We start from the raw sequence: 103886 nt of genomic DNA, 5'->3' as shown, positions 1-103886 counted from the left end.
CCGGGGCTCCGGCAGCCGGGCTCAGGCGGGGATTTAAAGGGCCTGGGGCTCCCCACAGTGGCTGGAGCCCTGGGCCCTTTAAATCACCGCCGGAGAAGCTGGTGCAGTCTGGCACAGAATACCAGCTCTTGCCAGTACGCCATACCGTACCGTACCGTACCAGCTTACTTTCACCTCTGCATGTAAGGGATTGCTGACTGCACAATTCTTGAAGAAGCCATACTGTTCAGGAGCTAAGGGGAGCGATTGGGCCAGGTGTGCTTTACCTCTGGAAGGATTGTTCCTGGGTAGGGAAGAATGGAGCCCATAGTTTTACAGTCTGTTTGTGGCATTAAGCCACTGTATCCCAACCTCACTCTTCTCACTCTCTTTGGGGAGGCCCGAGCTGCAGCTGGCAATAGCCTAGAGCAGTGGTTCCCAAACTTGTTCTGCCACTTGTGCAGGGAAAGCCCCTGGTGGGCCGGGCAGGATTATTTACCTGCTGCGTCCACAGGTTTGGCTGATTGCAGCTCCCAATGGCCACAGTTCGCTGCTCCAGGCCAATGGGAGCTGCTGGAAGTGGCGGCCAGTATGTCCCTCGGCCCGCGCCGCTTCCAGCAGCTCCCATTGGCCTGGAGCAGCAAACCGCGGCCACTGGGAGCCGCAATCGGCTGGACCTGCAGACGGGGCAGGTAAACAAACCGGCCCGGCCCACCAGGGGCTTTCCCTGCACAAGCTGCAGAACAGTTTGGGAACCACTGGCCTAGAGCAGTTCCTGTGGTCAGGGAGCACAAAGACTGTGATTAGGATCAGCCCCTCAGCAGGGGAACGGGGAAGATTCAGTGGGTGAACTCCTGGCTCTGTTGGCGTCAATTTCTAACATCAATTTGGCCAGGATTTCACCCTTGCTGTCTTCTTCTTTGTGCAGCCAGCCCTGTGCAGATGCAATCCAGCCCTTTATCTTTGTATTGAAAGAAAAGACAAGTCATCACGTCCCTTCCACTTTAAGTGAGGAGAGGTAGCCAGGAACTCTTTCATCCATTTTGGTGGATTTCTCAGTCTGTCATTTTCTTTCTGTGCTCTCACTTGCTCCCTGCTGCAGTTGGTTTCTCCTTTGGCTTTAGTTTTTTGTTTAGGTTCCACTCCCCCCCGCCAGACTTCCTCTCTCGTTTGCTTCCCCAAGATAGTTTTTTCTCACACACACTACGTTTTTCACTGTCTATGTTAACTTCTCAGCCCTGACTCTTCCCTGTCTCCAGCTGCCTAGGGAATTCTGCTGCTTTCACTACACTCGCTCCAGTTTTCGTCTTTTCCTCACCAGTTGCCCAGTTTTAACTGACGCCCCAGTTCCCCAAGTTGCCCTTTTCAAAAACGCCCAGTTCTGCAACTATGATTAAATAGCCGCAGATAAAAACTGCATCAAGATGGAGTGAAGGATGCGAAACATTCCAGAGATGTGGTAATTGTTCAAAAGTGGTGACACCATGTGATAACTATACATTTATGATTAAGACATTCTAATATTTGTGGGTCTGTATTAAATTATTTTTAAAGACACAATTTCCACTCCTATTCCTCCAATCCCTCTACCAGCCCAAGGGACTGATGGGGGAGAAACACAGCAGGTGAGAAACCCGAGTGTCAAAGGCAGAGAGAAGTAAGCGTTTGTTAGGAGGGAAAAGACAAAGAGGAGGAAATAAGGGGGAAGGAGGGAGATCACAAGGGGTCTTGTTAATTTTCTCCTTGCAGAAGTCAGCATGATCCAGCTCAGAGGGGGCAGCGAGGGAGAGGGTCATTCCCAGCTGCCCAATTCCCAACTTCCCTTCCCCGTCCAACTGTCATTCCCAAATGGCAGTCCCAATTGCTATTCCTAACTACCATTCCCAGTTGCCCAAGTCTCAACTGCCGTGAAACCTTCTGGAACTAAATGTGTCCAACATTCTGTCACTCCTTATCCCCTAAAGACTTTTTGGTGTTAGAATAGTACCTGGCACCTAATGGAATTTTTCTGATAACTTTCAGTATCTCTTCTATAACACGTCTTTTCTGTGTGTTGATTCTCTTATTATCTTAGAGCTGGTTGTAAAGTGGTAAGTATATTTTATGGAAAAACACCTGAATTTTGGGGGGCGAGAGGGCTGAAATTTTTTGTGAAAAATTTCAAAATGTTCAGATTTTGGAGGTGAAACACCCAAATAATGGTCATTTTTTGATTTGTCTCCCCTTTTCCTTCTCCCCATTTCCAGTGGCAAAATGGAGGGGGCAGGGGAGGAGGAAAGAAGAAAAAACATAAAAAAAACCCTTTTTTCAGTTTTGAAAACCAAATAATTTTTGCTTTTTTGTGAAAAAAAAATCAGAAAATAAAAACAATTTTTTCAATGAAATTTTTCATTTTTAAAAAAAGGACCATTTTTCATTACAGTTTCATACAAAAATAATTGAGCTGCTCTGCTACATATTGAAGAGCTATTCTTTACAGCTCACTGGTTCCTGTAGTCGTTGCTGCTTATGATGAACCTTAGGATGAAACCTCACAGTTGGGTGCAGTGTAACGTTTAGGATGTCACAAATTGACGTTAATAAACTCAAGCGGGGAATATACTACAGGAACGCCAGGAACTACCACTCCACAAAGAGATCTTGGAGTCATTGTGGATAGTTCTCTGAAAACATCCACAGCAGCAGTCAAAAAAGCAAACAGAATGTTGGGAATCATTAAGAAAGGGGGAAAAAATGAGACAGAAAATATCATATTGCCTCTATATAAATCCATGGTACGCTCACATCTTGAATACTGCATGCAGATGTGATTGCCCCATCTCAAAAAAGATATATTGGAATTAGAAAAGGTTCAGAAAAGGACAACAAAAATGATGAGGGGTATGGAACAGCTTCCATATGAGGAGAGATTAATCAGACTGTGACTTTTCAGCTTGGAAAAGAGACCCCCTGCCCTGAGCCCACTCCTGCACTCCACTCCCCTCTGCACCTCAACCCTGCCCTGAGCCCCTTTCAGCACCCCGCACCCCAACCCCTTGCCCTGAGCCCCCTCCTGCACCCCGCACCCCTCCCTGGACCCCAACCCCCCAGCCCTATATTCATGGCCCTGCATGCAATTTCCCCACCCAGATGTGGCCCTCGGGCCAAAAAGTTTGCCCACCCCTGCCATAGCCTCTGTTTGCCAGAAGCTGGGAATGGGCGACAGGGGATGGATCACTTGATGATTCCCTGTTCTGTTCATTCCCTCTGGGGCACCTGGCATTGGCCATTGTCAGCAGACAGGATACTGGGCTAGATAGACCTTTGGTCTGACCCAGTATGGCCGTTCTTATGAAAAGGTTCTTTTAACAAACTAGGACCTGACCTGCAAACACTTATATACGTAATTAACTTTACTATCATGAGTAGTTTTCACACAGTAGAAAAATTAAGCAAGTATAGAAATTTCCAGAGTCCCTTCATGCCCCAAATTTCTCTCCACTCCTTGTGAGGGATTTGACCAGCTTTCTTCCCATAAAATGAAGTGGAAGGCCAGGACACATACTATAATTCTTTACAGTTCAACAAGATGCTGTCTGCAATTGCAATCTGATAGGCTTCTGGTCACACTTCCTCTTCTATTTGAATTCTAAGCATGTTTGATGATTGTAAGCTTTTTGAATATTATTATTATTGGGTCTACACTATTCATCGGGACTAAGCATGTTAGTTTCCTGTTCTTCAAAATCAAAATAGGAGGCTGAAGGCATTTCCTGTATCAGGAGTTCAGATATCTGCTGAGCTTTTCAAACTTCTCCTTTAATAGAGACTCTGTTCCCCAGGTGTGGCCTAACAGCTAATCATACTGGAGTCTGAGTAACTCCCTTTGCTAACACGGCATGCTGCATCAATGCTATTGTAAATATTACAACAGAAAAAATACTTTAAAGATTGTGAGGTGTTCAGTTAGTACTATAATGGTTAGGTTATAGAACCACCTAAGTTTGATAGAATATTCAGGAGGCAGTCTTATGGTAAGGGACCAAGAGTCAGGACTCTTTGGTAAGTCACATAACCACACCTCTGTACTTTAGCTTACCCATCTATACAATGGTTATAATAATATATACCCACCTCACAGTGGTGTTTGGCAGGCTTAATTAGTTAATGTTTGTAACCTTCTTTGAGATCTTTGGATGGGCAATGGATTTATTATTAATTGTTGGGTATGTGTTGGCTTTGCTTATTTTTTATTATTGAAAAATCCAGTGATGAATTAAAAATAATGATGAATGATCAGACTGTGGGAAGACCTTGAGCAGGTGGAAAGCCCTGACTGGTAAATGCTGATGGGGAAGGAGAAGTGCTCTGCACATGTATCAACATGCATTGTCATGGGACCAAAAAAAGAAAAATCTTTGGCAGGCTGAATAGAAATCAAAGCTAGACATTTTTACCCCCAGCTTGAAGAAGTGATTCTGTGGCCACTGTCTGTACGTACAGTCATTTCTCAACACACCTTGTTACTATTCACTGGGTTGGAAGGCACTGTCTTTTCACAGTGGACTCTTGCATGAATGCCTTGGAATTTCCTGTCAGACAGTGATGCTTTTCGGTCCATCAGCGCTGGCTGGCAGGCTCCGACAGGAGCTGCAACAGACAGGCACCATCAAAGATTTTACTGATGAGGGAGAGGTGGTGTCATCAGCTCCCAAAGGCACGGAGAGCCTGGGTGTTGTTCTGCTCCAAGATGACAACCAGCTGGTCATTCAGAACTGAAGGGAGCTTAAGGACATTAATGTGGATGAGGCCAATGGGCAGGAAAGTGACAGTCATAAATGGCAGTGGGGGGGAGGGCAGGGAGGGAGCTTTCATGAAGCAGATATAACCAGCGCTCCTGCTTCTAAGACCCCAGATTTCATGACCCTACCACACTGTCCCAGCCTAGCTGGAAGTTGTACAAAAAGGCCTCCCCATATCTCCTTCCATCATGTCCCCTCCCTAACCACAGATCTTTACCCTCATGAACAGAGCTAGTCAGGCATTTTTCAGTGAGACGCTTTTCCTCTGGAAAAAATTCTATTTGTAAAAATCAAAACTTGGTTTTGCAAAAATGTCTCAGTTTCAACAAAAATCTCGTCAGGAAGGTTTCTCAGGACCAGGTCAGAATTTCTGGTCAAAACGAGACAGAGACAGAATTGCCGATAGTCCAGTGATTAGGGTGTTCGCTTGAGATTTCAACATTGGTTTTCTTTCCACATAGGAACAAAAACAAAACCTTTTGATTTTTTGGGGTGGGGGAGGGGACGGAGTGAGTGAGAGACCCCAGAATATCCCAGTGGTTGGGGCACTCACCTGGCATGTGAGAGACCCAGCTTCAAGCCCCTGCTCTGCCTGATTCAAAGTAGGGACTCAAAGCTGTATCTCCCAGGTGACTCACTTATTCAGCTACAGAGTCAGGGTATGTCCACACTGCAGTAAAACACCTGTGGCTGGCCCGGCTAAACTGACTCACACTAGGGCTGTGGAGCAATAAAACTCAGTGCAGCCTTTTGGGCCCAAGCTTTGAGACCCCTCAAAGGGGGAGGGTGCCGGAGCAATTGTATAGTCCCGTGAGCCCAAATCAGTTGACTGAGGTCAGTCCCAGGTGTCCTATTGCAGTGTAGACATACCCATAGTCTCTCTTTCTCTGGCACAGTGATTATTTAATTATTTGCACAAAGTGGAACAGCTCCAACAGGAGAGGTTGACTGTATGGCCTGATGAGAAAGAGCCTTCCCGAATCATGGCTGAATCATCCTGAATCATCAAGTGAACATCACAATAGTAAAACAAAAGGGAAATTGCATGCCGTTTCCTCCATATTAGGGCAATTGGGGTTTAGTTTTAATTATTACTATTAATACTTTTTAGACTGCTGATAAATGCACTGCAATTTATTTCGTAAAAGTAATGAAATCTCAATAATATGGAGACTTCTCTGTAATTGAACCTTGACTGAAATGTGGGCTGCGACTATCAGGTTTGGGATAAGGAAATCATTGGGTGTTTACATTGCTAAGACAGAATTAAGGAGGTTCTATTACAACAAACATTGGCATTAAAAGCTACCTCATCTTATGGCCCTTACATTCCAATCTCAGTTCCTTTGAAGCCTTCTACAGCTCTCTCCTTTTTAACAGGCCTGATAATTAAAGCCGAGGCCTAAACATCAGGAGACCTGGACCCATGCTTGACTCTGCCCAAACTGCTGCATGAGCGTGGGTTAAGTTACTTAACTTTATTGTTCTGCAACTTCCCCCTCTGCAAAATAGAGATAATAATACTTAGAAACTCTCCCCAGGCACTTTAAGATCCTTGACTGAAAGATGCTTCATAAAAGCAAACCAGTATTCATAATCATTATTATTTATTAACAGACACCTTGCTATAACTCACTAATAGCTCCCCAAAATATCCCTTGTAATTGGGAATTTGTCCAAGTGGCTTTTCCAAGTGTCTTAGGTTTTTAATGTATGTTCTGCAAAATCCATATATACTTGTAAGGGGTAGGACCAGCGGAGCAGAAGTTAATGGGCAATTTTATCCTCAGGAAGGATTAAAAAAACCAAAAAAACCACATCCATCCACAACAGGATTCTCAAAACAATATTGTAAATAAGCACTGCCCTCTACTGTTTGTAGCATGTCTTAAGTTTCACCTTCAAGATTTTAATTAAAGCACATTAAAGACAAAGTTACCACCTCAGATGGTCAGGCTGACATTTTAATTTTAAAAATATACAATTGTTTTATAGTCTTGTTTGGAGAAAGGGATTTTGGTTAATTAGGGGCAGTGCATGATCCAACAGGTTTCTTCTTTAAGATGAGTGGTAGCACGTTCTGTTTTCCCAGATGGAAAATGTGGCAGGGGAGATATGAGTTTTCAAATCCCTGTTCCATTCAAGACCCACCTTAAAATCATTCCAGGACAAAGAAAGATACAGGGAGTGTTCAAACTTCAGGGATGCTGTGGAAGCTAAAGATCATTCTCTTCTGCAAAAACATAGCTGAAGCAAACAATTCAAACCGTTTTGAGCAAGTCCTCCTCCCTTTATGGCCCCCATCATGTGTATATTTTCCAGTATATTTGGTTGAAAATGAGAAGGTGGCACAAAACAGATGAGGATGCAACAGAAAAGTGCAAAATATGAGATGATACCAACAGACATTAAAAGAAAGAGAAACGATTAGTTTCAGAATCGTGGCAATCCAAAGAAGAAGTAGCACTACAAAGGGAACTGCACGTACACAGTGTATGGAGTTACACTGCCACCAAGGTTTGATGTTCCCAAATCTCTCACACTGACCCAGCAGGTAGCAGTCCAAAATCTCTTGACAAAATGGTTTTGAAATACAAGTCCTACCCCAATCACTGAAGCATGTGAGCCACTCATAGATATGAATGGGCTGGTCTCTTAGTTACATTACACCTTTTGCACCACTCTGGCAGTGTGAAGTGACCTTAAAATGAATGTAAATGTAATTTACATCCACGTTAGGGCCCCAGAGCAGTCCACAAGTGGCTTAGTGTAAATGATAATTATGTCTCAATGAATTTATCCTCACACCACCACCTGTGATGGAGGAAAATGTTATTATTCCCATTTTACAGATGGAGGCACAGAGTGGTTATGGCCTGGATCTTGCAAATCCTTACCGAACTTTACATACACAAGTAGTCCCACCGAAGCAGGTGCTTTAGTGTTTGCAGGATCAGGGCCATAATCAAGGTGTAGGTACAGCTCCCAGCACAATGTGGCTCAAGTCAGGCTGGGGACCCTAGGATGCTACCACAATATAAATATTTGCTGCTGCTAATCAATTTGTATAATTATTTGGGTAATTATTTGTGCTTTTCTAAATTTCTCAATGGCTTTTTTAATTTTTATACAAAAATATATAGTACTGGGATGCTACAGCAGGTCTCCTAGCTCCTAATTGGTCTCCAGGGTGCTGCGAGGGCTAAGAGTGAATCTCCACGAAATCCTCCAGCACACAACTTTAAGCATCCCTCACGACATCCTTTTCCACAGAGAATCTCTGAGCCTGCTGTTCAGCTACCACTTTCAGTGGGGGATTTCAGGGGCGGGAGAAGGAGGGATGACAACTGTGGGTATGTATAGGGAGTGTCCCAAACAGCAACAGGGGGGTGAGGTCTGCTCTAGCTACCTGAACAGTTACTTACTGAAAGACTAGTAGGAGACATGGCTGAATGTTCACCTGGGCCCTTCCCCTCCCAGGGGGAGTGAATGGAGATGAAAGGTAGAATGGCCAATCAGAGGAAAGCAGCAATAGGCATTTCCCCAGCAGGTGAAATCACTCAGGTCTTGCAAGGTGTACCACACCCTCCAGAATGGCAGCTGCAATGATCTAGAAAAAAGAGAAACAAAGCTGACCTCTCTCAGTCACAGCACAAGGCAATGGGCCCTGGAACCTTTAAATAGTGTTGGGGAGACAAACTAGCTCCTCTAGGAGGGTCTTGGATGTTAGAAGTGCTCCATAGGCTGCAGATTAGTAGCTGGTTAGTTATGTTCTTGTTTGATCAATATTTTGCTGAGTAGAATTGGAGAGAGGCATCTGGATTCTGGCTAGATCCCCCTTTGAAATGGGACTGCTAACGAATGGGTGTCTAGCCTTAGCTTTTAATGGCCCAGAGCTGAGTGAGTACTTTGAGGAAGATGATGCAGGGGGCTTAATCTATTTTTCTGATGCCCCAGGAAAGTGCATTGGGTGGTGGAAATACTGGCTTTCACTTCTGTGACTTCTTGCCATCTCAGTCTGGTCTTGGAGAATTCAGCTGCTAAGAAGGCTCCTGTCTAAAGGGTCTCTAGCAGGATCAATAGATTATTTCAACATAACCAAATAAATGGGGGCTTCCTTTGCGGGAGGGAAGGAGGAAGGGGTGGGTGGCTGTGATTTATGACCAGGGGGTTATGAACTGGATGATATCTCTTACTTGTCTTAGTTTAAAACCAACTCAACTCCAATCCCCCCCAAGAAAACCACTCCAGCATACTAACTGCCAGGTGTCCCCGCTCCCCGCCACTGAAGAAGTCTAGCTCTGCTATTGAGTGTTAGATGAGGTAACCCTCCTCTTTTTCCCCCACCCCTGCCCCAACTGGGTAAACTTGTTCCAGTGAATGGTTCAGTAAGTGACAATCACTGGTGATGGCTCCCTGCAGAGAGCAATGCCTGCAACTGTTTGACATTAACTATGACTTGCTTTGGCAGAGCCCGGGACTGAAATAGTGCTGGAGTTGCAGAACTGCCCCAAACAAGCAAGTTGCTCTGAAGCTCTTCAGAGATCTGAGAGTGAAATCTGGTATGTAGGTTAAAGCAGCCTCCAAGTACCTTTACAGCACTGCAAATCCCCCAAGTCTCACTGACTCTAGCAATTTTATATGGATTTCTTTTACACCAGTTCGCAAACAACTGCTTCAGTGTATTCAGCACAAACACCCTTTCTTTTTAGCATGGGCATTCAGGACCTTTCTCTCCTCCACTTAGGTTTGTCCCGCTATGGCTATGGAAGGAAATTCTAGCTGTCTTGCTAGTAATGGGGTTTTTTTTCTGCCTTGCTTTCTGTGGGGGAGAGGTGCAGGTTAGCAGGCTGCATTGAGCAGCTGGGGCTGTCTGTCAGTGAGTGCCCATGAAATACTGGACTTCTAGTAATGGTGATTTCAATCTGTCACTTGTGGGACATGTATCTCACAGGCAATGCCAGAGTAAGCTTCTCCACACCCACCAATGTACTGCAACCCTCTTCTGGCGGGACTTTTACTAGGGTAGCTAGGACTCCATATCACCTCTGCCACTCTCCTCTCTGTGAACAAGGTACTAATAGTAAAGAATGGGCCTACAATGTGCTAGGTCAGGGGTTCTCAAACTGGGGGTCGGGACCTCTCGGGGTTGTGAGGTTATTACATGGGGGGTTGTGAGCTGACAGCCTCCACCCCAAACCCTGCTTTGCCTCCAGAATTTATAATGATGTTAAATATATAAACAAGTATTTTTAATTTATAAGGGGGGGTGTCACACTCAGAGGGGGTGACCCATACAGAAGTTTGAGAACCACTGTGTTAGGTGCTGTACAATTCCCTTCAGGCTACCAAAAGCTCCCAAAGGGAAAGGGGTGCACCATGCAGTAAAGTGGGCAAGGTGATGGTTGGCCACATCTTGATAGTAAATGTCTTTAGAATGCTCTGACTCTTGTTAAATAATAGCTCCATTTATTTTATCTTGTTAATATATGGGTGCCTGTGCACTGTATTGAGAACTATCCACCTACAGGGGCGGCTCTAGGTATTTTGCCACCCCAAGCACGGCAGGCAGGCTGCCTTCGGCGGCTTGCCTGTGGGAGGTCCCCGGTCCTGCGGATTCGGTGGCATGCCTGCAGGAGGTCCACCGAAGCCGCGGGACCAGCGGACCCTCTGCAGGCATGCCGACGAAGGCAACCTGCCTGCCACTCTCGCAGCGACCGGCAGAGCGCCCCTCGTGGCTTGCCGCCCCAGGCACGCTTTTGGCATGCTGGCGCCTGGAGCCGTCCCTGTCCACTTATACCACAAAAGTCCATTAATAGCTAGCAGATGGTCAATACTTGTTTGTCGTGAACAGAACTAGTGACCTAGACTCTGACTGGGTTTTCTTAGGTGCATTTATATTAAGAGGCTTTATCAATGACTGCTGTTTGCCAAGTATATGGAGTCTCCTACTCTTGAGTATTTCATTTACCTTTAGTGGAATCACTCCTGATTCTCACCCGTGTGAGCGAGAGAAGATTTAGGCCCAGAGCCTTTTTGCATCTACTTTTGCTGGCAATACAGAAGTGGTGGTAACCTCGCAGATCTGCTTACAGATATCTGAGGAATATTACTTCAGTTTGAGTGGGGGGGAAGGAGGCTTGGATAATCAAGTAATATATTTTCTTTAATTTCAGTCTTCCTTTTGATATAGGACTAGTGAAGGCAGCAAACCACTACCACCATTAACTGTGACTTGGGGAAACCAGTATAGGAAAGTGGGCCTCAACATTTTGGGCTACTTCTGTAGTGGTTCTGCTGCCGTGGTGGGGTGTATTGTGAAATGGGATGGATAGGCATGACCAGTCACAAGCTGCTGATTCAGCTTCAGGCCACAGACTGCCGTACTAACGAACACTAAATGTTACACGTCATGAGAGGAGAAGCCTGCTAATCGAATATGCGACCTGTGTAACTGGAGGCGTGTTTGGTTATAAAAGGGATAACACGAGGAAACGTTTGCTTGGGTCTTGGCTATTCTGTGTAGGCTTCTGGCTTGTTGAACATGTCTCTAGAAAAGCAAACAGAGGAATTTAAATCCTTTTTATACTTTAACAAAAGGCTAGAGAGGTGACTGAGTGTTCGCTGCTCAGATCAGAGACTGAAAGCTGGACCGACTTTGTCCAAGTGCATTGAATAAGCTTTGCCTTTTTTTGCTTTTCCTGCAAACCACTTCAGCTTCCCTGTGACTTGAGAGACTGGAAGGGAAAAACTGCTGGTCTCTTCCCTCCAGGCACTAGTGGGGATAGAGGAAAAGGGGCAGGAAAAAGCAGCAGCAGGTCATAGACAATCTGGATCTCTGGTTTGGCTGCAATTCAGGAACATGCTTGGCTTTGTTGAGACCACGAGCTTTCTAGAACATGTAGCAGGCTGAGCTGTGGGGACGTGAATGCAGACTGGCAGTCTGAGTGCTGCCTGACATCAGGAATACAGCTCCTCACTGAGGGATTGTCATAGATATTTTTTTTCCCCGCTCTCAGTGCTGGGACATGGAGGACAGCTTTCCCCCAGAGGAGATCGGGTCTGGGCAAAGGCATTTTCGGCTGTCTAAGACCAGCATGCGGAGCGAGGAGAAGAGACTGAGGACTTTCCGGCAGTGGCCAGAGAGCTCACCTGTCTCTGCCACAGACCTGGCTAAGGCTGGCTTTTTCTTCCTGGGTCCTGGCGACCGAGTGCAGTGCTTCTGCTGTGGTGGTATCTTGAGGAGCTGGGAGGCTGAGGATCAACCCATGCGAGAGCACCAAAAATTTTTTCCTACCTGTAAGTTCATCTGTGGTGAAGATGTTGGCAACCAGCAGATGCTCCCCTTTCTGGAGATCTTGGACTATGTGGATGGGCAGATCCTCAGCCTCCTACAGAGGATGGATGTGGAAGAAGCAGCCCTGCCCAGTCAACCAGAATACCCGGAGATGGAAACGGAGGCGATGCGACTAGCCACTTTCCAGAGCTGGCCACCGTACACAGAGCTGTATCCTGAGCAACTGGCCAGAGCAGGGTTCTTCTATACAGGTAGGCATGGCAGGACTAGAGCTTTATCGGTAAATGTCGATACACATCAGTTTGTGCAGTGCTGTGAAACCGACAAAAAAAATTTTCCATTGATGATAAATTTACAGAGAGGCAAATAGTTGCTTGAGACTTATTAGAGTTTGATGTTAAAGATATTTTACTCTGTATATTGACATGTAAAGTTGACAACTTGCCTTTTAATAGTTATAAATCTTCAACGTTTTTGAATCTCAACATCTACTGTTTAAATCTGACATTCCCCCCATTCCCCCAGGAGATCCCTCTCAGTGAAAAATTAAATCAGTGGTTTTCAACTTTTTGAGCTGAGCCCCTCTTTTGAGTTACAATTTTTGGTGCCCCCCCTCAGGTTTACAGGGTAGGGGAAGGTGTGTATAACGGTCTCTGGGGGTGGAGGCAGCATGTGGAGGCTGATGGGAGCAGAAATCGGTGTGGGGCCGCGGTGCATGTTGACACTGATCCACGGGCTAGGTGGCCTGCTGAGGCGAGTTGGGGGTGGAGGTGGTGCACCCTCCCTGACCTGTGCCATGCGGGGCTAGTGTCACTGCTTGGTCCCCCCCAATGTTCCTCTGCCCTCCTGGGGGGGCACACCCCACAGTTTAAAAACCTTTAATTTTAATTAACACAAATAAAAAAGCTTATTAGCTATCAATTATATAAAAACATTTCATTCTGCTAAGGCTATATACAGGTACATACGGTAGGGAAAGCCTCCCTCTGTGTGCGACTGTAGAGCTGTATGGTGTGTCCTGTTAGACAAGCTCTATTTAGGGTTTTTTAATACTGCACCCATATACTGTGGTACAGAAACAGTGGGGATTGGTGCCAGCCACACCATGAAGCCCTCTCCAGTAGAGCCACAACTTGACTCTCCTCTTCTAGGTGTGAGGGACCACAGAGTTCTCCCTAACTGGACCATCCTGAACAGCAGAGAATGAGATTCAGACACCGCTTATCCCCTGCACCACATTCTCACAGCACTGGGACAGAGTTAAGGCCTACACTGCAAATGCCACTGCCGTGGGGAACCTAGTTAGAGCACACCCCTTTCTGACTAGAGTGCCCTGGAAAGTCAAACACCATCGTTTGGTAACTTGGCTTTGGGGCTTTCCAGGTGCATTTACACTTTTTATTTTTAATGTAGCAGCCTCAGTTGGGATTGGGAGTCTCTTCTTCTTCTTGGTAAGGTGGTACTGCATAGGAGCCCTGGGCATGGACCCAGGACCTCATTGTGCTGTGTAAACACAGATCAAAAAGACTCTCACTTCCCCACTGTTGGGTTAGGTTTGGCACAAACCTGTAGTGGAAAGTCTCTGCTCTGAGGAACTTATTTTAAGTTTGACCAGGCGCAACAAGGGGCATGACAGACAAATGAAGATAATAGTAACAGCAATGAGGGGACATGACTGTTGACTTGCTATGTACCTCGTTTGTACCACACTCTTTAGTATCTGAGCACTTGGCTAAAATGTGAAATCTAATGTGAGTTATGACCTTCAAACAGTTCAAGTAGAAGCAAAGTAGAATGTGTTTATGGAGGGGACAGGGTGGAGTTTTTATACTTATTCCTGAAAAAGAAAGACCCTCATCTGTCAGTAGGTGTCCCCTGTTCAGAAGCTGTTTTGGGCTCTGTGGATCCCAGGTAGTTTCATGCTCTTGGATAGAGAAGTCTCTCTTAGGTTCTGTCTAGCTCTCTAACTGCCTGTAATTCTGAGTCATGAATGGAAATTTGAGTTTGGGGCTTTTCATCTGAGGAATCACTTTGAAAACTGCTGTTTTGAACTCTAATGCTAAAATCTTAAATCTTCATTGTCTTTGCTATTCCTGTCTTGGTCTGAAAACTCCTACTCATGGGGTGTCCCCAGTGTAAGGACTCAGGTTTTTCTGGCTGAAATGTGTGAGCTCCCCCCCCCCACATGATCTGTTCATAACATCCACAAACTATAGCTGCACATGCTTACGGAGACGGTGTCTAAAATTCCTTGGTTTGTTCTGTGACAGTTTATCTAATCTCTCTACGCATGCAAGCACTGCATTTGGACCTCCGTGCCTTCCACAACCTGTATTTCACCTATAGTTCTGTAGGGGTTGACCCAGTGAGCTGCTGTTCTGTTTATAGCATTGATAGAATCCCTCTGTGGAACTAAAATTCTTAATGTAGCACTAGACACGTTATTCCTTTCTATAGTCTAACTACATGTGCAGTATTTCTTGTTTACTATATATTAAATACACATGAATACTAACATAGCCTAAATGATTCTCATTGAGTTCCTTGAGAAGGCTTTGCAGTGTACTTCACAACAAATGGTGTGAGGAGGTACCTCTTATTACTAGTCCTGAACTGAGAAACCAGATGTGAAATCGCCACCGTGTACTAGCTCATAGCTTTTCTGGAATTATAGTTATGTATGCTCTAGAGGCAAACACTACTGACAAAAGAACAACCAGCTCAGGAAAACAGAATAAACCAGAAGGCAGAGGTTGTAGTTGAAACCCTTTGTCAGATTTGCTTTGGAATTTGTTTCCTACCTGCAGACCAGCTGTTGAAAAAATACTGAGAATAGGGATCCATCAGGAAACAATCCAACAACATGGCAACCCCAGAGGTCACTTAGACGGGGCAATTCCAGAGCATTGCCAGTCATCTGATCCTCATAGTTCCATTGTTCTAGAGTGTTCAAGGACTTCTGAATGCCCAGTGTTTTGGAACAGCTGTACCGAAATTCCTTAAAGGGTCCAGCTTATGACTCGAAGGCCTATCCACTCCCAGAAATTCTCTTTTTAGTGGGACCCAGGTATAACTTGCTGAGTGGGAAGGTGTAACTTTATATATAGCTTTATTCAAAATCATGCCCTGTAGCAGGCATGCTGATATTGTTAAACCCACTGAATCTCTTGCCCAGTTTCTTCCCTGGGCTGGATGGCTTGGGATCTTTATAATGAGGCCTCCTATTACGAAGGGGAGTGGTGTAAACCAATTTCATGGACCCCTAGTTGGCCGTGTTTATGGGGGAGCAGTTTGCTGGATGAAGAAACAGGAGGGGGCAGCGGTGTGCAGTGGGAGTGGACGTCTAAGGTATACTTGGGATACATGAGCCCACAAAGGGGCTGCACAGTGAATCCATGAATCCCGAAATGTTCATTGACCCAACACTGGAATCCCAATAATTGATTGGTGCAACTTAGGCAAGCCAGCTAGAACTCAAATTTTGAACCAGTGCTCTAACCTGACTCCCTGTCTCTGAACAGGGGCGAGCTGCAGAAGTAGTGAGCCGGAGTCCTGGGACAGTCGTGATGTGTGCTCAACTGTTTGGTCTGGTACCATAGCAGGCTAACAATTAAACATACTGTACCTCCCCCAGCTCTCCTGGTAGCAACATCAAATTGCATGTGGGTTAGTGTAACTAGCTGCTCATGTACCTGACCTCCAATCTTCTCTTAATGCTCCTTTCAGGTCAAGGTGACACTGTGAGGTGTTTTTACTGTGATGGCAGCTTGAGGAACTGGGAGCTTGGAGATGACCCCTGGAGGGAACATGCCAAGTGGTTTCCAAGGTAATTCATGGTATACTAATGCTTGTTGGGGCCAAAGTACACATCATTAGTCAGTTTTATACTGAATGGACCTTGCTCCACAGTCAAACCTCATGCCCCAGGTAAGATTTAACTGGATTATTAGTATGTAGAGGTGTCTATCTCTGTTATCCGTTCAAATCCAACCAGCTCAATAGTGAACGAAGAGTGCTACTAGCTGATAAACCTACCTGAAATGAATCTAGTGGCTTATGGCCTAGTTGCATCATAAAAACTATATCCTGGAACAGCTTGTGGTCAAAGCAGGAATTTTAGTGAGCTCAGGAACTACCAAGAGACTGATAACTACCCCGGAAGCTCCCATCCTAATAAGCGGCATTGTTACTGTTGCAATCTTTTCTCTCCCTCATTCAGATGGTGGTAATGATAATCATTGTACACTTCTATCATTGGCCACAACCAAGTGAAGAGCTGTTGGATTAGGCATTGTACAAATCTACATGACCTGTGTCTACAAGTCTAATGCTTTTCAATCAAAATCACACACTAGAACTTGGCCAGAGCCTTGGAGTTCAGACCCCTATGTCTATAAGAGTTTATGGATCGTGATCTGTGGGTCAATCTCTATTACCACTGCTTCATGGTAACTTTAACACTGCCTTGTCTCTTACCGGCATCGGAGCAGCCCTTGTATTCCACTTGTATTGGCCTTCATGTGTAAAGGCGGGATGCCCTACACCTAGTCCTGCTGTGGTGGCTCTTACAGGTGAGGCCACAAACCCATTTTCCCCGTGATCCAATCTGTCTGAAAGGCTCAATTGCAAAAGCCAGTCTCACAGGCCTAAAATGAAGTCTGACCTGTTCTGGGGAGATCAGGAGCCTCAAACCACCATTCTTTCTGCTTGATCAGGAAGATTTTTTTACAGCAGGGAGGGCCTGTCCACTGTGGCAAGAATGACGTTTACGCTTTGTATGTAGAGATGTTGCTTTATACACCCTGTTTCATTAGGGAGCTTAGTACCACCCTCATGATGCTGAATTTCAGACAAGGTCTGCTATCTTTCACTGGGTATTTGCCTTTTTCTTCGCAGGTGTGAGTTTTTGCTGCAGTCAAGGGGCAGAGACTTTGTAAGCAGTGTTCAGGACTCTGACTTCAACACTCTAGTAGCTCCAGTGAGTTTTAAATGTTTTCTGTTGTTGTTGTTGTGCCGTGGAGGGTAGAGGGAGGTTTGAGGAGACACTTCCCTCCTGTGACTGTTTTGTGTCTTATGATGTTTTCAGGGAGGCTCCTGGCAACGGGCTGAACAAGATCCCCCTGTACCTCAAGGTTTGTGTGGAAATGCATATTCTCTTGTCTTGTCTTTTTGATGAAAGTGCTGCAGATCTATTGCTCTGGCTTCTGCATATTCTAGAGTTTGCAGGCAGAATCCTTTTCTGAGAGGCTTGCATTTTGATATGAAATAGCTTCCAGAATTATTACTAAGAAACTTCCTCTGGGACCTGAAACCAAGGTGAGCTCTGCTGTTGAAAGTGCCTGCTAAAGCTGGATGTTACTTTTCAGCCAAGGCTTTTTTGCCAAAAAATGCAGATTCAGGTTGGTAAAAACATTTAGCAAACTTGTGCTGAATTTACCAATTTGTCTTGGTTGGGGGGTGGGAAGCCCCCAACTTTTGAAAAAATCAGACCACTTCATTTTGATGCTATTAAATTACAAGTTTCATTTTTTTATTCAAACGACTTTCCAATTATTCAAACTGACTAAATTTTGCTTCCTACAAAATGCTTCATCTCACCCCAAATTATTTTTTTTTAAACTTCTCAGAATGGCCACTGAACTAAAATCAGTTAAGTCTAGTTTCTTGAGCAACCAGTTTTGTGGACAAAAGAGACCCGATTAGCATTCAGAATCTGGGGTGCTCAACTCCATTTCTGTAGGCTCCTCCATTGCTAGTGATAATATTGCCTGTGTCCTCAGAACCCACAACAAAGGTATTTTAAAAGTACGTAGATCTGCCAGTAGAAGAGCTTGCAAGTGGTTCTTGGGTGCCTTTTTGAGGTTGATATGAAGGAGAGTTTAAAGCCAGCTGTTTCTGGAAATGGTGATTGTGGGCTAGATCTTCAACACACAGAGACCTTTTGGAAGTTGGGGATACAAAAGCCACTGCATTCTAAGTTTGAGGAGTAAGGGAAGAAAGCTACCCTTTACAGCAGGGTTTCTCAAATAGGGGTTGCCCCTTGTGTAGGAAAGCCCCTGGCGGGCTGGGCTGGTGTGTTTACCTGCCCCGTCCACAGGTCTGGCAGATCACGGCTCCCACTGGCCGCGGATCACTGCTCTGGGCCAATGGGAGCTGCTGGAAGCGGCGCAGACTGAGAGACTTACTGTCCGCCTCTTCCAGCAGCTCCCCTTGGCCTGCAGCGGTAGGTTTCAGGGGGAGGGTCTGACACAGCCCCTGCAACTCCTAGCAGGGGAACAGGAAATCCTATCTTCTCCTGCCTCCAGCCCAGCTGGGGCTACCAGCTGATCCTGGCTCAGGAACAGGGCCACTGGCTGGGATGTCACCAGCTCTGTGGTGGTTTACCTCTCTGCTGGCTGCCCCAGGTGCCTGAAACCATGTACCTGCACTGCTAGGGAGTGGTGTGTGACTGCTCTTGCAGCTTTCCTTTGCTTCCCCATGAGAGTAATTTTCCTGCAGCGAAGCAAAGAAATCTGTGGAGGACATGAATGCTGCACACGTGCAGTGGTGCAGAATTCCCTGCAGGAGTAGTCAATGGGTTTGAAGTCCAAGGGAATGCTTTAGGGTTCAAACTAGTTAACTGAGAACAAAAGGAGCTTGGGGGCATAACTTCATTCACAATTGTCTGCAAGTATTTTGGGGTAGAATATAGCTGAGAAACTGAAGCCAACTGTTAAGTAGCTGCAACCTGGTTTTCATACATCTTAATAGAAGGTTCCCTCAATGAGTTGGAGAAATGTTCAGCCATCTAATCTGCCTGTCCTATAAGGAGGACCTTTTGAAGAGCCTACACTTTTGGGATGGGATCACTTACTTTGGTATTTTATTTCAGATTCTCATGGAAAGGCCTTTTCCTGAATGGGACAGATTGGCTCAGAGGGGAGAGATTTACAGTTGCCTGTTAAGCTCCCCCTCTTTTTTTGTAAAGTGTCTCCTCCCTGTGCTTTACAGATTCTGTGGGGAATCGGGAATTGTCATCTCCTCCTCTGGATCAGTCTTCCGTAGTGCAGAATGTCCTGCAGATGGGCTTTGACCACAGCTTGGTGATGAGCTTGGTCCAGAGTAGACACCTGCTGACTGGCACCTGCTACTTATCTGTGTCGGAACTGGTCTTGGATCTGCTTCAGGTAGATGGGGAAGAGAGCAGCAGTGCAGAAGAAAGAGGTATGGCAGTTTAGCCTCTTAAACCTCACTGATCAATCTAATCACATCCCACCTCCTCCTCTGATGGTCGCTGAAGTTTTAGCACTTCCGTGACGCTATCTCATGGGTCTACACTGTCTCATCCTAGACTAGAATGAAATGCAATAATGCTTCCTTAGCTTCGTAGCCCTGTGATACTGAGGAAAGTGGTTCAGTTGTAGAAGGGTCAGCAGAGTCTCTAGTTATTGGAACATCTGTTACATTAGCAGTCTCCCAGCAACCTGGAGTCTAGCTGCTTTTCAATATTTCTCCGTTACGTCTTGCTTTAAAAGCTGTGGTACTACATTAAGACTTAGGCTTACACCCAGTGCTGACATTGCAGCAAATCCAGAAATGGATTCCTTTTGTGCCTGCTATTTAAACTGGATGATTCAAGAAGCTCTGTCTGATTCGAGGCGCAGTTGGGGGTGGTGGTGGTGTAGAAATATGCTTTTAACATGACTTCTAGCTTAAACTGTGAGGACACAGGCAATTGTTAAAGGAAGATTTCTAGGGTTAGTACCTCCCCACCCTATAACTTCAGTTCTACATAGGAAAGAACAAATGCTGCTCTCCATCACTCCTTTCCATCTCTAACATGCTACAACGCTGGCTGCAATCTTTCTGACCAAAAATAGCCTTTTTATAAAATAGAAATCTTTCTGTTTAGAAAATCCCCCCAAATCAGAATTTTGTGCCCACTTGTTTGGGGGGACGGGACTCATCGGAGTTGGATTATCTAATTTATGGTTCTTCATCAAGTCTTCGTGTTGCTATGAGAATCAGAGAACCCAGCTTTGCTGTCCGATCCCAGGCTGAGCATGCAGGGTTAGCCGCCGCCTCCTAACGAGAACCTTTTTCATCTAGCAACACAGCACACTTGAACTGACATCACTGAAATGACAGCAAAGGACCCCACTCTGTGTGTGTGTGTGTGTGTGTGTGTGTGTGTGTGTGTGTTCTTATTTTTTAAGCATGGGAGCATTAATGCCATCTTCGTTCCTTCTGATTTCTATAGAGCGTACGGAGAGAGAGACAGGTATGCCAGGACAGAGACGAGACGCACAGGCTGAGTGCTCAAAAGAATCAGGTGAGGTAATAAAATCTGCCTGGGCTGGACCACAACTGTCTCTACATCAGGAAATACTAAGGCTCATTACCTCCCATGTAACAGTTACATTGCAAAATAATTTCCTCTTATTATTCAGAATGTGGTAGCACCTCCCAGGCCCCATTCAGGGAATAGGGTCTATTGTGTTAGGCAAGATTAATACACCCAAAAGAGAGCTTACCATGGATTCCCCATACATCACAGTTCACTAACTGTATCCTCTCTTCCTCCCACTGTTCAAATCTCAAACCCACCACCTGTAGACAAACTCTGAGGGGCCCAGGACTGGAATAGCAGGGGTTTGTCCTGGCCATTGTCATGGTCATAATTTTGAACAAAACAAGGAGGGAAAACTATGGCCCTAAATCCAGCTCTTGAACTATGGAACAGAAAGATCCTTTCAAAAAAAAGTCCAGATAACACTGTTCTGTAATAAAACTTCAGTGTGTCTCTTTCAGCAGAGTCTCCACTGAGTACGGAGGAGAAGCTGCGACGGTTGCAGGAGGAGAGGATGTGCAAAGTGTGCATGGACAAAGATGTGTCCATTGTATTCGTTCCTTGTGGCCACTTGGTGGTGTGTGCAGAATGTGCCCCCAGCCTGAGACGATGCCCCATTTGCAGAGCGGTCATCAGGGGAAGTGTGAGGACTTTCATGTCCTGAATCATGGGGTGAGTAAGGGGGAACGTGGGTGGGGGGTACCAGGTGGGTTTTATAGAAACATTTTGTTCAAATGCCTTGTGTATAGTTCAGATGGATTGGAAGGGTCTTGCTTGTGCTTTGTAAAAGCAATGTAGTTATTTTCACTAGCAGGGTAGATGATCTGAATTTAGCCATCTACTTTGTGCCCTAGCTAACAACCACTTCCTTCAAGACTTGCCACTGAGCTGTAGCCCTCTGATTTTGCAGGAGAACCTGAGCTCCAAAAGGGGCTGGAGGAGAGTGTCTGTCTGTCTCTTCTGTCTCCTCTAAACTTGAAAGGCTTTTTTTTTTAAGGGGAAATTCTCCTGCTTCGCCACTCTTAACAAGGATGGGAATCCCTGCTTTGTGAAGAGAGCACTGGAATTCCTCAACAACCTGAGGCCTTGCGTGTTTTCACTGAGTAGCTGTGTTTGGGGATTGGAAAGCTGGCTAGAAATGGTGTTCTGGCATAGATCCTACATTGAAGGAAAAGCTACAAAGAATCTAATATTTGTTCAGACCTTGATTTGTCATGTAACTTGTCTCTTAGAGATGAATCTAGCAGCAGTGATGTCATAAATAAGCTCAGGACTCCATTGAAGAAGCAATGTTCTATTCCAAACAGGTCTTCATTAACTGCACGGAGGAAAGGAAAGGACTAGAAAAGTTAAATTGTGTAAATGAGGAGTTCCTCACACAACTTGAATACTGTGAAAACTCCTTCTGTCTTTCCAGAATCTCCAGTCTGACTGCCACTGATGGCAGCCCCTTTTCCAACACAGAAGGTGCTCCACGAGGATACCTCCCTAGAAATGATGTTCCTAGTCTATTACTAGCAGTCTGGGTTACTGAACAACCTCCCAGAAGTGTCCTGCAGAGCTTCTTCCATGCCTGCTAGGAACCATCCCTTTGCTGGAAGATGACCATGGAAAAGTTCAGTCCTAAATTTTTTCCATTTACAGGATGAGTGGTAACTTCTTTTAGTTTAAATCTGATGATTCTTGTCTGGAATTGTGATTTTATTTTTAAGAAATTGTTAGATCTTTGAGCAGATAAAGGAAAGTTTGCCTGCAGAGTAACTTATTCATGGATTTGAAAAAATGATTTGCTAAGTCTGTAGATTTATACTTCACATTTTGGAATAAAGCATCTTCTGTTACCTTTTTAGACTGGTCTCTCGTGTAGTCTGGCCTATAAAATGCTTTAGTACAACATTCCATCAAGGTTGGGATCCGAGGGCTTGCCTGCTGCATCAGATTGTAGGGTTACTTAGTCTGCTAGCCCATATCCTCCAGTAACAGATTGTTGTGGGGGAATGGAATGGTGTCCATAGCTACCTTTCAGAGTAAACAGAGCTCTTCCCCTGTCTGGGGGCATGAACCAGACTCCAACAAAACATCCTGCCTCTTCTAAGGTGTAAGCAGGACCACACTATTTTGTATCCCTTGAGTCAAGCATTTGGCTGTCTTTTATGCATATCAGCTGAGACTGAGGATCAACTGCATCTTCTCCCCAGTCACTTACAGCCTTTGTCTGGTTCAATGCTCCAAAACACCTAACAGGACTGCAGGCCTTGGCTATATCTGAATGACCTCAGTTAAGCTGGCTGGAGTCTTCCCAGAGCCCAGATGGAGGACATGCTCCATCACACCACCTCTGCAGAGGCAGGGGATATTATTCCACATAACAATATGCAGAGGTAAGAGGAATTGATATTTGAACTGCTAAAAACTTACCTTGGACGCTAATCAGTGAAGATGAGTGGGGTGTTCATAGATTTCAGCACTACCATAGAATAGAAGTGAACTTTTGTACTAACAAGGCTGTTTGCATCCATTACAAACCCACAATGGCGCTAATATGCATTGCTAACTAATCTGGGGGTTGTGCCTAGTTTAAATAGTTGTATTAATCTGAAAAGGAATATCTTAAACCTCAAAACTGACTTAAAAGTTTGTTCAAGAGTAAGAACCAGCTTCAATTCAGAACTTGGCTCACTTATTAGCAGGAGGATCACAGTGTTTTTAATGATGGATATAATTAGGATAGAAACTGAGATCCTGAAAGAAATCTTCTTGTAAAGTTAATCCAGTGTAGGCCATTTCTTTCAGCTGTGAAAGACTGCCTAGGTTCACACATTGTTCACACCAGTATATGTCCCTTTACAATGCCATGCAAAAGACTAGTGTAGTTTTACAGAGTAAAATCAATGCTTTTAGCCAGCAGAGGGCACCATTAACCTAACTATAACATCCAGAGGCTTGAAATCTTTAATTGCTCTTCATTCTTATAACACAACAGACAGGAATGAAATGTAGTTTCCCATGTTAACAAGATAGAGTATTGCACGGGCATACAATGAATGGAATTAGTGCACCAGAAATGAAGTGATTTTGTGCCCTTGCTAATGATAGAAATCAACGGAGGGAAAAGGTTATAAGTTGTAAAATAGTCCCTAGTAGCTTGTCCTGATCCATCAAGAGCATCTGCCCCATTTCAGTGCTCTCGGCACAACAGCTCCCTTTGTCGTAGAACCTGATCTTGCATGGAATGGGATGAAGAAGGTCCTCCAGGCCGTTCTTCATTCCATGGACACTATTGCCATGGACTTAAAAGGTAGCACCTATTCGGTCTAGTCTTTAAATTCCAATGGATAGCTAAGGTTAGGTCTATACTGCAGCTGGGATGGAACCTCCTGGCCCAGGTAGAGGGACTCACCCTAGTAAGGCTCAAGCTCTAGTGTGAAAAATAGCAGTGTGGGCATTTCAGCTCTGTCGGATACTCAGCCTGGCCCCTCGAGCTCAGATGTAAGGCGTTGGGTGCACTAAAGAGCCTGAGCTGCCACCTGAGCCACAACATCCACACTTTTAGTGTTTCAACCCAAGTCTGTCTACCTGGCATGGGAAGTTGGCTCCCAGCTGCAGTGTAGACAAACCCTAGGTGGGGATTAGCAGAGACTCACTTTACTTCCTATTAGCATTTGTCTGCCTATTCACACCATACCTGCAGCATACTTGCTTTGTGGGAGGGATGGCAGGGGAAGGTCTACCCTAACTCTACATATCTTCCTTGGACATTAACAAGGAACATTCTAATTCAGTGAAATAGAAACAAGGAACTCTCCCTCATGCCAAATGTGGCTTCAGGCTTCATGTGTTTAGAGGCTCTTAACTCATATTTTTCCTCTTTGTACAAAAAAGCAAATTGTCTTGCTCAACTGATCTAAAATAATGAGCAATATAATTGCACTCAGGTCATTATAGTGAGACAAGTTGATGGCTCAGGCGGTGATCATGGTAGTAGATGATTACGTTGCTCCACAGCAGGATTTCATCTCAGGCCTTGATCCTTACGTGGTTAGGAGGGGCAACTGCTTTAAAAAAACAAAAAAAAAACCATTCTAGTAGGTGGTTATTGTATTTTTTTAATTACTGTGGCCAACAATGCAATTTAATTACAGTGATGTGTATCCCCTCTATTCCCCCCCACCCCCTTAAAATAAAATTCTTCTTCTCCACAAATTCCCACATGGCTCAGGCCACTCCTGGAGTAAATTTGACTGCCTTGTGTCTCTGTACAAGAGGTCTCTAATGCATCAAGAATTTGGCCTTAGCCCCTGTCTACAGCAGGAGCAGCAGTGTACGTTTAGTGTACACAGACAAAGTTGCTGTAAGCTACAATGTGCACTGGTGTGGCTCACCCAGCCTTGACATTGGGCTAAGCTGTACCAGGAGCAAATCATGGCTTTGCCCGTCTACAGTTAGGACTTTTTCACCAACACAGCTGCCCTAGTGGCTGAAATCAGGCCACACTTCCTATGTGGACTAATCCTTAGGTTATAAGGAGTGGAGAATTCTCAGTAAAGGCAAATAGCCTCCTCCCTGTCCCCCACAGGTAGGGAGAGGTGAGATTGTGTTGGGGACCTTGTCCATTTTAAAAAAAGTAAACTACAAAACTGTTGAAGCCTGAACCACTGGGATTGGCAGGACTTTATTCTTTATAGATCCATGGTGGAAGGAAGAAGGTTCCCAGCTGTTCAACTCTGATGCTCAAGAGATCATGAAGGGTTCCCGTTGGACTTGTCCATCTCAGCCAAGCCTGTCCCATCCATGGGTCAACAAGGCCAGGCCACGGACTAACGGTTCATCAGGACACTCACAAACTGAAAATAAACCTAGAGGCCCTTCATCAATGTACATTCATTGTGTAAAAAAACTGAAGTGGAATGGATTTCATTATCCTAGCATTTCCTCTGCCACAGATCTAGACCAAGGATGGCTTCATTTCTTGCAGCGCCTTTGATTGCTGGGTGCAAAAGGTTTATCGAGCTTATGGATCTTCCTCACTTACGCAGGCCTGGGGGAAAGGGAAGAGGAATTCTATCAACTCAAAAGGCAAAGGTGAAATTTTCTGCATAAGACTGTTTAAACAGTATTGAATCAGTAAGAGCAAAATAACTTTTGTCCTCCAGTAGTGCACCCTATCTATCCTGTGTTCTGCAGGACAGTTGAATGCACACTGGATGGTCCATCTATGGAACTTGCAAGCTTTGAAAATCAACTATGTATCTCCACCACTAGGGGCCAGATTTTAAGAGAGATTTAGACATGGAGAGGCACCTAATGGGATTTTCAAAAGCACCGTGGCACCTAACTCCTATTGTGGGGCATTAGGCTCCTAAGCACTTTTAAAAATCCCACTCCATGGCTATGTGCATCTTTAGGTGCCTAAATACTTTTGAAAATCTGGCCCTAGGACTTGGCATGCTCTGCTGGAGGAACGTGAAAACTCTAGTATTATTCCTTACAAGCTCACCTGACTATTTAATGTTGTGAAATGCCCCACAATTGTGAAATGTTAGTTACAAAAAACTGTGTGCACACGCACGCACTCACAGATAGAAAATGCAATAACTAAGCCAGATGAAACCTCTGCAGTTAAACTCACTATAGAGGCAACAACCAGCAGCTGTGGTACAATGATTTTTAAAGAAATCAATTAGACAATTCCTAACTTGATTTTTTGAATGCTTCAGACCAGAGCTGAAGGTGATTGCACTCCTCCTGGATTTCAGTATGGTAAAGGGAGCTAAGAGCTGCTCATCTGATGTATCCAGAGCTACTTCCACAATGCACTTAAACTAAAGATAGGCCTGAACCAAAGTGGCGGATCCAAATACGCTTGCCAGTACTTATATATTTTGGGGATTTTTAGAAGCTGGATCTGAGTTTGTACCTTGGGTCTATCTCTAATATAAAATGGCCTCTGAGGTTGTGCTGACTGCCTTTTCTGTGTAGCTGTGATAAGGTAGCACTGCTCATGTGTCTAATACGTACTAGGTGACCTAGTACAGTGTACCTTAACTCAGGACGTACACCTGCATGTTATGGGTTCTGTTCCCATTAGCCAGTCCTCAAATGCTGCACGTGGGCAGCTGCTTGTGGTGTCAGTGTTCGTGTGGCCATGCTCAATATTAGAGAAATGCCTGAAGCACAGTGGGATTGGTTAGAAAGCATTAAGGAGAGTGGTGACCCGGAGATGGTTGGAGCACTCCTGTCCCTCCAGCTGTGAAAGGACAGGCTGCCTCACTCACAGGCAACCAGCTGCTGCTTACATAGCAGGGACTGCTCCACTGTGTTAGATATGAAGACGGTAACATTTAGCAACAAAACAGCTGACCAATATAGAAAAATAATGTATTTAGTTTTTTTTATGCTGCAGTAACTCAGTAAAACTGGGCTAGATGCTCACAACTGAAACCCAAAAGCTGGTGAAAATGTGCAGTTGTAACAGAACCAGACCAAGTTTGTAGATAAGTTCTCCAGCACTTGTGAACCTCTTGTGGAAACCCAGGGCCAGTTCCAGACCCCTCTGGGAGCAGTTTCTAGCATCAAAATGATGTGAAATAAGTTTGAGACAGTTTTGATCTAAAAAGAGGTGCTCAAGCACAATTCCACTTTGAGATCTTTTCACAGACTCAAAGGATAAGGATGGTCTCTCTTGAACAAACAAAAATGGACTGGCTCTGACACAACAGCTTTGAAGTGATGGCAATGGGTCATGATGAGTCTAAATCTCCATGTGTCTGAGAGGGCAGCATTGCTATTTGAGTTCTTAATGGTATTAAGTGTGCATTAGCGTTAGTCATAGATGCTTGTTCAACATCTCAAGAGCACTCTGCATGCTCCACATGGCAAGAATTGTTTCAGGTTACAGACCTTGTTGAGTAGTAGTTTTAAGTACTGTAAAATGGCCCTGAGCTGACACCCTGTGTGGAGCAGCCTCTCCACACAACCCCCAAAGAAGACAGTGTTGCAAAGAAACATGGCCTGAATTTCAGCCTTAGCTAATGAAGGATAAAACTGTTGAGCCTCCTAACCCTCATTCATGAAAACTTATTAGGCTAGGAATGCTCTCTGACTCAGCCTGGGGAGAGGGTTGCTTTTAGTTTTCAATAACTCCTTTGTTATCCTGCTCTTTAATATTTTGACCCAGATGCTCATGCACTGAAAACCCTCCAGTCCTAACTTACTTTGTATCCACATTCCTTAAAATATTAGTATTAAAGTTAACAATTAGTGCAGTCCTTTGATGGGCAAGCAGCAATTAGATTGATTGATTAAGGGCAACTAACTTTCACGGTAAACCTTTACAATATTTTTTTCCACAGTCTGTTGACTCCATTTGTATTCAAAAGCAGTTTAATAAAAAACACCCCCAAAATAATCCTTACAGCCAGTGCAGATTGAAATAGGAATAATTGTAACCTGCATGTATTTATAAAGACTTGTTGCTGTGTATGTGGAGCAAAGGGGTGCTAACTAAACATATTTAAATATTGCAATTGTAAGCAACAATGCAGCATACCAATGGGGTAACAAACAGAACTAACAAACAGCTAGTGGTTGTTTGTAGGTTTCCAATTAGCAGAGAACACTCTTACAATCACAATTCAAAGCAGCTCAATCTATTTATTTTATCCAAGAGAAGGTTAAACGGTGACTTGATCAAGGTCTGCAGGTATCTACGTGGGGAAGAGATTTTTATAGTAACTGGCTCTTTAACATAGCAAAGACATAATGAAATCCAGTGATTGGAAGTTGAAGCTAGACCAATTCAGACTAGAAATGAGGTACACATTTTTAACAAAGAGGGCAATTAATCATTGGAGCACGTTACCTAGGGTCATGATGGATTCTCCATTGTTTGAAGTTTTTTAAATCAAGGCTTGGTGTCCTTTTCTAAAAGACACGCTATAGCTTAAAAGGACGCTATGGTCTTGATGAAGCATTCAGTGGGTGAGGTTCTCTGGCCTGGGTTATGTAAGATGATCTAATGGTCCCTTCTGGCCTTAAGAGTCTGAGAATTCAGAAGATAGGGCTCTCCCAGGAAAAGAACCCAATAATGAGCCTGGGATCCTATTGCTCGCAGATTACAGGATGCTTTGGTATTAGTATATAGAAATTGTTCCTTTTTTGTGTCCAGCTCCTTCTGCTCCTCCTCCTGCTAGATGTGTGTGGAGGAGGGGTAAGAGCCCAGACTGCTAGTAAGCAAAAGTTATTACAATCTGGTGGCTATTGTGAAATATATGGGTGCTGTCTATCCAGTGCTTGGTAGCTAACTGCACACCCCAAATTAAACAGCACAGTACCACTGTGTACAGTCTCAGCAGGAGGATCATGGATTGGAAATTGAATGAAGACTGTGGGGTTTTGTAAGGAAACTTGCACTGACACTCTCCATGCTGCTCCAGGTTGTGAAAGAAGCTGACATTGATAAGTGAAGTCTTATTTCCACATAACACACAACTATTTTTAAGAGAAAAGCAACCTAATCTCTCTCTCTTTTTTTTGTGTGTGCAAAAGTGCAGTTTTTCTCCACTGCACCAGGTCAGTAAATCAAGGAGCTGCCCAGGAACCCTGCAGCTTCCACAGATGCAGGAAAATCCCATCCCACAATGACAAAGTGAGAGGGAAAAATCAATATTTAATCTCCAGCCCCGTCCCTCCTAATAAGGCCACTAAGCCCCTCAGTTATGAGAAACTGAACTTCTTTTCAAAACTCACCTGTTCTCCTGCAGTGACATAGCGCGTTTGAGTGTGCCTATGCATATGCATTTTGGGAGCATCTGCCCAGATCTATTTTAAGGTCAATTTCCTCCTTCCAGCCCCACCTCTCCCTCACCTTTTGCTTTATGGGAGAATTCTGCTATAGCATCAGACTTAAAATCATCCTTCCTTAAGAGTTTCCGCACACCGAGGTGCTCTCCTGAAGATTCCATGCAGAGAGTAACAGAAATTCAATGTCTATAGCTGCTAAGCACATATAATACTAGCCTTTAAATGTAAGTATCTAATTAAGAAGCAGCTCTCAAGTGGACCACACAATAGCTCTTGTGCAATGAATAACAAAATGGGGATTATTAGAGGGCAGGAGTTAGAATTCAATGACGGATCTATCAGAGCCGGCTCTAGGCACCAGCGTTCCAAGCATGTGCTTGGGGTGGCATTTTGGCCCTTTGGGGGCAGCACTTTTCAAGGGGCGGCACTCCGTTTTGTTTGTTTGTTTTGCTTCGGCAGCGGCACACTAGCTTTTTTTTTTTTTTTTTTGCTTAGGGCGGCAAAAAATCTGGAGCCAGCCCTGGGATCTATGGTAGGCATGTGAGGGGGACGGTTGTGAAATGACTGCCTTTCACCTGAGCTCTACTACAAGGACTGTCTGTATAAACCACTGTTTCCATGGGAAACAGAATTCCAGCAAAATGAACTCATAAAGCCAAACGTGTATGATCCTGTATGTAAACCATAAAACACCCAAACATGGGGGAAATGCCCACTTTCCACTGCACAGGGTGGCTGAGAAGTGGAGAATCTATACAGGGAGACCAGGCCAGCCTCTGCATGTCATGGAGCCAAGTCTTTAGGTGGTCACTCCATGGAACTGCACAGATGTAATGGACTAAAACCCTGTGTTATGACTGGCTGGGCGCAGAGCTGAGATGTAGTTTTAATAGCTGGGCAAGGGAGGGGAGGATTCTCTGCCACCCTTCCCCAGCATGCATACAGTTACCTTGCACAAAGCTCTCTTACCGAATCTTAGCACGGGGGACTAGAATTTACTCCATTGTGAGAGGCCGTAATGAAGCCATGTTAGAAACCAAGGATGGCCACACTAGCATTCACAGCTTGAACCCAACCACACCCTGAGGTTGAAAGGAATTGACTTCACCCCTCCCAGGGATCTGTCCCATCAAGTGTCAAACCCTGACAAGGGAACACCTGCTAGAGAAATCCGCCTATTAGAGAGTAAACAGAGCAACCTTGAGCCACTGAGCTGAGAGGCACCACACGCTTCTTAGCACGGTAGCCAATACTTACAGATATGTCTGCTTGCACAAAAGGTTGGTGGGTTTTTCATTGACATGGTAGAGAGGAAATGGATCAAATCCACCAATGAAATCAACTGAAAGAAATCAAAACCCAAATAATAATAAATAAATAAATAAACATATGGCAAGGATGGTGACAGGAAAGCTGGTGCGTGGCATGACTTAACATAAAATGGTGCAAAGAACAGAAAGATGATTACCAACAGCCCTGCGTTTGGCACTTATCTTTGTACATGAGACCTAATACAGACTGGAAAATTCTGCCTATAAAGACCACTCAACCTAAACCTCTTGGGAAAGGAAACTGTTCACTGTGTGAACTCCAGCTACTGCAGAATTTTCAATCATGGGGGTGGGGAACCCCTGAGGCATCCCTCCCCACTTCAAATCATCATCACGTTGTGTCATAGCGCATCAGCCATGAGTGGACAAAGCAGACCGTGGCCTTTCAGAAATGTGCTAACAGAAAGACTTTGAGCGATGATAAGGGAGTGGATGTCTGCATGAAAGCAGGTAGTAAGCAATATCTCTGAAGGTTGTCTCCCCAAGGGCCATTTGCTTGCTTGTAGGAAAACAAGACAGTGACAGCAGTAACTGGTTTATTATAAACCACCCTAGTGCCCATGAACTTGGTGGTATTCAGATTTCTTCAATTTAAATATTTTTATGGATTTAAAAAAAAATCAAAATGCTTCCTTTCCCCAATGCTCAAATAATGACAATGGAACTGGTCAAAGGACTTTTTATGACACAATTTCCCCTCTGCCCATTGTCAGAGTTTTCCAGATGACCTGACTGGGAAAATCTTTCTGCTCTTCTAAAATTAATCATATTTTTAGACCATGTGGCTCCAACAATATATTTACAGATTACGGTTGGGATTGTCAAAGGAAAATATGGGAGTTAAATTTCAGAGGGGGTTGGGTGTCTAACTCTCTCGGGCTCCTTTGACAATTCTACCTAGAACATTTTGTAGATGTTCAACTTAAGGAAGATTCTCATAGAGAATGTCAGACTGGCTCAGACATGCTCCACCCAGTCCAAGTATCTGATCTCCTACAGTGACTATAATACCAAGTAGTATAGGAAGTTATGGAATATTCTCTCCATAGGGAAAGTTTCTTCTTAAATCCCATCAGTTTGAATGTGGTTTACACCCTGAAGTAAGAAAGTTTGTATCCCTTCCAAACATATTTTAAAAAAATATAACTCTGGATATTCTCATTAACCATATAACCATTCCATTTTTCTTTCCTGAAGGTGGCACTGTTCTTTTAAGCTTCAGTTACATATTTTTAAAGGTTGTTGGTAATTTTATTGAATATTTTGTCAACACAACCTAAAATAGAAAGAGAAGCATGAAAAACATTATAAAAATATTTTAAAATATTTAGAAATTGAACTTCTTAGCAGCCACCCAAATCTTTGTTCTGACAGACAGCAGGACACTGCTGTTGTGACACTGGAATGACTAGAACATAGGTAAAATTTTCAAAAACACATAAGCATCATAGGACCCTAATCCCAATGACTTTCAATGATACGTAGGCTCCTAGGGCCAGATTTTAAAGGAACTCAGATGCCTAACTCTCACTGATTTAAAAATATCTTTAAAAATCTGGCCTCTATCTGCCTATGTCACTTTTGAAAAATAAGATGTAGGCACTCAAGTCATTTAGGTGCTTTTCAAAATGTTCCCTGATAACTTCAAAAATAAAAATTGGCCAAGATTTTTGAAAGTGACTAGTAGTTTTGGTTGCCTCTGTTTTTGTGTATCCAACACCAGAGATATTAAAGAGGCCTGTTTTTCTGCTCCCTGAAAATAAGTTATCTCAAGTTTGGCATCTAACAACTGAGGCACCCAAAATCCTAATCACTTTATAAAATCCTGATCATAATTCACTGGCGATACCATCCATAGATTATTGTGCATTAGCACATCTAAAACACTCTTGCCCACAATCCAGGGTTAGTGGATCCCATTGCTGTTTTTTCTCATGAAAATCACGTTAGCACTGGCCTCCTGATTAATGTGTCTCAGCACTCATAATTACTTCATGCTGCACATCAAAGGAACATTTAAAAGAAACCACAAATGGGAGAGAAAATTAAAACTCAGCTCAAATTTGTTCAGGTCACTGGAAGGATCTACTGCTGTGACTGTGAAATATTGATGGTGTGTCATTGTTAATTATTCAAGCTGGCATTTCAACTCTGAGCCCGAGAAACTGGGATGGAGCAGAATTTTTAAAATTCTGAAATTAACAGCAGTATGTGTCTAAATAATTAATTCTACTTGTAATGGCTTCTGGTGATGAAACCATTGTATTTAAACCATGTTTTTAAAAATAGTATTTAAAGTTACATTAAATCTAAAGCCCTTTGGGTAAAACATACAGATGACATTCTTGGTGAGAGAGGGGAAAAGATGATGGAGCAAACTTTGTTTTTTCATTACTTATAATACAGGCCTTTGTTAAATAGCTAGCTAGCTCTAAGCAAGTAACCAGTAAAGCCACCGTGGTCGCTACAGCCACACAGGGAGCAAGAGAGAAATAGAGAGGGCAAGCCAGACTAGTAGTATATCTCATTATATCCATTTGAAATAAACTTTCTCACTTACCTTCTAACATCTAATTCAAACCCATTATTTTTCAGCAAACATCCTTGGCAGTGAATCTTTATAGGATAAAGCTTCTCACATTAATGTGAAGGGCTAGAAGCCTCAAAGAAGTAATACTGGTATATAAAGCCTTTAGGTCAGATCCTCCGTTGAAGTAAATTGGTGTAAGTCCATTGACTTGGACAGAACTATGCTGACTCACACCAGCTGAGGAGCTATCCCTTAGATGCAACCCAAAGAAACATGCTTCTAAAGAGAACATCCTATACTGCTCTTTATAATCAATGGACCCAATCTTTGTGCACCTAAAATCATGTGGTTCAATGGGAGTTTTGGAAATGCAGGAAAAAGCTACATGTAGGTGGGTAAATCCAGCTGACCTTATAATCAAAGTGCCTTTCCTTTGGCTCTCTGCTTTCCTTTGGCACTGTAAAATTGAACCCTAAGTATCTAAGAGAATTGCAGATCAAGCATAAGGAGAATTAGTTCATTCATCTTCTCTACAATCCAGGTACAGGACCACCTCGTTTTGCAAGTTAAATGCTCAGTTTAGTTATTTGTCAATATTCTTGCCCTCTATTTTATCCTGAGCTTATATCATGAAGTGCACAGGGCATGGCCTTCCTGCTCAGTTGAACATACTGGACCTGATTCTCCATTCACTTACACCAAGTTTACTTTGTTAATACTCCACTGATCTCAATGGCATTATTCCTAATCAACACCAGTGTAAAAGGAGAATCGGCTCCCCTGTTTCTGTCTCTAATACCCAGACATGATCAGTGGACAAAGCCAAACCTTTGTGCTAAAATAATCAGAGAAAACAATATGAGAGTTCAAGACAGAGGAAAGGATCTCACGGTAAATTTGTCCTTGTCAGGCAGATGTTGCAGTGATGCCATTTATGTGGTGAGATGGAAAGATTGATAAGAAAATGTCACCTCACTTCCCCTGACCTTCTTCCCCTTCATTCACTGGCTGAAGGCCTATAGCACTAGCTCATGAGACAACATCCTTGAGAAAGAGAGAGAGAGTGGTTTTTTTTACGAAAACGGTTGCCCAGGAATCTGTTGATGAATACTTACAGCTGTCCTCTTCTTCTGTAAAAACACTGACAACGTAACAGGCATAGACAAAGCCCACCAGCTGGAAAACAGAGAGAAGAAATCATTCAGCACTTTTGCAGCCAGACTTCAGCAGCCACCACCGGAATGGTGAAACCAAGTAAAATTTGCCATAAGGTATGCAGTGCAGGAGTCAGACTGTGGTGTCATATTTCTCCCTAAATTCTTTCCAAAAAATCACAAGCACCACTCACAATCCCAGAGCAGCAAGATACTTCTGCTAATGTAATCAGTACTGAAATAACATAGCAATGTTGCCATTTAAACTGTAATCACTGAGCTTCAGAGTTAACACCTGACTGAGATGAGTCATTCACACCTTATGTTCACACTACTCTGAGAGCTATTGTTTCAGGTTCCCTGTTTGCACACAGTACTGCTTTAGGTCACAGTTAGGTTTTCTTCCCCATAAGGACTGGAAACATTTCTTTTTGATGAGGATGCCAGAGAAGTACTGGGACAATGTGCCAGACAGTATCCACTTCATACAACCCCTTCTACAATAGCAGTCAAATAGACACATGGAAGAATACTGATTTCACTACTGAACAGATGCAAGGGGAGGAAAACTCATTGGCTAAATCATCCTATAGATATGGTCAAGCCTTTAGGGGGTAAGTTAAGAGATAAATACCTTGGTATTATCCATCAAGAGAATGGGACCAAGTTCTGTTTTGCTTTGTAGGTAGACGAGATGGGACAATTAGTTTTGAAATTAACCATAAATGTGGGAATACTTTGGCTTTTAATGTAGTGACACTGAACTCTCTTAGACTTGGAAATGGAGAAATGATTGGAAGTAACAGTGAGGAAACTTAGGGCAAGATGCAGAGTCAGACTCCATGTCCATACAAGGGAATAAGAAGAAACCCCACACTTCTTAAAGCCCTGCTGGAGCTCCCAGACCTTGGGTCCAGGTGCACAGCAGAATTTTTAGCTGTTTACTCCCTCCCAGAAGCAGGTTGTGTGGGAAATGGGCAGGATCTTGACTCCACCTCCTCTACTCACTGGCCAGAAGAGCTGAACCAGTGGGTGGTGTTTCATAATTCATGGGGTAGTATAGGCCAGCTTTAAATTACTATCTCCTGTGAGGAAGCAGGGAAGGAAAAATGACTCAGTGGGGTGTCTCTGGAGTCACAATGCCTCCTGGAGCTGCTCCTGACTTGATGCCGTTTACATATTGCTCATTGCCCAGAGTCAGGCCTAAAGTAAGAAAACAGACTTGAAATTTCAAAACTGAAGTGGACCATCACCTCAGAACCTCAAAACAATTAAAAAAAACCCACACAGAGGCTCACCACTTTGGGGACAGTCATAGAAGCTCTAAAATGTGCCAGACCCTGTTGTCCTCATGTTCAGCAGCAAGAAAATACCCAGATTGAGTAAGGAAGGAAGAATCTGGCCCTAACAGAATGATCCTGGTTCAGCAGATTTGTATTTTGCTCTACTTTCTGTTGATCAAATATCTCCTCCGCACCTAGTATTGTGTCCTTACATAACATTCCAGTTAGCAAGATCTTGGTTGACACTAACCACATTGTTAAAGTTATTGTGAGCCACAATTATTTGTTTTCCACCGTGAACTCAATGCCCTTTAACAAGAGTTAGAATGTGGGAAACAATGGCTCACTCCAAGGGAAGACAGAATGATGCATGAAAGGACTCAGAAAGTGGAGTCCATTCATTTTTAATATGACAGAAAAATACATCACACCAGAAAACAAAGGCAGAATAATGAGATTTCTATTGAGGGATCATAAGACTTGCTTGTGTGCTGCAGCTCTCTGAAGACAAGAAACACCTTAGCTGGAGGAAACTAAGTAATTATTTTTATAGCACCACCAAACCTTCTATTTCTTTTTAACTTCCTATTAAAAGTTAAATGCAACAACAGAACCATCAGTTTGCTCTCTTGAGCCTTGTCTCGTTCCATGGAGGTACAGTCCAGCATTGCTGTGATGGAGAGACAGCTTTCATCACTCATTTTCCTGCTGCGTAGTTTCCAAAAGAGGGCTACTTTACCCCTTCGTCTCCATTAACTACAGTTTACTTAACTCAGAAAAGAAGCCAACCAGTTGCAATGGCAATCACAAAACCACACGACATACAAAACTAATTATGCCTGGGGAGCTTTGAGAGAGTTACCTGTTTAAGTGGCATCACTGCTCTCTACAGGCATATGAGAGAAGAAGAATGAATAAGCGTTTTCTTCTGATTGCTTTTCTTTGTTTGTATTATGTTAACAGGGAAAAAAGACGGGGTTTTTTTTGGTTTTGGGGTATTTGTTTTGTTTTGCGTGTTTAAATTTGCGTTTGTTGAAGGAGAGAAATGTACCTGGAACTGACCATGGTGCTGAAGAAAGGCAGCAAGCCATATTCCTTTATTAAATTAGGCAATATATATATATAGCTATTAGATAAGGGACAAATAAAAGCTATTTGTGGGACTACACTCCAAATGGCTTCTGAGCATTTCTCCATGCAAGACTCTCTGATTGGCCCCTCTAAGGTGTCACTGGTCCATGGTTTTCAAGTTTTGGGTGACTGCAGTAAGAGTGCTGGCACCATCTTATGGATAGGATCTCTTGGTCAATCCCTAGAATGGAGAATTCAGGTGTTATTAAGGTGCAGATCCTCCTTTGTTACCTCTCCTCAAAGGTCCAAAGGTCATTTACCTCTTCTTGGGCTGAACTTCAGTGAATTATCCAGGAGCTAAGATTCTAAAGTGTCTAAGCAAAGCAAACATTTATAAATAAATTAAGAGATCATCAGATTAAAGATAAATACTTTGAAGAAACATATTTAGATTAATTGAAATAGCTCCTTTTACAAAAAATATGATGCTCTTATCTTTAGCATGCTGTGTCTGTTAATTTCTCATGTCTTCCCTTTTTCATTCCAGCAACTCTGATCTCCAGTCCTAGGCATTAGTGACCTACAATCTGTTGTCCACTGAGGATCTAAAGAGAACTGGAATGATAGGAAGTAGGGCCAGTTAATATCAGGATGACAAAATGTCCCACTGTTTTCTGGTTTGCACCATCATCCATTGTTTGCTTGATCTGTGAGACTTAACAAAGCTGAACATCACAATACAATTGGGCGAGGACAGGTATTTAAAAATTAATCACTGTGACAGAAGCATCTTTGATGCAAATTTTTATAAATTCCTGTGTCTTTGAAATGACGGTAAGAACCTGGAGACTTATATTTATTAATTTCTTAGTATGTTAGAGGTGAATTTTGGCTTTTGGTTACAGCAGCGAGCCAGGATCCCTGGGTTTTATTCCTAGATGTAACATTGACTCACTGTGTGGCTGTGGACAATCACAGTTGGTGTAAGTTTATCAATCTGTAAAATGTACATAATAAATAAGTCATGTATGTCACATGATTACCTGGAGTCAAATGAAAACCATCTAATTCACATGAGTGATGTGAGACTTGACTAATAGATGTATGATGCTTTTTGAAATCCCATAATAAGAGGTACATATGAGGCATTATTATTTAGGACCTGATTTTTCAAAGCACAAAAAGTCTAGGACAGCATGCACAAGTGTGTGAGCATTTCTAATCTGCACCTGCTATTACCATCTCTGTGGATATGTCTACACATGGAGCTAGGGGTACAATTCCTAGCTCACACAGACATGCTCATGCTAGCTGTTATTGAGCTAGTGTGCTAAAAATATGGTGTAGCCACAACTGCACGGGCAGCGGCAAGCAGCAGCATGGGCTAGCTGTGCTGGGTACATACCCACGGGGTTTAGGCATGTTTGTACCTGGGGTCGCTAGCCCATATCATCGCTTGCTATGTACCATGGCTACACTACTATTTTTAGTGTGTTAGCTCAGTGAGAGCTAGCATGCATATATCTATGCGAACTGGGAATCCCACCCCCACTTCATATTGTATGCCTCTGTGTGCAAATTTGACCTTTGATAGATGTTTACCTGCCTGTTTGCATACACAGAACTCTGATGTGGGTGCATCATGTAATTCCAGGTTCAGATTCAGAGTACAAATACACACACACACATACAGGGCCTGACCTTAGTGGGCTTTGAAAATCCTGCCTTTAGTATTTTACAGGGATCAGTATAAAATAATAATAAAGCCAACTCATTGGACATTCACTAAAACATCCAGGAATGGGTATTGCATATCTACTGATTCACAGGAGATTCCAGGTAGGCCTGCTTGTATCTTCATACGTTGTCATCATTGAATCATAGGACTGGAAAGTACCTTGAGAAGTCATCTAGTCCTGTCCCCCACACTCATGGCAGGACTAAGTATTATCTAGACCATCCCTGACAGGTGTTTGTCTAACCTGCTCTTAAAAATCTCCAATAATGGAGATTCCACAAACTCCCTAGGCAATTTATTCCAGTGCTTAACCAGCCTGACAGGAAGTTTTTCCTAATGTCCAACCTAAACCTCCCTTGCTGCAATTTAAGCCCATTGCTTCTTGTCCTATCCTCAGAGGTTAAGAACAACAATTTTTCTCCTGCCTCCTTTTAAAAACCTTTTATGTACTTGAAAATGGTTATCATGTCCCCCCTCAGTCTTCTCTTGTCATGGTCTTGTCCAACTGTGAATTTTGGATTAACAGTTATGCCAAACTTGATTCCTAATGGTGTGTACTCCATATAATACACAGATAAACCTGATCTAAAGTTGTTACTTCTGTCATCTGTGTCAGAGAGGTCCAGGGCAGCATTAAGAATGAGAATGAATTATCTTGCACCATAAAGGTAGAATTCACATAAATGCTTATATCAGTCATGCCACTAGGGTCAACCTGTTAAACCTCCTAAAAACTTGTTCCACGATTAAGAGGTATTGAGCTAGCAATAAAGGCTGCTATGAAGTTTTCTTTGCAAATAAATTTACCTTCCCCCTCCCACTAAAACACCCCTTCTCCATATAGCAGGCACACAAACAAACAAATCAGTGGACAAAACCAGATCTCCTAATCCCAAATCCTTGGAAGCCTGAGTTGTCTTTCTGTTTCTGTTTTCTCCTCAACTTTGTTTCAACATAGCCGGCTTTGTGTTTCAAATTTACTCTGTTTTGACCTTATAACCCACGACTTTGTGGCATGGATTTCATCAATTATGAATTACTGTTTATTCAATGACTTATTTCCGTTTTCTCTAAAAAGGTTACATTAGCCTCCCTGCTCAGCCGGAAGGGGGAAGTTTCTGGAGCGGAGGGAGGAGGGACATACAATATAAATCTGTGCTGCATTTTCATGTTGCCTGAACTAAGCTATAATTAAACCTATCACTTCAGGGATAAAGTGAACTCCTGGGATCTACACTATGTCTTGCCTCATGCATGAATTATGAATGAAATAAAGCCAATAGAGATGAAATAAAAATTCCCATCACCAAGTCTGCTTTCAGTGAGAGAGTCTGCTTGAGTGTGGGCTGAGTTAACTCCAAAAGGCTCAAAGCTTTTAAAGTGGATTCATTGCCAATTGTTTCTTCACCAAACTTGAGAATTAGGGGATGGGTTTATTCCATTTCATGTGTAATGAATATAAATCCTTCGAAAGATTTACAAACAGTGTGACAAACAGCCCCATTTTTAATAATGTTTTCAATCTTTACAATGTTGGGTGGAATAAGTAGGATGGGAGGGAATTCAGCGGGCAAGCCCCTGCATCAGGAGACCCACCCTGGATAGCAGTCGTTCATTTACATCACAGAAGCCTCAGGAGAGAAGCCAAAGATCATGGCTGTATTTCACTCCTGTGTAGGATGCTAGCTCAAGGCTCACCTGCCACTTAGGTCTCACTTCAGCCCAGTCTATCGCAAGCCCTACAGTCACATTAGACTGTGACGGAGAAAGAGATGCAAGATTATACTCTCCCATTAAACATTGTTCCTTGCCCTTCAGGGTACACTCTCCAATCTGAAAGCAGTGGATTAAACACCACTGAAGACACCTCAAGACAAACAGGGGAGAAAGAAAGCCCCCTGGATGGTAACAATAATGGAAAGGGACACTTTTGTGAGAACACATTCCATAGAGCAGCTTTGCACACAAAGCCCCACCACATATTTTTGATGCTAGAGAAATTCAAGGAGAATGGTGAATAGGCACCAGGACAAAAGGACGGGGGAAGGGTTTGCATGTTTCTTTGGTGCAGAATAGAAAAACGATTCAGGTGCTGTTAAACATGTAAAGGCTCCAACAAAAACATCCTCCAGCTACAACTGGAATAGATCTGATTTGTTGAAATTTAATTTTTGCCTCGGCAGGGAGGAGAGGGAGAGGCAGGAAGAGAATTTACACCATTTTGATCTATTAGCTTCTTTTATAGCATCATCCATCAAGGTGTTTGCCTACATGAGAAAATGTTCCAAGGTTGATGTATACAGGGAAATATCAAGAGCAGTTCAGGACAGAGGGAGGAAGAAATATGAAAATAATCAAGACTCAATGGTGATTTTAGTGGCACATGAGAGACTGTGGCCTTTAATGGGGTTAGGTTGGACTCCCCACCAACTGTAACAGCTTTTAGGGTAAGTTAATTATTTATGCTAAAATTTAGTACCTCACTTGTTTCCAAAGAGATTAAGCAATTGAGTTCCAGGAAATCTTGGATTTATTATTATTAATTATCTGTATTAGCATAGCACCTACAAGTCCTAATCATTGACCAACCCCCATTGTGCTAGGCGTCGTACACAAAGATGTCTAGAGAGGATGCAATCACCGAATCTCATTCTCCACTTGCACCAGTTTTACAATGGTGTAACTTAAATGGAGCCATTCCTAATTTATAGCAGTGCAAGTGAGAAGAGCGTCAGGCCCCAGGTCTCCGGAGGATGGTTCCTCTCACAATGCTCCCACTCAGCAAGCTCATTCAAAAGTGCTGCCAGTAGAAGAGGACGACACTGGGCATTTATCCCTCCTCCCCCATCTGATTGGCAGCTGCAGAAGTGTAAGAGAGGAGCAAGACAAAAGATTCATTATGGCCTCAGGAATGACAGAGGGAACGAAAGCTTACAGGCGCCACACTTCAAATAGGAACCAGTTGTGGCAGAAGAGCCCCATTTTCACCACCTGTAAAACCTAAAGGAAGCGAACAGAAAAAGCATTGCAGATGGCCAAGGATTGAAAGTAGTTTTCTTCATAAAATTCATAGGGGGTGATCCCCCTTTATTAACTTCCTCCCATCCCATGCTGTGTCACAGCCCCATTTATCTTTATTAATACAACATCACTGATGCGCATCTTTGACTGATAAATAAAAGACAAGGGGTCAAATATTGCTCTTAATTTCTCTGGTATAATCGGGATTCACAGTAGTGTAACTGAGAGCAGAACCTAGAACCCTGTTCCTTCCCCAGAATGGTTACAATTTGAGCATGTTGGGATTTTTCCTTCTGAATGATCTTTGATGAAAAATGCAGTTTCAGCAAATTCAAATCCCTCCCCCCACCCCAATTTAAGATTTTGGTAAATTTTTTCAAATGTCCTCCAGGAAAATCAAAACAAAATATTTTGTTTCAAGTCAGTTCAAAATACTTGGGTTTGCTGACACTGACACACAACGTTTAGTTTTGAGTCAGTTCAACATTAAACTGCATTTTCCTGTGGTAGTGCCTTGTCTCACAGGGGTTGTAGTTTAGATGCCTGATGCCCCCATTCTCTCTAATGGGCCAGACTCTAACTGTCCGGACTACATGTTCTATGATGCTACAGAATCTCCCCTTTGACCAAGCAGCGTGGTGCATCATGGGAGTCACATGGCTGCAAATGTATCATAAGAGAGATAGTCCAGCCATGGTAAAAATAGTTGATTGTTGAAATGACTTGAAATGAAACATTTTGAGTCAGTTCAGCAAAGCAAAATGAAATGGTTCAGTTTGGGAATATTGAAACTTTTAATTTTGATCAAAAAAGCACGAACAAAACATTTTGCCATTTACAAACCAAAATTTTTCATTCTTTGAAAAATGCGTCTTTCAACTTTTTGTCCTAATTTGGAATGAAAACAAATGTTAGAACATCAGAATTCCCCATGAGACAGAAATTCACATTTTCACTCAACTCTAAATACAACCTAGGAAAGACAAGATGTTAACATACCATGGATACAAAGACAATAAAAGGAGAGGCTACAATGAGATCACATGGTCGCTTAGGCTGGTGATGCACACTGTCTTAAGAGACGTAAAGTATTATTTTGGTTTTAGATACTATTATTTTGAGGTTTGTAAGCCTCATGGTCTATGTGTATTTATTGAGGAGAAACTTGAAAGAGGAGAAGGTGGAAGCATGACAGATGGGCTCAAACAGAAAGTGTTCCTGTCCAGCTAAGCTTAGTCAGCTGTGGAGCTTTTTAGGGCTAGTTTCAGGGGAGAAAGAGAGAAGCAGCAATTCAGCTAGGAAGCTCTGAAGACAGAAGTATTACTTCTGTTGCTTTGGGCTTTTAAACAATTCTGGTCTTTGGCATTAATGCTTTTAAGTTGCATGAAGGGAACATGTCCAGAAAGCAAGAGAACTTTGGGGGTGCTTTTTGGTTGCACAAGATCCCTATAAAAATAAAATCCCAGAGGTTTTTTTGCTTAAGCTGGGCCTCTAGTTGGGGATTAGACTAGATAACCCTTGCAGTCCCTTCTAACCCTATGATTCTAATGCAATTCCTCTCCAGCTTCACAGTCCCAAGCCATGCTGCAGATGATTTGCAGCCCTAAATGGGTGGTTGATTTTGTGACTCTACAGGATGCTCACTCTGTGACTGTCACCAAGCAGAGACTACAAAACTCAGTTCAGCTGCAACCCAAACTGAAATTCAAACCCAACATCTGCAGGGGTATAAGGCTAACAGAGTAACTCAATGTGACTCCCAGACCTCAACCTTTGCCAATCTAAGAAAGGGTTTTGAATCCTCTTTGCCCCAGTGAAATACTGATCATTCTTAGGCCTTTGCAAGTTACCCGAGGGGGGGGGAAAAGGTCAGTGATGTAAAATGATACTAAGCTATTGCTCTAAGTCCTCCAAGAATGCTCTTGTGCTTCAGCCTCTGCTGCTCTTTCCCCAGATAACCTCAGTACCAGCTTCCTCCAAGGCATGCAAGTATCCAATTAAGCCTTTTATTAGGAACATATGTCATAGCCAGGTGGGTTCAATCAGCCAGTCAAACAGCCTGGGAAACAACAAGCTGCAGAACAGAAGAAATGATGCATCTTGGTTGTCCCACGCACCAGCTTCTTTCATTGTGAAAGTCTGTTATCACAGACAAATGGATGGAGGAGGATGCTGAGCTGGGACCCCTAACCTAATCCTGTAGCGGTTATAAGACACGCTTATTTTATACCCAGCGTGCAGTTTGCTGTGAGTGACGCCAGTTCAGCTGAAACACAAGTAGGGGATCGTTAAGGTAGGCTTGGTAATAGACCAAGGCCTAAGCAAGGCTGTCACCAGTCTTGGGCTGCTGATGAGTGCATCCTACTGGACAAGCACTGAAAAACCCACAGGCCATCCCCATCTACCTAAGTACGGGTCTTTGTGATACCAAATGAGTTAAATAGCCCATGTGCGTTTGAAGGGGATGGGGCTATTGGCTCCCACTCCCCTAGTCTCTTTTATATATGCTCAGATTCTGTATTCCCCAAAGGGGTTGAGGGTAGTGGCACCAACTGGCCCATGGCTCTCTTTAGGGCTTGCCAAACCTATTCGACCTGGCCAGCGTACCAGGTTTATTCTCTCCTTGTAGGCATGGGGAGGAGAGGAGAGGGGGATGGTAAATGACCCTCCTGAGAGTGACAAAGAGTCCTGGGGCACCTTATAGACCAACAGAAGTATTGGAGCATGAGCTTTCGTGAGTGAATACCCACTTCGTCAGGTAGGGAGTGTCCTGAGTAGGTGGTGGAGTTTCTTAGTATATTCCTCAGTGCGATCTGAGGAAAGTGGCCTGTAGAATTTGGTATTGGAGAGTTGTCTGGCAGCCTCCTTTTGGTAGTCAGACCTGTGCATGATGACAACCGCACCTCCTTTATCAGCCTTTTTGATTATAATGTCAGGATTGTTTCTGAGGCTGTGGATGGCATTGCGTTCTGCACAACTTAGGTTATTCGGCAAGCGATGGTGTTTTTCCAGTATTTCTGCCTGTGCACAGTGGCGGAAGCATTCTACGTATAGGTCCAGATTGTCATTTCGACCCTCAGGAGGAGTCCATGTGGAGGAGTTCTTCTGGTGCTGTTGGGTATCTGTGTATCAGTGCACTGTTCAGTGTTATCTTGAAAGTATTCTTTCTTATAATCAAAGAGGCTGATAAAGGAGGTGCGGTTGTCATCATGAACAGGTCTGACTACCAAAAGGAGGCTGACAGACCTCCAACACCAAATTCTACAGGCCACTTTCCTCAGATCGCACTGAGGAATATACTAAGAAACGGCACCATCTACTCAGGACACTCCCTACCTGACGAAGTGGGTATTTGCCCAAGAAAACTCATGCTCCAATACTTCTGTTAGTCTAAAAGGTACCACAGGACTCTTAGTCTGGATCTGTAAAAGCGACAAACAGCTACCCCTCTGCCACTTGCCTCCTGAGAGTGGCTCCCCTGAAGGCTTCCAGGAGACTCCCTTAGGAGCAGGACAGCCACCATGTGTTCTCTCCCAAAGCTGCCTGGCAACTGCTAGGAACTTCCTGCTTTTCAGCCCTTATTCCACCCTCCAGGGCTGGAGGGATGGGGCCAGCATTGCCAACAGCTGCTCTTTAACTCCTCCTTCATGGCTTCGGGGTTGATACACTCTCTCACAGAAGCCTAGTAGTTAAGAGTTTGCTAGCATAAGACTTAGCATAAGTAAGTGACCTAGGGTTATAACCTTTGGCAATAAGAGTGTTTTCATAAACAAACAAAATAATGCAGGCTTAATGGAATTTTAAGGTTTTTTTGAGTAACATGTACCCTTGCAGCTAGCCACACTGGAAATACTGCTCAAAATACTGATGCAAATAGCTATATCAACATTCAGAAACCCAGTTATGGTTACCTGGATAGCCACATATGGAGAGAGGACTGAGACCTAATTAAATATGGTCATGGATATGCTGATGTGTAAACAAAGGGTATAAAAACTGATGCATGGATGCTAACCAGTGCAACAGCCACCACTGTCATTACCACTTAGGGTGACATGCACTTACTGATCAATTCTGTCTTTTTTTTCCCATCAGTCCATGATGTTCTGAATATGTCAGCTTTGTGGATCACTCTCTTCTTTATATCCCTTTATTTTCCCAGTATTTTTCACTTGTGGATGAGCATAGTTCTTGATTAAAATTTTTAGGTCTCCCTATGTATCCAACCAAACTCAAAATTCAACCTGAATAAAATTTTCTTAAGTAGCCATTTGAGTGATGAACCTGTTATTTGTAAAAGTAGTAACTCAAATTTATCATCGACTACAAGGAGCAAGAGGAAAGGCAAGGGAGGGTAGAATGTGCAATGAAGCTGGAAAACTAGAGCAGGTCCCATCTCACCCCCCTTTGCAAAGTTCTGCCCTGGGGGCATGAACTATTCAAAGCTACATTCAAACCCTCCCTTTCATTCTTGCTTGTGACAAGAGCAGCAGAGCACAGAGTCTCTGCCAAGTTCTCATCTCTTTTCTCCATGAGACAGAAGTACTGTAGGTTTCATTTCTAGCTTGAGAGAGTCAGTTGATCATGTTTGCCCTCTCATAAACATGGGATGGGAGACGTAGGATGGAAGAGGGGAAGACATTAATTTCTTGATCATTCTTGAGTTTCTGGAAAGCTCTTGCTGGATGGAGAAAAAGGGATTGTGATCAGATATCCAAAGCGACAACCCACAGCGTTTGATTTCCTGACCTTTTTTGCTCTCAGGCTGCAATTATTATCCGTGAAAATGTAACACATGCCAACAGCAAAAACGTGTCTTGACTTGCTTTCCACTGTAACATCTGCTGTCAACCTTTGCTTTGCCATTTTCTTGGGAACCTTCCAAGCTGTCATTTTGAATGAAAGCAGCAGACAGGCAGGCAGAAAATTCTCCCTGTTGGGGAGACATTTCCAACCTCCATCCCACGCCATGGACCTTTGGAAAAAGCCCATCCCTCCCCACTCCCAGAGCTGCCATATGGACAGACCAAAAGTAGGCCAGGTATTTAAAACAGAAAATGAATCTCCAGCTGCTGCCTGGCAAGTTGGGGAGTTGTACAGTGGACATTTGCTAAATTGGAAAACAAAGCAACTTTTTTTTTTTTGCAGATGACTAGGACAAATATTACTTCTGCTGCATTTTTATGGGGTTGGTATGGCACACTGATAGTAAATGAACTAACCTGCATATGCTAGTATACAGTCACTGCTTAAGATGTATGTTTCCATTAAGCATCTCTCTCTCCACTATGTCCCGTCACAATGCCCTTTGTTCTGGTATATTTCAGTAGGTTGGTTGGGATTAGAGGTATAGCCCCACTTTTCTTGTCACATAACCCAGTATTGGTTCTGTCATGATAGTATTTATGCCCTTTTCACTATCAGGAGACATGGCTTCAAATCCTGACTGAATGATATTTGAAAAGGAGTCTGATGGATTCTTAAATTAGGCCCTAACAGATATTTGTGCAGATCAAGAAACAAATCACATCTCATCACAACTGACAGTCTTTGGCCTGGATGCTGACCTCATTCACTCCGGATAAAGTTGGAAGCAACCCCATTAACATCATGGAGTTCGCCCAGTAGAATTTGCCACGAGTGAGATCAGGATCAGGTCTTTAGTGTCTTTTTTTCCCCCCAACAGAGGCCCAGGATTGGAAGAGCTGGGTGTCATAGTCAGGAACATACTTCTATGGCACTCACTCACCCTGGGTGAAATTCATCCCGAGTAAAGATGGGGTTTATGCAGAGCTGCTACACAGGGGATTTGACCTTTTTATCCTGTGAGCAGGGCTCAGGGCAGCTCCACAGCTGCTATTCCAGCCCATTGGTTTGCATGGAACATTTTTTTTTCATAATAAGGTCAAATTTAATGAGGGGGGAGGTGTTTTCTGGGACGAATCAACCTTCCCTCAGGGAGAGCACCCAGCAATGTTACTGTGCCTCAGTGCTCCTGAGGAATAATTATCTCCCGAGGATTGGACACGTGGTCACATCTTATTTGTTAGTGAATATGAATTTCATATCACTGAAGCTGGAACAGATATTTCTAAAGCTGCTGAACAAACCCCACAAACACAGGAGAGGAGGCTTTGGGTCCCCCACCCCACTGCTGTGAGGTACTGAGCATTCAGTTCTCATAGACGCCTGACAGACAAGGAGGGAACAAGGTCAGAACCTTTGCTGCATCTCCCCATTCTTCAGTTCTTAGGGAGACATGATCAAGAATACACAAAAAATATTTACTTTCTGTCTTCAGCACTGAGGCCTGCAAAGCATTCTGGGAGGGGCAGCGGCCTATAATAAAATCTGTCTGAAAATGAGATAAAGAGAATAGAAAAACTACTGGCAAGGTTCAAAGAGTTTGGTCCTCAGAGACTAAACAGGGAAAGGACTAGCAGTAGTTGGCTATTTTCAGGCAGGGCCTGATTGAAAAATGAAAAGCCCTTTAAGGTTTCCTTTCTGCTCTCTCTTCAAGGGAAATCTGTCTAATGTCCAGTAAGATTATATGAGAACTTCAGGATCCCCAGGAGATACAGGTCTGGGGCTTTAACATTCCACCTTTACTACAGGAAAGGTGTGTCCCTTCTACAGAAACTCACCATGTACGTCAGGAAATCCCTAGCAGGAGCTGTAGGGACTTCTGCACACAGAGGTGCTTGAGCTTGTATCCCAGTTTCAGGGCCCAGGATGCACAAAAGTAGGATAGGAATCCTCTAAGGCTTACGGAATGAGGGGGAAACAACTTACAAATATTTGCCCCAAACCCATTAATTTCCTCTCTCCGTCTGGCAAGCTGAGAACACACACTCTGAACCCATGCTCCCTTACGCATTTGCAAATCACTGCATGAACTTACAGTGCTCTGTAAAAAATAGTTAAGTAGTATCAGTATACCTAGCTCAGAGGCAGGGGCTGTAACCCTGCCTGCTGTGTTTTGTTGTGGCAATCTATCTTGGGGCCTCATGCCTAAGTTATCAAGATCCTATAAAACCAGAGCCAATCCTAAGCATAACATAGGTCCTGCCATTTGTCGACTGAGCCCTTCTCCTTAAGTCGGCCCCTGGGAGGACTTTGATGTTTCTTAAGTCAGCCAGAGGGAATGCTATTAAGTGAGGTATGACACTTCTGCTCCCTCAAGGGTTCAACGTTCAGCCTCCAGAGCACATCTATCGTTGGTTGGCTTGGAAAGCAATGAACTAAGAAACAAAGCTTTGTTTTTCTTTATGGCAGTGCAGGGAACTACCATGTGAGCACTGGTCAGTAAAACATCCATGAGTAACATTCAGCCTAACAGTCCTTCATAAAAAGGGCATATTCCCTTGAAATATGCACTGTGTTTCAGCATGCATGGGGTTACATTTCTCACGTCCTCCTTTCTCATGCATACAAGCCAATGTCAGATGCAGCCAAACCTGTCATTTGAGGCACCCCAATGGGTTAAAGCACAGTTCCCAGCTCTAGCAGAACCTGTATGTATTTAAAGCCACTCGACTAACAAAGCAAAACAGATTAAAAAGATGTGATGCAACTACAAAATGCATGAGCACCAGTGGAAATAAAGAGGACAATGGACCTTTTGTTTCAATTAATTTCACATGCAAATGAGAAACAATTAATTAATGGGGAACATTAAGAACAACACATTACTGCAGTATATTTTTTAAAATGCCTGTGAAAGACTCCAATGAGGCAATGTTTGATGAAAACTTATTACAAATCACTGGTGTCAGCAGGAATAAAACATGCTGCTTTCTGAATCTATCAAGAGTTGTTTTGCTTTCTGAAGGAGGATATTATCTTCGTGATCTCCCCTCCCCAAATCCTTTCTATCAGTTCACACTCACACACAACCTTCAAATATCACACAGCGACTATTGGAAATGCAAAAAGCTAGGTCTCTTTCCTTATTGAAATGTGTTTCCCTTCCCCAGTCATTGATTTGTTACTGTAGAGGTACATGTGGCTTGTTATGGTAAGTGCTAGGCTGCTGGTGTCGATTTCTATTTTAAAAAAATGGCTTGTAGATATTTAAGAAAGAACACAGAGTTAAAAAAAAAACAACCACGCCCTTTATGCTACCAATTAACATTCTACTTGGATGGTTTTACTTTGTTGGAGACCAGACCCACTAGGAAGTACTCACCGCTACCAGAATCTGGACCGAGCTGTGCATGACCTCAATGTACCGATACTCTAGAGCACAGCCAATCACAGAGATGTAAGAGTGGCTGTCCAATCCCTTTATGCCAGCCATGGAAGCCTCCTTCCTTACGCAGCCAGGGCCATTTTCACTCCACCATGACTGATGCTGGGAGATATTAAAGGTCAAAAGTTCGCTGTCCTGGGGAGAAAAAAAAAGATGCAAAAAAAATCTTCATTTACAGAGGAATTAACTCACTAGTCCCATTTAGGGGGAAGAGTTGCAAAAATGCTTAGTGTTGCCTTAAAAATTGTCCATTAAAAAAACAAAAACAAAAACAATATGACCACTAAAGTCAATGAGCGCCTTCCTAGCTTCTGAAAAACCCACCCTCAGTGAGCGCTAAGAGGATCAAAAGGTGTTTAGAAGCATTTTTCAAACAAACCGATAAATCAGTATGAACTGGACTAAGGCCTGTCAATGGGACACAGTGCTGCTACATTGTGTCAATCAGTCCCCCCTTAACATGGCGATGTCTGGATGCAGTCGTGAGCGTGAGGTGGCTTCAATACACCATACTGCAAGGCCACAACAGAAAGACACTTTATAGCTAATGTGATGCCAATTTTTAAAAAGAGCTCCAGAGTTGATCCCAGCAATTACAGACTGGTAAGTCTGACTTCAGTACTGGGACAACTGGTTGAAACTATAGTAAAGAACAAAATTGTCAAGCACATAGAGGAACATAATTTGTTGGGGAAGAATCAACATGGTTTTTGTAAATCATGCCTCACCAATCTACTAGAATTTTTTTGGGGGGTCAACAAGCATATGGACAAGGGGGATCCAGTAGATACAGTGTATTTAGATTTTCAGAAAGCCTTTGACAAGGTCCCTCACCAAAGGCTCTTAAGCAAAATAAGCTGTCATGGGATAAGAGGGAAGGTCCTCCCATGGATTGGTAACTGGTTAAAAAGATAGGAAACAAAGGATAGGAGTAAATGGTCAGTTTTCATAGTGAAAAGAGGTAAATAGCGGCATCCACCAGGGGTCTGTACTGGGCCCAGTCCTATTCAACGTATTCATATATAATCTGGAAAAAGGGGTAAACAGCGAAGTGGCAAAATTTGCAGATGATACAAAACTACTCAAGATAGTTAAGTTCCAGGCAAACTGCAAAAGCTAAAAAAGGATCTCTCAAAACTGTGTGACTGGGCAACAAAATGGCAGATGAAATTCAACATTGATAAATGCAAAGTAATGCACATTGGAATACATAATCCCAATTATACATATAAATGATGGGGTCTAAATTAGCTGTTACCACTCAAGAAAGATCTTGAAGTCACTGTGGATATTTCTCTGAAAATATCCACTCAGTGTATAGCGGAGATCAAAAAAGCAAACAGAATGCTGGGAATTGTTAAGAAAGAGACAGATAAGACAGAAAATATCATATTGCCTCTATATAAATCCATGGTACTCCCACATCTTGAATACTGTGTGCACATGTGCTTGCCCCATCTCAAAAAAGATATACTGGAATTGGAAAAGTTTCAGAAGAGGGCAACAAAAATGATTAGGGGTATGGAACTGTTTCCATATGAGGAGAGATTACTAAAACTAGGACTTTTCTGCTTGGAAAAGAGACGACTAAGGGGGATATGACTGAGGTCTATAAAATCCATGGCTGGTGTGGAGAAAATAAATAAGGATGTGTTATTTACTCCTTCTCATAACACAAGAACTAGGGGTCACCAAATGAAATTAATAAGCAGCAGGTTTAAAACAGACAAAAGGAAGTATTTTTTTCCTCACACAACGCACAGTCCACCCGTGGAATTCCTTACCAGAGGATTTTGTGAAGACCAAGACTACAACAGGGTTAAAAAAACAGAACTAGATAAATTCATGGAGGATAGGTCCATCAATGGCTTTTAGCCAGGATGGTGTCCCTAGCCTCTATTTGCCAGAAGCTGGGAATGGGCAACAGAGGATTGGTCACTTGATAACCTGTTCTGTTCATTCCCTCTGGGGCACCTGGCATTGGCCAATGTTGGAAGACAGGATACTGGGATAGATGGACCTTTGATCTGACCCAGCATGGCTATTCTTTTGTTCTTTGTGTGTGAAAAAAATAGATCATCCACACTAGCAATTAAATTATTTCCAATGTTGGTTCAAGGGAAAAGTTCCTGGCAATGGTTTACGCCAAGAGGTCATTTGCCATAGAAGGAGAATAAATATGGAGCACTGAGTCTACTCACAGAATCATGTCTGAACATATCCGCCTGGCAAGATTAGAATTAGGATCTACAGCTGGAGTAACTCTTTGCCTCTAACTGTAAATGTATCTAATAAATTCCCCTCCCATCTCCATCTCAGTATTCAGATTTATTGCATTTCTGGTTCTTCTATTGACCTTAGTCACTATCAACCTCTTGGGTCAAATTACTCTGACAGACTGACCTACTATCAACCTCTTGGGTCAAATTACTCTGATGAACTGACCTCCACTGTGATCGATAGCTTCGTAATTAACACTCGCCCAAGAACTCCACATCATCTCTGCCTCACAAGCTACCTTTTACTTTGCTTCCCACAGCTTCGCTGGTTCAGTGCACTAAAGCATGCAGTTCTGGGTGTCACATGGCGAAACACAGCACGGGTAGTCCAAGGGTTTGACAGGCAATGAGGAGGTGGCACTTCCAACAATAACAAATCCCCCTTCCTTTGGGAAAAATGATACCTGAGTAACTTGGGATCACAGCTGCAACTCCTGGGATATTGCTTTGGGGCTTCTAGCTTAAATTTCCCTGCAACTGATGAAAGACAAATTTAGCATTGTGGGAAGAGCAGGGGATGAAAAGAATAGTAGCAATACTTTGTGGGGAAGTGCTAAGTGCCCAGTGCCACTGGGACCCCAACAGACCTTGCATGTCACTTTGATGTAGACTCAACAATACCTTTTGGCTCTAGCAGCAGATAGGAGAGGGGTGGAAGGATTTATATGTGCCTGTCCTAGAATCTAAATACCTCTTCACTATAGGAATAAACACAGAATTTACAATGCAAGTCCAACAATAACTACAGGGCTTCTTGTACTTTCCTCTAAAGCATCTGGTACCGGCTGCTCTCATTGAAGATACTGGACTGGATGGGTGTAAGCATGCGAGACTCAACCCTGCGGCACCTCCTGAAGGTCGTCTCCAGGAATTAGCGCTCCAGCCTCCAGAGCGCCCTCTGCAGGCCGGTGTCTCACTGCCGCTGGGCCCCCACGTCCCTCCCTGGACTCCGGTGCCCCATTATCTGAGGTGCTTCCCCCTGACAGTACATCCCTCAGTCTCAGGGTCTCCCCTCCCTGGGGAACCCCCACGCCCTACCCCTCCCTCACCTCAGTCGTAGGCCACTGCCAGTCACCAACTGCCCCCACACCCTAGGGCAGAGTGCAGTATAAGCCACTCATCCTAGGCAAGGTTGGGTCTGGACCTGCTGCCTCTCTCTGCAACCCAGTGCCTCAATGGGGTCTTGGACAAGGCCCTGCAGCCTGGGGAGTTGCCAGCCTGGAGCTCCCCAGCCTCGCCTCACTCTAAGCACCCTGAGCTTCCCAGCCAGCCTCTCTCTCTCTCTCTGAAAGCAGAGAGAAACTGACTGCTCCCCAGTCCACTGCCCTCTTATAAGGGCCAGCTGCGGCCAGATTGGGGCGTAGCCCAGCTGTGCCTACTTCCCCAATCAGCCCAGGTTTTAAGCCTTTCCTGGCAGGAGCGGGTGACCACCCTCTACAATGGGCCATTGGTCCTAGACTGAGACAGGGGATGGGGTGGGGGAAATAGCAAAAATCAGAGTCTGGATCCAGGCACATCCCAAGTAGGAAACTGGGCTTGCAAGTGGAGCTGATCTGAACTCAGTTAATGCTTAACCAAGACAGATTTTGATAGGCTACCTGACATAGACTTTAATTTTCCTAAGCGGAAGCTCACGTATAGCATTAATTCCTAGTTCCCAAGTCCTGAGAAGCCAACCGCCCCAGTATGAATCCTATGTAGACTAGCCTGCAAGCCCACAACAAGGTAGCGCTCAGTAACACGTTTTGTGGCAGTTAAGTGTTCTGGGAAGCACATCTTGGGAGCCATGAACAATGAAGTTAGAAAAAGACAGCTGCCAAATTCCTGACATGAGCACAGCAAAAGATGGGATGTGCTTTGCCGGGGACGGAGGAGGGTGCGAAGCTGTGGTGTGCTACCCATGCCGAAGCAGCCCCAATATTAAAGGAAAGACAACAGAGAAAACTCCATTAACAGTGTAGAGCTTACACAGAATCCTCTGCATTTTGGAAGGGGGGTGGGGAATAATCAGATTGCCACCTGTGGGGTAACAAAGCTAATGTAAGGTGCTGGGTGCCACAGGTTCTGTGTTGAGGGACACCTGGGGAGAAGCTTCTAGTGACCAATTTCCCTCCCCTGCAACCTCTGGAAGCTGCCGGATTTTGGCGGGAAAATCACTGGCCTGCTCTGTCCAACGGAAGTGTTGCTCCCTCACAGATTGCACACACATGTTCTCCCCCTCCTTAGAGTCATGCCGTTTTTCCTCAAGCTTGCTGCTCCCCCGCACTCGCCTCCCATCTTATACAGTCCCCGGGACACATGATTATGCCCTGTACGAGTTCCCCCTTCAGTGAGAGCCGGCCAGCCTGCCCAAGCCGCTGCTGTACTGTACAGTACAGTGCTTCCCCTCAACCCTCTTCTTCCCCGACCCCAGGAGCCCGTGGGCAGATCCACCAGCTGGAAAAGGCAAAACCACACTCCAGACAAGGACTCATCTCCAGCTCCGCTCAGGTCTTCCCTTTATTACCACAGATACAAGTGATTCAAAACAGCCTCACTGCCCCACAGGGTCTTGTCTCCAGGGCGTCACTCTCCCCCCATTTCCCAGCTGAGTCTGCCCCCAGCTGGCACCTGCTCCCTGCAGGGGTCTCCATCAGCCTTTTGCCTGACTGATGTGAAGAGCCCCTTCCAGCTCTGTCCCTGGATTCCACGGAGGGTAGACTGCCTCTACAGAAAGCTGGCAAGAGAAAAAACAATGGGACAGCTTTCCTCCCCTTTGGAAATCCTCACAGAGTCAGCTCTTGCTTCCCTCTGCTGCAGGAGATGGACTTGTAGTCACCAGACATCAGCAAGCCTCATTTTGAGCTGAGCCTAGATAAGCTGCAGAACAGATGTCAGATATGGCAAGGAATTAGGCAGGTAGAAGAATGCTAAATACAAAGTCAAAGTGCTCAGTGCTATGGCATACAAATAGCCTCAGCTGCAAGCACAAGCAGAGTTTATGCTATCAGAAAGCAGAAACAACAGTGCCAAAGTTGAGCGGTTCCTAGAGAGACACCACCCCCCTCCCTCCCGCCCAGTTTTTAAGAATTGCTTGGAAAAACGTGGGCACATTTACAGGTTCAAGTGGAGCAGGCAGTCACTCGCACATACAAATGATCAGCCTAACCGACCATTATGCTTGCACATGATGTGATTGAGAGTGGTCTTGTGTAAGAAGATGCGAGTGACGTTTTGCACACATCATTCTGAAAAGGTGCTGAGGCATTTTGCCAACAGTGTTTTGGGGTAAGGGACAGGAATGGAGGTGTTGTTTCTCTGCACACTGAGATCAATGCCATTTTTTACTAGTGCTCCTGGCAGTCACTCTTTGGGGGACACCTGCAGTGACCAAGCATAGTAAAAGGGCATTCAAGGCAAACGTTTTATTGACCTCTGTTTGCTAAGATTTGGATGGGAGGCAGGGGAAGAATCTCTGGACTCCTACTGCAGTCTGCTAACATTTTGTTTTCCTTATTGCAATGCTAAAAAAACAAAAGGGGGCAGTTAATTAGTGTTGTATGAAAATCACAGAAGCAGCTCATTAAAAACAGGGCAAAAGAATAGGAATCAGGAAATGATTTCAGAAACAGACACAAAAATATTCCGTGAAGCATTTGCAATTTTCCTTAAAACACACAAGAAAAGGTGACTAGAAGTGGGAGATGTGTTGGGAAATACTTATCAGTTCCCAGTTAATTCAGTGAGGAACAGAGATCGGTATATCTCTACACTCCCTCCATTTCTTGACAGGTGGCTATTTAAAGGGTTACTGCTACCTCCTTAGCCTTCAATCTGAAAAGAAATATGAGAGAAGTGGTGATACAAGCTCCCTCTCAAGAGCACGCTGAAGGCCAGCCAAGCTCACATTTCAATTTAAACTGTCGCTGGACCTTGTTGATGCCTATTTGCGATTCTCCAGCACTGTGGTGGTGCTGTGGGGAGGAAAAAACCCTAAAATCTAATACAGTATGAGAGTTTTTCCTGTTACATCTTCTACACCTTTATATTAGAGGCAATCCCCCACCCCTAGCACCCACAGAATCAGCTTTGGAAAGGCTAGCCCTAGGAGGCTTAAAGATCATCAGAGACTGCTGGGTTTCTTCATTCACTAGCTGCCTTCTGAAGCCCACTTCCCCTTTCATTCATTTTCAGGCAAGGCAGCAGTAATGGCTCTCAAAGCAAGTTCAGCCCAGTCACGCAAGCCCTCAGAGCTTGATGGCGGAATAATTTTGCATCTTTTAAGTTGGAAAAATTTATTATCAAAAAGGGAAACAATAATTCTTATCTCCTAGCAGTGCATGCTAAGTGCCTGCATCTCACTGAGGCAGCAAGGGAATTACTTTTATCATTGCTTAGACTTACGTTGTCTGTTCACAATGCTGTCGTACTTAAAGGCCAAGTAATGGATTTCTATTCTCTGAATTCAGGAGGAGGAGTGGGGGGAGTAATTATTATCAACAGTGCATTTCCTTTCACCTCCATCTGATAACATTTGCTCAGGTACCATAGCTATCCCAGAGAAGCTCTACCTATTTTCTTCTTGAATGCAAATAACTCCCATGATGGCTAATGAAAATTACGCTCCTATAAGTGATCAGAACAGTGTTGGTAGAGAGTTAAGGCCGAGCATCAGGCCTGGGTGGGAAAATTTAAAAATCACCATTCCACGATGAACAGTTTCCAGATGAAAAGAATGAACAGAGGCAGGTTTAAAGGTGACGCCCAGACACAAACTGTCTCTCAAAACTGTTTCAGTGTCCTGAGCGTATGATGAATAATCAATGTGGCAGCTGAATAGACAGAGACATGTACATTTTAGCAGCCTGATTTTAATTATTAATTTAGATTGGCATTTCCCACTAACCTAAAAAGTGTGCTTGTGTAAATGAGCTGTGTCTTCATGCTTAGCAGGTGGATCTAGAGAAGTTTATTGTGATATTTGGATCTGTATCCAAGATACCACGGTGATGCAAGTATTATAAATAGCTAGCTAGATGGATGCATAGACAGAAAGAAGAGGGAGAATATGAAAAGTCAGGAGGAAGAGAAGCAGCAGTCTGGAAGTGGAATCTCAGGAGTGGCACCAATTGCAGTGATATAGAGCAGCTGTACAAAGTGCTCAGAGAAGCAGTATGTCACCATGATACTACAAGCGTGCTCTGAACAGTGAGCAGAGACAGCCAGGAGTCTGCACCAAACCTGCTAGGAAGCACATCAACGTCACATTGCTGAAGATGAAAAGCAACATTTCAGGTCCAGGTCTTCCATGTTTCTTGTCTGACCAAAGCATGGTCATAAAAAAACTGGCACAGCTAGACCTGCTTTACAAAGACCTTTCAAAAGATCATTGCAAGGTAGCAGGAAACGCTTTATTAGACCTTTGTCTGCCAATCCATTTGTCTGCTGTCCGCCTAATGAAGTTCTGGCAGACAATATTTCATTCCTTTTATTCTATAAGGAAAGATATCAAAATATGAAAAATGACAAGGTGTAAAAAAATAATCACAATTGTCAGACTGATTTTCTTGTTCAAGGAATAAGGAACCAATGTAAAGTACTCAAAAGAGGAGAGAATTTTCCTTTTGGACAAAAATAACTCAGCTTGATATGGTGTCAGATGAGTCTAGGAAAAAGGGAAATGAAGAGGGTTCAGTTTAACTCCAGTTGCAACATCTGGGTCTAGATATGTGGAACTGCCTGTATGCTTTTGCACACACGGTTACTGCCATTATGGACCCATTCACTAATCACATGCCCAAATGACTGGTTAAATGCATGTTTATTGTTACTGCACATGGAAATTAGGTAAAAATATACATTGATTTTTGCATGTGCAATTATGCCTACAGTTTTGGAAATCTGGGTCTAAATTTCTCAGGAATATTAGCAGCACTTTTGCTACAATTTATAGCCACCAATCTTTTCTCTCTTTAATGTTTTGAACATTTGTAGATAAAATATCAAAGAGAGAACCTCAAAAGGCTTGGAGGCTGCATTTGGGCTAACACCTGACGTTTCAGATGCTTCTCATTTTTTGGGTGGCTTGCAAAATTGAACTAGAGACATTGCGAGACTGGCTGTTCTGGTGATATTTTAGCAGTTTCTTGCTCAACACCAGGATGTAATGGCTACTCTAGAAGTATGCTCCACGAAAGGGGAGTAAAAGACAAAATGAGAAGAAGGAAGGAAAGAGATAGAGTCTTGCTTTGAGCTGAGGAGACACCTAGATCTGGGTGTCAAAACACTTACCAGAGACTGTGGTTTCGTCTACTCGGCAAGTTAGGGGTGTGATTCTCAGCTCCCATAGACATACTCACACTAGCTCTCATTTGAGCTAGCATGCTAAAAATAGTAGCATGCAGTGGTAGTATAGTGCAGCTAGCCCATGCCACTGCTGCCTAACAAACATGACTGAACCCCCTGGGGACATACTCAGGGTGGCTAGCCTGTGCTATTGCTTCTGCTGCTTGTGCTAGCAAGGCTACACTTCTATTTTTAGTGCACAAGCTCAGATGAGAGCTAGTACAAGTGTGTCTATGCGAGAGAATCACACCCCTAGCTCATAGTGTAGGTGTAGCCTGAGAGGAAGACGACCTTCTCCCATAATTCACAAGAAACAAGCCCGCACCTAAAAACCTGCTGGTGTTCTACAAATAATGCACAACAGCTGTGTAATTTCTCTTCTCTGTTTCCCTGACCCTCTCAACCACCATCCTCTCTCCCTGCACCTTCCTGAAATCAGAGCTATTCACCAGACCACATAAAGAATATACAGCAATGACTTTCTCTGCCACAAAGACATGGAGCAGTTTCCTCGTTGCTCATATTTTCACCTCACCAGGCATATATTAAACTTGTTAAAGCAGAAACAATCAGGGTTCTTTTCCCCCTTGTCTCCCCACCGGAGTCATCCCCTGTCTGAACTGGACAGGGCTGTCATTACCAGCTGCCATTTTAACAAACTCTATTCTTTCTAGCTCACTGCCCTTGCTGCATTTTGTCATTATAAATTAACCACCTGCTGACACAGCTATATCAGCCAGGCATCTGACAATACATCATTGCCAGAAATGAAAAGGAGAAGCACTGGGGTGGTCAGAAATGCTACCTGGCTTCCCCACCCTGCCCCATCTATCTTATAGGGGCTCCCATGGAAAGATGGGTGAACAGTCAATACAACACACAGACCTAGGGACAGGAATCCCCCTCAGGTACACACATGCAGGGATACCTGCCCCACTGTGGCATCACCATACAATGCTCCTCAGCAAATGGCTGATACTGCAATGCTCTTGCCATCTTCCAGAGGTGGTTCATCCAGTGAGCTCACAGGGCTGGGTACTCTCCTGAATACAGTTCTTATGGGGACTGAGCTGAAGCCCATTCAAGTCAACAGGAGTTTTTCTACAGACTTCATTGAGCTTTGGATCAGGCCTCTGGAGGTGCAGGAGGCCGTGGTGGTTCCCACATAGGCCAGGATAGAAGCTTGTCCACATGCAGAGTTGCATCAGTTTAGATGTGACTTTGAACCAACTTAGTCAAACTGATGCAGAAAGGCTTTGTGGACACTTTGATTTCAGTTTAAACTAGGGTTGTTTCAGTTTAACTTAGGTTGACTAACCTTGTCTACATACAAACCTGTATCAGTTTAATTAGATCAGTGTAAAGTCCTGAATAGACATGCTGATTTCAGTTTTAGAGTGGTTTATTTGGGTTTAACTTAAATCTGTTCACAATCAATTTACAATAAGCTTAAAAGCAAAACAAAACAAAAAAACCCTAACAACTCAAAGGGATAGAATAGCATCCACACAGGGATTTGCACTAGTTCAACTAAATAGTTTCATATTCACATATCGTTAAAGTTTATCTGTGCAGTTAAGCCCTTTGGAACAGGTTTCAGCTACACTGAAATAAGGGAGTGCACACAGGGGTTTGCACCAGTTTAAACTTTGGGTTTGTCTACAATGGAACTGCAAGATGTAATTTCCAGCTTGAGCAGACATACGTGTACCAGCTCTGATCAAACTAGAGTGCTAAAAACAGAGGTGTAGCTATGGCATCACAAGCTGTGGAAGGGGCTAGCTACCCAACAGCAATCCCATTTGAGACTCAAAGTACACCTCTGCCCCTATATAATGCTGTCCTCAGGAGCCAAAAAATCTTACCGCATTATAGGTGAAACTGTGTTATATCGAACTTGCTTTGACCACCTGGAGTGTGCAGCCCCGCCCCCCCAGAGCACTGCTTTACCGTGTTATATTCGAATTTGTGTTATACCGGGGCACATTATATCGGGGTAGAGGTGTACATACTTGGGTGGCTAGACCCTTGCACTGCTGCAGCTACATGTCTATTTTTAGTATGCTAGTCCAATCAGAGTTAGTGTGGGTATGTCTACTTGAGCTGGAAATTACACCTTCAGCTCCAGTGTAGACATACCCTAAACCAGTGTAAAATGTGTGCGTAGACAACCGCTAGGTGCACTTATCCATCTTGTTCACACAGGATAGTATAGTTCCCATTTAGTGCGGTCTTTGGAGAGAAAGAGATTCTGAGACAATGCATCTTTAAAGTCTCCTCCTTTAAACCACAAAGCACACCCAAAATTCTACCTTAAATCCCGGAATTCATTTCCACAAGCATCCCGCTGACAAGATCTCTCGTTTGTTTGTTTATAGACATAGTTTGCCATTCTTAGGATACAAGGAGTTTTTCATAATTTAAAAAAAAAGGCATTTTTTCAAACAAAAACAATTTGTGAAAAAAATCAAAGCTCAGCTGTAAATTATTGTGCTCTTTCATGAAATCAGCAACATTACTTATTTTTGCCAGTTGCCACCCCCTCAATGGTGTTAACTCTGTTACAGCTCCAAGGGAGAATCCACTAGGAGACAAAATAGAAGAGTTATGCAGTGCAGCCCAAATCTATAAACTCTTATTCACACAAACAGTCCCCCACTCATCTGAGTAGTCCCATTGACTAAATAAAGATTGGCAGCAGTAGAAACATAATCATATAAAGGTGCGAGCTTTGCTAAAGTTTCCCATGAGACAAAGGTAGTGGGTTAAAGCTCATTGATAGGTGGCAGAATGGCATTTGTATTATCCTGTTTGAATTGCAGAGTCTTTTTCCAAGCCGTAAAACTCAGATAATGTAAAACAGGTCAAGGGTAGCAAACATACATCAGAGATGGGCTGCTAGAAAACACGAGTGTCAGTCAATGAACCATCAAAGGGACAGTTTGATCTGAGTTTTACTGTTTCCAGAAAGGTGCTTTCAGACTGTTACTAACCAAAACTAGATCCTAGTATCTAACTGATTGCAGCCAGTGTTGAAGTTACACTTCAGACCAATGATAATCACTGGTCCAGGCGAGAGGTCTCTTTCAGTGAGTTTCTGTGGCTACTTCAGAAAACAGAGATTAGTTGGGGAATTAGGAAATTAAAGTTTCTCCTATTTGCAATGGGCTTTTTGTGATCATTCACTGAGTTAACATAAACCCGATAAAACGTAGAGCAATTCCAGTTAATGTCTGTAATTTAGACATATGGCCTGAGAATTCAGGTCAAATGTAAAGTGTTCTAAAGTGAACCAAGCTCCTCCAACCACTTTGAGCTAATTAAACTACAGCAATATTCATTAGCAATTCACTGCTTAGAGCCCAGGCTTAGGTTAGGAACTGGCTCCAATTGCCAGTATTTCTGACTCTGTCCTCATGCAGCAGACAATAATATTTAGCACCTTTCATCTTCAAAGAACTTTGCAAATATTGACTAATTTAATCCCCACAACATCCCTGCAGTAGGCATGTATTATTATCATCTCTATTTGTAGATGGAGAACCTGAGGTAGGGAAGTGCCTAGCCTATGATAAGCAGTCACCTACGTTGCCACATTTATGGAAATGCCACAATGCATCTACCTGGCTTCCCTCAGCTTTACTCTTCATATAGGACACAGAGAAGGTCTTTTACTGAACTCTCCAGAGAGGTGTAATTGGAAACATGGTGTCCCTGTTCCTAAATTGTCTGAGGGCCATTAGGCTAAGGGTAGAGTAAAAGGAGAGAAAACTCCCTGAGTGAGTTATTGCAAGAAGTTTGGTTTAACTGAGTTCAACCCCAACTGAGCTAAAGTCCCTAAATGCATTCCTACCCTAGAGCAAACTCAGAAATGCAAACAGTACAAGGCACTGCCAATGATTCCCCAGAACTCCCTGCTTTGGAGTCTGATCAGCACAAACCCTTATTTCTCTCCCCTCAGAGCAATGCACCCTTCTTCTAAAGTGTTATTAATAGGCTGGGCTGCAACCTAATTAGCTCTCAGCCTCCCAGAGTTGGCTTTGAACTCTGGCTAGGAAATAACCCGCTCTCATGCAATGGTCCCCGCTGCACCTTGCCACAAGGTCTCTTTCCCACCTTCAGTTTGAAATATTATTTGATTCCATTGTGTGCAGGGACTGATGTGGGGTGGGGGAAAATCAAGCCACCATTGACACTTCTGCTAGGGGACTCCAAGAAATTTGCCCTTGTTTTTATTAGTATTTATTATGTACCTTTTTACAAAATTCTTGCAACATGTGTCTCTCTCCCCCAGAGAGACCGTAAGCATCAGACTGCATTAGTCGATGCAAGAAGGCAGCACTCTTCCCCTTTTTCCTCTTTAATTTTAATCATCAAGAGGGCAGGCAGCATTTTCTCCTGGCAAGTCCCCTCCCCCACACTTTGTTCCCCAGCAGGTTCCCTTCCATTTCCTTTGATGCACAGGCTGTTGTCCAATCAGCCAGGCTCACCTTCCTACTCACCTTTGAAAGTCCTCCCACCTCCAAGTAAAAGCAGATGATGAAGATGTTCCAGGTGACCCACATGGCAGTCCAGATGGCATACTAGAAAGGAAAGGGCGGGGGGAGAGAATTAATGAACATTGGGGTGCTCTGGGAAGCTGGCATGCTTTGCATGTGATACAGTCAAATGGAGACAGTCAAATACTCAAAATCAACCTCACGGTCGCTTTCTGTCCTTCTGGCATTTGACTACGTTTCAGTGAAGCTCTAGCTCTCTGGTGGTTATGGAGCTCTGATCTGGCTCCCAAAAGCAGGGTTCATGGGCAGCAGGCTGCATCTGTCCTGCTCTGCAGCATGGCTTGTTAATGCAACACCGCCCCATCATTCCCTGGTGCAGGCTTCCTCCGCTGGGATCAATCTATGTATCTCATTGGTGTCGGTGGAGCTGTGCTGATAAACCCCAGCTGAGGATCTGGCCCTGAGTTTTCAGCTGGCTAATCTAGGTTTGTCAGATCCAGTAACATTTTAACATCAGGCCCTTGCTGGCTCTGGCTCCCCTTTCAGGCTCTTACAGCAGCCTGCCAAGGAGAGAGGACAGACTTTGGAGGGAGTCACATTAATCTGTCCTCAGCTTGAAGATAGTGGCTGCTGTTCAGGGGCTCACAGGGCAGAGTAAGGCCAAAAGTTAAGAGGAATGGGAGGCTCCTCAGGGCTCCAGCTGAGATCCAGGTGACTTCTCAATTTCAAAACACCACCAGACAAATAACCTTGGCATTTTTTAGAACAAAGGGCAAGTGCAAGGGGCCCCATTTCTAATTCCTGTGACCTGCTCCTCTGAAGGGTGCAGTTGTTATGTCACTCATCTCCATAAACATGCTTAGAAATACATAAATGAAAGAAACAAACTCTGCCAGCCAGCCAGCAGCCTGTGGGTCCCTTCCCTTGGGCACCAGATCAGCATTTAGAGTCTTGGAGGAAATGGTGCAGCATAACCTAGCATCCCAGGGGAAGAGGAACAGCTGGTCTCAGGTGTGTGAAGCAGAAACTGAGGCGAACTCAACGAACCCACCGTATCTGTCTTACTGACCTGTGGCTGGAAAGCCCTGCTCTGCTGGATTCCTACTTATCCTGACTCAAGAAACTTCCTTCAGCTAAGCTTTCTATGCAGCTGGTAACTCTTCATATGAAGTGTGACCAGAATGCATTTTTTCGTGTTCCGAGAAGTTTGTTAGTTGATTGGGTTTACTTTGAATGAAGTCTGAAAACTGTCAACACGTAGAGAAACTAAATAAGGACAATGTCTGTAGAAAAATCCCAAATTCCTCAGAAAAATACTATTCAGACCCCTTTAAATGAACTCCCCCTGGCATTTTCTATTCCAATGCTTAATTGTCTTCCACCCACGTCGACAGGTACACTTCACGCACATCAAGAGTGTACGCTTGTGCACGAGTGCCCCAGTATGAGGCTAGGAGGTTGTCAGACAGCCCGAGAGTCACAACCTGATCTCCATCTTGTCAGCTTTCACAGAGAGAGGTGACTGCAAACTGTCTCCTGCCCAAAAACCTGCCAGCTGGCAGAAGTTTATTAGTTAAGTCACAGTCCCTGTCATTGAGGATTTTATCTGTCCAACAACTGACAGTGATAAAGTGGAGCTGAAGGGGAACATGAATCATATAGAGTTTAGGTCAATTATAAGGCAGTAGATCCTGTAAAGAGAGATGCTTGCTGGCATCAGAATGTGATTCTAAGTATCTAAAAATATTTCTGAATGTTAGTTTTCAAAAAAACACGTTTCAGTCAAAAATGGTTTCTAACCAACAATGAGCAGAGCCAGAAAATGAACATTCCATTCCAGGAGGCTCCTGAAAAGATCCAGTGGTCACTGACCACGAAATCTGACCAGCTAGCATAACCAAGGCAGAATTGCAGATTCTCATGAGCCTCAAACTTGAGCATCTACTTATCAAGAAAGGATGATTTCATAGACTTTTAAGGCCAGAAGGGAGCATCATGATCATCTAGTCAGAACTGCACATTGCAGGCCACACAGCCTCACCCATCCACTCATGTAATAGATCCATAACCTCCGGCTGCGTTAGTGAAGTCCTCAATGACTTTGCGATTAAGACACAGGATTGGGACTCAGGAGACCTGGGATCATCTCCAGTTATAGAAAGTCAGTACCCAGCTCTGTATCTGGGTCAGCACCCAGTTCTGCTGCAGACTCCCTGTGTGACCTTGGACAAGTCACTTAATCGCTCTGTGCCTCAGTTTTCCTATCTGTAAAATGGAGAAAATAACACTTTCTTTCTCCAGCCCTTTGTCTGCCTTGTCTATTTAGATGGTTAATTCTCAGTGGAAGAGACTATCTCTTACTATGTGTCTGTATACCACTCAGCACTATGGGACTCCAGTCTCACTTGTGGCCTGTAGCTGCTACTGTAATACAAATAATAAATATGATTTAATCTCTTCCAAAAGTGCTGAGTAAATACAGCAAAGAGTAGAATAAATAGTGTGCTCTTTAAAGCAGCACAGGCAGGTACAGGTTAAACAAACACCTGTCAAGGATGGTCTAGATAATACTTAGTCCTGCCATGAGTGCGGGGGACTGGACTAGATGACCTCTCGAGGTCCCTTTGAGTTGTACGATTCTATGATTCTGTGTGGATAAAAATCTCTAATGGCTGAATATCTGTGCATGAATGGTTCCAGCCTTAACCCAATGTCCACTAGACCTGATCACGGACTTGGCTGGGTAATTGTAGCACAGAAGAAAGCGAATGCTACTTACCACCACTACGTAGCGTGGCCTATACTGAATAGTTCCGAAGAGGCCAAGGATAACGATGATGATGTGGAGGAAATTGGCTAGAATAGGAGCCCATTGATATCCCAGGAAATCGAACACTTGTCTCTCTAATGCAGCAAGCTGGAAGAAAAGGAGCAAAAGATGAATTACAAATTCACAGCTTGTTGCAAGGCTTTTAATGTTCAATCTCAGATTCACTTCATCACCCCAGCTGCCTCTGGTGTTTTCCATTTATTGGTTCACCTGGGTACATCCACTGGGATAGCATGGGGAAGGAAGGTAGTCCCCTCCCCATCAAAAGCACTGCCCTCCCCCCACATATTTAGCTCTTTTCAATGCTAGTATATCAGTTTAAGGTAAAAGCCATAAATTGTTAATGATTTACATCCAGATTTTCAGAACAGTCAATGCAAAAATATGTGCATTTTGGGCACATGTTTTTACCAGCACTGTGCACATAACAGCAGTCAATGTATCCAGCTAGACTTATAGCTGGCCATCTGTGCATCAAATTGCTACATAGAGCAGGCCGCTATATGTGCAAATTAGACATGCAATTGCACAAAAACAAACAGACAACCTCCTCCCCCGAAGTCTTTTCACTGATATGTTCACAGCTCAAGCACGGCGGAGGTGAATGGGCTAGTGCCTCACGCCATCCCTTTACTCCATGCCTCTGGCACATACACTCTCCTATATACAAAGTATTGCTCCATCCCAAACATGCTATGTCCAATATTGTGACTGGTACCAAATCCTTAGAAAGTGGGATCAGCTATAGCAAAACAAAGGTGCTTAACAGCATTCAGAGTAAAATTGGTATTTATTTTTGTACCCACAAACAAGTTGCCAAAATTTACCAGCAATGCCCAAGATTAAGTGTGTAATATCCATTATTTACTCCCTCACTTGCCGGGGGTAGCCCTGAGCGTCCAAAGGGCCTTTGCCATCCCCAGCTATTAGGATATATTATACTAGCTTTGTATACTGAATTCTTTTAGTGGATGCTCCTAGTCTACTCCTTGTAGTCACATCTGAAGCAGTGCATCTTTTCCTGGGTGTACTCTGCACGCAGCTGGGCACCAGGCAGTGTAACTTTTGCAATGGCTTAAAGTATTGGGGGATGCTCGTTGTATCCCAGTGAGCTATGCATGCCCCAGTGAAGCAGCATGAAGAGGAGCACCACGCTTATCAAATGACCACAGTTCCTCCTCCTCCCTGAGTGACACAGTGGGGAAATCATTCATATGCCTCCCTGTGGCTCATAATGTGCAGGAAATGGAACTATACCCAAAGGAATGGCAGGTAGATACACTGCACAGGAACACAGTTCTCTTTGCTGAAACCACTCGCTCGGAAGACAGTAGGGAAAGCTCAGAAATATCTATGTTTCAAAGGGGTAAATAAACAGTGTTGCTGCTTACAGGAGGAGATCAAAAAGCATGGCTGCTAAGCAGTTTTTCCTCAGTGACAGCTCTCTGCATTGGAGAAGGGGTGCATGAGAAGCAGGGGGTGGGGAGAGCTGGCTCAAAGTCAGACTGTATTATACAAAACAAATTAATCTCCCCTTTGAAGTAACGCACGCTGTCATATTTTGATCATTTTTAACTAACTGGAAGGTGCTGTGAAACGCGGCAATGCTGCCATTGTGCTATCAGGCTGTGCCTTTGAAATGGGAACAGGGAGAATATTCCGCATTTCACAGTAGTTCAATTTGGTATCCTCCCATGAGTGCAAAAGATTTTCTATATCTCATCAGAACCAGCAGTCATAGGTTAAATGCTTAATCTTTTTAGTAGGGAATTAATGTTCATACTATAATGACATTTAGAATTCCTGAACCCTGATTGGCTTGTAACAGGTCACTTGACTTTGACCACTTCATCCAATCAGGCATTTAATTGGCTTTGGGTGTGACATTAACCCTGGAATATGTACCATATAGAGCCAGCACCACAGTATATCAATTAGCCGGTTAGACAAGGGGACGCAATGGGGTGTGTGTTGTAAAGAGATAACACCCTGCCTTAGGTGCATTAGGATGAAATATTCAGCTTTGCCTTTTGCCTTCAGCCACTGTAAGAAATGGACAGATATAGATTCTACCCAACAGTGCATTATTGCCACTAAGAATTGTTCTTATTCGTTACAAAAAAATCATACTTTGCCTGTCCGAAAAAGTGTTCCTTGTTCTTTTGTAAAAAAAAATAATAGTAATAAAATTTGCCAGGGTGGTCGTTGGAGGGGTAGCTAGCACCAGCCATCGATCACCATCTCCTTCCAGCAGTGACCTCTGTTGGGTTGTTTAATTCACAGGAATCTGGCAAAATGGATCTCATGCCACCTCTGTCAGATGGAATGATCCCAATAGTCTTAGGGACTGATTCATGATTGCTCTGTAGCTGCAAAGCTGCCACCCAGGCCTGCAGGGACTATCCCTGGTGTAAGATGCAGAGCCAGAATGGCCTCCTACAAAGAAGACTAGCACAGAGGGTTGGTAATAGAGGGAGGTAGGGATGGGTGGGTGTCTTATGCATTGGCAATTGTGTGCTGTTGTAATGCCCCATAAATGCTGACCTAGTCCCCACCGGCCTCTAAATAGCAGAGGCTCCTCTTCTCGGTTCCTATGCTGGCTCTAGTACTGTGGCAGGTATGAATTCCCCATTTGTCTCTAAGGGTCAATTCATGCAGTCTGTACTCCAGACAAAATTCCCAGATGGTTCTGTAGTCCTTATTCAGGCAGGATTTTGCCCTGTCATTTTAGGAGCTATGTTCCTCTTCATACTTCCCTTTCTTCTACCTGCTACCTCCTTTGTCCCCTTAGCTGCTTCTGTCCCTGCTTATTCTACTGTGATCTGCATTTCTCCAAAGATCTTTGGGAATTTTCAGTCCATTTCACCCCATTTCTTTTTTTTTTTAAACTTCTACTCTCTTTTTCCCATCTCCCTCCTGGACCATTAGGTGCCTTTGCCATTTTCTTTAGGCCCTGTATTTTTAAACAATGTTTTGTGACCTTATGAATGGACATAGCAGACTGTTACAGCCTGCCTATAGCATGACTGGTTAGAGCAGGAGAAAGGGAGCCGGAAGAATTGGGTTCTGTTCCAAACTGCTGTTAATGCAGTGAGTGAGCTCAGCAAGTCATTCATCTTCATGGCTTTGTTTCCCCACTTGTAAAATAAAGACACTACGGGGCACTTTAAGATCTTCAGATGAAAGATGTTATGTGCAGTACATGCAAAGATTTACTGGGGTTGTTAATGCTGTCCAAGCAATGAGTGCTAATGCCACAATCCAGATTTCGGAAATGAATTCCCAAGCAGCATCAAGGCTCTCTCTTAGTTATCACTGGTCCTTGGGTGGAATTAACAAAACATTTGCTAAAGAAGAATAGATAAACAACCGTGTAATTCATTAGGCTACAATTCCGTGTGAAGGACATAACTGTTAAACTCTGCCAAAGCTAGGAGGTAAACCGGGTAATTCTTGTGCAAACCCAGCCTGAATTTCAGGTTGGCAACAAAGCATGAAACCAGGAGAATGGAACTACAGCCACTAGAATCCCAAGACCGGATTCCTTGATTTGGCCAGAATGATGGGAAAGTGATGGCAGAGGGGAAGGGAGAAGGAGCTTTGGACATAAGCAGATGTGCATGAGTGTGTACATGCACACACCTCTCTACCTCTGGACAGGAGCCATCCATCCTATGTGCCTGTGGGTATTAGCTCTTATGGAAAACTGCTGTGGAATAAGAGAGAAATGCAATCTTTCTATACAAGTTTGAATCAGCCTATTGGGGGTATAGAAAATTATCTCTCTGCAGTGCAGTAGAATTCTATGGGATGATTCAAAATGCCTACAGAGAGGAACTCATTGTATTACATTCTAGGTACAGATTTTAAAGATCGATTCCTATCAGTTTCATCCCATTCAACTAAAATAACACTTTTCCATTAGGGAGGGCAGAATCTTGTCCTTTACAAATATTTTCATTATAAGGTCTCTTTTTCTCTTCTTGCTGCTCCAGACCATACAGCATCTTTCCCCTTTTAAATTAAATGAAGGAAAAATCAGTTTTCTTCAACCAGTTTGTTACAGAACAAAAATCTAAATGATTGTGATTAACCTTTCTCTTCTGAAATAAGCTGTGTTTGTGGCGATCTGAAAGGAACTGGAATAGCAATAATCATACAAAGTATTTGTTAGACAGATAAAACCTATAAAATCGTCTTTAGGGCTCTATTGCATTTATACAACAGGTAGCGAAAGGAAACCAATTCATGTATTCTACAGATGCCTCTGCAGAATACATGAATTAAGGTCAATTGCATAACTCATGGGTAGTCAATTTCCTCCTCCATCACCATTTTTTCTTGTTGCTATTCTGTAACTGTTCTAAAGTTGAGGAAGTTTGGAAAAGTTACAAAGTAGCAAAAGGAAAACATGGATTTCCTCCCCAACCTCTTCAAAAAAACCCACCCTCTCCAGACATCATTCACTCTGCTGCATTCAGGGGAAAAAAGAGGAAAGGGGAAGGAAGAGGAGAAAATTTAAAAACTCCAAGATTTCAATATTTGTGATTTAAAAAAAAACTAAACAAAAGCTTTTCATGAAAGTTTTCAATGTAGAAAACAGACCAATTTTTGTTTATTAAAGAAGTTTTGAACAAGAAATGCTGACAAACTCTACTTATTAACCTTTGCTGGTATATAACCCAAGAGGCCAGTCTACTTACCATAGTTCCTGGTGCCCACAGCTGAATCGATATGAAAGACCTACCTCCCCTTCCATCCTCCATCTCCCACTGTTCCTTCTTGTCCCTTGAGGGACACTTAACCTCTTCTGTGACGGGCATTTTCAGGGTAGTAGTCATACAGCAGAGATTTACGTAAATGTTTGTTCAGACGTGACTGTCCCATGTTTGTGTATCTGTGCTTCGATTGGCTGAGAGGTATTTGTATAATGGAGAAACCAAAGTACAGTCATGGCACCATCTGACCCAGGTATCTAGGTACTAAAAATACCCAGTAGAATAAAGTGGAGGAGGAATATCAAAAATGGGCTCTGGTCCCATGCTTCTTGGGGTTGGTTGCTTATCTTTGGAGGCTTTCCCACCTCTATTTTCCTCTTCCTACTTTTCTTCTTTCTATGATTTTCCCTTCCTCTGGGCTCTGCCTGGCTTCTGCAATTGCAGGGAGGCTCCAGTGAAAAGGTAGGTTCTGTACTTGGCTCTCTGAAGGCCACCAGACTGGAGAACACTGACCTGCTTCAGCAGGGGGTTCCCTAACATCCCACATGCTTCTGCCTCCTGCCAGCTTCCCCTTTGGCATGTATGGATTTGGTCACCCTGATAAGCTCAGAAATCTTACCCAGTCCCCAGGTGCACTGGTGTGGATAAGGAGGGAGTGGGGGGAGCCAATGAATGAGTCAGAGGTCACCTGTAATCCTTTTATGCCACATCATTTTTATCCCACTATCCCTGCCACGTTAGCAATTAGATTTGTTCTTGCTAATGTATTATGTTTTAAAGAACCCTAATCTTATTCGCTTCAGAGCTGTGTCTTTTATTGCTTTTCTGGAGTCACTTGGAAAAAAATAATAACCATTTGGATAATGCTGAACTGACCGTGTGAGAGAAACAGACCTGTGACTTGGCTATGCATACACCATATATCACATATATCCACACCTCTGTGTTCTAATAGCAGTAAAGCTGCTTTGACACTTTCCAAGTTCAGCTTTAATAATTAAAGAGAATTTTTTGTTTAAATTTTAATGGCAAAATAGAGAGTACAAGCACAAAACAGAGGAGAAGCTGGGAGGAAGTAACCCTGTATGCAGCCTACAAGGATCTGTCTCCTTGGGAAGAATATTTGAAGGTTGTAGGTTTGAGTCCCACCAGAGTCAGTCAAAGGTACACTTTTTTATGAATCACTGGGGAGCTGGAAAGATTTCTCCAACAAGTCAAGCAAATTGGTCTCTCGCTACAGTTTCCCAATGTGTTAATGGATCCAGGCTTTACAGCAGGCTGATGGATTTTAAAGAGGCAAGAAATATGAAAACGGTGTGTCCAGTTCTTATTTACACTAAGTCCTCTTTAAACCACTCTGCCAGTAACCCACTAGAGATGGGCTCTAGTTTAAAAAAGTCTAGATCCAAACCTTCCCAAAGTTCAGGGCTGTTTGGCTCTGGGAGTTTTTTTTCAGTCTGACTCTATAACAGACCCTTAAGCATAGCGACTAGAGCTGCCCAGAAAATGGTTTGTTTTTCCATGGAAACGTTAAACTTTTCATTGAAAAACAAAACAAAACAAAACATTTTTGTCTGAAAAATGAAAGTTTTTGAGGTGGGGGGGGGAAAATTGGGACAAAAAGGCAACATTTTCCATAGAAAGCAGACACTTTTTGCAAACAAACAAAACCACTCCTCTTTCTGTCCAAAATTCCAGTTTTCTGTTGAAAAACAGTTTTGATGGGAAATTTTCTACTAGCCCTAACAGTGACACAGCTTTAAAATCTTTTCTTTCCTACTCCTCCATGCTTCCATCTCCTTGGACACCCAAAGCACTGATGGCCACAAGGCACTGCTGAGAACTCTGCAATGCCCCTTTAAATGGATATATATGGAAGCCTTGGATCCTGAGGACACGTGTGTCTACAGCTTAGAAACAGTCCAATTCTGTGACCTAATTTTATTTACTCTCTCTTTGACCTAACTCAGGACCGAGATCTAGCCAAAGCCAGAGTTTTCTAGATGTGTCTTTGTTTGATAAACTCCATCATGCACATTATTAAACATCTCAGCCAACTTTAAAGTGGCAAGAACTTCCATAGTTATCAACCTTCAGCAAGAGTTTGAAATTGCAGTTCTTACTCAGGCAAGATTCCCATTGACCTCAGTGGGTGTTTTTGGCTGCAGGGTCAAGCTCGGTGCACATTCACAGTGTTGCCAACTCTTACAACTCTTACAATAGCCAGCATGATGCCTATCTGCCTTGCAATTTTGCCTTCTCATCTTTGAAAATGGTGAAAATATCTAGGCCTCAATAACTCACGCTAAGCCTGGGTAGGGGGAAAAAAACATTGTCTGAGCAGAAAATTACCTTCCATTTGTCTCAGGGTGAACTGCAGTGTGGACAAGGTGAATTCTGTGGGTAATGAGTTATTCATTTAAACAATAAACCTCTTCTCTACCACAGTGAATTTGTCTCCACGCGGCAAAAAAGGAAATTCTTTAATTAAGTTTATTAGGGGGAAAAAAATTGGTCCCACCCACCACTTCAAACTGTCAAGGCCTGATCCTGCCGGGTGCTGAGTGCTCTCAGCTCCTCCTGAAGTCAGCGTCTCATGGCCTAATATGCAACTGTGTTCATGAAATCTAATTTTTCTTCTGTAAGTGTTGTCAAGGAAACCCTCCTTGGGGCCTCATGATCCATAGCTCCCTTCCTAGCATCCCGTGCTGAGCCACAGAGGTCAAGAGACTAATTGAACAGAAGAGTTCTGTTTGTCGCCTTGTCTCCAAGATATGTTTGGTCAGCACTGCCATTTAATGAAATAAACACCATTCTCTATTAAGTTTGGTCTGTTTGCTCCCAAGGAGCTGCTTGTATACCCCAGGTTCATTGCATCCAGAAGCACACAGGCATTAAAGTGGCCGGAAGGGTGTTCAAATCAGATGCCATCTTTTGAGTCTTCTAATTATTAATGTTGTAGAAATAAACCGGGGTCATCTGGGGGTTTGTAAGGACAAACTAGCCTCAACTAAGCAATCATCCATTAAACAACTCCGTGTACATTTTTGACATCTTCATTTCCTCTAGTGTGGTATATGTGCGCTAAGGATCTGCCACCCACAGGATCATTCTTTCAGTTGACAGCAATGCTGTTACAAGTCCTTTGGCCTCATTTCCCACGTACTGTGTCACTGGGTCCTTTCAGAAAAATCCTGGATGAAGGCTATGTTGACTTGCACTATATTATTCAGTTATCAGCTGTCTGTGTCCATCATTGACTTCCTGGCAGGGTATGTTCCTTAGTAAACATAGGAGACAAAACTGGGACTCAAGCTGTGTGGAAGCCTAAATTTTCCTCAATAAATTTCTCCTGCTTGAGAGGGTCTGTGATTCTGCATGTCATGATATTGAATTTACTCCATGGGAATACACTTGCTACACAACCACGGATGAACAGATAGTACAGCTAAAGTGGGAGGGGTTTGGTAGCTATTACCAATTTTAGGATAAATTTAGTCTTCGAGAAAGTATGGGTCTAATGGGATTAGCTAGAGGTAGGCAGGTACTGCATACACTTCTCTCATACAGATCTATTAATGTACCTCAGCCTGGGATTGCAAGACCCCCTGCTATACCAGTGCTTAGTCTCTCTGAAACAGAGACTACCATTAATAAACAGATAGTTTTGTCATGCAGACAAAAACCCACTATGATCTTCTTATCAGATGCAGAGCTTGCCAAGCCAATTTGTGTCAGTCTCCTCAGTGATGTGCAGAGCTTGCAGACCACCAGCAAATCTGGTCAGATGCAGTCATCAGTGATTTGTGATATTGTCTGTCTTTGACCACAGATGCATGTGGGATCCTCTTGTTGGCCCCAGGCTGGCTGCACATTGATCATGGCCCATTTGAAATCAGGTCAGAAGGGCCCACGTGTGGCGTGGCAAATCAAAGCCAGGTACATACATAGTCAGGTCAATTATGAGAGACTGGTTTCTGATGTCAACTGCAGACCATTCTTCACACCACATTGACATTTCGAGTGTGTTCCATCTTTACAATGCCAGAGCAGACCAGGAACTCAACATCTTTCTCAACAGATATCTCTTGAAACACGAATCCCACCCAGTCTACCTCAGAATAACCCTAGATCAGGGATCGGCAACCTTTGGCACTCAGCCCATCAGGGAAATCCGCTGGTGGGCCGGGATGGTTTGTTTGCAGGTTCAGCCAATCGCAGCTCCCACTGGCCATGGTTCACCATTCCAGGCCAATGGGGGCTGCAAGAAGTGGCATGGGCTGAGGGATGTGCTGGCTGCCACTTCCTGCAGCCCCCATTGGCCTGGAACAGAGAGTGGGAGCTGCAATTGGCCGAACCTGCGGACGCTGCAGGTAAACAAACTGTCCTGGCCCATCAGCAGATTTCCCTGATGGGCTGCGTGCCAAAGGTTGCCAATCCCTGCCCTAGATAGATCTTTCACATATCTGAACCACTTCACGATAACTGCAGCTAAGGTGAGGATGCACAACAACCTTCAGAGCAAATTGGTGGGCACTTCATGGGGAGCAAATGCTCAAACTCTCCGATCATCTGGTTTAGCCCTCTGTGACTCTGCTGCAGAATGCTGTGCTCCGGTCTGGCTCTCTTAGTCTCTCATCAGGTTGGTTGCCACAGAACTACACTTACTCATGTGCATCATAACTGGGACAATTCAACACATACAAGTACTGTGGCTCCATTTGTTAAGCATCATCACTCCTCCACCCACTGTGATAAGGCTGCTGAACTCATTTTATTCGTGACCTAAGCCAACATCTGAACCTAGGCCTCCAGAACTTAAAGACCAATTAATTTAATGTATTGTACCAGCTTCGGTCATCCTACAAAAACCTTGTGACAGACAGAATGGCCATTGAAATGAATGGGATGTGATTGGATTTGTACCTGGCAGAAAAATAAGAGTTTTCTTATTCAGAAAGTGCCTGACATTTACGTTCTGCAGGCACGTGGTGAGATTTGCAATGCATGGCCTTCTTGGATAGCTGTGTGCATCCGAGGGACATTCTCTAATACAGGGGGCCAGCAGTAGCACGAGTTTATTGAGGGTTGAGTTAAGGATGTGCTAGTTCCTTGCCAGGGCAATTTGCTACTGTTTATTAGGCCATCTGAACATTATAAAGACCAGGAGGCAGAGCAGTGCTACAATATCAGCAGGAATTACATGTTCTAATTGAAAGATTTATTCCCACTAAACATGGCATTGCATCCCTGCACTGGCTGTCCCACTGCTAGTCCAGAAAGGCTAGCCAATGTTGTTTGCAAGAGAAGGGATGAAAGAATATGAAAAATAATTCCAATCTCAGTCTTGATAACTAGGTAGGCAGTAGTACCACAGAAAAGGATCAGAGAATTATAGTGCATCACAAAACGAACAGGAGCCAGCAATGTGATGCGGATGCAAAAAAGGCTAATATCGCGAGGGTCTAATAACAAGAGTGCTGTCTGTAAGATACGGGTGGTAATTGTTCCACTCAACTCGGCAGTGGTGAGGCCTCAGTCGGAGTACTGCATCCAGTTTTGGGCACCACACTTTAGGAAAGATGTGGACAAACTGGAGAGAGCCCTGAGGAGAGCAACCAAAATGATAGAAGATTTAGAAAACCTGACCTACGAGGAAAGGTTAAAAAAATGGGCGTGTTTAGTCTTGAGAAAAGAAGACTGATAGGGGGCCTTACAACAGTCTTCAAATATGTTTTGGGAACTGAACTTCAAATATGTTCCTTCGGTAACTGAAACAGTTTGGGACTAACTGTAATTCTTGGTAGTTTTGAAAATGATTGTGATAAGATTCTGATAACATTGAAGTGAGTGGATGTTTTGCCACAGACTTCACTAAAAGCAGGACTGGGCCCTTTGGATAGATAGGTAGCGCTCCCTTCACACAGTGATGGCACCGTGATACATGTTAACTGAGTGGAATTTTCATTTGTACTATTTATTTGTGGATACGCCTACGCGTCATGTGCACAGTCTCACCCTCAAGTTCTTAGCTGAAAGCAAATGCAATAAAACAAAAGCTAATCTACATTGTATGGGCTTCCCCAGCTACCACTCCCATGAAACAAGAAACAGCCTCATTACAGTTCTTGAAAAATTCACAAACTAAAAAAGAACAGTCAGGAAATTCAAGTAACTGCAATTAAAGTCCACTCTGCTGATGGTGTGGCAACCTTTTCAGCAAAAAGTTTTTGAAAAGTTCCACTTGGTCAGCACAGAGGCTGTCTTATCCCCCATAGTACATACCAGGTTACCCTCCGAAGAAGTGAAAAGGCAGCTGCATGCTCATTCAGAGAGCTTTGCATGCCTGCCAGCTGAGATCAACTTGGATTTGTAAATCCAAATACAGTAAAAATGCACTAAGCTCTTGTTAAATACATGCTCAGTTAGAATATTGCTTGGTCACCCTCACACTGTTCACTCTCAACCAAATTGCTAAGTATTATTTAAATAACTAAGCACTTCAATGCATTTCCTTGCAAGACTCTGGCAGCCCAACCACTGTGCTGTTTATTTTAGTCAGGCTTATGGCTTCCTAGTTACATGTGCAACCAAATAGGAAATGTAACTATGGATACTAAAGTGTAGATAAGCCCTTTGGGCGGGGACTATTTTTTTATGTTTGTACAGCACCTAGGACAACAAGGTTCTAGTCCACATCTGGGGCTCGTAGATGCTACAACAATACAAATAATAATACTAATAACATAGTTTGTCTGTGATGTACGATGACCCTATCTCCATTTGGCTGGGATAAACTTAGAACTGGGTTCATGAGCTGGATAAACATCAGGAAGAGTCCAGAATTATAAGGTAAAGGGCCAGGTTCAGCCCTGGAGTAAGACCACAAACTTCATTTGCACCTGTTTACTCCAGGGTTAAACTAATGTTCTTAAATACACCTCTACCCCGATATAACATGACCCCATATAACGCGAATTTGGATATAACGTGGGTAAAGCAGCGCTCCGTGGGGGCGGGGCTGCGTGCTCCGGTGGATCAAACAAGTTCAATATAACGCGGTTTCACCTATAACGTGATGAGATTTTTTGGCTCCTGAGGACAGTGTTATATCGGGGTAGAGGTGTATTTTAGTCTTCAGTTTCTTAAAGGAACAGCAGAATCTCCATAAGGAAACTGACTTGAATCTTGAAAGGACTGTCTCAATTCTTCCTTTGTCCCTTCCACACACAGCTCAAGAAAAACCCTTCATTTGAGAGAGACAAAAAGGCACAAATTTGAAATATATTTACCAAACCTTTGGAACAAGCCCCATTTTGTGGGCAACGTGATTCCCACTCTGTCCTTTTACATCATCCCCAAGAGTTTGAATCATGACAATGTATCATCAAGGTATCTCCTAAGCAGTTTCCTACCATACCGAGACACAATTTGTGATCACTGTAACGGAGCGGGACTCACCCCTGTGGCGCCTCCTGCTGGTCGTCCAAGGAATTAGCATTTCCAGCCTCCGGAGCGCCCTCTGCAGGCCAGTGTCCCACTTGCCGCTGGGCCCGAGTCCCTCCTGGATCCTGGTGTCCCTTTCAGGCCAGGGTACTGCCCCCTGCCCCACAGATCTGGGTCTCCTCTCCCCAGGGAAACCCCACCCTCTGTCCCCACCTCACCTCAGTCTATGGCCATTGCCAGTCATCACCTAGCCTCCGTTCCCTGCGCCAGACTCATGCCAGTGGCATGAGGAACCTATCACCTGACCCCTTATAGGCTACACAGGTTATTTTGCTTGGCTATCAGTTTCACATTGCTTGAATATTCTTTATAAACAAGAAATGACAGAGGTGATAATCCCCTTATAACACTCCTTAATCATGTATTCTATTGGGAGATTGACACTCAGACTAATGCAGTCCTCTGTGCATATCACAGGCTCTGGATAAACGTCAGGCCGAGGATACTGTGCACATCTATAAAACTAACCTTATTCCGAACTAATTTAACACACCCAAGTTCTAAATCCTAGGAAACCAGAAGTTATGTGTTCAGACCCTGGGCCTAATACAGTGATGAGCCACAAGCATTTTTCTCTAAACACAGTACAAAATAAATGAACAGAACTAACCCCTAAAGTCTCTCCTTCGACAGGCCTCATCTACCCTCCTTCTCCCCCATGCAACAGCGACTAACAATCCTCGGAGCTCCTATTAGCATCCTCCATCCAAGAACCTCAAAGCACCTTACGATGGATCAAATTCACTCACAGTAATGCAGGAAGGGGCAGTTTGCCAGCGTGGGTGGGATGAGATTGGGGAAAGTGTCGCCAATGCTGCCCTCCATCAGGAGTTCTATCAGCGTGAGGGCAGCATCTTTAAGTTATGCCCAGTCCTACCTAGGAGACCTGTCAGGAAAACCTGCAGTAGGCATGAGGTGGATCAATGCAGATCTAGCCACCCCAGCCATAGCTGTCCCCCAGCTCCGGTCAACAGCACCCACTTTTAGGTCTGTGTGCTGTGCTCTCTCTCCTCTCTTTTTCCAACCTCCACCATCCAGTTTTCAAAGCTTAGGGCCTAATCCTGCTCCCAGTGAAGTCGATGACAATCCCCACTACTGATTCCACAGGACCAGGATCGTTCCCCTAAGTTTTAGGCAGAGCTCTAGCAGCTGATCCCTCTAATTAGGTCACAAATGGATCACTTGTAAAACACTTACACAGGCCAATTACTCCCCCTGCCAAGCTAGCGTGAAGTGTTGTAGGGGGAAGGGAAGATTAGACCCTGTGTAGACCTGTTGTTACAGACAAAACAAAGCTTCTAAACTTTACCCCTAAGGAAAGGGGAGAGCCCTGTTTTAGCTTCTCTTAAACAGCTGGGAGGGTTACCCTCACACTGACATTGCAGCTAAGTGGTAGTGTCTCTTTAATTTCCTTTTGCTCCTGCTGCAGCTCCAGATTGCTCAGATATTCGTCAACAGAAGGAGTTTAATGAAAATTATAATTAGAGCCCTGCGGTGCTCTAGCAGGTCGCCTTTACACTGGGGTGCCAATTTACATTACAAATCAGCCTGGTGTCATTGCAGAGTCGAGGGTAACAGAAGGGAATTCATTAAAAGAAAGCTCAGGGTGGGAGAGAAATAGTGGATAAGGAAAATGATATTAGGATGATTATTAACCATAATCATAAAGAAAATTGGGATCTGCCACTGTCTCCATGCAGCTTTGCTCAGAGCATAAAAGCCCTTTTGTAATCATCCTGAGGTGGAGGAAGACAGAGCAGCAGTTTGGAATTTTCCCTGGGCAATTGCTGTACAAATGAACCCTTTTCCATCCAGCATCTGCTTCCCCAGGAAAACAAAAGGGCAAAGAAGAATTTATCTCCCCCACAGGGATACGGAAAGTGCACTCCGCACTTCTGCTTTCCCGCATTTAGCGTTGCGCAGCTGGATGGTAGTTGGGGTGGGTGAGACTCTCTGCAAAATAAAATGCAAGCCAAAGAAACTAATTCACCAGGGTTTTACTGATTTCACCCTCTTTTTCTTACCCCCAGGCAGCAGCTAAGCACTGTGCTTCCACCCCATTGTGGTGTCATGATCAGTAGCATCTTAAAACTGACAGAGACCCTAATTCAGCAGAGCACTTAAGCACGTGTGTAAGTCCCATTGAAGCCAATGCTTAAGTATGTGGCTGAGTCAGGGCCTAAGGGAGCAGTGGTGATCAGAACCTGTAAGGAATGGTGTGGTGAAAGATGTCTTCTCAGGGTACGTCTTCACTGCAGAGAGAGCCCAGGTGATCAGCACCCAGGTCTGAACACCCGGGTTGGCCTAGCCCAGGTGGGAGCAGCCACAAGGCAAAGCCTGGCTCGAGCTACTGTGTCCTCACTGGTACTGCCCCCACCGGTGTGTGTCACTAAGACTTCTGGGGACATACTCCCTGGTTCTTTGTGCTGCAGTAAGATGAGCCACTCAATGATCTGTCCCTAGTGAAGTGTGAGAGAACTTGTTTGTCCTCCTGGGTTCCTCCTGGGCACCCGGTGGAAATTGTGGGAAGGCACTGGAGGACTATCAGCACTCAAGTGGTTTAAGCTGTGTCCTCACTGCAAAGCGGGTAGGTTACCAACCTGAGTGAAAGGGGAGCCCATGCTCTACCCCACTGCCCCAGCTAGGCCAACTTGGGGGCAAGGATTTTGGACGGGAGCTGGGTTAGGTGCAACACCAGAGGAAGAGGATAACTGCAGTGTAGACAGACTCACAGTTTGAGCACGTCAAGCTGCTGCTTCTTCATAACAGCAGCTCCTGGACACACACACGCACGCACCAACTCTTGCAATTTTATCATGAGTCTTGTGATATGTGTTGTTTTATTAAATCCCCAGCCTCTGGAATGAAACTCTCTCATCTTTCATTTTAAAAACTGAAAAGTAAATTTCTAGCCTTCACAGTTGCTGAGAAAAAGCTTGAAAACATGACCTGAGTGCATTACAAAACCTCAGACACCCAAAGGCAAACAAAAAGGAACCCAAAGTATATTTTTAAGACGATTTCATTATTTAGGGTGGCCTGATTCCTGATTTTGGAACACTTGGGATTGGCCATACTGCAAACATTTTACTGCGAACCAAAAGTGGAAGTGCTACGTGTAACACAAACCAAAGGGTCTATCACCTTCTTAATCTCTTGACAATCCAATCTTTTTTATCTCACACCTTAGAACTTGATAATTGACCTCAACGTACAATTTCAAGGTAAGACACCAAGGAGGATTGATTCTCTTTTATACCACAGCCCTGTCGTCATTTGCAGGAAGCAGCAGTAGCTTGTACCAGGGCATCCGCTACTATCAGTGCCAGTCTTTGCGTGTGCCATGCTGCTGTGTTGGGAGATCTGTCTGCCTGTTTTGAGGTTTTCTGTAGTACCCATCACCTTAGTATCTGGGCTCAGCTCCCAGGAACAGCATCAAGGCCCCAGGCAACAGCAAGCTTAGTGCTGGCATGTCACTTCTAGCAAAAGGGCCCTACCTGCACTTCGTCATGGCTAGTAAAACAGATAAACAGCTCCCATGGCTCGGAAGCATCTAAAGGTATGTCTACACTGGAATTAAAAACCCGCAGTTGACCTGTGCCAGCTGACTTAGGCTCACAGGGCTCGGGCTGTTTAATTGCATTGTAGATGTTCAGGCTCAGTCTGGAGCCTGGACTGTAGGGGTATGTCTACACTACCCACCGGATCGGCGGGCAGCGATCGATCCAACGGGGGTCAATTTATCGCATCTAGTCTAGACGCGATAAATCAACCCCTGAGCGCTCTCCTGACGACTCCTGTACTCCACTGCTGCAAGAGGCACAGGCAGAATTGCATAACTTAGATCAGTCCCCCTCCCCCAGTGTAGACCAGGCCTAGGATTCTGCAAGGTGGGAGTGTCCAAGAGCTTGGGCTGCAGCCATAGCCGAATGTCTACATGGCAACTAAACAGACCCCTTTGCCCGAGCCCCTTAGCCTGAATCAGCTGGCACGGGCCAGCCACGGGTGTCTAATTGCAGTGTAGACAATTAGAAAACACAGACCTTCTCTGATCAAGGGAAGAGAGGCCTCAGTCTACATGAAAGGCAATGAGGGGTTTAGTGTGGCCTGAAGACAGCTGGGGAAATGAGATGTGGGGAAACAAAATATGGAATAAACCAACCATATTGGCTTTTCCAATGTTTAGCATTCTAGGACAGTTACTGAAGCTACCTGTGTTTATTCTAACTGAGGAAGAGTCTAGGTCTTTCCCTTTCAGACTCCTGTCTACGCTAATAATTTGCAGTTCTGTTATTAAAAAATAGACAAAAAAAAACCTGTCAGATTCTTAATTTCCCCTGGAAAATAATAACAGCACTTCCCTGGCTGAGAATGAAGAATGTGACTATATGGGCAGAGGAGAAAAGAAAAAGTAAGATGAAAACTGATCTGAAGGTCACTTTGTTGGTGGACCTGACCTCCAGTGTATCTCAGCAGATCTCTTCTTTTCTCCAACACCAGAACTTACTCCCCTAGCCAGTGTGCTGCCTCCCAGCTTCAGAAGTAATTGCTGGAGAGGAGACATGAGTTTGCTGTTAAAGCAGAGAAATGTGGTCTCTGTTCTTGCCTCTGCCATATGCGTCCTGTCTTACCTAGGGCAAGGGTGTGTCCACACAGCAATCAGAGGTGTGACTGATGCATGTAGACGTACCCGAGTTAGCCCATGTTGCCCTGGTTTCACTGCTGTTGGCACCTGAGCTCGCCTGATTAAAACTAACTTGGGTATGTGTACACATGCTGCAATCACACCTCCGACTGCAGAGCAGATGGGCCCTTAGAAGCAAATTTTCAAAAGTATTTAGGTGCCTAAAGATGCAGATAGATGCCTAGTGGGATTTTCAAAAGTGCCCAGGTCCTAACACCCATTGAAATCAATGGGATTAAGGGTCTAAACTGCTTAGGCACTTTGGAAAATCCCATCTGCATCTTTAGGCTGCCTAAATATCTTTGAAAATCTGCCCCATTGAGCACAATTTTCAAAAGTGACCTCTGATTTGGGATGCCTCAGTTTTCCAGTGCCCAATTTGGGACACTTTGTGCCCAGTGTTCAGAGATGCTAAGCAGTTCCCATTGATTTTATTCAGAGTTGCTGGTTCTCACCATTTCCGAAAATCAGGTATGTCTAGTTGGGCAAGAACCCCAAAATGGAGGCCACTTCTGAAAATGTTACCTTCCCCCCTTTCTACCTCAGGTTCCCCACGTGTAAAAAAGGGACAATGAACACCCAAGTGACTTAGTAGCACAAGACCCACTGGGAGTTGTACTCCTAAATCATTTAGGTATGATTTTGTAAGGCACTTTATATTGATAAGGTACGTTGTGATTCTGAATTGAAGGATGGAAGTGCAAAGTATTATTATAACAGCTGGTCAGAAAATGGGGAGGGGTGTGTGTGAATTTCTCAAAATTTTATTTTTGCCCAAAATTTCTGACTAGTATTAGTTATTAGGGCTGTGGACAGAAAAAGGTTCTATTTCAAGCAGGAAGCTTCCAGATTGTCTGCGCTGCATGTTCCAGGATGTGAACATTGACCCGCTATTTCAAGTTGATTCCATCTGCACCTGGAGATACGGGTCTAAAAATTCTATCCTCAGACATTTTGGCATCAGCTCCAATGAGAAGTATAGTCACATATCATGAATGCAGAATATAGACAGTGGACAATCTATTCAGTTGGGGTCACTAGGTACTAATGTAGTATAAATGCTAAGTATATATTACACCTTGGGATGTGGTGTCTGCCACGGCTAAAGTAACATCCTATTTAGTAATTAACAGTGAGAAATTTTCCTTTCCAAGTTTACTTAAATAAAATACAAACAAATTAATGCAAGATGCATATGAATCATTTTTAAAAGGTCTGACTTTTTCTCCTGTAAAATGTGACTGTGCACCTCTTTACCTATACAAAACACGTATTTGCATATGCAGATCAGGTAACTGTGTTTCTATCTCACTGGCTTAGGTAATTGCCATTTCTGTGCCTGTGAATAAGTACACATTATGATTTTGTGTGCACAAATTTCAAAGTCCTACTGAAAATGTGACCTCCAATCTGAGCCGACAGTTAATACTGAGCAGTCACAATTTCATGTCATTTTACACTGACAGTGTCCCTTATGAATGCAAAGAATTCAGGTGGCCAGTTTGTATCTGAACTGTTAGAAAATCTCAGGCTTCTAAGTGAGCTGAAAACAGTCTATATATTGCTAAGGGATGTGGAAGAGAAGATCGCCTTGGTAAGATTTGATGTATCAACCGGAACACTCCTGCTCTGGTAGCTCATCTATTCTGAACTGAGTTTCCAGCTGTTTATTAAGCTTCCAGTTGTAGCCCTTTCATGTGAAGGGAAATATAAGATTAAGAACTGGAGAATGCAGCAGTGAGGTTGTGAGCAGGTGAATCAAATTTGCATTCCTTACCAGGTGTTCCTGGGATTTGGGTGAAATAATTTCTCCTGGACAGCCAAACATCAAACCCCAAAAGTAGAGATGAAGTTCCAGGACATGCGGGAGCACAGATCTTGACTGAATTTACATCAAGAAATAATAACATTATTGGTCACCTGTTTTTGACAAGGTCCCACACCATAGACTCCTAAACAAAATAAGCTGTCATGGGATAAGAGGGAAGGTCCTCTCATGGATCAGTAACTGGTTAAAAGATAAGAAACATAAGGTAGGAATAAACTATCAATTTTCACAATATTAAAATATTAGAATTGGAAAAAGTACAAAGAAGGGCAACAAAAATGATTTAGTAGTATGGAACAGCTTCCATATTAGGAGAGATTGAAAAGACTGGGACTGTTCGTCTTAGAAAAGGGACAACTAAGGAAGGATATGATAGACGTCTATAAAATCATGAATGGTGTGGAGAAAGTGAATTAAAAAGTGCTATTTACCCATTCACATAACACAAGAACCGGGGTCACCCAATGAAATTAATAGACAGCAGGCTTAAAACAAACATAAGGAATTACTTCTTCACACAACGCATAATCAGCCTGTGGAACTCATTGTCAGTGGATGTTGTGAAGGCCAAAAGTATATCTGGGTTCAAAAAAAGAATTAGATAAGTTCATGACAGATAGGTCCATTCATGGCTATTAGCAAAGATGGTCGGGGATGCAACCCTGTGTTCTGGGTGTCCCAAAATCTCCAACTGCCAGAAGCTGGGAGTGGATAACAGGGGATGGATCACTTAATAATTGACCTCTTCTATTCATTCGCTCTGAAGCATCTGACACTAGCCACTGATGGAGACAGAATGCTAAGCTAGATGGACCATTTGTCTAACCCAGTACAGCTATTTTTACATTCTGATGTTGCTAATCACCCTTGGGGGGTCTAACTCATATGATGTATTTGCCCATGGATACTTAACAGAAATCCCACCATTCTAGGAACCAGGGAAATGCTTTATCCCTATCTATCGACATTTAAAATCGATGGGGTAAAATCCTGGCCCCACTCAAGTCAATGGTAAAACTTCCATTGACTTTAATAGGGACAGGATTTAAGGAGCTATTTGGGGAGAAAACAGAAGATCCAATGTTTAGATGCAAGAAAGTGCATTCAACAAGGAAAAGTTTTAGAGGAGGTCAAGAAGGCAAACAAATATTTTGTTAAAAATGGCAACTGTCAGCATGTTCACAGAGAGAGCATTCCTGGGGTTTTCCAATAACTACAGTCCAGTATAAAACTCGGGATTTTTAGGTTTTCAGATCAATTTGGGGCGCAAAGCCAGTTTTGTATTTCTAAGGAGCTGGAGAGAGAACAAAGCTGTACAACTGATTCTGAATTACTATTTTTGAGTTCTCACCAGCAATTCACTGTTCAGGATTCCTAAATGTTTTGAAACACTCTTATAAGAGTGCCGTCCCAGGAAGCTTTCTGTAAGTTTGGAGGTCCTGACTGGTTCATTGGTTTTCCTCCTGATGAAGCATTTCAGCAGAACACAGGGTGTTCTGTCTAATGTTTGTTTTATTTTAAATAAGTTAATAAAAACAAAAAATACAGATACTATTACCTGCAGAAATAAATTAAATATATAAATGTACCATAGTAAGTTTAGACATACAGCTAGGGTTGAAATTCAGCCTGTATGTTTTTTTATAGGATTTTACGTAATGTTTGTAAAGTATAACAGGCTATGGCTAATCCAAAGAGGATAACAGCCTACTAACAGCTGTGAGCTACTAGAGTTGTTACTTTATTAAGTAGTAAAGGCCTGTGCTTTGGGGATGAAAGTCCCATGTTCAAAATCTTCATACGAGCCTTAGAACATAAGAATGGCCATACTGAGTCAAACCAATGGTCCATCCAGCCCAGTATCCTGTCTTCCGACAGTGGCTAATGCCAGGTGCTTCAGAGGGAATGAACAGAACAGGGCAAGTGATCCATGCCCTGCCACCCAATCCCAGCTTCTGGCAAACAGAGGCTAGGGACACCATTCCTGCCCATCCTGGCTAATAGCCACTGATGGACCTATCTTCCATGAATCTATCTAGCTCCCTTTTGAACCCTGTTATAGTATTAGCCTTCACAACACCCTCTGGCAAGGAGATAAGCTTCAACCTAAAATAAGAGCAAGTGGCAAGTTCTTCATTCATTTTGGCTACTCCTTCTTGATGCACTTCCTGCCATGATGCGTTTGCAATGGAAAAGATCATTCTGCTCCCATCCCTACAACTCAATTAAATAGGGTAGAGGGGGATTTTTTCACTCAGTGTTAAATAGGGGTGAAGGGAGGATGAGAATAAAAATGAAAAAAAAATCTTACTTATTATAAGTAAAAAATTTGCAACTCAGTTTCTATCGGATGTTGTCCAGCCTTCCAATTAGAGAAGCCGAGACACACAGTAGTGCCATTATATGTAGCTATTTATACAGTGTCGCTCAAGCATTGTTTATCTTATGAGCATAATTTATCTCTTCTGCAGTGCTACCCAATTTGTTTTGATTTCCAGTGGCCCCTCTACAGTCTAGTCTAGTGTTTTATTGTATATATATTTTTTGGCCTCCAACCAAATGACTCTCCCGTTATGTTTCCGTGCATGTCCCAGAATAATCAGGCCCCTCCTGCTCTACAACTTTCACATTGTGTTTATATTCACTTTATGGGTGAGATGGTGTCCCCTCTATTTCTCCTCCTCCCGCACCAACTGGCAGTTCCTCTATAGCTCATGTTTTATGCAAGAGCAGAACTGAATTTCTCTCTCTTTTTTTAAAATGTAGTGGCTTGTGAAAAGGTCCCACCACATCAGCTCTGGAAACTCAGATTCTCTGTTCCCAGAACATGCCCAGCATAAGCAACAGCAGAGCAAACCTAATGGTGAGCTGGGATAGGTCATCTGCAGGGATTGAACCCAGGACTTCTGGAGCTAAACACAGGAGCCAGCAACAGCAGGACCAGGTCTATTAGTTCAAAGGACTTAGCAGACTCATAAACCCTTTATAACTGGCCCAGCCTCTAGAGGGGGACAAAAAGCCACATTTTGCATGGGTTACAATAGCTTCCCCCACAGAGCACTGCCAACATAGCTCCTTGCTAGCCCATAAAGCTCACTTCTCAGGGTGAGAAGATCACTCAGTTTCCATAGTTATTCCAGCCTTGGCCTCTCTCTATTCCAAACTTGCCAACAAGCTTGCCCCAGTGGAGGTGGGTTTCTAATGTGCAGACATCTGTCTTCTCAGACCTAGACTGAGGCCAGCTACATCAACTTCTTACTCCAGAGCAGTTTAATCCAGTAACACTCTGAAGGCAGCTCTCACTTTGAGCTGGTGCATGCATGTTGCTCAGCTGCTTGTATTAGGGCTAGTCTACACTTACCTGCCGGGTCGACGCGGTGAGTTCAACTTCTCGGAGTTCGAACTATCGCGTCTAATCAAGACGCGATAGTTCGAACTCCCCGCGCGCTCCAGTCGACTCCAGAACTCCACCACCGCAAACGGCGGTGGCGGAGTCGACCTTGGAGCCGCGGAGTTCGACCCCGCCGCGTCTGGACGGGTAAGTCAGTCGAACTAGGGTACTTCGAGTTCAGCTACGCTATTCGCGTGGCTGAACTTGCGTACCCTAGTTCGACCCCCTCGCTTAGTGTAGACCAGAATTAGTGTGAAATTCCTTAATGGTGATAGGCCCTACTCACCACCTTTTCTCATCTTCCCCACCTAAATCCAATCAGGTCATAATTTTTGGCCAGTCTTAATCTGAGTTACAGTTTAAGTGATGACCTGCTGTAGCATGGAAAGGATCCTTACCCTTTACCAACCACATGATCCATCAAATCCCCCAGAACAGGATTCCCCCGCCTCTTTATATAGGAAAATATAGTTAGCATTTGACCATCAAAAATGAATTCCATCTGGATTGGCTTATACCTGTAGGGCATTGCCCTGACTCATAGGTTGGGAGGCACCGCTTACATGGCTGTGGTCACCTCTCATGAAAGAACCTAGCACAAATGAAACTGAGGGTTACTTCTTATGCCACCAAAGCATTCTGTGGCTAAGCAATCTGCCGACAAATTCCCTCGCTTTCCCACCTGCTGCCACCATAAGCCTCTTCAGAAATTTGTTGTTTATGAAATGATTCACTCAAGTATCCATTCGATCCCAGTTCATAGGACTGGAGATCTTTTATTACACAGCTGTATATGTAGCAGGAGAATAGTTCACAGCAGTTGTAACAGGCACGGTCATCCAAGAAATAAAACAAAGCACCATTAGTCAGCTGGTGGGAGATGCAGTCTTTATAGTTTCAAGCTGTGCAGAGGGCTTTATACCACCCTACCTAGTCTCTGGCTGCCACACACACCTCAGTTTTAAGCTATTTTGTTGGCAGCTCTGAAAGTCTTTGGGCTCATGTAACTTCCCACATCTAATTTCTCGGTTTGTGCTGTTTAAAACTGACCCCACAGACTCTTGTTTTTGAGCTGAAGCCCACAGGCTCATGCGTTGCCCTGTGTTGTGAGCAATTAGCTGCCATGCATATTTGCAAATCACATACAGACCCACTCCTGAATATCTTAAAAGGCAAGAGGCTTTGGTCTGTTTGGCTCACAGTAAGTTTAAAAGAAAAAAAACCGACTGTCACCTTTCCTCAGACTCGGAGTGTGTGAGAAACCCATCACTTTCAGCACAACGGGAGGATAGACAGGCTGTGAAAGAATATCTGCTAACAGAGCAGCAGCAATTACTGACCAAACTGCAGACTGGTGAGTTACTGCAGAAAAGAGGCCCATAGCTCTACCGTGGCTTAATGCCCAGCTGCAGGGAGGATGGGATAGTGATTGCTAGGGCAGTAGTGCTAAAGCATCCAACCCACTGAGTGCTAAGAAGACTGTGACCTCAGCACTGATTAGACTTTTATGCAGCAGAGTAGCTGCTCCATCCAACAAACAGAATTTCTCTTGAAGGAGAGAAGCCCAATAAGAGTACACAGGGCAACAGGGTCATCATTACACACAATCCATTTGCTCTGGTGGAGGGAAGCAGCATGAAAACCCATTCTAGGGGGAAAGGGCTAATTACTCAAGCCTGCTCCAGTGACACCGGGGCAAAGACCTCATTTTCTCTCATTCCCTTGGAATAATTTGTTGGCTGGTTCTCTGTGGCACTAGGTGCTGTACAAATACAGCATAAATAGGTGGTCCCTGCCCCAAAGTGCTTACAATTGTCTGTATTTGCACAGAACATGATCTGCTATCCCCTGCCACATGAAGCAGAAATCCACGAGGCACAACATGCCCTGTTTGGGAGCTGCTGAAATTTAATATTTGCTCCTGGCTCAAATCCTGAAGGTTAAATAAACAGAAAATGCAGGTATGTGTGACAAATTGTGCGTTAGCAGCATAACAGGAGGCCACCTAGAGTAAAGGGCAAATGGTTTTAGCCTTTGGAAGCCTGACAGAAGAGAAATGTAGAGAGAAAGTCAAATTCAGCCCTGGCATGAGTGGTCAGGACTCCCCTTGGCGCCTATAGGAACTGCACTGGTTGTTTTTTTTTGCCATGGATGAATTGCATTCAGGGTCTACAGGGCAGAGATGTTCCCCAAATCATGAAACACTCAAGTGTATAATGATCATGTGTTCACTGTAATGTTAGATGAATAGCTACTGACCACAGTAGCTGAGGGTGAAGGGAAACGTGGGGATTCACTTGGGTTCTGGCAGTGCAGCAAAATGAAACAGAATGGAAGCCCACTGAAGAGGTGCTGAATATCTGCAACTCAGTCATTTATGTCAACAGGACTGGCCTTTCAGAAGAAAGAAATCCTGCTATAAACCACCTAGGCACGTTCAGTGAATCAGAACATGTTGCTCCAGCACGGCTGGACAGCTCTGCCCACCCATCCCTGCCCTGCCATTCTAGTATCATCCAGTCCTAATGCAGAGGTAAATAAAATTACACTGATCTGCAGTCTAGGGAATAAGCCACCAGCTATTCAACACTCCAATCAGCTACTCATCCTTTCATGCTGCATGTTGGAGGAGAAGGGGGTGTTTTAATAAATGGCTAGTTGGGGTCTTGGAGCCTAATTGAGCAAACTGTATTATTTGTCAGCATCCACTCAATCACTATACATAGTAGCAAGCGAGTGTCTGAAAGGACATTCTGGGCAGGCAGTTACTAATTGTCCTCACAGCAAGTCAGACACTGGCTTTCTTTAAACATGTTTCCTTCTTAACAATGAGGAATGAGGTGGAGGCAGGGGAAAGATGGAATGGGAAATCCCTTAGTTAATTTCACAGTGTCTGTTTTAAGCATCACAATCCTATTATCTGTGTCTCCGGACCCCAATTTTCACTCTCCTCTGCATGCTTAAATGCAGATAATGTAAATAAAATACATAAACCTCAGTTATATGTACTCCCAGTATCTGAACCTTCCTTTCTAGTGAACTGCCAGCATATCCCCCAGTCTGATTATCCAGACTCCCAGTTATCTGAACATATTTAGAGTTTCTAAGAAATTAGGATAATCAGATTTCTACAGTAATTTTATATGTACAAACTATAATTGGGTGTATTTTCTTTCCTGCTATCATCTCACAAAATGCAGTTTACTGTATGTACTTAGCAGACATATACTGCACATGTGCACCAGTTCTTAACTTCACACATGGGACCAATTGCCTAAAGATTATATTTGTAACTATGGGAGAATCCCAAAAAGTTTGGAATTGTGTTTGGTTTGGCTAACCATCCAAGAGTTCATACGCACATTCAATCTACTGAGATGTGCTGAGTCTGCAAAGTTGGGCAAAGATCTGGAAGCTTTCTTTCCAGTCCCTAATAGAAACACTGCAAGAATAGTTGCTCTGTTCTATGGATAAACAGAGGAGTTTAGTCTCCAGGGCCACCACTAACGTTAATATTCAAACAAAAAATGTTGAGTCTTTTTTTAAATTTTACTTTTGCTTTTATGTATCATCTGTTAGATAGTAATGACTTTGTGATGTCATGTGCCTATAGAAGGCTTACTGTACATTCACTAATAGCTACATATTCATTTAAGTACCAAGATCCCTTTTTACTGAGTATGTTTTGCTCTTGATGGGAAGTTTAACCAAACTCTTCTCAGTAATGCTGAGTCCTTACATCATTTATCTGTATGGCCGGGGTCTGGCTGGTACATGGGATTGGCAATGGAGTACAGAGCCTTTCATCTCAAGGGCACCAGCTCTGATCTTCTGCAAGTGAGTGACATCCCAAAGTCATTACTATGACAGAGGACACATATGGCTGCTGGGGAGTGTACCATGGTACCTGAGGTGGAGCAGGGCTGGGGGGAAGGCTAAAGGAGCTGGGGAGCTCCGGTTGGGAAACCCTCCAGGCTGCCGGTCTAGTCTAAGGCCAAATAGGCACTGAGGTTGCAGGGGGCAGCCCAAGGGTAGGCAGAGGCAGGAGGTCCAAAGCCCCCTTGCCGGTGATGAGTGGCTTATATACTGCAGTCTGCCCCAGTAGATGGAGACTGGGCAGTAGCCATATACTGAGGTGAGGTGGGGGTTCCCCTGGAAGGGGGAGACCCAGAGACTTGGGTTACTGCCAGGGGACAGCACCCCAGGGGATAGCGGCACCAAGGTCTAGGAGAGATATGAGGGCCCAGCGGTAGTGAAACACTGGCCGAAACAGGGTGCTCTGGAGGCTGGAAGCTAATTCTCTGAGAGACCAGCAGGAGGCGCTGCAGGGCTGAGTCCTGCATTGCTACACCCCTGGGCACCAGAGCCCCCTATTTGGAGTTTCTGGGGGAACAGGCAGTGTAAAGTGGGCCACCAGGGGATACTCTTATGTCAGGGGAATCCCCAGCAGCCATTGGGAAATCTCTAAATCTCCTTTGTTCTACTGGAGCAGAACAAAGGGGAGTAGCCAGGGGCTGAGGATCTGTCCCTAGGTGCACACTCATGCATGCAAGTCAGGTGTCTGTATGCACAAGTCCTGTTGCATGTCTCAGTGGATCACTCCCTGCAGAAGTGAGCCACAGAACTGTGCTCCCAATTTTTCAGAAAATCTGGACCTGGGTGGAGCGCGTATCCTCTCCCCACCAGCACAGAAAGTATGCCAACGGTTCAGGTTTCAGTTAGTTCCAAGTATTTGGGAACAGAATGTATTCCTAGAGAGGGTTAAAAATGAGGGAGAAAGCAAAAAACGTTATTAGTCAAGCTCCTGCTCTGAGAAGGATCTGAGAACAGCTGGTGCATTTTCCTGCTGAGTCGGCCGGTCACTGAAAGGTGGCAAAGGAAGCTGGCACACCAGTGCCAATTGTTTGCCTTCTATGAGCAGGTGACAGAGGCAAGCTAGTGCATTGATTCTCACATTATATTTTCATTAAGCCATGGCAGATGGCATTTGAGACTACAGTTGACATATCATAATTTCAGAAGAAAGGGGGCAGTGAAACTGATGCATAAATGACTCAACTTGGATTCACCCAAACAACATGCGGGAGAAGTGGAAGTGATAGACGAGAGATCATAAAAAGCTGCTGTCTTTATTTCTTCATTGAGTCCTCACCACATAATGAAAATCTGGGGCATCGGTTTCTCTGCTAACCAACATACTTATGTCTAGCATCCTGACACCGAAGCAGCTGTACTGACAGCAAGCCACAGACACCAGGGAAATGGCAATTATGCCCTTTCATAAATGAGGCCAAAAGTACTGCTTGGAAAATACAGTTTGGGCCAGTTCCTCAGCTGGTATAAATCAGCATAATTGAAGTCAGTGGAGTTATGCTGATTTACACCACGTGAGGACACGATCCTTTGTTATTAGATTTCCCCCTTAAAGAGACAAATTAAAATATGTAAAACTCAGAGTGCAATTGACATAAAACTTCTGTTCTCTATCGGTTTGCATAGACATTTAGGGTCAAGTTCTGATTGCAGCTGTCCCAATGAAAATCCAGAGAAACAGTGCTGCCTGCTCTTATGGATTTATCACAGATTTCACAAAATCTGCTGTTTCTCCGAAAGCCCCAATTCTGGGAGTCATGTTATCCACAGAGAATCTCAGCTTTTTTTGTTTCTGTTTTTTTGTTTTAGAGTAAGATTCTTGGTTGCAAAGAAAAGCTTGAAAATGTGAACACTAAATGCTCAAGAACCAGAAGGCCAAATAAATCTCAACCCCAAATTCATTATTTTTAAAATCTCATTATTTTTAAGCCAATTCCATGATTTTGGGGGGCTTGATTAATTACTTTTGAATGCTTCAGACTAGAGATACTGCATAAATTGGTTTTGATTTCATTTATTTATTTATTTAGATTTAAATAATAAAAAAATGTCCAAAAAACATTCAATACTCCTATACTGATTAACCAAAGCAATGAAACAGCTCATTTCTCCCTTCTTTTCTCCACCTCAGAAAAATATCCTCAATCTTCCTGCAAAACTCTGTCAGATTAATGGTTTGCAGAGTGCCCTAAAGGTTAGCAATAGAGCTGCGTGGAAAAGGAGGGGAGGGGATATTTCCCATGGAAAATTTTGACAAACACCAAAACATTTTTCATTTTTGTCAAAAAAAAATAGTGAAATTTTTAAACTTTTAATTAAAAAAAGAAAACTGAAAATATTGCAGGTTTTGACAACCCATTTTGGACAAGCGCTGCTGAATACTGACAAACCTTTGGTTTTTTGCCAGAAATGTTGCTTGGGTTTCAGACAGAAAAAATACAAATTTGTTGAGGAAAGCAGGCACTTTCTGTGTAGGTGACCATATTTCCTAAAGTAAAATCAGGACTTCGGGGCTCGCCCAAGCCACACACTACCAGCACCCCACGCAGGGCTTGCCAGAGCCACCCCCGACCCACGACTTGGCCTGAATGCCTGAGCCCTGTGCCACCCACGGCTAAGGCTGGCTGAGCGCCCGAGCCCCTGCTGGGTCTGAGTGCCCCCCTGAGCCCCGTGCTGCCCATGGCTGAGGCTGAACCCTGTGCCAGCTGGGGTTGGGGCTGACCCCAGAGCTCCACTGCCTGGCACCTTGCATCGCCGCCCCCTTCCAACGTTCCTCTGCACCCCCCTAGGGGGATGCACCCAGCGTTTTTTGTAAACTGGGCATTTGTTCGTTTGATCTTGCTAACTGATCCGTTGGCAAGAGCAAATGGGACAAATGCCAGTTTTTGTCAAAAAGTGGGGACGGCTGGGACAGGGCTTAAAAAAGGGACTGTCCCGGCCAAAACAGGACATACGGTCACTCTATTTCTGTGGAAATTTTCATTTTGTCGATAACCCAGTGTTCTATCAAAAAACATCTAGACGGAAAATTTTCAACCAGCACTAGTCGTCCTGTTTGGGCTGTTTTGGATCATGTGGCAAACGGGAACAAGTTCCAGAGATTGAGGCCCCCCTGCAGGTAATGCCCTGACCCCACCTTCTCTTTTATAAGAAGGCAGAACAACTTTCATTGATCACAACTGCAGTGGTACATCCGTGGGGAATAGGTATGTCCCATGTCATTTAGGAGTTGATAGGTCATGAACAACACCTTAGACTACCCCTACTGCAGTGGAGTTACTCCAGATTTACCCTGGTATAGCAGAAATGAGAATCAGGCCTTTTGCTCTCTAGTTTATCCTTCCAAGATCTCCTGTTTGACAGTCCTCTGCAGCAGGTGCTTGGAAATACTGCCTTTTACATACCAGCAAAAATGTACTTCGTCCCTTATGTAACACACACTGGAGCAACCTACGCTCTGCTTGTGGGATGTCACTGGGCTACACTGGATGTTCTCTTGAGCTGACGGCCCCATTTCCAGTGGCGTTCCATCTGAGCCAGCCCCCAGGCACAGCAAAGAGGAAAGGGGCCGAACCTTTCCCTTGCAACAGACCCTTGTTCTTTCTTATGGAAATAAAAGAAAGTAAACCACAACGCAGAGCACAGGTCTGTAGAGATGAGCTACACCTCAAGCTGGTATGATACATATCAGGGATGGAGGGGTGGGAAAGAGAATGAAGAATACCAGGGTCGCTCCACTCCTCACAGAAACATTTCACAATTCCGGACCTACATAATAACGTTCTCTCCAATGCAGCCAGAGAGGCTCCTCGTCTTTGTTATTTGGACTCATCTTTTCCTTACGTTATAAGCAGAAATGGAAGCCTGATAGCTGCTGCCACTGGGACCCGCTGTTTTCCCCTCCAGGATCACCTTGTGCTGTTGTATTCAGGTCACCTGCCCATGTAGCAGTTAATCAAGCTCAAGAGTTATGAAGAACACAGCATAGCATATGAGGTAACCGGACAGAACATGGGAAAGAGGTTACATGATAAAATGGAGAGGTGCAAGGCACAGCCTGTTTGCATCCTATGCACCACTGACTAGACCTTGTCTTTTTATTTTGGACCCTCCCAGATTCCATTCATGGTCTGAAACCTCGGAATGAGTTGGTTTAGACAACACAAAAGCATAGGATACCTGGGAGTCACTGCCACAGTGGGAAGTATGAATCTGGATTGTCTGAGCAATGTGAACTCTGGATGCAAGCACCTTTGAAATACCAAATATTGCACAAGAAACACTACTCTTGTGCCGCTCTCCCGCTTTGCAGTGGAACTCCCTGTCCGAATCATTACTGACGAGAACGGCTTGGAGAACTGTGCTTTTCTCCACACAAAATTTTGACTTTTTGTCAAAAAACAAACCAACCAAAACTGGAACATTTTCAGCCAAACGTTATTGGGATTTGGATGAAAACTCAAAATTGTCCATGGAAAGCAGACACTTTCCATGATAACGTTCATTTAGTCAAAACCTCTGTTTTCCACCAAAGACCAGTTTCAGTGGAAATTTTTACACCAAGCCCGTTATTGCCACAGCTTTAACTTTGCTTTGTCTGGCACTCACACTCAGGAAACAGTTTCTGTTTAATGTGGCTGTTATACTTATTGTATAGTTTGTGGCAGTGCTTCAGGACCACAGATGGGGACCAAGGCCCCACTGTGCTAGGAGCTGTACAAACATAACAAGAAGACAGTCCCTGCTTTGAAGCATTTACAATCTAAGTATAAGATGAGATTCAACAGGTGAAGGTGATAAAATATGGGGGAGCACATGGTAACAATGAGATGATTCTGATCAATATGATAAGCAATGGGCACACTGCTGATTTGGGCACCTGCTTTTGTTTTAACTACTCTGGGTTCAAACCTGCCAGTGAGGCACAGCACAGCATTAGCGACTGTATGAAATCATCCCTTCCAGTCCTACACGCCTATGTATCTATGATACCACCTGGGGGAGCCTCAGGGAGCATACAGTACCTCTTCAGGGGATGTATCTAACTCTCCCAGCAGTGCCGTCTCTGCTCCATGGGCTGGTTGGTGTGGGAGGGCAAAGGTGAGAATGTCCCTTCCTCCTTCTCCCACACAACTTTGGCATGTTGGGCACCCCCAGAGAATAGCAAGGGAGCAGTCCCTCTACTTCCAAAAGTTCAGGGAATGTACTTCCGCTTGGCTCTTAGCCAGGCAATGCAAAGTGCAGGGGAAGGCTCCTTATACCCTCTCTCCCAACCCTCACTCATGTAGAGGCCTGGCAGAGTCTAGTACCTGATTGCTATTCAGGGCAGACAGTGTGCTTGGAACTGTAGGATATCAGAGAGAGAGTTCCTGCCCCAAGGAGCATATGAATTACAGCTGACAGGCTGGTGTGAACTTCCCCAAAGTTTTGGGCTGCTTGGTTCAGCTCAATATATAAAGAGGGGCCAAGAGCCAGCTGCAAAGTTGGGACCCGTATGTGAATCCAAATTTTGCCTGTGCTGGAGATTGAGAGTGGGTGGATCTAAAATCAGCATCCAGGTCCGTTGCTGCCTTTAATGTAGGAAATGGAGTTGGAAGTTTATAAATTGTATAAAGTTTAAATATTTTATGTTTGTTCATTTTTTGGCCATATTCTGTTCTGATTTATACCCTGTACAATCCCAAAGGCCAATGTACCTTTTAAAATTTTTTCCAGTGTTTTAGTTTATCAACTTTCTGCTAGATCAAGCTGACACGGCCATGTTAGTCATTAGAGGTTGCTAGAGAAGGATAGTTTCCAGAACTGATCACCCACTTCTGTAAGAAATTAAAAAGACGTTGTCAGAAAAAGGAGAGGGGCTGGAGAGACAGAGAGAAGAAATAAATACATGGATATAGTTACTTTTGGTTTGTTTCTGTGAGTAGAAATTCTGTGTGGGCTCCTCTCTCACTGTTAATGGGAAAAGTTTGTCATTTTTTCCATCTAGAGCCTCTGAGAAGAAGGGGTTCTAAATGTATTTGTAAAATTGCCTCCAAGTTTACGCTTGGCATCCATACTCCCAACCCATGGACTGAATTTAAACAACAATTACTTGATTTGTTGGGATGGATTATGGGGAGGGAGGGAATTTTTCCATGCCTGGTCTGGTTGTAATAAATTCAGATGGTGCCTTCAGCACACACAATCACTTATTACTCGAAGAAATATACTATTGTGAACAATCTGCTTACTGGCAGGGAGGAAGGACTGGATCACCAGTTATTAACATTTTTCCTATCTGGAACCTAGCAACTGTCCATGGTTTCTTGCGGGGACCCACCAATCCCACAATGTTTTGAGGGTCCTGGTGGATGCTCCCTAGTGATACACACTGCAGTATTCCACATAGGTTGTGAAATCCTCCACTAGAAATCTTTTGTATCATTAATTTCTATACTGAACATTTCTCTAACACACTTCACAGGGATGGAGTCCAGGTACCATTCCCTCACTGGGAAAAGATACAACTTATTCAGATTTTGCTTAAGCTTTTCCTAATGTTCTTGTTTCAACAAAGATTCATGGGGGGGAGGGAGGCGGAGTCCATTCAGGTAACATTAGTTTCTAAGTTAAAGTGAGACAATAAAACCAGTTGTGTCCATCCATCCTTAATTCACACTACTGGGCCCTCCCTTGACAAGCACAGTGATGGGGACCAAAGATACTGCCTTGTGATTTTCTGCGGGCAGGTCTGGGACACCGTGCTGTGGGAGTAACTATGCTCTCTGTCCAGAGCAGAAATGTATTACAGCAGGGGTAGGCAACCTATGGCACGTGAGCCGAAGGCGGCACGGGAGCTGATTTTCAGTGGCACTCACACTGCCCCGGTCCTGGCCACCAGTCCGGGAGGCTCTGCATTTTAATTTAATTTTAAATGAAACTTCTTATACATTTTAAAAACCTTGTTTACTTTACGTACAACAATAGTTTAGTTATATATTATAGACTTATAGAAAGAGACCTTCTAACAATGTTAAAATGTATGACTGGCACACGAAACCTTAGATTAGAGTAAATAAATGAAGACTCGGCACAGCACTTCTGAAAGGTATTACAGGGTAGGTGTATTAGTAGCTAGCCATCAACCTACTGAATATGGGTTACCCCTTAGGAATGTGGGGGGCAGGTTGCATGTTAGCTGAGCCCACTTCATACAATACTCTTCTATGCATTATGGGCCTGATTTAGCAACACATGTAAGCATGTGCTTAACGTTAAGCTTGTGCTTAAGTTCCATTGAAGGCCACGCTGGATCATGACCAGTGGTGCTACCTTGCCCTGCTGCATGCATAGGGGTGGCAGGGAAGAAGAGCACCAGAAGAGCCCTTTCATTCACTATGCTCACCAGCACAGAGCCACGAAGGAGCAAAACCTTAATTTGGAATGTTCAGGTGGACGACAGTTTAAGATTAGAGTTAGTCAAATTATTCATTACAAATGTAGCCTCTTTCTGATCAGCGAATCAGCTGAGACTCAATCCTGATTCTCTTCAAACATATTCATTAGCTTGCTCTATATAGTTTAGACAAAGAGTTTGCAGCCCGTGAATTGCTGGTGATCCTATTTGGCATTCATGTGGTGTAGCTGATCACCTAATTCACATTTGTTGCTTCCGCTATCCAGCTGGATGACAAACGTTTTAAATCAGGAGAACAACAAACAACAATGATTAATATACTTGGATATTTTATTTTTGCAGGCATACATTTGTGCTATAATTTGTGAACATTTCAGAATCTGTGAACACTTCCACGCACAACTGGCAGTTATCCAACTACTTGCACATAAGGCGCAATAGGACCTCCACAAGCCATTGCAAATTGAACTCTTGCTTTTCTTGTATTTATTATTTATAAAAACTCCCAATAAAGTCAGTTATTGCACTAGAGAAATATATAGAAGAATGTGCCGTTTCCAAACAAAGTAGTATAAAAGCATGCAATTAAGGTTTGAAGTACCAGGGGTCAAATTCTTACCCCACTGATGTCAATGGCAAAAATCTCATTGACTTCAGTAGAGCCAAGATTTCACGCCAGGAGTTTTGTGTGGGAAGCACAGTGTCTGGAAATACTAAGGGGAGAATATAGAGAGATCAAAATAGCAAGTGAAATAGAACAGAGACATGCAACGATCAAAGAAAGTTCACATCTTTATAATTTATTAATGATGATGGTCTGATCGCTTCTGGTTTTTGTATTAATTGATTCCATTACGTACAGTATCTCATTCTATTGCAGCTCACTTAGCTATATTGTTGAATAAAAGATGTGACAATTTACACACAAGGAGAGCTGGAAAAAGGTCTAACAGCTTCCCCCAGTAACTTACTGGGAGTTTCGCCAACAGCTCATGATCACACGCTCATCAGGACAGAGCTTCAGGAATTCCCTCCCCATACTTTACATTTTTCATCTCTACCAATTTACCAAGGCAAGTGCCATGGGAAATCACCAAGACAGAGGCATCCAAACTTGCTTAAGAATGGGCAAAGAAGCTGATTCTTTTCTTCAAGGAGGAGGGTCCTAAGGAAAAAAAATGTTCGGGGTTCTTTGTTCCAGTATCCTGGATACCAGAAAACTCCCACGCTTGTCAAAAATAAGAGCAGCACCAGTAGTTTTTTTAAAAGCAAGCCGATACACTGCTGGATTGAAGAGACAATTCATTGTTCAAACACTAATTTATTCAAATGTTAACATGATTACAGTCTCTTTCTTCTGTACAGTATGGGTGAAAAATTATGGGAAAGAACACATATACTAAAAGACTAAATACTCACTACTATCATTATCATCATCATGCATAAAACATGTCTAGTAATATGCTTCATGCAAACAACAGAACCTCATTCCTTATTTTATGTACCCACAAGTCAAATCTTACATCTCTTCGTTAGGCTAGTCACAGTGAATAGTCTAAACTTTGCTCTCCACACCCAAATTTTAGACCAGTGGTTTAGGTTTTAAAAACTAGCAGCTTCCAGTTTCTGCTAAATGAGAGATTCTTTCTTCCACAGAACTGTCCCTTCAGGGAAAATAAATTACTGTTACAGTAAACAATTCCAAAACACAGTTTTAGCTAGAGTACTCAGTGGCACCAATTTACTACGGAGATTAAAATCAACTGGCTCCTTTCCTCAACAAGATCTAGAGATTATGCTCCAAAATAAAACAAATTTAGAAAAAATGCACTTCACAATTAAATAAAGGAATGACATTTCCTTTTTAAGGCAAGAGAAACCCTGCAGCCTATTAGCAATTGACAAGGGGAACCTCCAGATACAAGCTAGATGCACAGACAATCATAAAACAACCAGACCTTTGTTTATCACAGTTCAGCATTGACATGTATGCAGATGTGATAGAAAGCCACGATGTATGAAAACCAGTATTTCAGACGTTAAAGGAGTTTGCTTCTGATCATAGATACTTGTACAATTAATGAGAATGTTCTAAATAAGTAGTTTTACATATGCATGAACACATGCAATAAGTGAAGAAGTGCATATTACATTAATCTTTCATTGCAGCCTTATGTATTAGTACCTTTGGCCTCTTTGATATCTTGATTATTTCAGCACTTTTGAACTTTTTGCTGTTGCTGATGATGATCATTACGAGAATCTTCGACTTTTAACATCAGGTTTATTATTTTTTTTTTTGTTAAAGGAGGGTGACCTTGCAAGTTCAAGACTTTTTTTAAAGGTGCCCCTTTAAACAAATAAAATAATGAAGCCACCCCAGAAAAGAAAATTAACTGGCAATTCGGGATTACATCCCGACTCCCCCCACCCCTTCCAAAATATAAATCAAAAGGCTGAAAGTTAAAAGGGACCCAATTCTGTAATAACATTAATAATTCTAATAAACGATTATTACCAAAGCAGCTGCATGGGACATCAATTTTCAAGCAACCCACCAAAACTGGGGGACTCCCTAATTCTTCACAATGCAGTTTGGGAGCGGAGTTAGATCCCTTTCCCGGGGATCTTTTGTTCTGAGCCGGATGGCTGCCCCCATCCCTTCCCCCTCCCGGGTTTGTGCCTGATCGCTCAATCAAAAAATGAGCTGCTCGCTCCCCTTCTGTTTGCGAAGCAGGGTTGATCCGGCGCAGACAGACACAACAATCTCCCCCCCTCCATACACTCCCTTCGCCTGTGGGTGCCGGTGGAGAGAATCGGTGCCAACTCGTGTCGCTTCGGCTCCCGGAGCAAGTTGGACTGGAGCGGCGTGTAAAAGTTTCCCTGGATCAGCCACCCCGCTGGGGGATAAGGGGGGTGTGTTGGGGGGGGGGAGGGTGCGAATGGGGGTTCCCCACTGGGGTGGCCAGAACCCGGCGCATTGTCCCGGCGCGAGGAAGGAGCCGGCTACTCACCAGCTGTAAAGTGCAGAGGAAAATCAAGGTGCAGCGCCCGGTGCAGCATCCCATTCTCCCCGAGCCCAGCCCGGAGGGTCCCTCCAGCCGCTCGAAGCCGAACGCCCCAGACCAAGGAGCCGGGCTGATTCACTGGGATCTGCCCGCTACCATCTCCGGGGCCAGCTGCCTTCCGCCGCATCCAGGGACTGGGCAGCCCCCTCCCCCGTCTCCGCCAGCAGCCGGGCTGAGAGAGCAGCTGCCTCTCCCAGCCGTGCGGTCGCGGAGCAAGTGGAAGAGCCCCCTCCGGGGAACCGCTTGCTGGGGAGGAGGGGGAGGAGGGCTGGAGTGTGGGGCCACATCTTAAACAGGCAATGCCTGATTGAGGCTCTGATCCAGAATCTTTGCAAGCAGGGTGGGAGCCTTGCCATTGACGTCAATGGGATTGGGGTCAGGCCCTGCCAGTCAACTTGGGTAGCTGCAAAAACCCACCCTACACTTCTACTCCTTATGGGGCACCCAGCGCCCACCTGGAAGCAGAGGATATACAGACAGACCCACCGTTCTGCATGTACCACACATGCATAGGATCAGATGTGAGCAGAGCTTTGTAAATAGTGCAGGGCAATGAATTTACTCAGCCAGCTTCACCTCCTTTTCGCTCTGCAAGTTCTCTAAGAACAGGTGGCAGTTTTCTCAAATGTAGTCCTTATTTTGCTGTTTCTTCCAGTAAATTTGTTAACTAGAATAGTTGTGATAGAAAAAAGGGGGTAACAGTCACAGCAAAATTCATTTTAAAATGTACATACATATTACTGGATTTATTTTAGTATTTTTAGTATTTTAGCTTTGGGCATAAATCACATATGAATCATTAATAAATAGAAGTTTGATGTAGAAAGGACTTAATGGGCCATATCTTAACTTGCACCAAATTCTGCAATCAAAGCACATGCTTTGCTACATTTTGAGATATTCTAAATCTCTATAAACTTATCCAAATATCTTTACACATCACATATAATAATACCTAGCTCTTATATAGTGCTTTTCATCCATAGATCCCAACATACTTTACAAAATATGTTGGTATCCTTATCCCCATTTTACAGATGGGGAAACTGAGGCATAGAGCAGTGACATGACTTGCCCAAGGTCATCCAGCAGGCCAATGGCCAAGCTATGAGTAGAATCAAGGTCTCCTGAGTTCCAGAATAGTTACTGTCTCTAGGCCAGACAGCAAGTAGCAGAGCAAATCCCCAGAGATAGGTGCAACAGTTTATATTGGATATTGTACAACCCCACATAAAAGCCAACTGCAAGCACAGTCTCTGTAGAAGGGCCTCCAGAGAAGAGGGAGACATTGCTCCATCCTCCACTCCACCATAGCCCAAGGAGTGAGCCAGATACACCCTGTGTTAATCTATGGCAGGCTTCATGCTGCAAAGCACCTACACAACAGGATAACAATATCACACAAATAAGAGATGGGAAAGACCCATTTGATCATAATGTGGTACCTCCACAGGTTCCATTAAGCTAAATAGCAATGTTTAGTGTACCACCCTGGACCTGCTCCTTCTCCCTCTGAAGTCAACAGGAGCTTTGCCATTGCCTTCGCTGGGAACAGAATGTGACTTTGGCACCATGATTGATCAGTTGCATTTTTCCTTTAAATAAATGCAAAAGAGTACTTGTTGCAGTAGTGTCAGAATATGGTGGTAGCTGGGGCATCATGATGCTGAAGAAACAAATGGCCCATTAAAGCGTTCCTTGATTATACTCAAGAAAAGTAGGATTATGCCCAAAGTGGTGAGAAAACCTCATATTAACTTCACTATTGTTATTCAAATCAGCAGCCATGAAAGAAAGAAAAAACAATCAAAGAAAAAAGTCCCTATAACACCTAAAACAAGAAGTTAGACCTCTAAATGGACACAAGTCCCATTGGTTTCAAACAGTGAATTTTTCTGACCTGTCCACTGAACATAATCTGAC

At 43.8% G+C, this 103886-nt stretch overlaps 2 protein-coding genes and 2 long non-coding RNA genes across 12 annotated transcripts; 2 read left to right on the top strand and 2 right to left on the bottom strand.

Annotated features, from left to right (window-relative positions):
• Positions 1–7911: 7911 nt before the first annotated feature.
• On the bottom strand, positions 7912–14977 carry LOC123347288. The gene is made up of 3 exons (XR_006573096.1): positions 14859–14977; positions 12058–12369; positions 7912–8370 (listed from the first exon to the last, which is right to left on the bottom strand). It is a non-coding gene; the product is annotated as an uncharacterized LOC123347288 (long non-coding RNA).
• On the top strand, positions 8360–22212 carry BIRC7 (baculoviral IAP repeat containing 7). 5 transcript variants are annotated; one of them, XM_044984702.1, is made up of 10 exons: positions 8369–8521; positions 9232–9322; positions 11780–12308; positions 15784–15883; positions 16954–17035; positions 17144–17189; positions 19048–19260; positions 20297–20368; positions 20848–21058; positions 21384–21777. In XM_044984702.1, exons 3-9 carry the CDS (start codon positions 11789–11791, stop codon positions 21048–21050), a joined length of 1236 nt encoding a protein of 411 aa, XP_044840637.1. In that variant the 5' UTR covers positions 8369–8521; positions 9232–9322; positions 11780–11788; the 3' UTR covers positions 21051–21058; positions 21384–21777. The 5 variants fall into 5 exon arrangements, with proteins under 5 accessions (XP_044840639.1, XP_044840641.1, XP_044840637.1 ...); XM_044984701.1 differs by lacking the exon at positions 21384–21777 and adding an exon at positions 21804–22207 and having other exon boundaries at positions 8372–8521; XM_044984703.1 differs by lacking the exon at positions 21384–21777 and adding an exon at positions 21804–22206 and having other exon boundaries at positions 8374–8521; positions 20851–21058.
• Positions 22213–22444: 232 nt separating this feature from the next.
• LOC123347262 lies at positions 22445–37435 on the top strand. Its single transcript, XR_006573090.1, has 3 exons — positions 22445–22767; positions 25072–25468; positions 37105–37435. It is a non-coding gene; the product is annotated as an uncharacterized LOC123347262 (long non-coding RNA).
• On the bottom strand, positions 24567–102161 carry NKAIN4 (sodium/potassium transporting ATPase interacting 4). 5 transcript variants are annotated; one of them, XM_044984662.1, is made up of 7 exons: positions 101910–102161; positions 65449–65586; positions 62661–62753; positions 49505–49702; positions 34165–34225; positions 30446–30530; positions 24567–25424 (listed from the first exon to the last, which is right to left on the bottom strand). In XM_044984662.1, exons 1-7 carry the CDS (start codon positions 101961–101963, stop codon positions 25415–25417), a joined length of 639 nt encoding a protein of 212 aa, XP_044840597.1. In that variant the 5' UTR covers positions 101964–102161; the 3' UTR covers positions 24567–25414. The 5 variants fall into 5 exon arrangements, with proteins under 5 accessions (XP_044840597.1, XP_044840599.1, XP_044840601.1 ...); XM_044984664.1 differs by having other exon boundaries at positions 62673–62753; XM_044984666.1 differs by lacking the exon at positions 30446–30530.
• Positions 102162–103886: the final 1725 nt, after the last annotated feature.

Source organism: Mauremys mutica, chromosome 13 (genome assembly GCF_020497125.1).
Source record: "Mauremys mutica isolate MM-2020 ecotype Southern chromosome 13, ASM2049712v1, whole genome shotgun sequence".
NCBI lineage: Eukaryota > Metazoa > Chordata > Testudines > Geoemydidae > Mauremys > Mauremys mutica.
The sequence above is the reverse complement of the archived record's forward strand: the minus strand, read 5'-3'. Positions and strand labels throughout refer to the sequence as shown.

Bases quoted from the DNA above. Each gene is read 5' to 3' on its own strand.
- BIRC7 (XM_044984701.1), top strand. From the start codon at position 11,789: ATGGAGGACAGCTTTCCCCCAGAGGAGATCGGGTCTGGGCAAAGGCAT. The intron at 15,884-16,953 runs GTAATTCATGGT...TTTTCTTCGCAG, and splicing joins CATGCCAAGTGGTTTCCAAG to GTGTGAGTTTTTGCTGCAGT. The intron at 17,190-19,047 runs GTTTGTGTGGAA...TGTGCTTTACAG, and splicing joins AGATCCCCCTGTACCTCAAG to ATTCTGTGGGGAATCGGGAA.
- NKAIN4 (XM_044984662.1), bottom strand. From the start codon at position 101,963: ATGGGATGCTGCACCGGGCGCTGCACCTTGATTTTCCTCTGCACTTTA. The intron at 49,703-62,660 runs GTGAGCCTGGCT...TTTTCTCCCCAG, and splicing joins TTTCAAAGGTGAGTAGGAAG to GACAGCGAACTTTTGACCTT. The intron at 34,226-49,504 runs GTGAGTACTTCC...TCTGTTTTCCAG, and splicing joins CGGTCCAGATTCTGGTAGCG to CTGGTGGGCTTTGTCTATGC.